Source organism: Phoenix dactylifera, chromosome 6 (assembly GCF_009389715.1).
Source record: "Phoenix dactylifera cultivar Barhee BC4 chromosome 6, palm_55x_up_171113_PBpolish2nd_filt_p, whole genome shotgun sequence".
NCBI lineage: Eukaryota > Viridiplantae > Streptophyta > Magnoliopsida > Arecales > Arecaceae > Phoenix > Phoenix dactylifera.
The window spans coordinates 12,999,746-13,143,924 of record NC_052397.1 but is presented as its reverse complement, the minus strand read 5'-3'; the positions used below and the strand labels follow the sequence as shown (position 1 = coordinate 13,143,924).

Genomic DNA, 144,179 nt, shown 5'->3' with positions numbered 1-144,179 from the left:
AGGCAACAAGGGTATAGCCATTTAGGGACTTTCTTCTCCTAAAGTATGGAACATGCATCTTTCATCTATTCTGCCGTAAAATCCTCTCTCTCACTGTTGTCCCCTCATCTCAAGAATTATAGCTTAACACCCCTTTCTCTATATCTAAGCAAATATATTTCTGAATACCATGATCCTTTGTTCACCACTTTAACATTCAATTTCACTCTCTCTCACTATAAGCTAAATTAACTTTGATTTAAGCCTCAAAGCATTTTTTTTCCTCTTTAGGTCACTTTTACTCTCTTTTCAAATCAATAGTTCCTCCCTTTTGGGTCTGTTCAAATCTAATATTTCCTGCATCTCACCTTAATGCCAAAATTGCAAATGTTCTGAAAATTTATACTTCAAATTCCATTGACATCTTAAGCACATCCAATCCCCAATTCCTTCAACTTGCTCTTCACATATCTAAGGTTTCTAAGCAAAACACTGATTGAGTTTTCCAATTTCTTGATGCACGCCCACTTCCCACTAACAATTGATATCGGAATTACAAACCACCTGTAATATTTTTTTGGAAAAAAATGAAGCTTGGGCTCAACCCTTCCTAGAGGAGTAACAAAGTCAACTCAAGGCTAAGATAGCTGTAAAGGTAAACCACTTTAGCAGGTCAACAGAAAATCAGAAACCTAATCAATGGACAATAAAACCTACTAATCTTTCTCAAACAGGTTTTATATTACTGATTCATATAACCTACTTGAGATCACAGAAAAATCCTCCTAAAACCCAGTATTTAAAAATAAATAAATAAATAATATGAATTAACACTCCAAGTTCCCCCTCCTCTCCCCAGAATTCCGTGCTGCTTAAAGGATCTATTCATCTCTTTGATAATCTTTGAACTTACAAGCTCTCACTTTCCTATTGCTACTTTTAGCAAAATTCCCAAAAATATCAAGATGCCACCAAAGTTTTTTTTAGTTTAGGTACCTATCCACAAGCACACATAATCCATCTTGCATGATGCTAGTAAATGGACCTTATAGTGTCTCTAGATATCTCATTCATTTAACTTGAACCACCCATTACTTAATCTTCTTTTTTTGATGAATAAATTGTTCGGCTTAGATACATAAATATATCAAAAAAATATCCATTCTTGAGTTGTCACAAGGGACAATTTTCTCAATCATATGGTTAGTATAGTTACATGCATGGTTATGCCTTTCAGTTCAAATCACATGACTATTTAGAACAGTATGATATGTAGGTTGTGAACTAACAAATGCTGGCATGACATGTGATTCAGTGCCTCTAATGGAAACTCCTACAAATAAATGGAAGACAAATGTAATATCTATCCAGTACCCTTATGTGTTATTTGTTCACAATATTAAGTAACCTAAGCATTTTATGTTCAGGTACCACTCCACCCCCCCACCCACAATCTTTTGCATCAAAAGAAAAAAAAAATAAATCCTATGTTGATTGACAAGGTCTTTAGTCCACAAACAACCTAATGCAACAGTAAAAATCACTCCATGCAACTTCCATCTGTTGCAGGTCACTTCGCCAGCTAAAAGTTGATTTGGATACCAACTTCCTAATAAACAAACTTCCAGGAAAATTCAATCAAATCAAACATCAAAAAGAGGGGGGCAAACTCAGCATATATAAATTAACCGCAGTTATCATGGAACATCAAATAAGTGTCACCCCATCATATTACAGTTCATGCACATCTTTCCAATCCAAAGTTTATGCCTTTCAACCGCTAAAGAAAAGCCTGTGCTTTTAAAAGCAGCAAATTGAATGCCAACAGAAATCTGTACAAGATTCGCACTTCAACCGTTCCTTTTCGAGAACACTAGGGAATCGGAAAGGCTTACCTCCACGATCGATAAGAAGAAAGTTGGGGAGCGCCCCCGGCTTGGGCTTGAACAAATCCGAAGCCGAGAACTCCTTGCAGGCGTAGTTGTTGGTCTTGGGGTACACCACCGTGCCCGCCATGCTCCCGCCGTACTGCGGGATTCCGAAGTTGCCGATGGCGCTGTCGTGCTTCCCCCGAATCTCGGACGGCGAGGTCACCATCAGGCTGTTCTTCTCTACCACGAACCTCCCCGCCGCCGGCAAGGCCAAAAACCCCAGCCCCAGCCCCCAAACCGCGAAGAGAAACCCTAGGAGGAGCCCGTCCGATCGGCCCATCTTCCCCGACCCAACCGAAGCCGGAGAGAAGTAGAGCGATGGGAACAAGATAATTAAAAGAGATTGGCGTGGATCGAAAACAGAGGGTTTTGATCGAAAACAGAGAGTTTTGGGAGCCCGAGGGGGGAGGCGTGGGAGGGAGGGAGGGAGGGAGCGAGGGAGAAAAGGCGTACTGGAGCTGGTTTCTTCTTTCTTCGTTACTTAAGTAGCACGGAGATTTGGGTGGATGTTTTCATCCTAACCGTTTGTTGTTATCACTTTTGGTCGTCGGAGTTGAAAACGGGTCTTGGGAGTTGATCCTCGCGAGTTTATGGGTTCGGTCTGGCCCACCGTCCGTGACTCACGTTTTGGGCATGTTGAAGGTAAAAGGCCTGGATTTTTTTTATTTCAAATATTTTATTTATAGTTGTTTCTTAAATTGTTTTGCATGTAAATCCCTGATATCTTGTTTATTAATATAAAATTTTCCTAGTTATTAGTAATAATGGTGCTCTTTAGAATTGGTGTCCTTGTTTATTAATAAAAAATTTACTCGTTATGTTTGCTTGTCTCTATCTGTGTCATTATGAATGGCTCCCTGTTCCTATCTCTTGCGTGTCCCGCGGAGATCAATTTCATCTTTGAGGCCACCTTCGTTGCCTACCAAGATTTTTGGTTGGCCATAAATAGTTTCGTTTTCGAGGGCACAGCGAGGTTCGTTTGGGGGAGGGTCTTGATATAGGCTGTTGAGATTATCCATATCTCTACTGCTCGAGATATTTGGAGCTTCTTTTTTACTTCTACCGCAATTCAAGTGATGTTTTTTTACCTAAGAGCCCACATATCCGAATTTCTTCAAAGTTAATTTCAATGATAGTATAGTGGATGGCAGGTGTAGGGGAGCAGGTTTTGTTATTTGAGGCTTGGATTCAAGCTTAGTGGAGACAGGCGGTATGCTGATATTTTAGACCTCATACCTGAGGCAGAGCTGAGAACAACTTGGGCTAATATCACCTTTACGATATGGGTTCTGACTTCTGAGAGCTGATTGCATTATTGTCGAAGGTGGCTTGGCGATGGTGGTTGGGTGAATTCAAGGACAGGCAAGGTCTGCTGTTGCCCACCCACTTCTATATGACATTCGGAAGAGTTCCAAGGATTGTGCGTCCTTGATGGCCAGACACATTTACATAGAAGCCAATAGGGTGGCTGATTGGATTGCTTTCTATGTAGGTCAGCACTCGAGCAAGATCTTGTGGACTGGTTTGCCTTCCATCCCACTTCGGCTTCGGGATATTTTGACTTTATGAAATATATTCATACTAGATATGTATGATTCGTCCGTCCTACCAAAAAAAAAATCAAATTTATAATTTTAATTTAAAAATAAATTTTATAGTGCAATCTTCCAAGTAAATGGGTGATTTAAGAGAGCCCCTCTATTTTAGATATCTAGTTTCCACTTGCTCTTGAATATTTGGAACATTCATCACAACTAGTTACAATACATATGCTTAATCTCGCATAACATATTGTGTGCCCATCTCCATCAAATTCATGATTTTAGTTTCAAAAATAAATTTGGCAGTGCAGTTTTCCAAGTAGGTGGGTAATTTAACAAAGCCCCTCTAGATATCTAGTTTTTAATTGCTTTTGAATATTTTGTTCATTTATTGCCGGTATCTAGAATGCCCATGCTTGTGCACTATGACTCGAATGAATAAGGTCTTGTTATACTATAATGTTGATCAAAGTGAGTCTCCATATATATAAAGAAATCTCAACAACCTTTGAGAAAATAAAGTGTAGTTCCATACTTCAAAGATCTTATTACCATACCTACATATCCGAACCATGCAAATTCCTCTAGAGTCACCCTTCTATGATATTCCACATGATTGTTACTGCTGCCCTCAACCACTTTAGCTTGCAACTCTCAAAACTATGTAACAATCCAAAAAGGTGGAAGGACCACAAAATTTTAATATTTTGTTAATACTCCAAAACTATATAATACTTCAAAAAATCCTAAAAGAATGACTCAGCTATGGTCATTAGCTGGATCTCGAGGGGACCGAGGGTTGCTGCCGACGACCATCTATTGATTCCAAATATCTAGTTGATGATGAGGGATGGAGGGGTTGCCCCAACTAAGCACGTATTTAAAGAAGCCAATGGAGCTGCGAATTGGGTGGCTACTTACGTAGCCAACCACGCCGATAGCACTGTGTGGGCGGAGGATGGAGAGCTGCCTCGGGAGCTCCATGATATTTTATTTTTCAACTTTATTGGGTATATTTGTACACGTGTTATATGAATTATCTGTTTTAGCAAAAAAAAAAAAAAAAACCCTACAAACTCTAGTATTTTCTCAATATTTTCTTACTAATTTTTTTTTTGTCAAGATTCCGTTTTCCTTGTTCATAATAGTCACTTGTAACTTGCTGCGCTTCATTCTAATCAGACATGAATAGTGAAAAGCTGACAAGACTAATAAGTATTGAAGATCCATCAATAGCCAAAACAAATGTAATACTCAAACATTTTTAACATCATGCTGATTTTGTAGTATAGAGAGACAAAAACAAAAACCTGTTATACGAACCTCGTGAATCAATAAGTATTTACATAATACAATGATGAGTAAATAATGCATATATATGGATGAAGTGCTTTTCAAATAAAACTATAGAATGAAATAATATACATTAGAAAACATCAATCAGAAATAGCAAAATCCAACCATTTAAAGGACAAATATCTGAACAAGAACTCAAAAATTTGATGTCAAAAAAAACTAAAAAAGCTCAAAAACAGGCGTGATTTATCAGAGAAATCGCTATTCAAAATACAATTGCATCCATGTTAGCTCAATGGAATGCATTTATGTTTTGTACCTCAAAAAAAGTAAAACTTGTATCTTTCAGAAGCAATGGAATAAAAATTTTAAAATTTTTTAGATGGAAATTGCTAGAATCATAGGAATATTGTACTAATAATTTAAAGGAAGTATCTAATACTCGATTACAGTGAAAATTTTGGTCTTTTGGATATATTTCCCAATCAATCTTATACAATTCGATGAATGCATAATAAGAATTTGAACACAGAAAAAGTAACAAAATAGAAGAATAAAAGTAGAAACTCCAAATAAATTAAAAAAATTATCCACCATAGATTAGGTGATGAAGGACGTTTATCATTAACAAGGCTCAAAAGTGAACTTAAATTCTTTTGAATAATAATCTTTGACCAAACTTACAAGATTCAAGCATTATTAATAATACATCCACATTCTTCTCAATATATCTAAGACTCCAAGCATTGGTCCATTGAGACAACATTGTGTCCATTTTTTGTTAAATAAATAGCTCCAATAATCATATATCTCGATATCATTTCAACAAAGTTAAATAAGATATTGATGCCATTAAGTTTGTGCACGTATAGTTAACCATCAATTTTCACATTATGTTGTCCCATGAAATGCAACAAATAGATTGGAGGCATCTCAAAAGATACTACAAATAGATGATTAAATCTTCTAATAATATTAGTAATAATTAATATGCCTTATTATAGAGAGTAATATTTTGATCCTGGAAGCAGAAAAGAAATAGCGGAGTGTCTTGATTATCCTCTTGATACTGTACACTCCACAACACGTTAAAAAGTCCAAAGATCAAACTTTTAAAATTAATCAAAAATGGAGAGCCAGCATAGGAGCTTTATAAATCTTATTCAATTATAGAGAAACAAGGGAACTGGACTAGTTGGACCTTGGAAGCTCCTTACAATTCTCATAATCATGAATGAAATGAAAAGAGGAAACGATCAGGAGACAATAGGAGTTGGAGAGAGGAGAGGAGTTTATGAGGCTTGATTTATTAGATTAGCAAGAGTATGTGAGATGGGGGAAGTTTGAGTGTCTAAAAACTCTACGAAATGAGAGGAGTTTGAGTCTTCAAGAGATTAGAAGAATGATGTTTGAATAGAGAGATTGTGGCTGTTTTAACTAAGAGGATATTGGTATTCTAGATAATAAAGCTTGGTAGGGGCATTCTAGGAACAGTAAAGAGTTTCAAACATTATAAGCATAATATGAGATAGGGCCATTTTGAGAGCAATGAAAGTTTTCGCATTGTTATTCCTACACTTATAATTTTTACGATGATGATTAACATACATGATTACAAAGAGTAGTCTTTCGATCCTATTAGCATAGAGAATGAGTGCAGTTTCTTGAATCAACCTCTTAATTCTATGCACCCCACAACACATTAAAAAGCTTGAAATTAAGATCAAATTTTTATGATTAGAAGCAGAAACTAAGCATAAGAACCTTATGAATCTTATTCAATTATGAAGAAGCAAAGGAACTGGACCTATCAGAACTTGGAAGCTCTTCTCGGTCCCCTTAATAATGGAGGGAATGAAAAGAGAAAAAGTTGGGGAGATGGGAGGAGGTGGAGAGAGGAGAGGAGTTTGCGAGGCTTGATTAACTTAGCAAATGTCGGTGAGAGACGGAAGTTCTTATGGGACCATACAGTGTTTTAGAAATTTTTTTTAATAAAAAAAATATAATTTTGACCGTAGAACTGGAAAATGAATTGTTTGCCTAGTCCGAAGTCCCAAATGGAAACAAGTTTGGTTGACTGACTTAAAGTGAAAGCCAGTCTGATGGTCGCAACCCAATGTTCGAAGTTCAAAGCTATCATGCCAAATTGAATTGCTACCCATCAGGTCTAGCAAAAGTTAACTTGAAATTTAATAGTCAAAAGTTTGATGGAATTGTTGTGGGTGCTTGAGGGAAAGCGTTTGAGGAGTCTGTTGATGAGGAGTTGAATTTGAGAAAGAAAAATTATTTGCTCTACCAAATTGCATTATGAAGAAGCATATTTTTTTTAGAGCCGGACTCAGGTTGGGTACAAATCGGATACTAGCAATATATATATCTATATTTATTTTATTTGACGAATACATATACGGATATGAATGTTAGTCGGATGTAAAAAATCTATTTTCGCATTTATTTTGAACGAATATAAGTTAGATATCAAAAGTATAGATATAAATACGAATATAAATTAAATAATTAAATTTTATAATTATATAATCAAAGGTATTACTAAAATAGATGATAAACCAAATTAATATCATATTAATGTGATCATTTATTTATCTTAAAGATTATGGGTGCTATAAAATTAGATAGAATTATAAATAAAATTAGATATAGTTGTCTATCTATATTTATATTAATTTTTTAATAAATATAAGTATAAATATAGATAAAGGTATTAGTCCGTTGCTCAAAATTTTATTTATATTTAATTGATTTGGATACATTTGGGAATGGGATAAAGGGGTTTATCCTCTCTCTATCCCGGACCTCCCGGTTGACTTGCCAAACCGTGAGGTGAGACTTGCTGGCCCACGGCCGGTTCACCTGCCACCGCTTATTAGAGATTGGGAAGGAAGAACGCTGGCTCTCGTCTTCACTTCCTCCTCTTCGAGAAGAACCCGTCCTCCTCTTCTTCTCCGATCGTAGCCGGTAGCCGCCCCTTTCCTCCTCCTCCTCTTCTTTTTTTCTTCCATCACAGCCGTGGCAGCCACCCCTCTCCTCCTCTTCTTCTTCTCCCGTTCGGATCCTCTCCCTTATCCAACCCTAACTCCAACGGATCTGTTGCCGCCGTGATGCCGTCAACCGCATCATCGCCACTCTTCTAGGGGGCGACGATCTCCTTCAAGACCTTGTTCCATGGCGGTTCCTGTAGTTGTTCCCATCGATGGCGAAGTGGAATCATCGTGGTAATCTCTAAGATTAGGTCCCCACGGTAGATCTTATCCTCATTCTTTGGGATTTCTCCTCGTTTTCTTCGTCGTCTTCTTCTTCTTCTCTGTTTCTGGGTTTGGCGGTAGTTTGCCTTTTTCTTGGTTGCATCTTCATCTGAGTGCTCTCCTCGGGAACGCCGGGTTGCTTCCTTGGATTGGACTTGCTATCAGAGGAATCAGGAGCTTTTGCATTATTTGCTGTTATTCCAGAGGTTACAGTAGGTAATAGCTCAATTGCTTGTCTTTATGTGGCCTAGCGTAGAACTGTTATGCATCTGTATGTTTGATGAACACCTGAATAGAATATTAGGAAGAAAAAATGTTCCTTTTTCTCTGTTGGAGAATGATTTCATGTCTTTTGTATTCTTGTCACATTTTGATTTCTAAAATTGGAGGTCTTGCATGTTAAAGATCAGGCAATGTTTTAGGACATGCTCTAATTAATTCCAATGCTAGTGGTTTGCATCAGAGCAATGATAACCTGACCCAATCGGTCCAGAAAATATAAGTCCAATCTCTAGTTCAATGAGTTGGTTGTGAACTTGACATGGCTGCCACCATTCACATGAAATATACAAAATCGAAAACTAGGACTGGAGAGGGAGGTCTGCAGCCATCCTATGTTAGAAGCCACTTACAACCCACATGGAAAACAGGCATCAACCTAGAATTTTGCATGTTGTCTCAATCTAGAACAAGGAATGAAGAGAGATACCATGTTCATGAATCATGCTAAGCAAGCCATCTATCTATACATTCAGCTACTAAAGAAGCCTCCATTTAGTTCAACAAATAAATACAGATCCCAAGAACCCAAAATCGTCCATTGATTAACTATATTCATTCATTGACAAACCACATTGCCGCAACATTTGGCATATGGCTTCCTAATACGCGAAACTAAATCAAAGTCCAAAAAATAGGTATTAACTTATTAGATTATGTAAATTTGTCAAAGATGTAAGTATACCTGGTGCAAGATTTTGTCATAGGATCCAATGACAAGTTGTTGGAGCACAAGATAATTCATTCTGATATGGAAGAATTTTAGAAAATACTTATGAACATCCTAAATGCATGATTGAACTATATCTACTTGCAGGCAATCTATGACCAATCATCCTATAAAAACTAGTATGCATAATTAAAGCTTCATATTAGAGAGCAAAAACAAGAGGACAACCTTGAAATCTCGGCTAAATATTCTCTTTGATGGGCACCGAGGAGTTTGTACAAAAGCTGAGAAACTCAAAACTTTGTGAGAATGGAACTTCCACGCCTATAGATATGTATTTCTTGGCTGTGGAGGAGAGGAGGGGCACTCTTATTTGCTAATGAAGGAGAGGCAGTTCCCATCCACCATTGGAGGAAGAAGCGGGTTGATCTCTAGAAAGAGTAGTGATCGACTCCGTTATACTAGGGAGGTTGCGTGAGCCTCGTGCTCAGTTTGAGTGATAGGGCCTCCATCTTTTCCCTTGCCCCCTTTGGCTTTTTCTTATGACCCCATGCCATTGGCAAACACATTTCAGGTACCACTCTTTTCTAAGATGCATTACCGAGCAAGTTCCCTAGCCTCCCTCCCACTCTATGTTCTTTTTCTTGTTTGGTCAAGGGTTGGTGGAGGTTTTGAAGACTGAAGAAGAAAGAGATTTAGTGAAGGCTTTTGGAGTAGGGTAGTCGGTCTTCATTCTTATTTCTTTATCTATTGATTTTGGACGTGGTCATGGAAATATTAGAAGTCTAATGATGAAGGATCATACTTGGAATATGACATTCAACTTCCATATTCATGTGTAACCGCAATTGTGCTTTAGGCTATCATACCCAATGAGGAACAAATACATATTTTTTCCTTGAAACCTCTCAATCTTCCTAGAGCCTAGGTTATAATGTCCATGTCTGTAGTGGACAAAATGGGAACCTTGGTGATGATGAGTGCTAGCTTCTTGGAAAAGAGGGTGTAGTTTCACTTCCCAGTCTTTACCTCTCTAAGCAATCACCAACTATAATCTTCAAGGAGTCCCTCCAAGGATAACATTTGAGACATATCTAGCTTCAGTAACTTGCAAAAGTCAAGGGTCATAATGGATTGGTACCTCTGATTCTGTGCTCTCAATTGATTTACGTGTTCTTTGGCCATGGTTCCTTGGTAGATATAGCGTGTTTAGCTACAAGTTCTTGGGCACGATAGCTTAACTAACATTTGCAATCCCTCACTCTTTCCATGCATGCATGCCTTGCTCATTATAGTTCAATGTTGATGTTCTTAGTATTTCTAATTAATGTTCAACTAGTTACCAGCTACAGTTGAGGGCATTTGTCTATAGGACCATCGATTATGATGAATATATGACCCATGGTGCTAGTGCTGTTCCTTCAACTACCATGATAAAATTAATATCACTAAAACTTAAGGTTGACATGACTTTAAAATGAAGATGATAAGTTACGTCCATATCTGAAGGGATTCTTGGACCATATAAAGGATCATTATAAGAATAAAAATATGCCATTGTGCATTTGTACTCAAAGCAAGTTATTCACAACAGAAGCAGCTATTAAAGGCATAAGCCCCAGAAGTTGAGAAAAAAATTATGAAACTTACTGAGCAGACCAGTACACATTTTCATGAACCTAAGTTTCAAGACTTGAACAGTTACTTGGGCACTAAATTGGAGTCAAGTAAATGGATCGGGTACTAGTTCAGCTGGTACGAGTCAATCCGGTACCTGATCCAAATTACTTTAACTTCTTTCACTTTTTTCTTTCTTCCATTCCTCCAAATCCACCTTTCTCTCTAACCCTAAGCAAGCATGCTCTAGCGATGGTTGCGGTTGTTGGTCGAAGATTGACAAATGGTGAGCAGCAGTCAGTGAATGGCAATGGGTGTTGACACTTAGAGCTAAGGTTGTTTATGTTTTTTTAAAAAAAAAATATTTTCTTCTTCTCTAGCTCTCTTTTCCTTTTTTGGGGGTTTTTAAGATGGTATTGGAGGAACTAGGGCTGTTGCCGGTTGCTGCTGTGGTAGTGTCACCAGCAGAAGTTGTTGCTGCTGGTGGGTGGTGCTGCTGCTGTGATAGTGGTGGTGGTGCCTCCTCTGCAATGATGAGGGTGCTGCCGGCTCTGCTGTGGTGGTCTGAAATCATTACTTTCGATTCATCTAACACTTAAAATTTTTAGTTTCGTTCATTTTAGTGGGCTAGAAAGTATTCAACAAGATTAGAACTTTGAGCTCTAGCTTGCATGGTTAGAATTAGTTTATTTTGGTTATCATGTAAAACTTTATTCAGACAACTAATCTTTTTCTCTGATCAAAACAGGATCAGGAAGTTAAATAAGGATAAGGCTGAGTTTTGGTTTTGGTGGAATCTTAGTTACCTGAAGTAGAGGAGCAGATGTGAGTATGCAGATCTCTTAAAAGAATTTCAAATAACTTAGGAAGTTGTGTAGGAACGAGTTTTTGAAGAGATCTTTGAGTGAAGCTTTCTACTACTAAGGGTGGAATCGTTAGTTATTCCTTATTCTTCCCTTTTTTTTTTCTTCCTTTTTGCTAGTCATATTTGACATTATCACAGTTAAAAATGGTAACCAGATGTTTGGCTATGGCTATTTGAAATTTCATTGTTCTTGCCTCGAATATGCAATCTCTGCCATGAATTTTCTGACTAACTGTTACTCATACCTCTGAAACCTTATATTACAGGATCATTTTTTCTGTCTGAAAATGGATGCAAGACACTCAACTGAAATGTTCAAGTAAATTTTTCGCATGCAACTCTTCTTTGAACATTTGTAGTACCATTATATATGTTTATGTCATCCTTTGATATGCAGACATCTGGAGAAGCAAAGTGAAGTCCTTATGGAAGCTTATCGTGCAATGTCCCATGAGCTACATAGACTTCAGGTTGATTTATCTGTTCTAGAAGTTCTTCTGTTAGGTTCTATATACTAGCTATATATGAGTTATTTGATGGTTACTTTTTCATTATCTTGCTGATTTTATGCCTATCGATGTGAAGGTTGAAGAAGAAATGCTTATGCACAAACTGTACGAAGTCATGTCTGCTGAAGGCTTAATTAAAAAGGTACATTCTGTTACCATTTTGTTGAGAAATCTGGACTAGGATGATTGCTGTTGTAGTATATTTGCCATTCTATTTTGCTGTTGGCAGTTATACACTTGAGTGGAATCTATGTGCTATAAACATGGCTGAACATTTTTGTTTTGTTTCTTATAGTAATAAAATTTTTATTATTGTTATCTCTAAAATCATGTCAGCAATCAAAGCTTACTGACATGAAGTGGGGGACACTCTCAAATTTTAGCACTTAGCTGACTTAATGACAGCTGAAACTCCTGTTGACCCATCAAAATATTAACTCTTTTCGGACAAAGTTCAAGTCATCTAAAACATTAGACCTAGTGTGAGGTCACAATTTAATTTTTGAGAAAAATATGAATATCAAACTAGATTGTTCAGATGGATGAATAAACTCTTATAATGTCAGAACAGGACCAAGTGCTTTTCTAAATATATGAGAAACAATACAAGGATCAATAGATACCTTTGGTGCTTTAAACATTTAGTAGTTTGTATTGTACTATTGGTAAAAGATGCATTTATAAGTCTGGCGGGGCTTGCTGAGGCTGGCTATATGTGCTTGTAATTTGCTTTAGTCAGTTCTAAGTTCTATTCATATAACTCTGCTATCTTAAGCATACTAAATCCTTTTTGCAGATGTACAGCACTGCTGATGTAACTTTTCATAGCTTTTAACTTAAATATGTCATGATGGTTGGAAATCAGTTTTCTAGTTTCTTAACTTATATTTTAAGCACCTCTCCTTAGTGGGTGCCCCTTCATTATTATTGTGGTATTGTTGTAGTTGCCATTGACTTCATTATTATTGTGGTATTGTTGTAGTCGCCATTGAAGCAAAGAATGTTCATATAGGATGCTCATCAACAGCTTGGCCTAGACCAGAGTGGTCTCAGGCTTGGACTGGGTTGCTTTGCTTGGTTGTTGCTATGCCTCTAAAATATGCCCATTTTTACATTTAGGGGTTATGCATGCGGCTGGTGTTCTGCATATTTAATATCTTTCTGACTATCTATTCACATGCACGGTTATATCATTTTTCTTTCAAGAAGATTTTGCAGATGTCTATAGTTCTCTCAACCATGTTACATTTTTGTGTCCTTTTTGAATTTCTATTTTTTCCAGTAGAGATATATCCAGAAACCGGGTTTGTGATACATAGTTTCATGTGGCTAAGACCATGAGGGTCAGTTTTCTATGCATTTTTCTTTGAAACAAATAAACATTGCATAGAATTAGTGGGGACTTTAAAAGAAAAACAATATATGATCAATTCAAGTAATAATCTGGTAAAAATGTCATATTGTTGTAGCCCAACACGATCATCCTATCATGAAAAGCACCTTTTCGTTCCATTAGATCCTCTGGACTAGCCTCTTCAAACCACCATATATCACCAATTGGTTGGACAAATCAGTTGCGATCACCTCTTCAGATGATATAGCCTACTGATGAGCATGCATACGTGGATATAGGATCACCATTGTCTGGAACGATCTGGATGTCTTTGAAGACAGGGTTATATGTCTAAACAATTATTTGCATGCCACTCTGATTGATTCCACAAAACAGTTTTGGTATCTTAGATGGAATTGGAAGGTAGAAAGCATTCTATAATAATTTTGATATAAGCATCTTGTTTGTTATTTTTGTCTAGTTGTTCGTTTTTTCATCAATTAGTTCAGTTGCCCCCATTCTCTTTTGCAGGGGAATAAAGGAGAAAATAATACAAAAAAAGGGTGAGAGTATATCACCCACAGGCACCTTGATAAACCGGAAAATCACACTGGTGCTGTCTCATTCCTCAGGCTTGCCTTTCATAAGGTGCAACCGTTGAAATCAAGCTGCTGTCGCTCCCCATTGCTTAGCTTTTGCACTCTCGAGGAATCAGTTGTCATGATCATCAAGTTGCCTAACCTGTGTGTCCCCAAAAGTCCTTTCTTATATATTTCTTATTTTCTCTGAGGAACAAAGGGAGTGCAAGAAAAGGAGGAAAACTTTATCAATTGATATGAATGATAAAATTCTTTAAGCCAATGATTACAACTTTACAACCATCCTCTGTATGAGATTGTGCTTTCCAGGTGAAGGAATGCAGTGGATCTGCCAAAAGTTTGTGGGCATTTACCACTCATATAATAGGAAAAACAAAAACATAACCAGTTTGTAATTTTGGATTTCTGTGCTTCTATACTTGCAGGGCGCATAACTACTATGAACTTTTCTTTCATATTTCTCACCAGATGTGCATGTAATTTAACCTGTTGCACTCATAAGACAGCTAGTCATGGAATTCTTGGCATTTAAGAGTAATATAGTTGGTTATGTACTACCGAGGGATTTATCAGGTCGCTTGTCTCCCTCCGTTTGGGGGTCTTTGCTTTCTATCTTGTTGAGATGCCTCAGGACCCTGACATTTAGAGATGTTGTACTCCGCTGGCAAGACAATGTATTGTTGGCAGCACTGCCAATGAAAAGGTTACTCTCCTTCATATAAAACCCATCATGTACTTACAGGATTTCAAGAGATGTGTCAGGAGTATTGCTGCGCATCAATGCAAAAGATCCTGTACATCATCCAAAGCTTTAATGGTGCATATACATGCATGCTTAGTGTTTGGGAGCCATTAAGCGTGGTGAAAAGATCCAAAATTCAGAAGAATTGAAAGAACTCACAGAAGTTCGGAAAAGTAAAATCAGAGAGCTCAGCTTAGGAAAAAAGAAACCAGGCAAATAAGATAATTCAATTGATGATTATAATTTTTATATATGTAAAATTATATGTAAATTAGATGAGAAAGACAAACCATCATCACCAGCAAAACATCATCCATTTGTAAATGTTATAGATGTCATAAGTAACTATCAGGTGAAATTAAAATTCCTACAGTCAACCTTGAGACTGGTTGCTCCATGATCACGGGTGGCATGTGGCTTTAGAGTCCTCCAAAGCAAAAATGATAATTTCTTTACAAATGTCTAGCAGAAACCTCCCGGATAACTGTTTTCCACAATTTTTTTACTCGAGAATGTCAGTCTTGAAGGCCCTGGTTACCAGTTGTGATTTCTGGATGCCTTCATATTAGCTGCCCCAATTACTTTTGCCTTTGCCTTCACGGCACAGGTAGAAGATAAAGCCTGAGCAAATCTCCGTATCTTGTTCATTTTATAGCAATTTCTGCTCCAGATCAGCCAAAATTTACCTTCCCTGGCTGCATTATCTATGTTAATGGATATACAATCCTTCCCAAGCATTTGGTCATTCTTGCAGCCTTTCCACTCCGAACTTTGGGTTTCATCAGCCAAATGCATCAATTCATGCACTTAACAGCTAGAACGCCTCCCTGGCAACACCCCTTAGCTTAAGAGAGACAGAAGGTAGCAGCATCAGCAGCAGCAAGAAAAACCAGTAACATTGCAGCTTCCCACAATTCCAGGCTCTATAGGTAGAAATTTGAAATCTCCCTGAAGAACGCTTGCATCTCTAAATTAACCAGGAAACTGCAAATCAAGTCCACTTGATGCAAATTCAATTTGTAAAATTTCCAGTCCTCATCTCTGTAAACCCCCTAGTGGTTTAGCTCACATGCTTTTTTATCTTTTATGAGGGCACATACACTTCGTTATCCATTTCACACCCTTCAGCTTTACTCTGTCAATGGTGCTTAGCATTAGGCATACTAAATTGAACACATTGAAATTTACCAGCTCCAAATACGTACCATACAATTAAGATAGGCAGCATGGTTGACCATCAAAATCTGAGAAATTTGAGTTAAAAAACCACAGATCTGTACAATTATAGTGCTACTAGTGCTTCAGACTTCATAAAATCCAAGCATCAAGTTGAATGCTTCATTTGAAGGCCAAGTCAGCAGCCATCTTCTAATATTTTCAGTCTCCATTTAGCACTTTTGGTCATACCCTCTGGAACTGCCACTCTCACAAGCAAGAACATAGGACAGCAGTTTTAAACCCTTTGGAACTATTTCTGAACCCAATGAAGCAAAGAATAAAACTTAGCACTAGCAAGTTGGTCTGTTCACATTGACTGCATGCTAATAATTAACCAGCCCTATCACATAAAATAGGCAGAACCATCTGAATACAAATCAAGGTGGATTATATAGAAAAGAAGGCAGTTATCAACTTTCTGGCTGTTCAGGAATTCTCCTGTGAGCGATTGCATATGAGAAATCTGAGTGAATACCATTCAGAAGCAGCACATCACCACTCTCACTGTCACAGTGTTACAGCTTTCATGTGTATCTGCTCCAAGGCTTCCAGCCAAGTCTGTAAAGAACAGCCATTTATCTTCTGCAATGTTTTAAATACCATGGGACAGGGCCATCCGGAATGGGAGGCCCCGCATCCTAACACTTAGGACAGTGGAAATCCAGTTCCGTCCCGGCCTGTTTCCAAACTCATCCCGCCCTGACACATAGAATGGTGCCCCTAACACTCGGGACTGTGCGATGTACCCCCATCCTACCGATATTTAAAATCTTGATCGTTCGCAATTCAGTTTCCCTCGGAAGAGCCATAGCCTTTGAGAAAGAATCATTTCTCACATTTTTTTTATTTTTATTTTTAAAAAGAGGAACATCACATGTCAATCAAGTCAGCCTATTTTAAACTTTGTTGCATATATATTCATCAGTCACCTTAACATTTTCTCCAGAAAAAACAGAACTGTATCTATGAGAGCATAACAATTAGAAATTTTATAGATTCACATTTAGAAATATCATGTCTGAAATCATCCAGATGACGTGTGTCTGATGGGTATCTGAGATTATAACTCATTACATAGCATCCCTTATTTGGAAAAACTGGCCCATTAGCAAGCATCAAAGGAAAGATGAAATCAAATACAGAGAAGAAGATACACCTTCTATGCCTTCTTAAGAGTTATTGAAGGCCATATTCTATCTTTATAGGAGGGCTTCTTCGTGTGAAGCTCCTAACTGCAGCATCAAATGTTTAAAGAACAACATCTATGGGATAGATTCCTCGACCAGCACAAATCTTACTTTTACATTGTCTGCATGTAGGAGGTCATATGTTTAAAATTAAATCATGAACCAATCGTATAGTTTTATAGTTTCTTATCAATGCTTAAATGGGACATGGGCAAGCAGGGGTGGCTGGCACTCAGTTCAGCCTAATCTTGAACTAAAGTTCTACATGGCCCAAGTTGGATCTATTGCAGACCCTAAACCTTGAAACTGTGAACCTGGCCCAACTTTAAGTGGATCCATAAAATCAGATTGAGGCTACCTAGCCAACCCAGCCAACTGACCTCTTTTATTTACAATAAAGCAGAGTGGTCTCGAGGAGTTAATATGGAAGCACTACTTGTTTAAAGCTGGCCATGGGTCCACAAATTTGAACCAATGTTTTCACCTCTTCTCTTCTTATCATCATATCATTATATTCATTATACTAGCATTATAGCAAGATTTCTGCATTTCATGACATGACCAATTTCTTCTCCTTGCAATCTTGTTCGCCTGATCTAATTCCATCCTACATGGATTCCCTTGCTCCTCACAAGTAGTAATTTGTTACTTTTAGAACACTTTGGGATGATGATCATCAAAGAAACAAACACTTCTTTTTTTTTAGTGTCCTCATAGACAAACAATTGCTCCACAAACGAGTAAGACTATCAATATTTTTCTTAGTTGCATATATCATCCTATGAATTAATACCTACTATGATATTATGTACCATACCAATTATCTGTACATATCGATTAGCACATAAGATTATGCACATAAAGAGTACCATGAGTGCTCACTAACGTATGAACCTTTTACTCTGAATTAAAGTATTTTGAGTTGTTTTATGACGATGATCTAGCTTGTTTTGAATCTCTAACGTACATGTTTTGGCAAGTCATGTCCACCGGATAATCTTGGATATGCATTATGTATCTAGCCCAAATTGCCAAACAAATATTACAACATGTTTATTATTTTAAACAACAAAATAGCATGGGAAGGCAAAATATAAAGGTATTTTCATAAGTTTTGGGTCCAATATGCATTCAGCTATCAACATCACAATTAATTACTCTATGTTCTTAGCATATTTCTTGACACACTAGTAGGATAAAATACACAAAGATACTTGAAGGCATGGCGACCTATATTTAATATTGTAAGTCTTTTCAAAAATTAAGGCAATAGACTGTATTAAGGCAACTCCCATGGAACCAGTGGTCCATGGCAATATCAAGTTTATGAATAAAGAATGACAAACATATGAATCAATAATGATAATGTGAACACTGAATGTAAATAAGTTACTATGACTCACAGGAGATATCACTGTCATTGAACTATCTCCAAACAGCCTCCAAACATTTGGTAAGACTAATCTCTTCTGTCCTAATCTAGGTCTCAGCAATTGATGAACCTGCATTAAACTTCCAGTGTCAGCATAACAATAGGCAAGTCTGAAAGGTTCAGGTGTCTGATAAATTATTATTTAATCAACTGTCATATCCTAAAGTCCTACTTACTGATGCAGCAACAGAGGGATTGTCAGATCTGTAGAAGGCCAAACTGGAAGTTTAAAATCTAAGCTGATCCTTAGTTGGGAGCTTCTTCACAGTTGGAATGCATTCAAAAATTATTCCAACAGTTTGAGAGATGGCATGAATATGAGTGTTATATATGAAGCTCGCCATCTCAAGCACATGCCACTCGTATAAATTAAACTGTTTTTTACCAATAATTCCCGCATGAACACTCTCCATTCTTAAAATGGTGAAACCGCTTAACATCTCTGACAACGATCTCTCGACCAACTGCCTTTGACATGAACATGATTGCAGTGTGGCAATCCCCACAAATTCTCAAGTTCTTAAGAACAATAACTGTAGCCCCAGCAGGCAATTTTAGAAGCCCATATCCGACAGCCAACTTCTCGCTGTGAGTAGATAATGCATATTCCTTTTTCTCAGACTCAACATCATGCAGAACAAACTTGGTATCAGGGACATATCCCAGCTTCCTCATCTTGACTCCAAGTATCTCAAGGAATTTGTATACTTCTGCACCTCAGGGTGTCTTGCATCATTGACAAGGAACACATGAACCTTATTTGCAACTTCAATCCAGCTGCATCCGGGTTCCTTCTTAACCCCACGATCTTTCATCAATTTCCTAACCCTTGCAACATTTTCCCATCGCCCGATGGCAGCATAGATGTTGGATAAAAGGACATATGTTCCATCATGTTTAGGTATCATCTTAAAGAGCTGCTCTGCTGCATGGATTCCAAGATCCATGTCCCCATGAATTCTACAGCCTGATAGAACAGCCTCCCAAATGGATGGACCTGGCTCAAAGGGCATTGATTTAATCATATCCCAAGCTTCTCGAATACGTCCAGCCCGACCTAGTAAATCAATCAACTGAGCATAATGATCTTCCCCTGGGCTAATACCATAATCATTTTTCATGGATTCAAAGTACCGAAAGCCTTCATCTACCAAGCCTGCATGGTTGCAGGCGGATAGGATCGTGAGGAAAGTGATGTGATCTGGAAATATACCGCCCCCAATCATCTGGTCGAATAGCTCAATTGCCTCTCTCCCATGTCCGTGATGCCCAAGGGCTGCAATCATTGCATTCCAAGATATAGAGTCCACATTGGGCATCACAAGGAACACGATGTGTGCTTCCTCCACAGCCCCACATTTTGCATACATTGTCAAAAGAGCATTTCCAGCTGAGTTGCTTGATTCATAGCCAAACTGGATGAGCTGTGCATGGAGTTGCTGTCCATGCTTCAACGCTCCGAGCTCACCACATGCAGCAATTGTGCTTGCATATGTATAGTCGCAAGGCTTGGCACCCTCAGCCCTCATTCGACTGAATAGCTTCAGCCCTTCCTCGGCAAGCCCATTGTGTACAAAACCTGATATCATCACCAGCCATGCCAACTCATGCTTATGAGGCATAACGTTAAAAATTGCAAGTGCATCATCAATGTGACCACAATTTACATACCCTGTCAAGATGGAGTTCCATGAAACAGGATCTTTTCTTTCAATATCATCAAAAATTCTTTTTGCAACATCGATCTTTCCACACTTCGAGTACAGGGTGACCAATACATTCTCAACAGGTAATGCTGATACAGGATTGAGATCAGACCCTGAACGAATGATGTGAGCATGAACAGCTTTTCCGTGATTGAAAAGCCCGGCGCTCTCACAAGCACTGAGCACACTCGTGTAGGTGAATTCATCAAGCGGGATGCCAATTGACTTCATCTTTCTAAACATCTCCAATGCTTCCAAGAAAAGCCCACAATGCACATACCCCGAAATCATCGCATTCCAAACGACATTAAACCTTCCTTCCATGTCATCAAAGACTTGACGAGCTTCAGTTATATCACCTCTCCTGACATACCCGACAACCATTGTGGTCCAAGTGAGCTCATCTCTCTCGACCATTCTATCAAACACCTCCCGAGCAATTACCGCTGTATCAGGGGAATCACACTTGAAGTACAGGGCAATGAGGGCATTCGAAACAGAGATGGCGTGCTCCGTGCCGGACTTCACCACGGAGCAATGGAGCTGCCCGCAGTGGGTGGGTTCCAGACCAATGATGGCGGCGGCGGCGCTAAGAACTCCGGTGAAGGTGTAGTCGTCCGGCCGGAAGCCATCCTGGAGCATCTCACAGAAGACGAGGAGAGCCGGCAGGCCGTTGCCGGCGCGGGCGTATCCGGAGATCATGGCGTTGTAGAAGACAGTGTCGCGGGCGGGGAGAGGAGTGCGGTCGAAGAGGCAGCGGGCGAGGGGGAGGTGGCCGGAAGCGGCGTAGGCGTTGACGAGGGAGGTAGCGGCGACGGCGTCGGTGGGGGCAGGGGAGGCGGCGTCGAAGAGGCGGCGGGCAGACGGGAGGTCGCCGGCCTTGGCGTAGAGGTCGATGAGGCGGTTGAGGATGTGAGCACGGGGCTTGAAGCCGGACGCAAGTATGTGGGCGTGGAGGGCGCGGAGGCGGCAGAGGAGGGGGGTGGGGCCGGTGGCGGCGGAGGCGGAGGCGGAGGCTTTGTGGAGGGCGGCGGCGAGGAGTTGGAGGTGGGCGGCGAAGCGGTTGGCGAATTTGGCGATGTCGAAAGATTGGAGGGGAAGGAGGGGAGTGGAGGGACGCGAAGGGGGCATTCCCTCTCCTCTTTCGCGCGCGCGCGAATGGGCTCATCCAGTCCCGGGCCAAAAACTTGTCTTCCAGGGCAAGTATGGTTGATAGCTGCCGGCGTCGGAACTTAAAACTTGGTTTAAGATGGCGGAATTTGAAGGTGTGAGTGTGTGACTGTGATAATGATAAATGGAAACATCTAAGGATTAAGGGCAAGTGGAGAGAGGAGGAGGAGAAGAAAAGCTAGTAGACATAGGCTTGGAGAGAGAAACAATACAGTATATATCTAATATAATATAATGTAACATAGTATGGTACTATATAGTATAATATCTAGTATAGTGTGGTATATTAGTGCAACTTTGTTTAGAAGCAACTTCCATTATACTTACAAACTTGTGTGTGTTAAGAAGCAATAATTTGTCTCTTTCACCCTGGCGTCGCTGTGTTTTCGTCATCTCAATTTTTTCAAATTTTATTAGTAATAATTCTTTTATCAAGAGGTTTTAAGAGACTTGGTTTTGCTCTTTGCACTCGAGCGTGATTGATATAGCTCTAGCATTCTTTATAAAAAGTTTTTGTAAACTCTTCTTTTCTAATGTGTATATATATCGAGCGAGGACTCGAGGACCCCAACCTCAATATGCCCCATAACCTTTTCTTGGCCTGAAATCATCTGTTACGTTTCCTTCTTCGCACGAGTAGCATGTGCATGGGTATATTCTGATTAAAAATACAAGTGATTCAGAGTTCTACATGAACTTTTGGTGTTTTTTTTTTTAATCTTCCTGTTGCGTTGGCTTTCCTTATCACTTGATATTCACATCAAACGCATTAAATATTCGATGATTTAAACATTGTGAGAAAATCTTTTGCGGAAAATGTTGTTTACATTGTTCTAATTTGGAGCTCATGCACTGCAGGAAAATTATAGCTTCAGCACTGATATTCGTCTTTGAAACAAAGGGCTTAGGAGGAGATTAGTTGGCAATTATTTAAGGATTGCTATTTAAAAGACCAAGCTTCTCCTGCATGGGCATTATAATTGGAGACATTCAAAATGTCACACCCCGGATCCGGATCCGTGACACGGCCGTGCTATTGCCGACTATCGCCCACAGTAGCACGCAGCCTCATACAGGGGTAACAGGTAGCCAAAAGGATTTATCCTTATATATATATATTAAAAGTTTGCAGTACAACCTTCAAGTTTGAAAACCAAAAATACAGAACTTCTAGGCTATTCATATGTACAAAAGTATATAAGCTTCTCCAAAAATACGAAGCTCTGTAACAAAATAAAAACATGTCTGATGGCGATCACTGGTGAGGATCTGAAAGAAAACGAAACATAAACAGATGTGAGCTACACGGCTCAGTAAGTAATCCTGCATAATCCTACCGGATCAACCAGTAGACTAAACATGTAAATCAGGGTTTTGAGAAGCTGACATGCATGTTTATCTAAAAATCATCCTGGCATAATAAGTATGCAATTTAAACAAAGCAGTAGTGCAAATCACACAATTTTTCATAAAATATGCATATGAAACCGTGCCCCGGCATGCCGTGGTCCTTTTTCTCTCGGATGCTACTGCGAAGTTAGACTCGACCACTGGCGGGGCCAGCTCAGTTACTATTCAGCCACTGGCGGGGCAGCTCAGTTACTATTCAGCCACTGGCGGGGCAGGCTCAGTTACTATTCAGCCACTGGCGGGGCAGCTCAGTTACTATTCAGCCACTGGCGGCTCAGTCATTCTCAGTAGCATCTTTGAGCCCATTATAGTGCCTCTGGGGCTAGCTAAGACTTTATAAACTTACATGCATGATTAAAATATCAATATCATCAGGTTGCATACATAGCCATAGCTTCTGGGATCATGCAAGTTACTTATGCATTGTAACATATCATGCATGAAACATATGTACTTAAAATAAATGCTTAGGAAAACATTAATAACATGACATGATCTATAATAGGATTAGAACAGGTTACTTACAGTGATTCGCCTTTCTCCTAGGTCTCCTGCGTCCTGGTGACGTGTCCTAAGTCACCTACAATCATGTCATGATAACAATATATTATTTCCTTTTCTATCTGAAATTTAGCCCAAGCCTAATTCCTCTGTATTGGGGTCTTGGCTGGGCTCATAAGTCTTAATTGGCCTTCCGATTGGCCACTAAGCTTAATTCCCAGCTTAATTGGGTTTAATTTCGGGTTTAGGGTCACTGTGACCCGTTTGGGCCTGAGTCAGGGTCAATCCGGGATCAATTTGGCCCCCAAATTAATTACATTGGCTTAAATTGGGCTTTAATTTTGGTTTAATTTATAGTCTGGCTTGTCCAGACTTAGCCCAATTTGATTGGGCTCGGGTTTAGTCAAATTTGGCTAAACCCTTTCCCTTTTTTTTTTTCTTTTTCTTTTTCTTTTTCTTTTTCTTTTTCTTTTTCTTTTTCTTTGGGCTTAACGGGTTGCGGGTTCGGATTCGGATCCGACCCGCGAACCCGTTATCGGGTTCTTTCTCCCCCCTTCCAGAGGCTTCCGCCTCTTCACCTTCCCGACCCCCTCTCCCTCATCCGGCCGCTCTCTCTCTCTCTCTCTCTCTTTTCTCTCCGTCGTCTCCACCGAAACCATACCTCCGGCCGGCCCTCCGGCTCCCCTTCTTCTCCTCCGGCCAGATCTGTGGCCTTCCCCCTCTCGGTCACTCCCTCTCTTTCCCTCTTCTCTTCTTTGTCTCTACCGAAGCCCATGCTTCCGGCCCTCTTCTCCGGCTCCGACCTTCACCGAACCCTCCCCGGCCAGATCTATCAGCCCGGAGTGGTGCTTCCCCTTCGGGGCGGCGACGGTGGGAGGCCGGCCCTTTCCCTCTCCTTCGAAGTGATGCCGGAGGAGAGGAGAAGAGCCGGGAGGTGGGATCGAGGCCGATCTCCTCCGGGAGAACTTCTCCGGCTCCGACCACGGCGAGGTAAGGCCGTGGTCCGCGGTAAGTGCCCCCTCTCTTTTTTTTTTCTTTACTTTGTTCTTCTTCCTCTTCCGTTTTCTTCTTCTTTTTTTTTTTTTTTTTTTTTTTTTGTGTGTGAGTCTCGCCACCACCTCTCGGCCGGCGGAGAGGTGGGGCTCGGCTGAGGCTGGCGGCCTTGAGGCCGCGTTGGTCGCCGGCACGGCAGACCCGGCGGCCCTTGGCTGCCCCTCAGCCCTAGGGCAGCCACGGCCGGGGCCTGTCACCCGCAGGCCGAGTCCGGCTGGGCTCGGCCGGGGTGGCGTGGGCTCGGCTTGGGCCGTTCTCAGGCCGGCCCGCGGCCTGTTGGTCCGGCCCGCAGCCTGTGGGTCCGGCCCACGGCCCTCCTCCTGTTCTTCTCTCCCGTGCCGGTCTCCTTCTCTCTCTCTGTGCCAGTCTCCTCCCATGAAACAGAGGGGAGAATACCCTACAGAGGGGTATCTCCACTCCCTAAAACTTTATTATTTAACCTAAGGGCCACTTACCTGGATTTTTGCTGGTTACCGTTGGGCCGTTCCTCCCCCTCGTAGTCCCTCCTTCCTCTTGGAGCTTCAGGGCTCTTCCGCCTTAGGCTCCAGGGCTTCGGCTCTCTCTCTTTCAGTGTTCTTGGGGGCCTCCGACTTAGGGTTGCCGGCAGGGACTTAAATAGTGGTTTAGAAGATGAGACCCCCCTCTCTGAGAGGTCCCATCCGCTCCATGCCTCCCCTCTCCGGGAATGGCCGCCGCCCCCTCTGTCTCCGGTGCGCCGGCATCGACTGCCAGCAGGGGTGGGGGTCACCCTTCCCTGTCGGTCTTATCCCTTCGTACTGGCTACAGTATGATTTTTTTTTTTTTTTTTATAATAATCATTATACTGGCTACAGTAAAATTTGGGCCCAACCCTTAACTGGGCCTATTTTTCTATTGGGCCTAGTAGGTTGTGGGCCCGGACATTACATTCTTCCCCCCTTAAATAAATTTCGTCCTCGAAATTAAACATACCTTGGTTCTCGAAGAGCTGAGGGTAGCGTTGTCGCATCTCTTCCTCCAATTCCCAGGTAGCTTCCCTTTCAGTGTGGTTGGTCCACTGGACTTTAACGTAGGGAATGGTGCGCCTTCGGAGGATTTGCTCTTTTCTGTCTATGATGCACAGGGGAGCCTCCTCATAGGTTAAATCTTTATTTAATTGCAGAGGTTCATGTGGTACCACATGGCTGGGATCCGGGACGTACCTCCGTAACAAGGAGACGTGAAAGACGTTGTGTACGCCTGATAGCTCTGAAGGTAGGGCCAATTTGTAGGCAACTTTGCCTATTCTAGCAAGAACCTCAAATGGGCCAATGTAGCGAGGACTTAATTTGCCGTGTCTTCCGAATCGGGTAATACCCTTTGATGGTGAAATTTTTAGGAAGACAAAGTTCCCCTCCAAAAATTCCGAGGCCCTTCTTCCTCTGTCAGCCCATCTTTTCTGTCTATCCTGGGCAGCCTGAAGCCTTTGCTTAATTAGTAGTACCTTGTCTCTGGTGTGCTGGACCAGTTCAGGTCCTAGCATTTTCCGCTCCCCGACATCATCCCAGTGTAAGGGGGATCGGCATCTTCTCCCATAGAGAGCTTCGTATGGGGCCATCTGGATACTGGAATGGTAGCTATTGTTATAAGCAAATTCCACCAGTGGTATGTGACTATCCCAGTTTCCACCTAGGTCCACAGTGCAAGCCCTCAGCATGTCTTCCAGAGTTTGGATTGTCCGCTCTGACTGGCCGTCAGTCTGGGGGTGGTATGCTGTACTGAGCCTCAGTCCGGTACCCATGGCCTTCTGAAAGCTTTCCCAGAATCTGGACACGAATCGGGGGTCACGATCAGAAATGATGCTCACTGGTACTCCGTGCAGGCGTACAATCTCATCGATGTATAATTGGGCCAGCTTGTCTAAAGGAGTACCAATTCTGAATGGCAGAAAATGAGCTGATTTTGTAAGGCGATCAACAATCACCCACACTGCATCATTCTTTCTCACCGTTTTGGGGAGTCCTGTAACAAAGTCCATCGTGATGTGCTCCCACTTCCATTCAGGAATTTCTATTGGTTCCAGCAACCCTGCTGGCCTCTGGTGCTCTGCTTTTACTAGCTGACAGGTCAAGCATCGGGCCACAAACTCAGCTATTTCTCTCTTCATCCCCTTCCACCAATAATGTTCCCGAAGGTCCCGGTACATTTTAGTACTGCCTGGATGAATAGAGAAACGGGATTGGTGGGCTTCTTCCATGATTTCCCTTTTTAGGTCAACATTTGCCGGTACACACAGTCGGTGGCCAAACCTTAGAGTGCCATCTGGGTGCATTTGGAGTTCGGGTCGCAACCCTTTCTCCACTTCATCCTTGAGCTGACAAATGTGCTCATCAGACTGCTGGGCAACCTTTATTCTATCAATCAAGGTTGGTTGTATACTCAAGGCGGCCAGCAAAATTTTTGTAGTTTGGGTAACCACCTCAACCTGCATTTCATCGAGATCCTTCTGAATCTGTGGTTGAGTGGTGAGTAAAGCGGCGGAGCTTATAACTGACTTTCTGCTTAGGGCATCCGCCACCACGTTGGCCTTTCCTGGGTGGTATTTAATACTCAGGTCATAATCCTTCAAGAGTTCCAACCACCTTCTTTGCCTCATATTCAATTCCTTCTGGGTGAATATATACTTCAGGCTCTTGTGGTCGGTGTACACATCACAGTGTTCGCCATACAAATAATGTCTCCAAAGTTTCAAGGCGAACACTACTGCGGCCAACTCTAGGTCGTGTGTCGGGTAATTCTGTTCATAGGGTTTCAGCTGTCTCGAGGCATAGGCTACCACCTTGCCATCTTGCATCAGCACACAGCCTAGCCCGTTCTTGGAAGCATCACTGTAGATGGTAAATTCTCCAGTTAAGGACGGTAATGTCAAAATTGGGGCAGAAACTAACCTTTGTTTAAGCTCCTGGAAGCTCCTCTCACACTTGCCGTCCCAGATAAACTTGGCCCGTTTCTTAGTCAACTGGGTCAAGGGGGTAGCTATTTTGGAGAACCCTTCCACAAATCGCCGGTAATACCCGGCTAATCCCAAAAAGCTTCTTATTTCCTTGGCGTTGGTGGGACGAGGCCAATCCACCACCGCTTCTATCTTCTTGGGGTCCACTGACACTCCTTCCTTGGAGATTATATGGCCGAGGAACGCCACACTGTCCAGCCAGAACTCACATTTGTTCAGCTTGGCGTACAGCCTCTTCTCTCGAAGGATTCGTAGCACTATCCTCAAATGGTCTTCATGTTCCTTCCGGCTCTTTGAGTATATCAAAATGTCATCGATAAAAACTATCACGAACTGATCCAAATATTGTTTAAAGACTCTGTTCATCAAGTCCATAAATGCAGCCGGGGCATTGGTCAGTCCAAAAGGCATAACCAGAAATTCATAATGCCCATACCTGGTTCGAAATGCAGTTTTTGGCACATCCTCAGATTTGATCTTCAGCTGATGGTAGCCTGACCTCAAATCTATCTTGGAGAAGACCTGGGCGCCTTGCAGCTGATCAAACAGGTCATCGATCCGTGGTAGGGGATATTTGTTCTTTATGGTTATCTTGTTCAATTCCCGGTAATCGATGCATAGTCGCATACTCCCGTCTTTCTTTTTCACAAATAGGACAGGAGCTCCCCATGGCGACGCACTGGGCTGGATGAACTTTTTATCCAGGAGTTCTTGTAGTTGTACCTTCAATTCCCTTAACTCAGCAGGGGCCATCCGGTAAGGAGCCTTGGAGACTGGCCCCTCTCCTGGTGCGAGGTCGATTGTGAATTCGATCTCTCGGTCTGGGGGTAATCCTGGTAATTCCTCCGGGAAGACATCCGGATATTTTCTGACTACTGGAATATCTTCCAGTTTGGTCTCTTTCTGGGTATCCATTACACAGGCCAGATAGGCCATACACCCTTTTCTCACAGCCTTTCCAGCTTTCAAGGCAGAAATAAAGTGTAGTGTAGGAGCATCTTGAAGGGGTATATCGCCCTGAAAGAAAAATTCTTGCTCCCCAGGTATCCGAAATACCACCCTCTTGTGGTAACAATCAATGTGGGCGTGATACTGTGACATCCAGTCCATGCCCAAGATAATATCAAAGTCTTGCATGTCAAGCTGTAAAAGATTTGTCTCTAATTCTTTTTCCCCTATCTGAATTATGCAATCTTTATATTTAATGTCAACAATTGCGGTTTTCTGAAGGGGTGTAGCAACATGCCATGGTTCCACTAATTTCTCAGATGTGCTATGTAATTGTCTGGAAAAGCTAACCGACACGAAAGAATGCGTAGAACCAGAATCAAATAGAATGAGGGCAGGAATCAAGTTGACCAGAAGTGTACCTGTCACCACTTGATCGCTAGCACTGGCATCCTGTCGAGTCAGTGCGAAAACCCGAGGGTTACCCCTCGATCTCTGGTCCTCTGGTGCAGTATGTCGGGGCTCGTCCTTCTTTCGGCTAGGGCAGTTGCGGGCGATGTGTCCTGTCTGCCCGCAAGAATAACAAGCTCCGGTCTTCTTCATGCAGGTACCCCTGTGGTTTCCGCCACAGGTGGGGCAGCCTCTGCTCTGTCTCTTCTTGGGCACAGCCCCCTTGCTGCCTCCAGCCCCACTACTCGGTGCTCCTGATGACCGGGTCCTCTTCAGGTCCTCCCTCTCTCTCCCGGACCGTATCAGGTCAGCCTCAACCTTCAAGGCTCGGTCCAGTACATCTTTGTAGCTTGAGAATAAATGGGAGGATATTCGGGACCGAATCCCGTACCTCAATCCCTGCTCAAACCGGTTCACCTTACTTCTCTCATCCTCCATGAACTGGGGGCAAAATCGTCCCAGTTCGTTAAATTTATTGGCGTACTCCAGAACGGACATCTGGTCAGTCTGGGTTAGTGTCAAAAACTCATTCTGCTTCGCCAGGTGCACTGAGTCCGGAAAGTATTGATTGTAAAACATCCCCTTAAAGTCCCTCCAGGTGAGTCTGTCAACGGCATAAGCCGTCTCCATGGCCGTCCACCAGTATTCGGCGTTTCCTGTCAGCATAGAGGTCGCCAGCCGGACTGTCACCTCATCAGGAAAGTGGAGGGCTCGGAACATCTTTTCTATCTCCCGGATCCATGTTTCAGCCGCCATAGGGTCAGACCCACCCTCAAAGGTCGGGGGGTTCAGTCGGCGGAACCTCTCATAGCAGGAGTCTGCTGATGGCATAGCGGCCAACTGCATCATCTGCTGCTGTTGCAGCACTTGCGCCATAAGCTGATACACTCCGGCTAGGCCTGCCTGACCTGCTGCAGACCGTGGAGTATCCGGGGAAACTGACCGCTCGCTGGGCTCCGGGGAGGGTGGTCTCCGGTCGTCATCCATATTTTCCTAATGATCACCTAGCAGTCAAAATTTTTTTAAAGTGAGGTTATGATAACTAGCATATTATAACATTTTCTATAACGGTGACATTCTTAACTACCCTTTTCCTTAGGCATTTTATGGTTATTCTATTGTTTAACCTAAGGCTCTGATACCACTAGATGTCACACCCCGGATCCGGATCCGTGACACGGCCGTGCTATTGCCGACTATCGCCCACAGTAGCACGCAGCCTCATACAGGGGTAACAGGTAGCCAAAAGGATTTATCCTTATATATATATATTAAAAGTTTGCAGTACAACCTTCAAGTTTGAAAACCAAAAATACAGAACTTCTAGGCTATTCATATGTACAAAAGTATATAAGCTTCTCCAAAAATACGAAGCTCTGTAACAAAATAAAAACATGTCTGATGGCGATCACTGGTGAGGATCTGAAAGAAAACGAAACATAAACAGATGTGAGCTACACGGCTCAGTAAGTAATCCTGCATAATCCTACCGGATCAACCAGTAGACTAAACATGTAAATCAGGGTTTTGAGAAGCTGACATGCATGTTTATCTAAAAATCATCCTGGCATAATAAGTATGCAATTTAAACAAAGCAGTAGTGCAAATCACACAATTTTTCATAAAATATGCATATGAAACCGTGCCCCGGCATGCCGTGGTCCTTTTTCTCTCGGATGCTACTGCGAAGTTAGACTCGACCACTGGCGGGGCCAGCTCAGTTACTATTCAGCCACTGGCGGGGCAGCTCAGTTACTATTCAGCCACTGGCGGGGCAGGCTCAGTTACTATTCAGCCACTGGCGGGGCAAGCTCAGTTACTATTCAGCCACTGGCGGCTCAGTCATTCTCAGTAGCATCTTTGAGCCCATTATAGTGCCTCTGGGGCTAGCTAAGACTTTATAAACTTACATGCATGATTAAAATATCAATATCATCAGGTTGCATACATAGCCATAGCTTCTGGGATCATGCAAGTTACTTATGCATTGTAACATATCATGCATGAAACATATGTACTTAAAATAAATGCTTAGGAAAACATTAATAACATGACATGATCTATAATAGGATTAGAACAGGTTACTTACAGTGATTCGCCTTTCTCCTAGGTCTCCTGCGTCCTGGTGACGTGTCCTAAGTCACCTACAATCATGTCATGATAACAATATATTATTTCCTTTTCTATCTGAAATTTAGCCCAAGCCTAATTCCTCTGTATTGGGGTCTTGGCTGGGCTCATAAGTCTTAATTGGCCTTCCGATTGGCCACTAAGCTTAATTCCCAGCTTAATTGGGTTTAATTTCGGGTTTAGGGTCACTGTGACCCGTTTGGGCCTGAGTCAGGGTCAATCCGGGATCAATTTGGCCCCCAAATTAATTACATTGGCTTAAATTGGGCTTTAATTTTGGTTTAATTTATAGTCTGGCTTGTCCAGACTTAGCCCAATTTGATTGGGCTCGGGTTTAGTCAAATTTGGCTAAACCCTTTCCCTTTTTTTTTTCTTTTTCTTTTTCTTTTTCTTTTTCTTTTTCTTTTTCTTTTTCTTTGGGCTTAACGGGTTGCGGGTTCGGATTCGGATCCGACCCGCGAACCCGTTATCGGGTTCTTTCTCCCCCCTTCCAGAGGCTTCCGCCTCTTCACCTTCCCGACCCCCTCTCCCTCATCCGGCCGCTCTCTCTCTCTCTCTCTCTCTTTTCTCTCCGTCGTCTCCACCGAAACCATACCTCCGGCCGGCCCTCCGGCTCCCCTTCTTCTCCTCCGGCCAGATCTGTGGCCTTCCCCCTCTCGGTCACTCCCTCTCTTTCCCTCTTCTCTTCTTTGTCTCTACCGAAGCCCATGCTTCCGGCCCTCTTCTCCGGCTCCGACCTTCACCGAACCCTCCCCGGCCAGATCTATCAGCCCGGAGTGGTGCTTCCCCTTCGGGGCGGCGACGGTGGGAGGCCGGCCCTTTCCCTCTCCTTCGAAGTGATGCCGGAGGAGAGGAGAAGAGCCGGGAGGTGGGATCGAGGCCGATCTCCTCCGGGAGAACTTCTCCGGCTCCGACCACGGCGAGGTAAGGCCGTGGTCCGCGGTAAGTGCCCCCTCTCTTTTTTTTTTTTTTTTTTTTCTTTACTTTGTTCTTCTTCCTCTTCCGTTTTCTTCTTCTTCTTTTTTTTTTTTTTTTTTTTTTTGTGTGTGAGTCTCGCCACCACCTCTCGGCCGGCGGAGAGGTGGGGCTCGGCTGAGGCTGGCGGCCTTGAGGCCGCGTTGGTCGCCGGCACGGCAGACCCGGCGGCCCTTGGCTGCCCCTCAGCCCTAGGGCAGCCACGGCCGGGGCCTGTCACCCGCAGGCCGAGTCCGGCTGGGCTCGGCCGGGGTGGCGTGGGCTCGGCTTGGGCCGTTCTCAGGCCGGCCCGCGGCCTGTTGGTCCGGCCCGCAGCCTGTGGGTCCGGCCCACGGCCCTCCTCCTGTTCTTCTCTCCCGTGCCGGTCTCCTTCTCTCTCTCTGTGCCAGTCTCCTCCCCTCTGTTTCATCAGTGAAACAGAGGGGAGAATACCCTACAGAGGGGTATCTCCACTCCCTAAAACTTTATTATTTAACCTAAGGGCCACTTACCTGGATTTTTGCTGGTTACCGTTGGGCCGTTCCTCCCCCTCGTAGTCCCTCCTTCCTCTTGGAGCTTCAGGGCTCTTCCGCCTTAGGCTCCAGGGCTTCGGCTCTCTCTCTTTCAGTGTTCTTGGGGGCCTCCGACTTAGGGTTGCCGGCAGGGACTTAAATAGTGGTTTAGAAGATGAGACCCCCCTCTCTGAGAGGTCCCATCCGCTCCATGCCTCCCCTCTCCGGGAATGGCCGCCGCCCCCTCTGTCTCCGGTGCGCCGGCATCGACTGCCAGCAGGGGTGGGGGTCACCCTTCCCTGTCGGTCTTATCCCTTCGTACTGGCTACAGTATGATTTTTTTTTTTTTTTTTTATAATAATCATTATACTGGCTACAGTAAAATTTGGGCCCAACCCTTAACTGGGCCTATTTTTCTATTGGGCCTAGTAGGTTGTGGGCCCGGACATTACACAAAATATCTAAGAATTCTTTGGTTCACTCTTATATGACAACCTGGACTCTCATGCTGAGAAGATGTGGATGGCAGATACTCCAGAGTTTTTTTGGATTCAATTCATGCATAAATTCTAACTCAACTACATCAATGTTTACATCTTCCTATTGAAAAAAATGAAGAAAAATAAAACTTGGTTAGATCATCATTCATGCGATCTTATCTTTTTTGTTCAGGGAGATTGAAGACATATGGATTTCTTTTATCTGTTCTTTCTGTATAGCTCAAGACACCTCAATGCTCGAAATTTGGTGATCCATTCTGATCACTATGATGCTCATCTCAGAGTTAATATTTTGGAATATCTTTATTGCTTATTAGAAGAATGATGAAAAGATCAGAAAATTCTGAATGAATCGAAGACATGGATTTGCGCCACTCTCCTCATCATTTGCAATGAGCAGAGGCTCGACTTCAGCTCTGAATGGTGGCTTTCCAATCATTAATCTAAATTGGTCTCAGAAAAATAGTGCTTCCCAAGAAAAAAGAACAAGAAATCAATCAAAGGAAGTAGAGAGGGAAGAAGAGATGGAGAGATTCCAGATCTGTTTGTTAAAATTCTTCTCTCTCTGTGTGTGTGTGTGCATGTGTGTGTGATGGAAAGGTAGGGGGTTGCGAAAGTTATTAGATTAAAATTCATCTCCCTGTTAAAAGGCATCCAGTGGTCCAAAAATCAGTGGAACCTGCTTGCATGTCAACATGCGAATGCAAATCTTTTTGAGTATTATCAAGCCTTGTCCATAGATCCTTCAAACAATTTCCTAGTGTTACCTTGGCTTTAGGAAAAAGCTATTTCATCTTCAATGGAGAACGTAAAGGGACCTGAGTTGCTCCTGATCAGAATTTTATAGCTGGCTTTGCGTTTAGAAGTCAGGCAGGTTGAGAGTGTATATTTTACATGTACCCACTTGCAAAAAATTCCATGAGAGAATTCAAATTCTACCAGAAATAACTTCAAATAGTATAAGCCTAGGATGGCAAATTGATACCTTTCATTCTTGATGTTATTGGAACTCAAGGCTTCCCAACAAAAATATACAATTTAGTTTAGGAGGCAGGAATTTTTTAGCCAGAGGTGAACATTGTTAACTTTAATGCTTGTAAAGTATACAAAAGATACTAGCAAACACCTAGATAGCCGAGTTACACCAAACTTATTTGTTACTTGGACCTTGATACCTTACCCTCAATTAGTTTACCCTTGCTATTTGTCCTCATCAGTTGCACTCATGCTCTCCAGAGCAAAGGCTACACTTGATACATGGCTTAGAAGGATGCTGTATATCTTCTTCCTCACTCTTTCACATGCTTCAGCATCTTCTTCCTCTGATAGCATGCCGTCTTTGTTTCGATCACTTGGCCAGGCCCTCTCTTTGTTTGTAATTGTGTTTAACCAGTCATCAACTCTTTTCAACTGGCAAAGTAAGCTGGCAACCTGAGACTCGCATGCAGTATAACCACTTTCACTCTCAACAACATCTAGAAACTTGTCAATATATTTTAAGAACCATCTATTGCTTTCAGACTGCAATATATTTGCCGAGTCAGCAGCCATCAACAGATTGCTCCACTTGTGCAAAGTATTGTTTCTCTTCTTGATACTTAGAAGCCTTCCATGTGTCATGGAATCCTCTACTAGTTCAGATGATTCCCTCATTTCAGTTGGAAATTGTGAAAGATCTGACTCCAAAGCTGCCTTGACCCATGAAACTGCGTATCTTCTTTTCTCCGACACCACTTTAGCTCCTGCTTTGATAGAAGCTGAACTGGCTGAGTTATGACCACATGTTCTTGATGAGCTCAGTCTGGTTAATGATTGAATGATCAATCTAGCCTGGGTAAGGTCTTGATGAAAATTCAAGAACTTATCAACTACGTACTGCGGATCACCCTCCTTGTCAGACTGTAATTCTGAATACATGCTGAAAATAGCAAAAATATAGAATATCAAAAAAATGTTAAAGCCTTAAAGGGAAGTTCAAACTATATTACATGCTTCACAGACAATATATGCACCTGTCTATCTATTTGGTTCAACTGAAGGTAGGTATGGGGTGGACTTCTTAGTATATTACATGCGTCACATATTTATTATGTACCTCACCGTCTAATTGGTTGATATGAAACGCAGTCAGAAGGTTGAGAATGAACTATATTTTAAACTATAAACATTTTCTTTTTCTTTTATTTCTTCCTTTTTTTGGGTAGAGAGACTATAAACATTTTGAGGTTGCCATGGTAGTCCATGCTCAATTAATGACTGCTGTCTTCATTGCAGCATTTGATGGTTAGAAAAGCATGAGACCAGATACAAGATAAAGCAGGGTAATCAGAGTGCAAATCACCCCAATACCAATTCCTGGATGAGAACTGTCAAGGAATTTCAAAGTTTGAACTGAAAATAATACATAATGTTACTTTTAAGGGTTTTTTTTTTTTTTTAAATGAAAAGCTAAAGGAATTGCTTTGATAATACAAAGTAAGATTAATTGAAGGCATTTCACCACTCTTTTGATCAGAAACATGGATAATCCTTGTGGGAGTGTAATTGGAAGCTCTAACTTTTTTTGATGTAAATTGGTTGTGCTCTCCCGGAACTTGGCTGAGCCCTGGTTTGTTCCTTGAACTTCCATGAATTGAAACAAGGTGAGCCATGGCTGTCTAACAAGCAGAAAGAACACTAGTCTGTTGAGCAAGGCTTGGCTGCCCTTGTCTCTGAAGGGGTCATATTTCTTAGAACCAAAAAAAAAAATGTTCTCCAATACTCAGTTTTTCCCCTTTTATTTCATGAATGGTGATGGATCCATGCTGTCTTTTTTATTGAAGAGGTGGGTCTCCCACAGTTTTGCTTCAAAAATGTTTTCTTGTTATTGCTGAATATGATAGGATACAAAATTAACAAAATGTATAGATGATTAACATAGGTGAAGTTAGTGTGGGCATATTTATAGCATAGTTGGTTCTTGGTGGTCCAAGAGAAGGATCAGGCTCAACATATATGGCAAGAGAGGTATTTTGGAGCAGGAATTGCAGTAGAATATATGAATTAACAAAAGCTTACCACAGCCTGATTCCATATGAAGGAATACGAGTCACGTAAAATCCAAGCGTGGATCTCAGCTTACAATCATCTATACTGGTTAGATTCATCCTAGATCAAGAGCTCATGCCATTTTTATATCAGTGAGGGCTAACTGGAACACTCTGTATGCGTCTCAGCCAGAGCTATTTGAGGAACCAGAAAACACTTTTACAGAAGAGGGAGCAAGGGGAGCAGTTTTCTGATTAACTTGGGTTTCTTTACCTTCAAAGGCTATTGTATTTTCATGGCTGTCAATTCAGAACCAAACTATTTCTGATGAAAATTTGATGAAAAGAAGTTTCTATGGCCCATTTTGATGCTGTCTTTGCAATGCAACAGGGAAGACCACCAACAATCTTCAAGTTAAGTGGGAATTTTCTGGTGCAATATTGAGTTCTTTGGGGGCTGCATTGGGGGTACATTCCTTCCTGAGAGTTTGCTGTCTCTACGGACTTCATGGAGGGAAGCTTTCGTCAATTCTGAGTGGCGAAAGGGTTGGGATGTGCTGGTTGTGGTGATTTGTTTGGTTGTATGGTTGGAGAGAAACAAAAGATTATTTCATGAGAACTTCTGCATACTGAATCATTAACCAAGTTTTTAGCGATGAGTCAGACAAGTGCGACGGGTGAAAAGAAATTCAGAGAAATTAATCCTAGTATTGCTAAGTGTTGTAATTCTCTGTCAGTTGAGCTGAGCTCAAGAAAATGAGCACTTCTTTGTGCTACTATCTCTTGCATTAATAAAACCAGATTGGTACCTGTCCAACCCTTCTTTCTTCCCTCAAAAAATGGATTGGTTAATATTAACTTACCTCAAGCATTGAATCAGTCGTTCTGAAGCACATGCCTCTTGCAATGCATCCACAGCAGCATGCAGTGCCAAATCTCTTTGCCTCAAGATGTCCTGCAAAGCTAATTGTTGGAACAATCATTTCTACCAAGACAGTGAGCTCTTCCTATCACAAATTATACAGCAGTCCTAATACCTTTCCATGCTTCACTAAGGTTGATGGAAGTGATGCCCATACCACGGTGCTCTCCGGCCACCTTATATCATTGAATCGACTGGAAGAAATTGTGGTGTATGAGCTTTCCATGCAAGATTTGCTCGAGACACCAGTCGGCTTCTTCTTTGCAGTACCACATAGCACTTTAAAAGCTCTTTCAGTATCTCTTTTGCTTGTCAGTAGGTTATCTGAAGTGTCATCTCTGAATATCTTTGAATGAGATGGAGTTGGTCTATCAGGAGAAACCTATTAGAGCAAGAGAATAGAAAACAAAACAATCAAATCAGCATGGATTTCCCTAATCCTAAGGCAAAACAAATTTAGACAGAGCATTCAAAAAGAAAGATGGAATTACTACTCTAAATTGCATCAATTTGTCGAAACCATGATCCCAAGAATATCTAACAGCTTTTGTGCAAATTGGAAATCAACATGTATCCCATTGCACCAATCTTGCGAGCAGCTAAAGTCAAAATATTTCATATGAATGATTGGTGACCAAACTCATACCGATAACGGATAATCGGAATGGAATATGAAAACTTGTAAGTATTCTGAGATGAAAAAGAGGGAACTTGAACACTAATAAAGGGTCCAGAAAAACAAAGATTAAATCCTAAGAATTCTTTAAAGCCATAACTGAAGGGCATCTAACTTCTTTCAAAGGAGAAAGCTAGGGCAAACTCACATTAGCACTCCGACTCCGGGATAGAGGCCTTGTGTCAGGCCTCCTCTCTTTGATCTTTCTTGGGGCCTCCCAGCCTTTTCTCATCATTTTTGGCCTCAAAACGCAAGATGAAGAAGAATACGAAGATGAGGAGGTGCAAGAGAGCGTCGATTCATCAGAATCGGAGCTATCCTCGTCCACACAAATTACACTGATCTTCTTCAGCTCGCTCAAAACATCGGAGCTCTTCCTCTCCAGCTCCCTCCTCTTCACCCTTCCATTCTCCGGCGAAGTGGGAATGGACCTGGACCGCGGGCCAATTTCACCACTCTTCCTCCCCCCCATTCTCGAAGCACTCACCGAGCGCTGCTGCTTCTTCCTATCTGGCAGAGGATGCGGTGGAAGAGGAGGGGTGGAACTTGGAGTGAAAAGGTCACCAGGATCCAAGCTTGAACAGGTAGCCGGGTCGGTGGTGAGGAGGTCGGCGGTGCCTTGCTGGAAAGGGTGGCGACCTGGGAGGATCTGGAGGCCACAGAGGACGGGGACGGGGGAGGCAGGCTTGAGGCGGCGGACTTGGATGAACTGACCAAGCTGGAGTCTGTCAGCGAGGATGAGATCGATGTGCTCTGCCGGAAGGGAGACGTACTCTGAGGTAGAAGCCATGGTCGGGCGAGAGGTCGAGACCAGCGAGGGCAGGGACAATGGCTGTGACTTGGAGGAGGGCCGAGGCGGAGGGCTTATCATGGGAGGCCTTGTCATTGGAAACCATGGACGATTCCATGTCTTGGAGGAGCTTCTCAAGGACTCCTGAGCTTAGGGACGCCATGAAGGATCAATGGGATGGAGGAATTGAGAGAGAGAGAGAGAGAGAGAGAGAGAGAGAGAGAGGAGGAGGAGGAGGAGGGGATTGACCTTTTCTTGAAAGGGTTGGAGAGGATGGCGTTAGGAAAACCAGAACCTGGAGGGGAAGAAGCGTCCGGTTTTGGTGGCGGGAAGCGCGTGGATTCAAAAGGAAGTTGGGGGAGGAAATTTATAACGGTCAGAAACGGTTGACAAAACGAGATCCGAGTTCGGGAAACGCAAGTTGGTTCAACCGAACCGACGACCATCTTATCCTCTCGTTTGTTGGATACGACAAAGTGGGTTGGATGGAGGTTTAATGGATTCAAATGGTTCACCCTCAATTACTAAGGTGCTAAAGTTTCATATATTTTGCCTTGAAAATTAAGTCTCTTGACTCCTTGAAAATTAAGTTTCAATTAATATATTTAATCATCTTTTACTTTAAAAAAAAGGACGGTTTTTGTAATTTACTTCTAATCTTAGATAAGTTTATGTAATATTAGTATATATATGAATATATATGTGAACAAAGTTTGAATTATTTATAAATAAGTAGATGGAAGTGCATAATTTGCTCTAGACAATGCATATATGAATTGGTTAGTACTTGCAATTGTTTCAAATATTTAGACAAATACAGGGCTCCTAATTAATCACCGTTGCTCGAAAGTGAAAAATATGCAAGTCTTTCAAGGTTTTCAACCCCTTGCGAGCAACGGCTCCTCATCTGCCCTTATGTTGGGTCCTCCCTCCACATGACTGGACCTGAACCAATTTAGTGCTGCTGTAAATATGGATGGTTGTGGGCTGGGTTTACCGTTCAAAATTTCCTTGGTCGAATTGCAGAGTTTTTGTTAAGCACCCTTTGAGCCATGTGGATGTCCCCCGTTATGTGTTCAGCTATCATTAATTTTTTTTTTTTTTTAACTTAGTATGCAACAATATTAATGATCTCAATCTTCATATGCTTGGCATCATTAGAGTTCATTGCAAGAGATATCAATCTTCATATGCTTGGCATCATTAGAGTTCATTGTAAGAGATATTTAGCTATTGAAGCTTTTTATATATTATAATTACATTGTTCAGAGAAAAAAAATGTACCCACGTTGCCGTTAATATTGATAGGCGTTTTTGCATAAAGGCTCTTATATACGATATCAATGATACTGAGTGTTTCTGCTCGACTATTATTAAAATTTATTATTTAATATGCAACAAAAAATTAAAGTCTTCCATTTACCATGATTAAATGGTGGAAAAGAGAAAAAAAAAATTGTACCTCATATATTGCACAGGTTATATACTAGTAGGTAAACTAAATTCAAGATGGAGGATTGTCTATCACACTAGCCATGAGTAGATGCCACACGAATCCATATAGGCTTTCTACATTTCAAATGGGAAAAAAAAAGTGAGGGTCAATGGCTAGAATATTAAGCAGAAATTTCCCCTTAACTTGTAGGTAATGACATTTCTTAAGCAAAACATTTGATTAGCATATCCCATTTACAAAGGACTGCTTGCTTCAAATCTTCATAAAAATATTTATGTGATTGCGTCCGCCAAAACAATCAACTCCATAGCTTCATGCATTGCCTTCATAACCAAGCAGTCCTACACTCAACTGGATTGATGCCTCATCACTCAAGTGAATGTTTTTCCCTTACCGTTCCGAGGACCGAAGCCTGGCTCTGATATTCGAGTGGCTTTCTTTTTTAAAAAAAGAAAATAACAGTTTTTTTCAGATTCCCTGCGTTTATGGTTTTTGAATTCATATCTTTTATTTTTATCCTTGCTTCCTTTGATTTTTGAATACACCCAAGTATACTCTTTTCACCTCCTGTTCTTTTTGTTTTCTGAAGACAACTAAATAGATCAAAAGCGGAAGAGAAAAAGGTATCCATACTATCTTGGAATCATCCACTGGATTGGTGCAATGACAGTGGCTTCCTTCTAAAGTTTTTTCTTTTCCTTCTCAGTTTTCCAAAACATCATGCATATATATATATATATATATATATATATATATATATATATATATATATATATATATATATATATATATATATATATATATATATATATATATATATATATATATATAATTGAAAACTATAAAACCATGCGTATGCAAGCAGTTTCCTGAATTTAACAACCAGTATTCCACAGACATGCTAAAGGCAGACCCGAAAACAAGATAGAAAGATAATCTATTGTCTTTGATACGCTCTAAACTCTATTCATCCGAAAACACAACCTGGGCTCCAAGGCCTAAATATGAAAACAAGAGTTGAATTACTTAGATACATTCATAAAACAGACATACATGACCTCAGAATAAGTCATAGTAAAACTAGCACCGAAGCTTTCCATCTCCTCCTAAGAATGAGCTCAGATCAATGGGGGCAGCCTATGAAACAACAGCAATCACTCAGCATAAGTTGCATAATGCAATTCAAAGAATTCGTTTCGTATTACAAATGTCATTACAAATGTCATGTCATGATGATGTACCTAAAAGAGCTCAATTTATATCAAGAATGGTAAAAACTAACAAGCATTACAGCAAATGACGATTCACTTGCAAAGCAGCACCCTAAAATACTAAATTGGAATAAAGGTTAGAAAAAAAAAATATGGTACATTTTGAAACATAGAGCCTTGGGCCCTTCATCTAATTCAAAAGCCGATATGACATAATCTCTCCAAGTTTGTTACGTGACTTCCTGGATTACATGTTAGAAGCTTTTAAAATGGGATGACAAGTTTCATGCGAAGTGATCGATCATCTGTATTCTGAGCTGTGCTTATTTTTCTGCTTATTAAACCTTGCAATCCATCTTGTACATCACATTGCAAGTGATTTTTGCATAGAAATTTCACAGATATTCAAAGTAATGATGCACCAAATTTTAGGTTTATGCTTAAGTGGCAGAACCTCTCTTTTTTTTTTTTTTTTTTTTTTTTTTTTTTTGCTGATGCGGGTGGATCATACCTGACGGGATCGGATACACCCAATAAGGTCAAAAAATAGAATACCTCGGAGTGCCAAGGGCAACTCCCCATCACCAATCCACAAGGTGCCTCCGGAGTGCCGAGCTACGTACGCAGCTACCCAATCCGCGGCACCATTCCCTTCACGATAAATATGTTTGGCCTGAAAAGCCCATCCATCCCCCGCCATAGCCCAAATGTCACGGAGCAAGGGATGATCACTACCGCCACCCCTTGGACCCCCCTGGATCCAACTGATGACGGTGGCCGAGTCACCCTCCAGGATGACGGACCTAGCCTGTAGGACATACCGTGCATGGCGAAGGCCCGCCCAGGCTGCACTCAGCTCCACACTCGGAACCGAAGTGTCAAATAACTGGCTGCCACCGGCAGCCACGACCCTGGCAGACGGGTCGCGAATAACAAAGCCCGCACCTCCCCGCATGCCACCATCCAAAACAGACCCATCAAAGTTGACCTTGAGGAAACTCGGGGGTGGGGGCTCCCAGGTGAAAAACACCGTACGGAAAACTGCCGAAGCAAAGTGGGAACCCCAGGTGTCCCGAGCTATCAAGGTCCCTCCGACAGGGATGGTGTAACCCAGCTCAGCCGCCTGAGCGCGGGCACACTCGACCACAAATCGCGGCGACATACGACGTTCGTCGAAGGTACGAGCATTCCTAGCCAACCAGATCTGGTAGGCAGTGCAGCTCGCTCGAACAGCCCCCTGGCGAAGCAGCGGGGACTCCGAGCCCTGGCGCATGGCCTGTAAGAAAGGGTCCCTACCCCGCCATACGACCTGTGGGACCCCTGCCAGACGCCAAGTGCCCCTAGCCCATGTGCACCGAAAGAGAGCATGATCCACCGTCTCGGCCACTCCACAAACCCTACACACCAATGGGATCCTCACACCTCGACCTCCAAGTACAGCCCTAGTAGGAAGGCGGTCCCAGACCACCTTCCAGAGAAACAGCGCTACCCTCGGGTGTAGCCCCAATCGCCAGATCCAGGCACAATCCGGGCCAGGCTCGTACTCCCGCCTAAGGATGCGAGAGAGATCACCCATCCTGACCCTGGATCTGGTAGAGGAACTCCACACACGTACATCTGGTCCGCCACTCCGTGGTAAGGGGAGTGAGCGGACCCACTCCGCCAAATGCTGCCCGAAGAATCGGGCCAACTGAACCTCATCCCAGCTAGCCACCCCGGGGGTCATGAGATCGTGGACCTGTAGACCCTCCCCAGCCTCGACACTAACCGTAGTCGGCCAAAGCCGCAGAGGAAGGCCATCGACCCATGGGTCCCCGGCAACATCAATGCTCCGACCATCGCCTATCAGCCATCGAGTATGACTCGACACCAATGGCAAGTACCTCGCTATCTCACGCCATAAAAAGGAGCATCTCCGCCCTCCTCGGGCCCCACCCACTGGGCCTGCCCCCCATACCGGATAGTCATAATCCGACTCCAAAACCCCTGCGGCTCCAAGATGAAACGGGAAGCCTGTCGGGCAAGGAGCAGCTCTCGTCTCTCCAGGAGAGACACCACCCCTAGACCACCCTCCCTGAGGGGAAGGCAGATCTGCTCCCATGCCACCAGGTGCACCCCACGACCCCCTCCATGTGAGCCCCATAAGAAGCCCCGAAGAAGTCGCTCAATCTTCAGTAGGACAGATCTTGGCACCACCGTATTTGCCATAAGATAGATGGGCATGGAGCCCAGAACAGAACGAATCAGCGTGACTCTGCCCATCATAGACAGTGACGCTGCCCGCCAACCCTCTAGTCTGCTCTGAACCCGCTGCACCAATCCGATGCACTCGGAAACTCGCAATCTCCTCCCCGAGATCGGAACACCCAGATAGGTCCAGGTCCCGTCCTGCTCGGGCATCTCCAGAATCCTCCGAATCTCCCGTCGAACCCCAAGTGACGTGCTGGGGCTGAAGGAGATAGAGGATTTCTGGCCATTCACTCTCTGACCAGATATAGTGCAGTAGGCGGCCAAAACCCTTCTGATCGCCTGAGCGTCCGCTACGCGAGCCCGAGTCAGGAGGAGGCAGTCATCGGCAAAAAGCAAATGTGATATCGGCTGGGCCTCTGGAGCTGGGACATAAGCCCCCAGCTCACCGGCGGCGCACGCAGCCCGCAGCGCCCGAGACAGGACATCAGAACAAATGATAAACAAATACGGAGATAAAGGGCATCCCTGCCGGAGCCCCATAGTAGACCTGAAAAATGGGGATGGAGAGCCATTGACCAAGATAGAGAACCTCGGTCCTCGAATACACCCCAGAACCCACCCAATCCATGTCGCATGGAACCCCATACTCTCCAAAGCTAGCCTAAGAAAGCTCCACCTGATTCTGTCGTAAGCACGTTCCATATCCAGCTTTACAGCCATCAGGCTTCGCCGCCTCGAGGCCCGTCGAAGATCCCACATCATCTCTTGGGCCACCATTATATTATCGGAAATACTCCTACCACTCACAAAGGCACCCTGCTCCTGACAGATGATGCCAGAGAGGAGGGGCTTCATACGATCCATCAGAATTCTTGCCACAACTTTATATAAGGTAGTGCACAAGCTGATCGGCCTAAAGTGGCTCGGCTCAGCCGCATCCTGACGCTTTGGTATAAGTGTGACAAATGTGGCCTTCCAGTCGTCAGGCATCCCTGACCGACTGAAAAAGCACAAGACCGCTTCCACCACTGCAGTCCGGATAATACCCCAGTATCTCCGGAAGAAGAACGGTGGGAAGCCATCTAGACCAGGGGCCCTATCCTCCCCCAGAGCCCAGATGGCCTCACGCACCTCCCCCTCCATCACTGGTCGAACCAACCTAGCATTCTCAGTCATATCGATTTGGGAATCAGCCCTCGGGAGCTGGCCGGTATCATCAGACCCACTCTCCTCCGTCCAACGAGAGCGAAAGAAATCAAGCAGGATAACCTCTCTTTCGAATCCATCAAAACAGCAGCTTTGTGAAATCCATATAAACTTCAAAAGGCAAGTAAGAGATAACCTCACTTCCACATATCCTTTTCAACAAATTCTTACCAAAAATAGCAATGCAAAGAAATCTCAATCTAAGTTTTCATATACAACTCATTTAGCAACTATAAAGCCATCAAATTGTAAATCCCCTGTTTATAACAAATAACATGAATGAACAATGGTAGGCTGCCATGTATTTCTAATGATGCCACCTAGTCACCTATCCACCTTCCCATCTCCATGTCCATATTCCTGTCCACCACATGAATGGAAGCATGAATGGACAATGTAATTTCAGAGAGTTCCATCTGTGTCATTTCTGTGTATCATGGTGGGGGTACCACCAACATTTCAAATTCGAGAATAACTCAAATCAAATACTTTGGAAAACATTGGGAGGGATGCAAACTCTTGGCTATAGCTCATTTCACTGAGGTTCCTATCTATAACACATCTAAAAACTGTCTTCCACCCAATCAATGTTTTGCTTATGTCGGTCGGGTTAGTTTAATGCGCTACAAAATGCTTTGAACTATTTTAATTTTGTCCAACATCCACCTGATTTGAACTATCCGTTGGAGTCCAATTGGATAGAGGCCAATTTCATTCAGACCTATTATTATCTTTTTGCTGTATAAGGAATCAAGTCTATGATAGTTCCAAATCATGTCAAGTTTTGGTCAGATCTCTGCCTACTTGACCTATAGTTGTACCCATAGATGCGGACAAAACCATTTCCCTGTTTGAACCTGAGACTTGATTTTGGTAATATATAGATAGATAATATAAACTTGAGCAACATCAGAGTGGCGCAGCGGAAGCGTGGTGGGCCCATAACCCACAGGTCCCAGGATCGAAACCTGGCTCTGATATTGAGAGAGCTTCCCATCACTTTTTTTCCCCTTTTTTTCTTTTCTATTACCTTCACATTTACCTGTTTGACAACCCATAGTCATATAGTAAGTATTTAAAAGCAGGTCCCACTGTATTAAATCCAAAAGAGGCATTAAAAAGTCCCATTTCTTTTATTCAAAGGCAAACCTCTTCTTTTTTTTTTTCTTCTCTGTTTTACCATTTCACACCACATGTTTGACAACCATCTTCTTATCAGCGCTTAGAAGCGGCATCAGAGCAGCGCACAATATTAGAAATAAATAACATCAGCTTGAACAACATCAGAGTCGCGCAGCAGAAGCATGGTGGGCCCATAATTTCCGACACTGCTTTGTCCCTTTTTTCTAAAGTACTCTACTTTTTAAAATCTTCACAACACTTGTTGTTTGACAACCCATATTCTTCTAATTACCTATAAGAAGGTCCCCACCATATTAACCTGAGAGAGATGCTATATTCTGAAGCACTGGTTCACCTTAGTGATGTTATCAGGCCTCCAGGCATTTAAAAGGTCCTTTTCTTTTTTCGAAAAAAACAAACCTTTTCTTCTTCTTCTTTTTTTTTTACCCTTCACACCACCTGTTTGACAGCCCATGTTCTTACAAGTACTTAAAACCAGGATTGAACCTGAAAGAGATGCTATATTGTGAATCACTAGTTCTCCTTAATAATTTTATCACGCTTTTGGTCATTTAAAAGGATGTCAGATTCTAAATTTCTTACCAAATGCAGTCAAAACTTAAAAGATATTCTTCGAAAATGAAAAGCTTGCCTGGATTCTTCAGCAATGATAGAGCACCCAAGCACTGATCCCTCCTCAACTGAGTTCGAAATGACACTGGAGAAAGCCTGCAACCCATCGCGGATAATATTCCAAGGGTCAACAAAAAGTGCAGTCTGTATTTAAACAGGTTCAATCTAAATAACTACTATCGCATTAAACAATGAGGATTGTACATAAAGGAAATTTCATAAAACTGCTGTATATGCTATAATTTAAATGCCTCCTCAACCTTGTTTTAAATGTGAAAGCAAAATATTGAAAAAAGAAAAAACTATGCAAGCCAAACTATGACAAATAATTTGTCACACAACCTAAACCAAGTCTTTGTCATGATCATTAAGTGATAAACCATCTTGTTATGTTATTTCCTCAATGACAATATATTAAACGCTCTTGCAGTGGGATGAAGGCTATGATGTAGATTGTAGAGTTCAGGATCCACTCTCATTTATAATTCATGATATTTCTGAATCATTACAATTTGCAATACAATCTTCACACTGCTGTAAACATGCAAATTCATTTTGATCATCACATGCAACCTCCATAATGTCAGGCATTGTGAGTCTAAAATCCCTAAGCCCCATGTGATCCGACAACAAAAGAGGCTGCTAGTGGAAATGTCATATTTTTTTCCCTCTTTTAACAACAAAGGTCTCATCATCTTGACCCAGTATTGTTTCACTATGTAACTTTTACATAGCAATAATTTAAAAGTTAGATCATCACAGATTCAAAAATTTTACACATAACATCATTCAGTCATAAGTTTGGCCACCAAACCACAAACAAAATGAATACAAGTCAACTCTCTATGATCCTGTGATGTTTCTGTATTCAAATAAATAAACATTTGGGCGGTATCAGCACAGCACCAGAACTTTTGTACAGGGTGGGGGGCAGGGGGTGGGCACTAGGCACCAAAAAAGAAAAAAATTACACATCAAAATTTGCATCAAACTATCAACAATAGAATGCTAATAAATATTGACGTCATGCCTGCTGTCCTTTTGTACAAGGAAAATCATATAAAATAGTTCCCTAGTTCTTTCAGCTATGAATATGTAGGATTATATTGCTAACTCAAATTCCTAAATCGGTGCTTTATATCTATAATTTATACTTCAAGAACTGAAACTAGGAAAGGTTATAGATGCTAGTTAAACCAAAAATGAATATGTGTTGCATTGTATTTTGCATTTTTCTGAGAACAAATGTCATAGATATGTGAAACCCATAATCTAAAGAGCAACTAAAATTACAAAACCAACTAAAGAAAATAGATACATGCAGTCAATAAAATCTGGGAAAAAGAAAAAGTATTAAATGTAGTTAGATGTGTAACCAAAAGATAAGTACAATATGTGATTAGTCATCATAGAATGCATGCCTTACTTCTAAATGAAAATTTTTCGATCTTGCATATTCCAAAGTTACCCTGATGTCAGTCACTGTGCTTCATAACTCAACTCGGATAATATTTGGGAATGGACAACTCGTGATATTCAATGGGAGCCAAAGGGAGAGATGTGAGAGGAAGACAGGGATGGAGATAGATGTATTCTTCCTCCTTCCTTTTGTTTAGGAGAACGGAAGACGAAGAGACAGAAGGTGAGTAGTCTATTGGAAATAATGAAATTATGAAATGGGAGTTAATTCCCATTATTTATTTGGTAGGAGAGAGCGGGCGGGAGAGAGGAACTAGAGAAACTAGAGAGAGATTGCAGGAGAAGTTTCAATAGAAATAATGGATTCTCTTATTATCCTTCCTATATTTGCATAAAATTACACAGTCATTTTTTTTATTCAAGACTCAGATTTTCAGCAGTAGTATTATCTGGGAAGATCCAGAGGAGAAGCAGTATTATCTGGTTGACATAGTGAAGAAGATATGATGATCAACCTGACCATGGAGATGAATCAGTTAACAAATTAATTTCCTGCTAATGATGTTCCCAACTCTTATTATGCTATAAAGCACTATTTTGATTTTATTTGGAGTAAGTGTCAGGAAAATGCAACCATCCATATCATTCATATGTGGCAGTAACAAAATATACATATAAAATGATGTAAAGGTGGTTCCATCAAGAGTGATACACTTTAATATAACATCTATATAATCATGTCAATACACGTTTAGCTACAATGTTATGTTATGATTGTTCCTCATCTTCAATTTTGCAACCAAATCTCATAATTGTTATGCTGGTTGCCTCAATGGTCAGCTATGAACCTTATTTTTTAAACAAATAATAAGTAGGCTTAAGATTTATGCCAAAATTTCTTAGCTTAGTATATGCAATTCAACCAGAAGAATCATTAATCCATTCTACATCTCATTTATGTGATCTCTTTTCCTGCACCAGTCAAAAGATCAAAAATCCAAGGACATTCATTGAAAAATAAATCCCAGTTCAAATCACTCATGCTGGCAAACCTAGAAGGGAACAGCAATGTGATACTACTAGTTTTGCACTAAAACCACTACAAACAACACTAACATTACTTTATCAGAGTTATAGATCCAAAGGCAGCCAAAAAAAAAAAAAAGAGTGTTGTGGAGAAAGATCATAAGCAAAGACTGTGAAAACACAAATGATTTACATACTTGGGTCTGAGTTGATAAGTACAGCGGTTCCATCAAAGTTGCAGCTACCTCCACTCTGCTTCATCTTCTGCCAGTAGCTATTGAAAGCATAGGAAGCATGGGCCACAGCATTATCAGGGTAATAACAGCTCCCATTTGGCCTAATCTCCCCGCAGTCAGCACCACCATCCCCACAAGCATAATCCATTGCCTCCTGCAGCTTCTCTGCCGGAACGGTCGGCTTAGCTACACACCACAAGCCCCCCTTCTGCTCCTCCACTGGGCCCGGCGCAGAGGCCGTCGGCGCCACCAAGCACGGCGGCGGAGGGACCGGGAACGCATCAGGTGGGTTGGCGGTGACCATCGGTGGCGAGGCATCAGGCGGAAAAGAAAACGAGGCATCAGGGGGCGGCGGCGCAAGTGGGACAGATGGGAACCTTGGGGCTTTAGCTAAATGAGAAGGGACTTGAAGGCCCAATGTTTTCGCCCCCTCTACGGACAGAAGAGAACTCAAAGAAGAGAGCTTTCTCACCACTCTGATGTCTCTAACCCTGGAACGACCCAACCTTTCCAAAGCCTCTCTGTAAGCGGAGAACACCAAGTTGGTTCTTTTGGAAGAATGGTCTATGGTGTAACCTGAGCTAGTCTCTTGGAGGAAGCTCGCCAAAGGTTGGAGTGTGTTCTGAGCTATATCACCTCGAAATCTAGAGTAAGAGGAGGGGTACTGCAAGCAATCAGAGGAGAAGGCAGCGGAGACTTTGATCTCTTTCACCATACCCCATCTCACAAGAGAGTAGTAAAGGTTCTTCACAGAGGGCAGGACCAAGCCCCAGAGGTGCTCCTGCCCTCTGTTGCAAAGGACTCCTTTTCCTACCACAATAGTGGTGATATTGGTGGATGGGAAGTGAGCTAAGACATGGGTTTTTAGCCACCCTTCTGCCGCTAAGACACTGGATGATACCACAGGGAGGTGTACTTCACTCACTGCGACTCCAATGGATGGCTTGCTTGTGGTGTGGGGGAGTGACTGAAGGCTTAGTTGGCTTGGTTCATGGAGGTGTACCAACTCAATGGCTTCTTGACCTGCAACTGAAAGCAGAATAACAACTCAATAGCCTCCAAAGAGAATGACAGAAAGAGAACAGAGAACAGAAGGGAAAAAAACACAGATGGTGTCCATTTTTTTACCAGTAAGACCCAGGAGAGGAAGAAGGGAGAGGAGAAGGAAGAAGCCCACCATCTTCTTCTTTTATTCTTGTTGCGAGGATCGGAAGGGAGAGGTGGCGAGGGATAAACCCCGCTTAAACCCTTGGAATGGAGGAGGGGGTGGTTGGGGGACTATAAGGAAAAGAGGAGGTGGTTTTTGTCACAGGCGGAATAAGTGGGGTTTGAGATGGAAGCCATGGCTGAGGGTAAGTTGGTGAGCTTTATGCCTGTCCTCAGTGCTCATAAGGCATTGGTAAGTGTGCCTCTGAGGCCAAGGACGGACGCATGGGAAGTGTGCCCCCTCACGGCCAAAAACAAGGACGACATGGAGTTCTTTGCTTACTGTTGCATGGACGATGTTGAAATTATGAGTGGCTTTAAGGTACATGCTATAGCTAGGTGTATCATATATATATATATATATATATATATATATATATATATATATATATATATATATATAAATGCATCCTTTCATGTTCCTTCTAAATTCCAATTTTTCATATAGTCATTTATCAAAACTTGTAGCTAATTGGATAAACGCATAACAAAAAAAATGCTAAAGTATCACTATTGTATTCCTCACAACTGATAAGTCAGCCAACTAAGTTCTAAAATGATGTTTCAGAATGGAAATGGCCAAATCCCAGCCAATGCTCCTCTATTTCTTATTTATAATGTCAATTCTCTATTGCAACATAAAGATCAGAGGAAAATATGGGGGAATGGGTAGCAAAACGTTAATAGAAGCTCAAGTGAATCCTACAATGTTCTTTTTGAATAAAATCTTACCATCTAATTTGTAATAGACTATATTTTGATTAGTTTAAGCTAAAGTAATCGATCATAAACCACAATTTGGAAAAGAAACAAACTGCAATAGAACTACGAATTTTTGTGTATAAATGAGTTTAGCCTCCATTAGCTAATAGCAACGGGCACTTTCATGAATATTCTCCTTATAACAAGCACCTCATTCAACACGCAAACTAACATCCACAAGAGCAATCAAATGATTTAGTTTGTGGGATGTGACATGCATTGCATTTTTCATCAAAACAACGGAGCTAGACATTTGCAGGTAATAAGATTAAGATATTTCCGAACCAGATTTTATAAGGCCACTGAAAATATAGCTGAAGACGCACGATCGTGCATATTTTGCACCACAAAAAAATATAATTGAGCTATAAGAGAGCAGAACTGGATCGAACATATTTATTTTTCATCCGAATCCATTGAGATATAAGTATAAATTTGAGAACCTAACTAATATCTATACCTGCACTGTTATCGATAAAAATAGGAGATGGATACAGGTATATAAAGTCATGTTTATAATTCTATTTAAGTTTATATAATATTTATTTTAAAAAAATAAATTATCATATTAATAGATTGCTAGATTAATTTATTTCTAAATAATTTATTTTTTTAATAATATTTTTGATTTTATAATTACAAAATTTAACTACCTTGTGGAGAGGAATTTTTGTGCCTGATTAATATTTATATCTGTCCCCGCTAACCAGCTGCCATCCAACGGTCAAACGATCTCTTATTGCGCGATAATGAACCGTTGACGGATGCGGCTGCTCACTTCCCGGTTTGAGCTGTTTTGCGGTCTTCGTGCCTGGCCGCCCGGGGCCCAAATAAGGAAAGGAATCTGATGGTGTGCAGGATTTCAGCAATAATGTCACTGTGGCCTCCAAGCTCCATCATTCATGCAGTTGATTGTCGAACCATGGCCTATTCTCTCTGCCAAAAGAAAATGATGGCCTGTTCTAACCAAACCTAAGTTGGCCACAAATTTTTCAAGTTTTAAAATAAGTGTTAGAACCATTTATGATCACAGTTTATATTACATATATAACATTATAAGAATTTATATTGTAAATGATCAATAGTTTTACTTGTACATTTCTCTAAATAATTTTTTAAAAAAGAGTTGACATTTTTTGTATTAAATTTCTCTTATTATTTTATCTGAAAAATAATATTTTTTATATAATAAAAAATGAATGGAAATATAACACCATTATTTCTCATTATTTTCATTATTATCCATTATTTTTTGTTATAATATTGTTGCAATAGTGATTATTTTACTATAAAAAAATTGATTTTTTGCTTTTAAGGTAAATAATGTTCATTATAATAATTATAATAGGGGATAACGGTTTTGATGGAGGCCCATTGTGATGCAATAATATTGTTATTTCGCATCTTGAATTCAGCTCTTGTCTCATCTGTGTTAAATCAAAATTTAGATGTAAACTCATCCAATTTTCATTTTAATGAAGATGGAAGACTTGAAATTTTGTTTTTTCAATATATTTTTTAGCTTGAGCTGGTAAAATTTAAGCTAAACACAAGCCATGAGAAATACATAAAAATCACCTTGTATTATAGTCAAATCATTCTCTTTTTTTTTCTTCAGAAATATTATAGTCAAATCATTCAAGAATACCAATCAAAGTTGCACATGTTTTGTTCACTTGCAATGTACATCAAAGAGAAGTGTGGATGATATTGATGATTATCTATATTAGTTATATTTTCAATTTCTTCACGAATACTTCATTTTGCATTGCTATATTCCTTCAATAAATCTATTTATCAATACAATCATCCAATGTAAAGATGAGAATATAGGTTGATCGTTTCTAGCCTAATTTTGGATTAATTAACATTTAGAATTTAGATATAAGAAAATCAAGATATGACTTGAAGATACAAGTTGATCAACTTCAAATATTAACAAATTGCTCCCTACAACTTTTTTTTTTAAGTTCTATTAGATTGTCACCACTATAATATATTTCTTGGCGGCCGTATTGTTACTAGAAGAAATCCAAATAAAAATTATTGAAATAGTTTTGTACAAATTTGAGTAATTGATACTTAAAATTGAGCAAACTTTTATCACAAAATAGCCCTCTAGGCACCCCACCACATTTGCATAGTTTTATAATAGAGACAGGAAAAGTTTTGAAGATTAATTGCATAAGTTCATAAAAAAGGTATATTAAGATCTTCAAAAACTACCTTGCTTTTTTGAGACAAATCGTGTCGTAAACAATATTTTCAAATTGTTTGTACGCAAATGTATAATTTTTTGAAGATAATTGGACTAAGAAAATGAACATATAGTCCCTTTAGAAGTAAGAAAAAAGTCTTATTCTTATAACGTGCCAAAGAATATAAATACAACCATGTACACAAAAGAGATAGCATATCGAATTTTAAAATGTTAAGATGGCCTCTTTCTCTCTCTTTTTCTCTCTTCATGCACAAGCATGCAATTTTTTTTCATAAACTGTATTGTAAAATGAAAAAAATCAAATGCCATTCTAGGTATAATGCTCACCATTAATTTACTTTTCAAACTTACGATGGCTAAAAAAATTTATAATATCATTTTTTTAGCAGGAGAAAGAAAATTTAAGAATTCTCATGAAAGTAGCTCTAAAAGCATTAGGATATAGCAGATCTTTCAACTCTCTATGATAGTCATTAAATCACATGAATAAAGGGTGAGGATTGGAATCAGTTTAATAGCTAGGACTGAGAGGGGTTGGGGTTATATCTTTGTACAAAAGAAAAATTCACCTTCCTTCATGGTAATCTATAGTTGGATCATCCATTGGTCACTTGATATTTATGCAGGCAGATGAATGATGGAACTTAGAGTGCTTTGAGATGGGTGTGGTGAATGATTCGATGGTAGATTCATGCAAAGAAGGTGAATCCTTCATTCACACAAAAGATTCAAGCACAATACTGGTTGGAGATGGATGGGAGAGAGTCCTTTCCTTTTCCCTTCCATCCAATAGAACTATACCACCTCATCCTCCTCCTTAGATCCTACAACTCTCAATCCAAGCCATTAAACCAACTTCTCTCCTTTATATAATTATAGCCATCCAATCGTACACAAACACAACAACTACAACCTCCTACCATCTCATTTCTTAACTGATTACACCTCATCAATCCCTCCTAAAGCCTAAGACCTAATAGGAAGAAACTTTTTCATACTCTATTATAGTTATTAGATTTAGGGCAATTACTCTGCATTCAATCCCAACTTCAGGATCCCATACCCTTTTCTTGTAAAGCCTGCTATATCACTCTCCATTTTTTATGGAGGGCCTCTTATATGATATTTGAACTTTTATGTTGGACCCTATTCCATGAAAGTTAAGTGATTGCCACCTGACCATTGACCATTGAGACACCTCCTTAATGTTAATCATCAAAGTTCGTTATATTTTCTTCCTCCTCTAGGTTAGAACATGCTTAGCTTAAGGGTTTTCATGGTGGTTAACTGCAAAAGAAAAAAATAGGATAATATCTTAATCAATGCATGCATTAATGAGCCGCACTATCATTGATCAATATACCTAAAGGGATGATTGGGAAGGAACGGAGTATGAGATACTCCCTAAATATGCAATATTACCTAGATACAAAAAAAAAAATCTTTTAAATTATATTATATTATTAGTTTTATATTTTCTAGATACTATTTTGGACTTCTATTTTTTAGCCCTTCTCTATCTCTGTTTTCTCATTTAAAAAAAGAGCCATTAAAAAATTATATCATATACTATGTTTTTCAATATATACCTCATGTTCTAATAGGTTGTGAGTTTGACTCGAATGTAACCTAACACCATTGCCTAGTTGGGGTTCAACTAACCCATACTTGACCTGAGCCCAACAAATCGGATTGGGTAGTTTGGGTTTAGGTTGGGTTGGATAAAGTGATCTAACTAAAAATGCCGCCCATAATCTAAAAATTAATCCAGCATCTAATCAACATGGCTTCACTATATCCAAGGCCCGGCCTATTAATGTGTGAGGACTCATTTAGTTTACTGGAAGAATTTTACATCATTGGAGCATTTTTTTTAGGAAGTTGATGTCTGAATATATAATATATGAGAAAGTGATATTTTTATATTTGGTTGATCATGAAAAAATGATAAAGAAAACATACTTTTTAAAATGACTTATGTTTAGTTGAACATATACTTTTTTTTTTTTTTTTTTTTAAGTTGGATAAAATATCTGTTATATCTTTAATAAAAAAGACTATATGAAAAAACAAAACATCACTGACATAATGTTTTAAATAGTGCATTTTACTTTTTGTTTGATGTACTTGAAAGAATTTCTTTTATTCAGGTCAGGTTGGCTTTAATAGATTTTGTTGGTTCTACAAAACATTATATAAACGTGAAAGAACTTGTTTTGATTCAACATAATTTTGGATCTGATGGGGGTTGCGTGACTCTGCATGAATTTCGTGGAATGGTGCTCTCGCTGCGTCCCGAAGCTTGACTATTGTACCTCTAAGGGTTTGCACAGAAGTACTTCAGGTCATGATGTTATGTGATTCTATATGTTTTTAGAAATTAACATAATGATTTTAGAAATCCATATTAGGTTGTGAGGTGAAAATCCAAACGTCCCTTTCCTCAAAAATATACAAAAATGCCTGATATCAGGGAACTGAAAAATTCCACCTAATGATTTCTCCATCTCTTTCTCGATCTTCTTATTCAGATCTTTCTTACTTTAACAACCAAACAACTTATATTGAAAAAAAAAATCAGCTTTCAAAATCTAAATTTTTTGAATCGAGTAAATTAAACAGAATCGTCCATAAGAAATTAAGAACCTCCAAGCATAGCGTTACTGTATTATTTCACTTTGTTTATGCTGCTTATCACCATTGCCCCTAATGGTGCGAAGCACCTTATGTGTTTCGATGATTTTATTTTATCGGCAACTGCTGAAGCGGTGAGTAACGTAATCTCCTGAATGGATTTAGTCATGCAATAGTATCCGTAGGAGAAGAAATTGGTGGTGCAGATGTTACTTTTTTGTGTTTTTTTGTTATGTTACTTTTTTGTGTTTTTTTTTTTTTTTTTTTTGAAGAGGGAGGCAAAGCCTGCTATAAAAAGGTGCAACACGAGTACTTTTTAGAAGGTCATCCATCTTAGTACTACTCTTGCCCAAGCATATTTAATTGCAGAGTTCTATAAAAAGGTACAATACGAGAACTTCTCAAGAGGTCATTTTTCCTAATACTATTCTCGCTTATTCTAAATTTTTCGTGCCAAAATTTAGAATAAAAAACAGACATTTCTCTCTTTACCAACTGATGATTTTCAAGCCTTTCCGCTGGAAGACTATACATGTAATATTTGTTGCTACAATGTTATGTGTACTCGGCTTTTTTTTTTCTTTCTTTTTTTTTTGGTAAAAACGGTAAGGTTGCAAATGGGTCGGGTCGATTCGTGACCCGATCCGACGCGACCCGTGTAGATCCGACCCGATCCGACGCGACCCGCGTAGATCCGATCCGATCCGAATTTTAGGACCCGTGGGTTTGGGTCGGATTCAAAAATTAGATCCGAATTATTTTCTGGATCGAATTTAGGTTTATCGAATGGATCTGATCCGATCCGAATGGATCCGGAGAGAGAGAGAGAGAGAGAGAGAGAGAGAGAGAGAGAGAGAGAGAGGAAAAAATCTAAAAGGAGTTGGGTTGAAGCCTGAAAGGATAGCAACAGGCATAGGTTCACAGAATCCAAAGGAACCTCGGCTCGTCAGGATTCTCAGTTTCTCACTCGATCTATTACACTGTTGATACTTTTGGTGTCTGGGTAGCTGGTTTTTTTTTTCCTTCTATTTTTTAGTTTTTGTTTCTTTTAACTTTTGAAGGGAGAAAGTGAGGGAACGCTGAATTGAATATGGGTCGTGTGCCTAGTTTTCTGCAACGGAATTGGATTTTGGAAGAAGGTCTGGGATTTTTTTTGCCCTCGTGGGAGGGTAGCTGGGAGACACCAAGTTCCGTCCAATCAGTCATACAGATAAAAAATAGTGTGATATGAAATTTGGCTTGCAGACCGACTTAATTAGTACGTCATGGGTCATCTGTTCTGACTGGAGGTCGATTACAAATCTTTCAAGTCATGAGTCACCCAGCACCTCATAATTATGATATGATCAAATTAGATTTATTCAAATTTTTTTTCAAAAGTGGAAAAAAAAATGGATCCGGATCCGATCCGTCTCGGATCCGGATCCGACCTGCATCTGATCCGACCCGACCCGATCTTCAACCAGATCGGATCTGGGTCCAAAATTAGGATCCGAACAAAAAATCGGGTCGGATCGGAATCACTCAGGATCCGATCCGATCCGACGCATTTGCATCCCTAAAAAGCGGCATTTTATATTGCTCTTAAATGAGTACAACTTGCCAAATCCGAAGAAAGTAACAAATATAAGAAAGGCGGTATATCCGCAATGCTAGTCCGATGACCTTTCTGGAGTGCAGAGAAACATAGGTGGCAACTTAGTCTGTAACTCTATTCGCCTTCCGGTAAAATGTGCTATCTGGAATGAGTCTATCTCTCTGACCAGTCTGCGGGTCTCATGAATCATCGGGTGATCTTCCCAATAGCGATCCACCCTCTGAATCCAATCGATCACCGTCGAGGAGTCCCCCTCGAGGTATGCCCTATCAGCCCCAAATATCCTCCTCGTATAAGAGATACCCTCTCATGCTGCCCGAAGCTCCACCTCAATGGCGGTCAAGCCCGGAGTGTTGCGGCCTCTTGCCATAATTACCCTACCATGGTGGTCTCTAATCACAAAGCCCATTCCTCCATATACTCCATCCGCTGATATGCTGCCATCGATATTGGCTTTGAGGGGTGACTACAATGTTATGTGTACTCGGTCTTCGTTACCCAAAAAGAAGCAGCAGGTTTGAACGGTTTACAGAGATGCTGATACCGAGCATGATTAATAATTTTGTAATTAATATTGGAAGCTGGGTGTTGCTGACTCTATCATGCCTCAAGCGCATGGCGCATCAACTACTCCAGTGTCCATCTGATGTTCATGTAGCCCTTCATCTCATTTACCTCAATACTTGAGCTGAAGTGGGTGCTGCGCCTCGCATTACTGTACTTGCCACTGTGTAATGCAGCCTGCCTTAGCTTGGATCAAGCCTTTCGAAAGGGCCTGGATATGTAGATAGGTGCTTCAGTTCTTCATGGGATCCCAAGAATTGAGGCAGAACTGCAACATGAAAGCAAGAAGAATATGCTCCCATTTTGTTAAAAGATGGCTTCTCATTTATAAAGGTAATGGTGTCTAATAAAGGCAGATCTTTTCATGCGAAGTGATGGCTGGATTTTTGGATACAATCTGGGATGTATATTAAGTGATGCATGGATTAAGGTGGAATAAGTTTTGGCTTCGAGAGTTCAAGTTGTAGAGTATAGAGAAATAAGATGGTTAAAATTATTTGCGAAAATATTAACTGTGGCCTGAGCTTGCTTTTTGGGTACTTTATACAGGATCAAGGAACCCAAATAATAACTTCCGGCTAGCCATGTTGGATGAGATCCTGGGCTGTTTCAAATGGTATCGGAGCGGATCTGGTTCATATCCTATGTGGACTAGGGAACACTGCAGCACGGATCCATTGGGGCTGACCACGGGCCAATCGTAGTGTTTGTGATTAGATTTGAACCCTTAGCCTGACAAGGACGTCAGAGCTTGAATGGAGGGAGTATGTGAGGACCCGTGCGGGCGTGTGTTTAGTCCCACATCGGTTATTCGCTGGATAGATCTTGGGTACTTATACAGGATCAAGGAACCCAAATAATAACTTCCGGTTAGCCATTTTGGATGAGATCCTGCATTGTTACAAATGATATCGGAGCGGACCCGGCTCATAACCTATGTGGATTAGGGAACACTGTAGCATAGATCTATTGGGGCTGACTACGGGCCAATCGTGGTGTTTGTGATTAGATTTGAATAGATTTGAACCCTTAGCCTGACGAGGACGTCAGGGCTTGAATGGAGGGAGTATGTGAGGACCTGTGCGGGCGTGTGTTTAGACCCACATCGGTTATTCGTTAGGTAAATCTTGGGTATTTATACAGGATCAAGGAATCCAAATGATAACTTTCGGCTAGCCATTTTGGGTGAGATCCTGGGTTGTTACACTTTTGGCTCATTTTGAGCGCAAATTTGTAAGTTTAAAGTGGTTGTCCGTGCAACATATTGCTTGAAACCCTCTATGCTCGCTAATGAGCTAGGAGCATAGCTCTATCTAAATGTCATTGTAGAGAGAGCTTCAACTGAGCACTAACTAAAGGAGCACCATGGGATGCCTCGTTTAAGTCCTGATGTCATCGTCAGGCTAAGAGTTCAAATTTATATAAATCTAATCATAAATACTAAGATCGGTCTATGGTCAGCTTCAATAGATTCGTGCTGCAGTGTTTTCTAGTTCATATAGATTATGAGCCGAGTCTGCTCTGATATCATTTATAACAATCCATAATCTCACCGAAAAAAATTAGTTGAAAGATATTATTTGAATTTTTTGGTTCTATATAAGTACCTAAGACCTATATAGTTTCATGATATAACGAGTAATAATGTTTTCCATTCTATTGGCTAATAATGGCCATCATACAATGGACACTATGATGTGGCTTAGATACAGCGCAGAAGGCACCCAAACTGTAACTCGGAGTTGAGGACGCTACAGATGCCAGGCACCAGCCGTGCTTGGCTAAACAACGGTGACCCACTGTACAAAACGGTGACCCACAAAGCAAATGGCCATTATAACAAAATTATTTTATTCTAAAGAACCCTACTAGACCTACAATATGGTAAGGCAAATGAAATAGATATAGATATGACCCCCGTCCGGTTCTAATCGAAAAATCGGACCAAAACTGAACCAGAAAAAAATCGGACCGAAATCGGAACCGTGTCTCACGGTTCTTAACCGAACCGGAACCTTAAGAAATACGGTTCGGTTAATGTTTCAGGTTTGATGGAACCGAATCGTAACTTGAACCGGAATCGACGGTTCGGTTCCGGTTTGAACCCGAAAAAAAAAAAAAAAGAAATGAAAAAAATGGCGCCATCTCCCTTAAAATTCAAATGGTCATGATGACCATTTGAATTTCCAAATGGCCAACCGTTGAATTTCCAAATGGCCAACGGCTATTTTAAGGGTCAAGAATATTTTACCCCTCCTAACAACTAAAAAACGGCTAGTTTGAGGGTCATTTTGGGAAACGAAAATTACCCCCAACATTATAAATACCTCTCCAAATCAATTTTTTCACCACACCAGTCAATCTTTCAATCTCTCTCTCTCAATTTTTCACTCTCTCAATTATTCAATCTATTCCAATTCTCTACACATTCCATAACCTTCTCATATTTTCATTTTTCCCAATCCAATTATCAAAAATGTCTTCCTCCCGCTCAAATAAAGGCAAAGAAAAATATGTTCCAAACCCAAATTTTTGGGATCCAAATTACCGACCCCTGTCCATTGATGAGTTTGATTTAACTCAATCTTCCGAAGATATTGATCCAAATTATGAGGCAAATTCACAAGAATCGCATCCAAATGCAGCTACTCAAGAAAGTCATTCTACAGTTCCGCCATCAAATCTACAATCAAAAGGAAGGTCTCCAAAATCCGACATATTTGTCAAGCATTTCAAGAAAGTGCAACTTACAGATGGTTCATGGCAAGTAATTTGCAACTACTGCAGTCATACATTCAAATTTAAACTCGATGGTAGATATGGATCGCTCACCAAGCACCTTAACAGCAAGCATGCAACAGAAGTAGGCATCGATCGCTCACAAACACAAATGACCGGGTACACTGCATCTAGTTCTTCTCCTCAATTATTTCAATATAATGATGCAAAATATAGGGATTCATTAGCAAAAATGGTTTCAGCAATGCATTTGTCATTCAGATTTTCTGAACATCTCGAATATGTTGCTATGACTCAAGAAGCTTTACAACCTGCTGCTCAACGAATTTCTAGGATTACACTCGTACGTGCCATAGTTAAATTATATAAAAAAGGCAAGCATGATTTATCTGAATTTTTTTCATCTTTTAATGGAAATGTTTCTTTGTGTTCTGATATATGGAGTGATCATTGGCAAGTCCATTCATACATGGGTATCACATGTCATTGGATCGATGATGAATGGCAAATGCAAAAAAGACTTATTACTTTTAGAGGTTTTGATGAAAGACATACTGCTGAAAATATTTGAAAACTAATAAAGTGTGTTTTGGATGAGTATAATTTAGTTTATAAAGTATTTTCAATTTCTTATGATAATGCATCATCAAATACTGCTTCAATTCCTCATCTTGAAAAACTTTGTAAACCCTCATTTGATGGTAAATATTTTCATATACGATGTGCATGTCACGTTTTAAATTTATGTGTTCAAGATGCTTTAAAATCTCGTAGTCAGTATCCTCAGCCAATTAAAAATGCGTTAGAGTATATATGGTTTCGTCCACAAATTATGAAGGAGTAGTTTTCTTTTTGTTGGCTTCATAATATGAGGCCAAAAAAATTTCCTAAAGATGTTCCAAATCGTTGGAATTCCACGTATGAAATTTTAAATGAAACTTTTCTTTACAAAGAATTATTATATACTTTTATTGTAAATAATATTTTTAGTGTGGTTTTATTTCCCCAGCAGTGGAATGTTTGCAAAAAAATTATGGCCGTTTTAAAAGTTTTTAATGATGCTACTAATAATTTATCTGGTATTTATTATCCTATTGCTCATTTACTTGTTTTAGAATGTGTTAATATTGCTGATGCTATTAAAACTTTTGAGAAAGATAATAATTTGTTGCATCTATTTTTGATCCACATAGTAAATTAGATGGTTTGACAGATTATTTGCTTGCATATTATAATTGTTTAGGTCCTTTTGAAGAAGATATTGATGTTTTAAATATTATTTTTACTGTTAAAAATAATATTATTAATTTATATAATGAGTACAATGCAAAATATGGTAAAATGTCATTTCTCAACAATCCAGTAATATTGGAAGCATTGGAGATGTTGCAAATCTTAGCGCTGCACAGCAAATGATTTTGCAACGCCAAAAGTGCCCGAGGAGTTCATCAAGTTCTAGTGTGGAACTTGATTATTATCTAACCACTTCTTTTGAGTTTGGTGATAGCATTTTAGATCAACAATTGCCAATATTAAAGTAGTGGAAGGAGCATTCAAACCAATTTCCAGTCCTCTCAGCAATTGCTAAGGAGATTTTAGCTTGCTCGTGCTCAACAATTGTTGTTGAGCAAACATTCAGTGCTGGAGGTCAAATCTTAGGTGAGCGACGATCTTGTTTAAGGCCGAATAACTTGGAAGCCCAAACATGTGTTGAAGATTGGAGAAAGGCAGAATGTAGATTACAAGATAACACATTTGAGAACAGTGAAGACTTATTTACATTGGAACTAGTGGATCGTTTACAGCCGGCAGCAATGATAGTGATTGATCATTGAGGTAAGGGGGTTAATTGCTCAACCATGAAGGTAAGTGAACTACGAGGGCTTTGATTCCTCTAAACCCCAAGAGGATGCGTAGGCAGCTTAATTTTAATTAAGTTCAAGCCTAATTTTTTCTCTTTTTTTCATTTATAATAAAATAAATTAGTTCCAAATTTATTTAATGTAACTTATTATTTTTTTATAATGTTATCTAGTTGTATTATTAAAATTTACTTTGATAGTAAATAATAAAATGAGGTACAAATTATCATTTTGTATTAATTACACAATCTATTTGTATTTATAATTTTTTTCTAAATTAATTACACAATCTATTTTTTTTTCAAAATTTTATAATTTATATTGAAAAATCGGAATCGAAATCATTTAGAACCGAAACCGGAACCATCTAGAACCGGAACTAAAACCGGCAGTTCTAGAACTGGAACCAAACTGACTATTTTCGGTTACGGTTAAGGTTCTAGGTTTTTGTGGAATCGGAACCGGCGGTTCCATAACCGGAACCGGCGGTTCCAGAATCATGGTCAGGTCTAGGTGGTTATGGAACCGCCGGTTCCAGAATCGTGGTCAGGTCTAGGTAGATACGGTTCAAGCTGCATAGAGATGGATTTCGCTGCATGAGCATGCAAAGGGATTTTGATACGACGTTTCCTCATTTTCCCTTGAATACCAACTTAGTCCCTCTTTTGGTCTGATGGACATTAATCCCATGCATCTCTATAGAACTATAATTAGGCTAGCCTTAATATGGTTAATTGCTAGAGCACCCTTATTGGGTTTTAAGGAAAGGTGTCGTAAAATTTCCTTTAATTCACCTGCGACTTATCTACATCCTCTTTTACTGTCTTTCCCGCCTGCCTTGCTCGTCCACTCTATATCGATGATTAGGGGAGAGCAACGTGAAGCTTCGTCAGTTGTTCCCATCACAATGGTTCATCTCTCGAGAAGTACAACAGCTATTTTCCCTTTATCACACCCTCTGTTAGAACATAACAGAGAAGGATGATGCATGAAAGCTTCTATTCGTAGATGGATAAAGGTGACTATAGTTTGTAGAAGCCTCCTCTATATAATCTTGACAGATATAAGGTTATTGGTATATGTGCCCAAATGTTTTATTTCTGTATTAGCAGATAGGGACTATGTAGAAAAGCTAAGTTGAAATCTAGTTGGATCAAACATAGATCACTCAAGATCCAATGAACCAAATATAATGATCCATTTCTACTATTTATGGTTTGGTCTTGTTCTGTAAACTTAACTGTTGGTCAATACCAAAGAAATCTCTAGGATCCTATAAATGTACTAGCTTCTTTTAATGCAAAGCATTACAGAAAACTATCTGCACCACACCTGTCAGCTCTCAGATTCAAAAAGCTCAGGCAGTTCATTCTTAGTTCCCTTTTCAGGACACACCAAGTAGAAAAGAATTACATGAAATGGGAAAAAAAAAATGTAACTATCAGTAAATAACTCTTACATGGAAGACTGCTCATGCTTCCTATTCTCCTTCACGCGAAGTTTATGTTTCCTTGATACTCTCCCCTTGTGCTATACCTCAGATATGTGATGAACAAATGTATGATATCACCTTCCACTACAGTGGAATTGCTTATTATTTTCCTTTTGTACAGATATGAACCTGACAATTTCAAAAACTTGATTTGTTTTTCCTTTTGTACAGGCATGCAACCACCTTCCTGCTGATTAGATTCACCTCGCATAAATTTTGTGTGGTTTAGTTATATTCCTCATTTGTTCTATGATGATGAACTATCATCATCTGAACTTCCATCTCGCCGGGCTTCATACCTATGGAGAACCGGCAGAGAGGCATTTGCAGAGATGCGGAATGATCTAGCAGACCCCATCGCTGTCCTCTCATGCATTCTTCCCACTTCCTTGCAGACGTTATCTAGTACTGAGAGGAAGTCTCTCACCACCATGAAGATCCTGAGAGGGTGGGCTTCCTCCTTTGCCGCATCCCCATGGAAGTACTCAGTAATCTCTTTTACTAGGCCTAACGCCCGCTGCTCCTCATCCTTAACCCGTTCAATTTCCTCTTCTGCTTCCTTAAGAAACACCTTCATTGTCTCGAAAAACTTCTTACCTTGGGTGCATGACCGCTCGAGCTGCAAGACTGACCTCATCTTCTCAAGCCCCGTTTCTAGCTTCGAGACGTAACTGCTCAGGACATCCGAGTCCATCCCAGCTGCTCTCTTAACATTCCCAAGCTCATAGCTCAGCCCAGCAACCACTTTCAAGCCTTGTTTCTTGAATTGCTCCTCCCTGGCACTGTTAGGAGGATTTTCTCCTGTTGGTTCAGAACCTGATCCTTCTGTTCGGATGATCTCTTGGACAACAAAATGGAGCAGTGTTGTCTTCCCATCTGTCCCTTTCACATCTGCAAGCTTTAGAAGAGTATCAAGCTTAAAGGCTGTTGCGTCACCTCGGTTGGTGCCCACATTCATCCGGTTTCCGGTCCTCAAAACAGCTTCCAGGAGCTTTAAGAATAGCCTACTGCTTCTTAGATCTTCACAGGCTGCCTGAAGCATGTTTGAGAAAATATTAGTTGTCTGAAGCATAGAGTACTATATTTTCTTCTTCTTTTTCTTTTGTGAAGAAAGCTAATAAGATTATAATTGTAAGTGTACAAATTTATATTCAGAAAAGCTCTGACCTTCTGATGTTGTTGCAATATGATTAGATTTTTTTTTTTTTTAAGGTCATGATTCAAGCTGTCCTATATGATGTAGTTCATATCGCTAATATATTAAGGCATAAGATGCACCATCTACTAGTTTTAATTAGAGGTTATGAGTGTTGATAACAAGTCTATACATGTGGACAGTTAATTGGAAGAGGTTTTATGTCATATTGCCTACTACGTTCCAACCTCGAATGTTAACTTGTAGACAAGCTCTAGTGGGGAAGAATGGCATAGCATTCAGGATTTTTTTTTACCTCCAGAGTTTCAAAAGATTTCCTTAGGTAATTGACTTCTGTCTCAAAATTGGCCCTGTATAGCATTGCATCAACTCTTTTGAAGGCAAAAGGTATATCTAACACTGCCTTTAGAAAGCGCTCTGCTGAACCAAGTTTTAATATGTCACCATTGTAGTCTCGGAGTTTTAGTTCTTCCTCCTTTGTGGGAGCCATCTTGACCAAAGTCTCCAAAAGCTCAGCACCTAAACATTCAGGATTCCCTGTAAGAGGTAACAATCAGAATTACTCTACCACTGATATATAGATTCTTGTGTGATTTATAAATGAAAATTACAGAATATCATAGTAAGAAAGAAAACAGTTTGCAAATAGAGATATGACAGACATTGTTTACAAAGGTACTAGTCTATTGCTTCTTGTCTAAATTTAAAATTTTACAAGAATAGATACTAATGATGATCATTACATGGTGAGAATCAACTTCATGAAGAATAGATACTAGATAATTGTCAATGTAGCCTTGATTAAGAATTTCCTGAATTTCATTATTGTCCACTGGCTAGTGTCTGGAATTTTTTTTCAAAACCACTATTTTTTTTTTCATGGTAATTCCTAGAATTTGAACCCTGGACCTCTGCAAGGGCAAGCCCTTAGGAATGAGGAACCAAGAAACTATGCTAATAGTTGTTGGGAACTACGATGGTTGGTTTTTCAAGGGACTTTAGGGGTTTAGTCATCCACTGGATAAGAAATCTCTAAGGCATCCTTCACGACGACATTTCAATGGATTCCAATTGGCTTTCAAGCTTTGCTGTCTCGGCTGTATCGGTGCCACACTAGTATAGTGTCAGTATGGTATGGTACGAAATTTTTTTGGCGTATTGAGTGTTGGTATGCCACTCGTACCGAGTACCGGTATCGAACCGATATAGTACGGTATTCTCTATACCGCCCGGTTCGGGCCAGTACGACGTACCATGTTGGATTTTCTTTCTGTAGTAATATAAGACCAAATATGAATGCGAACTTGATAATGTATTACGATTTCATCAAATACTAACATGTAACTTATAACTAAAGAAGTATGAAATAAATCACAAGTAGATAAATCTCATTTACATGCTTATATGTTTTAATCTAAGATCTAGTAAACTTTAGCATAAGCCTTGTGACCCAAACAAGTCCCTCGTATCTAGAAAAAGCTACCTTTCTCTTGGTTCTTATATTGATCTCATTGGTGACCAGTATTAAGATGGAAAGAAATATCATTTTATCAAGGCGGATATTAGATTAGGAAAAAATTAAAATAAGCATGATAAGCCTAGGATCTCAGCAAAAATCGAACTATAAGAAATTAGTATATCTGTTATTTTAAGATGCAACTGCCATATATTAGCGGTCAAGGTATTGTATAGTGCATATGCACGATGCATGCTGCATATGCGGAAGCATATACTGTTACTATTTTTAACTATTTAAAATAAATAAAATATATTAGACACAAAAGAAGAAACAATAATGTCAACAATATGTTTTGAATAAATAATAATATTAACTAATAATTCTGATTACTATTTAGCCTTTAATATCTAATAGGAATAGTTATAAGATAATTAACATGACTATATAATGAATGTCCATAACCGGCCCATCTAACTATCAACTTGAAGCCACTTCGTCCACATGGGCCCATATGAGAGTTTTTGGTTGCATCTGGCCCTACAGTGCTAAATAGACTACACATACTATTGCTTGAAGCTTAGTGGGCTCCCTTTTCATCCTATATGCAGTATGACCGTATATATTAACCGCATATAAGCAATGCGGCACAATCAATGGACCATATGTGTGGGTGCATTTGCTTCCACATATACAGCATTTTAATATCTTATGATTTGGAAAAAAAATCATAATTAATGATCATTTTACAAATAAAAATGCCTTACTAGATTTCATTTTATTTTCTCAAAACATTCTTCCTATCTTTGCCTCTCTCTCTCTCTCTCTCTATATATATATATGTAAAAAACCACAATTCTCATCTAGGATGGCATTTTATGGGATCAAGGTTCAAAACTATATGAATGTGTAAGGTTTATGTATCCATACAATATGTAACAGGGTACACCCATTATCTACTAATGGTTTGCTGTGATGGAATAGTATGACATGGTATACAAGACAATAGATATCATTATACATTTGGTTTTTTAAATCTTAAACAAGATTAAAGACCCGATATGGAATAGATTGCACTGAAAGCCAGTGAAATCAGCTTTGATGATGGGCACCATAAAGGAGCGCCACCAATTCTGATGTAGGATAGAGGCAATGAAGAAGATATGTTCCTTGTTCAAAAGGTGTCCTTCTAGCAACTTGCCTGGGAGATGGCGGAATACATGAGCATACTTTGCTTCCAGGACTCCACTTTTGCTGCCCACCTTGAGGCAACAAAGGCCTATCTCATGCACCTTTTGCAGAAACCTCTATGCCTTTTGCTAAGTGCACCACCATCAAGACTAATGAAATCTAACTAATCCTTTATATGTGGGCAAGTGCAAATGTAACCATTGTTCACATTCAAGATGCCATTTAACGAGATCAAGCTTTGAAAGAAGGTTCATAGTACCGGTACATATCATTCTGTACTGGATGTACCGAACCATACCAATGCCGAACTGAGACTCAATATGGGGGCGCAGTGAGTTTTGGTAATGCCCTCAACCAACCCCCATAATGGGCATGCCAACACTATACTAGCATAGTACCAGTACGGGATTTGATACTGAAACAGTAAACCTTGGTTTGAAATACGATATATAAGTTTGTAAGGTTTATGATTTAATACAATATATAATACGGTGCACCCATTATCTGCTCATGTTTTGCTAAGATGGGACAATTTGACATAGTATATACCATAGTACATACCATTATACAATTGCCTTTTCAATCATGGGCAAGATTAAAGACCCCATTTGGAAAAGATAGCATTGAAGGCAGGGCAGAAACCAGTTTTGATGATAGGCACCATGGAGAGGCACACCAGTTATGACATAGAAAAGAGGTAATGAAGGAGATGTGCTCCTCATCAAAAGTTGCCCTTCCAATAACTGATCTGGGCTCCACTTCTGTGGACCTCATGAGGAAGTGAAGGCCTATCTCATTGGCCTCTTTGCAAGAACCTCTATGCCTTATGCTGGAGATTGCTGAGTCTACATTCCTTACCTGATCCATGCCTCTTTGGTCAAAGGTGAATTGGAACAAGAAAGAAACTCCTAAAATGATCTAATGGAGATTACAAGTATCGGCGGATTTATTGATATTGTAATAGCCAATATTTTAAGATCTATTGGTCTATAGCAACCAAAATGATATATATCAATATTTTGTAGATTTTGTATTAGTAGCTGTTCGATATTGATACGAGCCAATATTTTGGCTGAGATATTGGTTGAGATAAAAACCTTAAATTTTAAGAAATACTTCTCAGAGGATAAATTTATTATCCAAATATGCTTAAAAATGAGCGACTCATAATGTCACCATATACCAATATAATGAACAAACATAACATCCATAGCAAGTTCTGGTTAGTTTACAAAATGTGGTTGAAAAAACACTATAGTTAGTTTCAACTAGATTGCAGTCAAAACTTCAAACCTTGGCTCATGCTTGATTTCATAGATCACCATCTTCTGAAGGTGTATATCCTTAAGACATTGATTTTTCAATGCATGGTTAAACAATTATGTAAATTTATAATATATTGAGAAATACAACATCTCTATGCCCCCTTCCGCTTTCACACTTATGGCGGATCAAAGATTGTGTCAATGTTAATGCAATATAAAAATATCCAATTGTATTGCTTTTCATGATAAAATCATCTTGATGATATAGAGTCTAGACAAGAGTCAAAAAGAAGGTGGAATTGTTCAAAAGGAATGCTATGATTCCTAAAAGGTATGCACCCTGAGTGCCCAAAAAATGATTTAGTCATAGAACAAAAATGGCAATGTTTGAAATAGCAAATAAATTGGACTGTATTGTACAATATGCACAGAGAAAGTGCCTGAATGAAATGATTTGAACCATTCACATCTTAGGCTATGTACCAAGTATGTTGCTTACTTCAGACCAAATATTTAACATTGTTTTTTACTGGACCATATTATATGGTATGTACTATATTGGTCAGGAATAAGCACAATACAAAAGTATGCACCTATGTATTCTGGATACCAGTCTGTATTGGTCTGTCAGTGAGCGGAAATTACTGTATTGGTAGATACCATATAATTGCATAGAAATTCCATAGAGTTATGGGCAAAATAGAGAGATATGCGCCGTTGTATTGTGCATATCCATCTGTACCAGTCAGTGCCAATTTGGCATGCATTTGCTTGGGATGGTATGCGTTGGTATAAACCCCTACTATATTATCAGCCATATGACTGGCATAGCATGACACTGATACTAGCCCACAATCAGCATGAGTACTAAATCTTGGTCCAGAGTACCTTTATGCATTAAAGGTTAATGGATATGTATGTCTCATGACTCCATGCATTCAAGAGTCTGAAAGATTAAAATCATATCTTGGACCATTTTGATCTCTTAAAAAAAAAAAAATCCATTGTTTGAACTATTAGCATATAATTCGAACTAGTGGCCATGCTCTTCCTGTTAAAAGAGATGATTTAATGACCTTTTATTCTCACTCAAAATACTTATCTTGGAGAGAAAATGAGAGTAGGAAGACAAAAGACAACCCTTAGAACTTAATGCAAGTTTTTTGTCTAGCTTATTTCCTTTTTCATAGCAGCTCATAATGTCTTCATAAGTTAATTGGATTGGTATGGACTCCAACCCAAGGACAAGGGCGCTCCTTTAACACTAATCAAGCAAGTGCCAATACAAAGAAAACATCAACCCATCAACATAACATGTTCACTGTTTATGTTTCTATCCCATTTTGACATTGTGTTTCCTATCCTAGAAAATTACAGTAAGTTGCAACCAACTAAACATAATAAGCAGCTCAAAGAATTAAATGAATGAATTTATTCCCTTTTTGATAGGAATATCATTGAATTTTTACATCTCTATTGTTATATGATTAAATTATTTAAAGGTTGTATCGGTTCCTTTTGACCTGGACTATGCTGCGGATCTATCACAAAACTACAGGATATTGTATTCCAGATTCGCTAAAAGGAGATGTCATGCTATATGAGAGCATGAAAGGTGCTTCTGGCTGATGATTAAAAGTTTCTTTAATAGGATTTCTGAATTTTACGAGGTCTCAGTGTTGTTCTAAAAGATCATTGTGCCCCTTATACTGATAAGCACTTCTTAAGTGTAGCTTAATTATATACAAAACCTTTATGGGTAAAATTCAAAAAAAAAAAAATCCATCTGCACTCCGATATCTTTCCAAGCTCAGAAAAATTGATGGAGGAATTTGGAGAATCTTTGACGGAGAGTAAACAAAAATAATAAATGTTCCTGCGGAACAATCTTACTGTTGGTGCTAGTCTGTCAAAATAATTGACATTGGCAGAAAACTACTGATTGTAAAGACAGTTTTAAAGCTAGTCAAGAAGGTATTTGCAAAGCTATCATTTATAGCCTTAAACCGCTACGAACTAACATCGGCACCAAACTACTCATTGTAAAGACAATTTTAAAGCTGGTCAAGAAGTATTTGTAAAGCTATCAGTTATAGCCTTAAACCGCTATGAAAGAAGTTGACTTGTTTACCTGGCCAGAGACTCTTAAACTGTGGGATAAGCTGTAGTATCTTTAGGGAAAAGCGAACTGATGATATGACACAAATGAAAATACGTGATATGAAAAAGGTTTGAACTTTGAAGTGGTTTATTAAACTTTAAACACTAACATCTAGAAATTTAGGTTGAAATCAAAAGCAGCTTTTGGCTTCATCCATTCGTCGATTGTAGATTTGGAGAATAAGTTCTTTTTTGCATTCTCTTCCTATGGAGCAATTGAATTAACAGAAACTTCTTGTTCGGACCAATTGCCTAATCCTATTAAAAGAAACAAATGACTAACTTTTTTTAACTCCAATGCTGTCCTAGACCTTCATGGTTTGTAACTGTTACTGAATTCTGCCCAACTTTATGTGTTAGAAATCTTCTTCAATAGCAAACTGCTAGCCCTAGATTGAATGTACTAAAAATGATATTTCTATGCCAAAGGAACTATATCACAAACAAATATATTCCAAGTCACTTTGATATGAAAATAACTTCCTCCCAAAAGACAGTGACCATGAGATACAATTCCTAAATAAAGGACATCGGCCAACTTACCTCCATTCATCAGTGAAGAAGAGAAAACAATTGCCAATCAACATGGAAGATTAGATATAAAACGCTTCTAGCCTATTTCATTTTTATGAAGAACATGATATGATCTGAGAAGCAAAGAATAGCGGTAGAAGAACAGGACAGAGAATCAGAGTCCTCACCATCTAAAAGCGCTTCAGATACCTCCTCTCGTGTCACGTTCAATGCCCTCAGAAGTATTGCTATGTTCTGCGACTTCTTTGGGTCTAACACTCTGTGCTCCTGCTTGAGGAGCGGAAGAACTGGCCTTCTGTTATTGTCTTTGGGAGTTGGAGTAGTAGCATTATTTACAAAGAGGGTCTCAAACATATCCTCATTCAATCTGCCGAAAACACAGACAGAACAGAGACCATGGAGCTTCGTTAGATACAAACAAGAAAAGAACATAAAAGTGGCATTTTCAGGGGAAAGTTATAGTCTTTACTGGAATGTGCTGGATTTCAATTGGTCCCAGACCATGGGCCGATCCGAAGTCGCCCTAACTCTGTCCCAATGCAGAGGCTTCAACCTTGGCTTCGTATCACCCTCCATATCGTCCCCTGTTCGATCAGCTGGTTGTGACGAAGAACAGCCATCTCCGTTGCTAAATTTGGAAACAGGAACTGGGATGTTAATCCGAGCACCTTCGGGCGGAAGAGGCTTCAATAACCGACGCCTCTGAGATAGTTCAGCTGGGAGTGGCGCAGCAGGAGCCTCTGAAGACGGTTTAATTCTCCCCACAGCATGCGAAGGTGGCGGTGGCGGCTGAGGTGGCCGTACTCCGACAATCTTTTCTGTTTTCGGAGGAGGGGGCGGCGGCGGCGGCGGCGGCGGTGGTGGAGGAGGAGGAGGTGGCGGTGGAGGTTGTCGGGTACTTGGAGGTATCATTTGTTTGACTTCGGATGCCGAACCGCCAGAAAGCTTCCTTCTTGGCGAAGTTCTCCGGGACCGGGGAGGAGCCGAGTCCACCGTCAGCACGAGCACCTCTTTCCCGCCGCTTCCCATGCTCGGGAGGCTGCGCCGCGACACCGGAGAGCTCGGACTCTCACTAGTCATCGACGCCACCGACCTGTGCGGCGTGTAGAACGTCTCATCGTCTGAGGACCCCGCCGGCGGATGAACCACCCCCCGCCGCGACGGCGGTCCGGCGAGCGGCGGCAGCGGCTGCAGCTCGGGGCTCGGGTGGTGCACCTCCACCACCCGCTCCGAGCTCAGCTTCCGATAAGGCGAGCCATTGAGCTCGCCGCTCGCCCGCCCGCTCGCCGGCTCCATCGTCCCGAGGTACAAAAACTCCGACGCAGCAGCGGTGGCGGCTGGACGGCCCGGGTTTCTGAGCCGGCGGGCACTGCCATCTTCTCCAGTGATTAGCTTGGCGGAATCCCGCGGGCGTCTGATTCGGCGGCGGTAGAGGAGGAAGCCTGAGAAGAAGAGAATCGCCAACGCGGCGACGGAGACGGAGATGCCGATGGCGATGTTTTTGGTGGCGGTGGAGTGGGTAATGGAGGGTGGGGATGGGGTGGAGACATTGGCAGCAGTCGGGGTTTGGCCGGCGAAGGGGGAGTCGGGGAAGAAGGGGCCGGCGGGGGCCGGGGGAGGGTCCGAGAAGTCGAGAGGGGGAGGGGGAGGCGTCCACTGGATGGGGAAGAGGGGCTCGTGGAGGACCCTGCGGCTTCCCCGACCGTTGGATGATGAATGAACGGTGGAGAAGAGGAGGGAGAGTGAGGCCAAGAACGGGATCAGAGGGCTTGGCCTCATGGCTTTGGGATTCGGTTGGGAGAGAGGTTAGAGAGAGAACTGGGGGTGTCGGGGTGGAGACATGGGTGGAAGTCAGAGAAGGAGAGACAGGGAGTGGAAACTTCCCTGGTCGGCAAAATTGGTTTTCACCGGCGGGGGGATGTGACGTCAGAGAATGCCGCCATTTGGTCCGTAAATTCGGTGCCGTCGGTCGGAGTGCAGAGTGCTTGGTCCAACGAGAGGACACGTGGCAGGGAATCCATTTTTTTAATCTTTTAAGATCTTTGGTTCAACTTTTCTGTCATTCCCTCCTATCGCCATACTCATTACCAGATTGAAGATTAGCTGTATGACCCAGAGTACAGAACATGAACAGAGGTGCCTCAGAGTGTGGTTCTTGGAACTGAGATTTTTTTTTGTTTACCAAAAATATACAACCTTTTTTTCAAAAAACATTAAGATCATTACCATCTCGGAGAGAATGAAAATTATGTCAGGATCAAGATTCTACTGCAAATCCATATTTCATATAAAAGATAAAACAATTAAAATACTAGTTAATATGTTGATTTAATATTACTCAATATTATGGGATTTCTAAATCTACACTGGCCCAAATTTTAGTGACCAAGATTTATTTAGTATATAGAGAGGTGTATGATACTGGTACAAATATTAGTTAAGATAAAAATCTTAGCCAAAACCTAAGCAGAGTGTCGTTACAATCAAAGTACAATTAAGTTGCTAGAGCAAAGAGTGAGATTTGGATGTTACCTGATAGTACGATCAGATCATCATAATATCTATATCATCAATTTTTATGTTTCAAAGTGAAAACTCTATAAATTTTAATATAAGAGCACCTAATTAAGGTTTCTTTTCTAAATTTAAATGACACATGTTGGCAGTATAAATTGACATTTCCTATGAAATCATCTAGTCACTACTTGGATCATGTATGATTAATGTACCTTAAGGAAAATAAAATTTGAGTTTCAGCTATTATAAATGATCAAACTAGGCGAATCAAATACTAAATAAGCCAGTTAATGATGTAAGTCAACTAATTACTACTCAGATTTCAACTACCTAGCAAGCATTTCAAGCGCTAAGCTCAAACTCAATAAAATGGTTTGAGTCCGAACAAATTAGTTTGAGAAAACCCATCCTGAGACCAAGCACAAATATTGCACAAACAAATTGGCTCATTCCAGTGGGCAATAAACAAAGATAAAGTGACCTTTAACCTTACTTGCTCGATATGCCTCCATTTCATTAATTTGGTCAGAAGCTTCCATGCATAACCTCCACTAATTGATTCTCTGTCCCTAAAAATCACAACCCCACATTCATATGAACATCATGGATCGTACGGTCAGTATATGAAACACTGAGATGATCAAATGTATGATGCTCGGAGGTGAGCTACGCCAAGCTCCTCCGCTCCAAACGTCTATTTTTGGGTCCCGTAGCACAGTAGCAAGGCATTTCTTTCCACGCTCTTTTACAAGCCCTATACATTTATTAATTTCGCACGTCAAGCATCTCCTTTCTTTCCCCTCTCCATCACGTGAAAAGTAGAAGAAAGCGGAGCTCGTAACATACCAAACTCGCTACTTTGCCACTCCGCCGATGAGTGTCGCTGCCACCTTTCGTTCTCGTGCTCTTCGGACCACGTTAAAGGTGGCAAGCGGACAAGGATGTCAGAGGCCGACTGATTGGATGAGGATAGCGATCAATTATACCCCTACCGCACGATATTCGTAGGTTCTTAGTTGAGTATAAACTTTTGCGAGCCACACATGTCTATAAAGAGGTGAATAATGTGACTGATTGAGTGGCTTCATTCACAGCCCACTATGCTAAATACTTCATCAGGGTCGATTGCATGGCGGTATCTAATTCTATTGGTTGCATCCATATTTGACATATGTGAGCTGCTATTGTACCAAAAAAAAAGAAATTATGTTTTATACCGATCCAGCATGCATGCCGCCAATCTTGTTCTTATAGGGATGAGTGGTTATAATTGCATACGATATGGGGTATAATCCCTTTCCATGTATGGGAGATTTCTTGAGATGTGGGGTCACTCTCTCTCCCTTAGTCGGAAACAGAAATCACACATGAGCTTATAATAATGTTGATACTAAAGTCACGTCTTTGTGACGTTAAAGAAAACTAGCTTCCAAGGCGTGGAGAAGAAACCATGTAGAGGTGTCGGTGGTGTGGACCTTTTCTTTTCCCATTTTTTTTTTTTAAAATGTCCCCAGAATGCCGTAGGCATGGCATTTTGTCGCGCTAGAAGGTCGAGTTCGGTCGTTATCCGTGTGGAATGGGCTATGGACCTATGCATCTTGTCGGCTTCTTTCAGCCACGAAGTCCGGATTCTATCTCATTTGGTTCCAGATGGAGCGGGGGATTCACCAAAAAATACAAACTTGCGGAGTGCCCGAGGCAGCTCTCCCTCTCCTAACCATAAGATATATCCTAAATGGTTAGTTATGTAAGCAGTCATCCAGTCAGCAATCATGTTGGCCTCTCTAAATACATGCTTGATCTGAAAGGCTACTCCATTCCTCATCATGATGGAGCGGTTTTTTGCAATTTGAACAGTTGGGGCACTCGCACCAATAATTGGTGTTTGGCACTCGTGTGTCATGTCTAAGGTTTTGAGCATGGTCCAAGGTAATGGTTAGTATCATAGCTGGGGTTGTCGATACTTTAGAGTGAACCAAGCTCTGTTTTTTTTAATCTTTTTGGGACTAGAAGAAGCTCTAATTAACCACACCTGCTACTCGTACCCATGATGCCTGATAGACTGAACCAGAGCTCGTTAAACTAGGGTTTTGCAAATGATGAGTCGAGTGACACAAGCAAGCCACAAGAAAAGTAGGGTTCCCAAGTAATTATACTTAAGTTGAAGGATCGAGTGCTTGGATGACGGGGCCCCTTACAAAGAGAAATTTTGAACAGGCTAAACACTGGTATTTGTAAGAATTGTTTGTTAATTTAGCATTGCCAAGGCTTAAATAGTTAGAATCTCGATCCGTCGGTTGAGCATGGTGCTTTCCATAATGATGTCATACTTACTTGCTTACGGACAATAATCACCTAATAATTTAATGTTAGTTATTTCTTTAGTATTTGTGTGAGGACCATGCGGGCATATGTTTGGTTCAACATGAGTTTAGTGAGGATTTGTGAGTGCGTATATTTAGTCCCACATAGATTATTCGTCGAAGAAATCTTGAATACTTATACAAGACTAGAGAACCCAAAAAATACCTTCCGTCTAGTTTTTTTTTGTGGATCTTGTTGTGTTGTTACAAATAGTATCAGAGTGAACTCTACCGATAACCAATGTAGACTAGGAGATACTAAATCACAGATTCATTGAGGTTGACTACGGATCGATTGCGGTGCTTATGATTAGATTTAAATATATTTGGACCCTTAAATAGGAGAAGTATGTGAGGACCCTGTATGGGCATGTGTTTAGTCCTACATGAGTTATTTGCCCGAGAGATCTTGAATATTTATATGGGACTAAAGAACTGAAAAAAATGTCTTCCAGCAAGTCTTTTTGGATAAGATCATGGGTGGTTATAATTCGGGCCTAGACCTCTATTTCAAAAATCGCTTGTTAATTTAGTATTGCATCAGATCGACTTTGCCAGCAGGCTCCACCTGGTAGGTTGCAAAGCAGGTTCAGGGGCTCCACCAAGAAGTGAGCGAGAATAAACTCAAGGTTGCAAAGTAAATGCCACCAGACCCATTTATCCCTTTTGCAGCATTTTCGGCTATACTTTGTCCCCCACCAACGCCAACATCATTGCACCCTTAAAAGGCTCCTCCAAGGAAGGGGCTTTGATCCTCCCCTGTGTTGGCTTTTCAGCTACTGATGTTACTTATCATTGCTCCATGAACCTAGAGACCCAATTGGTAAGGCTACGAGGCATCAGATCTTACACTTTTATTTTACTCTCTGTCACTTCATTTTAAACTCTCCACAGTCTCATTTCTCTCACACATTTTCTTTGGTAATGGTCAACTCAATGTCATGACTTGGCAAAATAAAAAAGAAAGAAAGAAACACAAAAGAAAAGAGAAACAAAACTATATTCTTGGATTGTCAAAACACTGTAATTAAAAGAATGTGTAGATCAAATACATGTCAATGGTGGAATTCTCTAAAACTGATCCAATAGCTGCATCTACAACAAATTTGCAAGCATGGGGATTCCTACATGATTAGAAACTGCTTCCAAAGGGTATCAGCTGTTCTTCCTCCTTTGACAAAGTGAAAGCTCGTTATAAGCTTCACAAAGTCCTGCATTTCATAGATATGGAGCTGAGCTAGCAATATGGAGATGGGTTCAACCACTTGACATAGACTTTTGTCTTAGTTTTACAATTTAATATCAAAAAGTAAGCACTATAATGGAACCCATGATTGCTCATAAATTCAGGGGGGGTTGATTGAATGGCTGCCTAACCAGCTTGAAGCACCAGGAGAAAATGATTATTGTGCAGAATGTGCATATTGATGTGATATATAAAATCTTGTAAAATGTACAATTAGATGCCCCTCTCAAACTGGCAAAGAAAAAGGATGAAAGAAAGGAAACTAAAACTACAATTAGACAACCACAAGCCTTATCTCAACATTGTAGGGTGTCTCTATAAAATCCTTCAGTATCATTGTGTTTGCCATAAATTATGCCTCAAATTCTCTTCCATAGCAGCAATGTTATGTTAAATAATCAATGCTGTAACATAACCTTTACTAAACTATGATCAGAAAATGAAAGGCAGACAGCCTGGTTTAAATTGGCCATCTGTACTCAACTTGGAGGACTCGGATTATAAACCCTAGAGTCAAATTTTTGAGAGAATAAATCCTAGACTTAAATTGTACTGGATTGAATGCTGAGGTTGTTTTAAACCTGCAGCTTATCGACCAGCAAGATAAGCCTATCAAAAAAATGGGGAACCTAATTTCTCCTATCACATCCAGTTCTTGCACTCAATGTACCAAATTAGACACTCTCAGAGAGGGCAAGTCTAAACTGAGATGTAAAAAAGATAAATGCAGTTTTACTTTATGCAAGTAACTTAAAATAGAATTTGTCCAACCTTATAAATGAGGTTATTATCAGGGTCTAGAGTCATTAAGAAGGCTCAGAGTTGGAATTCAATTAACCATCAGCACATCACAGTTGGAATTCAATTAGGATGAGATATAACTCTATTTCTCAAGTAAACAAGTCACTTGGTATTTCATCAGGTTCTTAAAAGAACAAAAAGCTATAGTTACTTGCACAACTCTGCCACCAACCAATTGATGTATATCAGTGTAGTTTCACACTTTCACCCAAAATCAGCTAATTATTTTCCTTAAGCTGAATTTCCTCTTCAACTCATCCTTTATTGCCCTCTTGCACTCTTTCATTCATTTTTCTCTGAGATTGCAGCTTCCTGGCTATATTCTAGTTGTGCTCCTGTTTGCGTGCAAAAAATGTGCACATATTTTAGAGGGCCACCCTGTTTTCCCTTCAACTATTCTCAGATTCAACTATTCTCTTCTTGAACTTCTTTTTAATGGCTGCAGTTGCTGAATATATGACATTTCTCCTTGGCTCTCAGTTTCACCAACTTTGTTCTTTTTGTTTTAGGAGCTATGGAGGAAGGTTCCTTTCTGTTCCTTCCCCACACCAATGCGACCTCATTCTTCATCTACTATTGGATCTGGTTTTCTGTTCCATTCACTCTACATGGTGCCATGAAACCTATTCTAACTTCCTTTCACCCATCTACTGCATCAACTTTTGCCTTGCGTGCATGTATTCCCATTTGAAAGTGTTGTAATACTCTCTTGCCATGCTTCTGTGCCTTGAATTGCAATTTGTGGCTGCAGATTATCATCGGTCATCGGAATGCAGTTCACATGTATGCTTCGAATGCACATTCAACTTAATGGAACAAGCAAGTAGTCACAACATGAGGCACCATTAAGTGAGGCCAACTGTATGGTAATGGTAAGGGCACCCACAAGTTTCACGGAATATACAATAAAGCAGAAAACTTATTTACAAATTAGATAATTATTCAGAGGTATGGTTTCTCTCATATATGAAGCTACTAATTAGCTCCTAGACTACCTGTAATACATGCTGAACACTTGAACACCAAACCTATATTGCTTAGGACTATCGATTCAACTAAAATCCACTAAAAATGTTTCTTAATTCGACTCAAAACACCACTTCCTTTCATGTACTAAAACTCCAAGCTTAGTTTTGAACATCAGAATGACCAAACTAGCTCCGACTCCAACTCGAAGCATGCAACCTGTAGCACCCAAAAGTCAGCTTCAAAGCAAGTACTGATGCACCTCCCATGTATAACTTGAATTATGCCTCTCCAAAGGCATGAATGGAGCCATTTATATGCCCTCAGATCTTTGGCTTCTAGGCAACTCTCATTACCTTCACAATATAAGCGGATTCCAACTTTTCGATGACTTTGTCTGCTAATAAGAATTAGCACTCAGCCTGAGAGCTTTATACTTGCATGCTATGAAACTGCAAGCGTCTCCATCCACTTCAGAAAATTTGAGTATTTCAGAGGCTGTTAGTATTTCTCTTGGTTAGTGATGCATTTATGTCATGATTTTGGTCCTCTAAAAAGCTTCAATCTTCATTTAAGCTACTCGCCTTAGCTCTAAACCTTGTCAGTGCCGAGATAGTTGTCAAGGATACCAGCTTTCATAAGCAAGCAAAATATCTTCTTCCTCCTCACACCAGCTCCATGCCTCCATTGGCAGTGCATTGCTTCTTTCTCTAATCTGCTTGTGACCTCAAGTGGCCTTCATTTACTAGCTCATACCGTTATTGAAATGAACCACACCATCCCAAATCTGCTAGAAGTTGGTCGAGAATGCTCACAGTAGAGGATCTCTACATTCACCAAGGTGACATTTCAGAGCCACTTGGCTCCTCTGCATCTCCAAGAATGCATCAACAATCCCAAAAAGTAAAGCTAGCAGCCCAAAACAATGCTCTTTTTGCATGCCTCTTGCTCCCAACGCGCTTGCCTATCTGGAAATCAGATTCTTGGTCTATTTGGTAAAACGACCGTCCTCTGATGCTCCTTTTTATTGGCTACAACATCACCGTTAAGGATTTTCTATTATCAATAGGCATGGTTCTGTTGCGTCCTCTCCAGAAATTAGTGTGACACCAGGATGCTAAAACATTCTTAAAGCTTGGCATTTGATATTGTGCACTTAACTCATGCTTTCTTTATTTATTCAGGTATACGCTATGCATCGTTTATCAGATTTATGTTCAAATTGTGGGGGCGTCCGACCTATGGTTCACATGCTATTCATCGAGCTCTTTCAGGTTGATGGAACAGTCAAGGATCACTCTTTTAAGATTTTGGACATCGATTTCTCGTGAGAAAAAAGAGCAGGCTAAGATTTTTGAATATCCTATACTCTTCATCATTATGTTGGACATTAATTTATCCCCCTCTCCAAATTATGACTGCAAATAAGTAAGGAGAATATAATTATCCAAAACGCCAAAAAAAAGTCAACCAGATTCAAGTATCTCATATGAAATTATCATCACTTTCGGATTAAATGTATCAAGGTTTATTCTTAAATCATAAGTTGCGGAGGATCCGTTTGCCAAGCCAAAGGAATGATCTGTCGCCATGCTGAACCACTTCTTGACTTCGTGGTTAAGATGATTAAGTTCCTAAAGGACCAATCATCAGAATAAGTTTATAATACGTACGGAGCTGTACTCCAAACTCAAAGTGTATACAATTGAATCATTTGGTATATTTAAAAATATATTTATATTAAGATGATGAACTGGAACACTTAGTTGATGCAGCAGCTTTGCCCAAGATAACCTTAGCAACTTCGACGACAGATAGCGATTGATTCCACCCAAAGAAATAGTAAAAAAAGGGCAATAGATAGCGAGGCTAATTTCCATTTCCCATGACCCAGAGAAAAGAGAACCAGCCCTAGTCCCTCCACCAACTCTCTCTCTCACACACGCTATTCAAGCTCGAAGACAGACACCGGGAAGCTGTCAGAGAGTCCGGTGCCGGACTTGAAAGTGATCTTCTCGGACGATGGGTCATCGATGTAAATCTCGACGAGAGAGAGCCACAGCAACAGCTGCTTCCCCTTCGCCCCAGTTATCTTCTTCATCTTGCGCTGCTCCACGAAGGCTGTCACCTCGGTGGCAAACGACACCGTCTGCTTGATCTTCTTGAACGTGTGCTCGTTCTTCTTCTTCTGGACCAGCCACATGAACCCGGCTGCACGGTTGTAACCAAACTCCTTGATGTCCTCGAGGGGAAACAGACCCTTCGGGAGGCCGTGCTCTTCGAGGAGTTGGGTGAACTTCTCCCTGCAGGGGGCATCACCTTGGTACACCTCGGCGGCCTCGCGGTAGTTCTCAATGGTCTGGGTTGCCATCTTACCTCAGATATTTGTGCTTTCACTAAGAGAACAATGTAAGAAAACAAGCAAAGGCTTGGACGATGAAGGGCTGATGAGCTGAAGGTTGAAGAGAGTAGGGAGAATTTATAGATGAAGGTTAGCGCTTGGTTTAAGCCTGTAAGGCATGTTTAAGGTGATGAGCTTCATTACTAAGCTTTAGGTCACAGTCTCCATTGGAAACGATCAAATATTTTGAGCTCAGCTTGGTCATGTGAACATAATGTCAAGGCATGCCAGAAGATTTTTTGTTTTTTTTGCTAAAATAATAACATCATACATAACGTGTATGAATGCAACGAAAATCTTTCAATAAGAAGGCCAATTATAAATGCATAGGCAAACGTAAAAAAGTGTTCAGAATGGGACGGCTGGTTTTAACGTAATTCTATTTCCACTTGAGATCCGGCTATCCCAGGCCAAAAATGATACAAAGCAAGGGCTAGAAAAAGTCAGTGTTAAAAGGCAGGAGAAACAATGAGATATCATAATTAAATTGCTTTGGTGCTAGCGTGCAATATAGTTTTCTAGGTGTTAGTCAACATGCATACACAATTCGCATTACGAATAGAAAAATAAAATTTAATATTCATAAAAAGGTCGTTCTAGATTACTCTTGCATGGAGCAATTATGCAAAGAGCACGAGGTGAAATGGTAGCCATGAGATTAATAATGGATTACGAGATATAGCCTTGGTCAAAATAAGAAAAAAATATAAATTCGTACATTTTTTTTCTATTTCCTAGCTTTAACAAGTCACCACGTAAACTATTTGATGAAATTTTATTAAGGTTTTACATAAACTTGGATGGTGATGTTGCTGGAAAATATAATAAGTCCATGGGACCAACTTGCTATTTAATTTTAATATATTATAGGTTTGCTGAAAATTTTATTCTAATTGCCTTGTTATTTTATCAATAATTTTTTTTTTCTTCTTCTTTTTTTTAAGGCAGGCTGGTGGAAGTATTCCACCGTGCGTTTAATTGGAAATAAAAAGAACAGAAATAAAAAATAAATGAAATAGAATAAAACAATATGTGGAAAAAAACCAGGAGATTCCGATCAGCTCAGGCATCAGGGCCAAAGCTGTAATAGATCCAACTCCCACAACAAAGTGTCAAGCCACTAAAAGTACCAATCCAACTCAAATCATAGTCACCCATATTAGATGAATTCTCAAAAGCATTTTTCTAAATATGTTTCCAAACAAACCCTAGACACTGCTTTGTTCTCTAATAAATTTGAATAAAATCTAGTTTTTAAGATTTTCTAGGATTTATTTAGCCAAATATTTTTTGGCACTTAAATAAAATTCCAATAATGAGTTTTGAGATTTAAAAAAATGACAAGCACCATTTTAAGGCATTCAATTTTAAATTTTAACCAAATTAAAATTATATGATAAGAGAGGTTTAATGGTTTACCTAGTTAACAATGAATAAACACCTTTGTAAATGTTGTTTAAATATTAGAACTAAAGAATTAGGGAACCAAAAGGAACCTTAGGGAGATTTATAATTTACCAATTACTTGTTATCTCTTGTTTCTTTCCCTTTTTTCTTGGTATCTTTCTCATTTTGAGTTCCTGAGGGCAATTACATAACGTACAAGTTTATTCAAACTTAGGACACCCCACACTGAAAGGAGGCCATGGATCAACTAAGATATATTTCCGGGAAAAGAAAATTTGTTTTTTTTGCATATTAAAGGGTAGAATAATGACTTCTAAGATGGCTACTCATAAAGCTTTAATTTAAGAGGTTTTTTTGGTATGCTGTAAGCAGAGTTGCAGTGCAAATCAAGTTTTTTTTTTTTTTTGGTACAACGAACGACTGATTACATAGCTCTAACGTGAGTACAGCCAGTAGAATCAAGGGAGAGAAGATGACGAAGAGGTGGAAGGGCAGTAAAATGATATGTCTATAGGACCTCTTCAGAATATTGGGCAGCAAAGGAGGCGATCCAATTTACGATCTTGTTCGCCTCTCGCTATACATGTACAGGCTGAAAAGCACTACAATTGCTTGCCAACCAATGAATATTGCCGAGCAATGGTTTACCATCCGCCTCCGCTCCTCATCCTGTATCCATTCAATCACCGTAGCTGAGTCCCCTTCAAAGAAGATAGACTCAGCCTTCAGCACCCATCTCGCATATATGAATATAGGAATACACAAAAGTTAATTTTTAGATATTTTTATCAGTAAAGCTTTGAAAATATCATAAAGAATAAGATAAAGTAAGTATATTCTTCTTTTTTATGAAAGAGAAAATGGTTTTTTATAGAAATAACGATTAACATATGAAATATCGCAGTATTATTTAATGACCTGAATATATATGATAAGTCAAATAAACTCATTATATATATATATATATATATATATATATATATATATATATATATATATATTGTAACTTGGTTTTTAAAGGCTTGTCATTTAAATCAAGGATTATTGGCAATAAATTAAGATACATAACCTTTATTTATATCTCAATAATAAGCACAATACATAATCTCTATTTATGCCTCAATAACAACCACAATTTTTCCGACCGGGAGATGTGCCCATGAAAGTCTCTCTTGAAAAAAAAAAATTAGTTTGATCGGTCGATTTCGAGGCTCAAATTATAGAATTTTGCTTTGATTATGCGGTGCTCTATATCCTTTGAAGCCAACCATTGGTTGATCATAATGCTTGTAATTGAATTTGACTGGATTTGGACCCTTAGCCCAATGAAGGTACTAGGACTTAAACAGAGAGAGTATGTAAGTATGGGTGGCAATACTTAATCATTTAACCTGTTTAACGTACTTTCATCCATTGTAGATCAAGGTAGATTACCTATTTAATAAAATGGTCAGATTTAGATCTGAATTGTGAACCTATTTAATAAATAGGTTGGGTTTGAATTGATAAATTTTTGATTTATTATGTATCCGATCCGACCAATATCTTGTCTGATCTGACCTGACCCAATCGCCACCCCTATATGTGAGGACCCATATGGATATGTGTTTAATTCCATATCGGCTATGTATTGGATAAATTTTGGATATTTATACAGTATCAAAAAATCTAAATAATATGTTATGGATATCCTTTTTGGATGAAGTGCTGTAAAGAGAGTTGGATTGGCTTTCGACATGGACGTGCGGTATTTTGGGAATTTAATCTCTTGTGCACATGGGTGGAGATTTGGAAAAGGGTTCAACTTTGGCGGTATTATTTTTCAAGTTTTTTTTTCACAGGCAAATAATTTTAATCAATGGCAATTCCAACATTATTTGGAAAAAAGAAGAACAATTAATCCCCTTCCTAAAGAGTTGGAGCAAATTACCCTTTTGTGATGAAATACAGCAGTTGACCATCGTGCTACAGAGCAAAAGTTAGAGCAAAGTGTGGTCGTGCAACCAGCTGGTACAGCAGTTGATCCCAATATCCCATACTATAACAGAACGATAGCTAAATCATTTTATAGGTATTGTAATCAATAATGCTCCCAACATCATTTTTGTAAACAATGAAAAAATACTCCCAATATTTGGGGGCCTAAGACGGACTTACTAGAGGAGGTCTTTTTTTTTTTTTAATGGTGAATTTTTTTTAATAAATATAAAATACTTTAAAATTTTATTTAAAATTTATTCGTCTAGCTTTTTGAGATGCAAAATTACTAATCAAACTTTTATACTCAGGATCCATTAAAATACTGTCTAGAGCTCCTTTTGAGATTCAATGAGTTTACCAATTTTTTTTTCTTTTTTAGTTTTTCATACCCACATTCATATTTTCTATTCGACATTTTAATCTAAAAATAATATTATCAAACAAAACAATTAAAAAAATCTTCAAAAAAATCAAAATATAAAAAAGTTGAAAAAATAAAACTTGATTGTGTCCAAAAAAACGAACAGGTCCCGATAAGTAGTGTCGAACTCGACGGTGAGAAGAGGCCGAACCGCCGAAGTTGGGCAGCGAAGATAAAATTGGATGCTTTCTGTAATCCCTTTGGAACTTGGATGCTCCCGGGTACCGGCTTAGAGTTAGTAGATGTGGACCTATGGACCTGGCATTCACCAATTCCAAGATTAAACCACACAATATAATACAGAAAAAAAGAAGAAAAGCTAATCAATCACAAACAAAAAGGGGAGGTTGAGCTCATTAAACCACACAATATGATACAGAAAAAAAGAGGAAAAGCTAATTAATCACAAAAAAAACTAGAACAAATCTGCCCCACCTAACTTGGCCCACTTGAGGACCATAATCAGTTAACCTTTTTTGACACTCTAATAGGTTGGCTTGATTTCGTTTATTAGCTTGTAACTTTTGGAATCAAGAGAAGTAGATACCATATTCTGAGTTTAATGCATCTCAAATCTACCCCATGCACCTCTACTTCAATAGCCAGATGCAACCCAAACCTTCCACCACGGCACCACCATACTAAACCCCTCAACCTCCATCCTGACCCAATTCCTCTCTGGCTCCCTCCATTCCTCTCGAGAAGACACCCCACGGTCCCCACCCCCTCCTCCCTCACCACCTCACCCTCACGCTCGCTCGCCCCAAAACCCCCCTCCCTCAAGCGGTGCATCGCCCTCCTCCATACATGCAAATTCCTCCTCAAAAAAAAAAGAAAAAAGACTAGAACAAGATTAGAGATCAAAAAAGATTAAAAGGGGAGGTTGAAGAGATCGAGAGGGATGGAGGGAGCCCAGGTTCTTGCCTTCTTGGAGCCGGAGCCGGGCTGCCGGAGGACGGCGGACGTGGACCGTGGTCCGTGGACTGCTGGCGCTGACGAGATCGAGAGGGATGGAGGGAGCCCGGAGGCCGCGGAGGCCGGAGCGGCGGAGCCTGGAGGTCGGAGGAGCCGAGCTGCTGAGGAGACCTGGGGAAATGGAAAAGAAGGTTCAGCAAAGAAAAAAAAAGCTCTGGCAGAGAAGGGGGAGGAAATGACCGTTGTTTCTCAATTCCGCCCGCCCACCTATAGCTCGTAGCCTGCTACCGCCGGAACGCACTGACACTATAGCGGTGTCCTCCTATCCTACCTTTCAGATGTGAAAGCTGTGCAGCATTAAGGCGGAATAAAAAATGGGCCTTCCTCGGGCCGGGGGCCTTAGGCGGCCTCGAGCCACCCCTGGCCACATCCAAATACTAGGACTTGCCAGTTTTAGAAGGAAGCAGGATTTCAGCCACATAGTTTTTGATCTATTTAAGACCTGCCATGCAGCCAAGATATAGAATACTCCTGGAACTTGGGTTGTAAAGGATCAATATATACTTTGCCACTTGGCCAGAGGAAATATCAGGTAAAAATCGTAGTAGAACACACATCACCAAGAATGTACATCTATGGTGCTCATTGCTGTACTATGAACTGACCGTCTCATCTCTTTCCTCAAAGTGGTGGATCGAACTTTGATCATGTCACGAGAGTGGATTCAGTTGGTTTCATCGATCATTCTACGTGAGCTCGAAAGACTTATTCCGGAGGACGGGATCAGATCAGATTCAGAATCGGAATGGATTCTTGAAGACCGGCACAAAGAGAACGAGCTCATGTTCGAAGATGAAGATCCAAAGCTGATAAGAAAATGTATATGATTGATTCAAATGATTCAGCAAAACATATATTAGAATAACCCATTAATTGCAACTTTTATTTGATACAGCAGCACTGTTTAAAGACAAAAATAAAATAGAAAAGAACAAGAAATTTTGCAACGACAGAGAACCATGCAAATCTCTAGTCCTTTCCTGGATCCCCCTCGTTCAATCTACTCAAGCTCGAAAGCCGACACCGGGAAGCTGTCGGACAGCCCAGTGCCAGTCTTGAAAGTGATCTTCTCTGTCGAGGGATCATCGATGTACACCTCGACAACCGAGAGCCACAGCAGCAGCTCCTTCGTCTTCACCCCAGTTATTTTCTTCAACTTTCGCTGCTCCACGAAGGCTGTCACCTCGGTGGCATACGACACCGTCTGCTTGATCTTCTTGAACGTGTGCTCCTTCTTCTTCTTGTGGACGAGCCACATGAACCCAGCCGCACGGTTGTAGCCAAACTCCTCGACGTTCTCGAGGGGAAACAAGCCCCTAGGGAGGCCGAGCTCTTCGAGGAGTTGGATGGACTTCGTCCTGCAGAGGTCGTCACCGCGGTGGACCTCGGCGCCCTGACGATAGCTCTCAATGGTCTGGGATGCCATCCTAGGTAATGTATGCGTGATTACTAGAAAACAAGCAGGTGGTTGGAAGAGGAGCAAAGAAGAGTACGTAGATTATAACAATAAGATCGAAGAGGCTGAGGCTAATGGGTTATGGATCGGAGGGATCAGGGAGAATTTATAGATGGAGGGTAACGTTTGGCCGAGAGCGTGGCCAACTTGAAATGATCGGAAGAACGAAAGGAAACAACAGACTTGCAATTTCTTTTAGGTGAACTGGTCGTTCACGAAAAGTAACAGCGTCTCAAGGACCGATGAAGTCGTCGCGGATGAGCTTATCTGGACCATGGCTCGCGACTCGACCGGGTCATCAGGAAGGTGAAGTAAGGTCGTAGTTGGAAGGCCTTCTCACTTATCAAGGAGATATGGTGATGATGGCGCAATATTATTATATAGCGAGGGGAACAAAAGAAAGTCAACATGGGAGTGCTGGCTTGAATATAGTTTTAAAATGAATCTAGAACCAGCCTTTCCATAACTGGAATCAAATGTGGTCCAAGAAAGTGGTTAGAACAAGTCTTGAAGCAGTAGAATGTTGAAAAAATGGTGACCATAATGTGCAGGGGGACCATGAAGAGATCATAATAAAATTGCCGTGAGGCTTAATAATTTTGAAATTGTCAGCCCATTTGCATAGGCAATGCATGTTAAGTATGTAAAGAAACATAATTATGTAGATACTAATAACAAAATAATTTGGATAGTATTCAACCTGAATCCAACCGTCCAACCACCCACGGGGTTTGGGCTCAACAATTCCAGCCTGATCTCAAGTAGGATTAGCTTAGGATTGAGCTTTAACCGAACCCAACCTTGACCCTAACCCTAACTTGACCTAGTCTGATATATAGACAAATGAGTAACTAACATTTATGTTTTATATAGATTACTTACATGTTTTATACTTATATCTTTTTCAAGTGAAACATATAATTATATCTTTGATCTTGTTAAATTATGTATAAGTGTACCGTAGAAACTTAATTTGGATCAATCGAACAAAAATATCCCAAATCATGCATTTCTCTATCATAAAATTTCCATGCAACTCAATTTAATCCATCCGACATGACACAACCCAACTCAATTTGGAGATCCAGCCGATCAATGGGAAGGTGTTCTTCATATCATGGTCAGGAGATGGATTAGGAGATCATAATAGTGATAAGGAAGCACGTCTTTTCAACAATACCGGAAGGAACAGAAGAACGGTCAGCATTGGATAGCTAATTTTAATGTTGTTTGAACTTCGAAGAAAACTTGAAGTTGGACTTCCTCCAACCGGAATAAAATGAGACAGAGCTAAGAAAATTGTAAGAAAGGTAGTGCAAAGGCATAGCAACTATAAAGAAATCCTAATCCAATTCTTTCATATAATTAGTCTAAATTCGCATGAAATGAAAATTGAAAACAAAAAAAAATTAAAAATAGAAAACAAAAACAATTAATAAGGAAGATAAATAATCCTACAATCCTCTTAGATCGATCGTGGAAAGAATAAAAGATGCAATTTGTGATGAACCGGCCCATCCATATAGACTAGAGAGGCTCAGTTGGCAAGGCTGACTCCCTCAGAGAGGGATTTTTACCAAGTTCTTAGCCCATTAGACCATTTGTTGCCACCAAATCTAGACCGATGCCTAAATCAGAATAGCGAGACAACAATATAGAAGGAAGAGGATTTCAACATAGGGTGATTTTGTGAGTATTATTGCATGAATTATTTGTTGCATTCCTGAGGTCTTTCAGGCTATCCCTTTATATAGAAGAGCTCACTTTATTGTTACCTAACCTGACATGGTGTGCAATAATGGCCAGGTAATGGCCGGTAGTATGGTCGCGGCGTGGGAGTCAGTCCACGTGGGCAGCATGCAGCGGGGCACAGGCGGTGGTGTTGCCACGACTACGGGCTGCTAGAGCTATCAGTTATTAGGATTGTCAGCCCTTGTCGACATGTGTTAATTGTTCTTCTCGGCTAATAGCTCCTCCTCGGTCAAGACCGAAGTTGCTTACCTTGGTTGGTTGGTTGTTCGGCTGGGGCGAAGTTGTTTTTCTCGGTTTATGTCTTAGGTCAATGCAATAGATCTGGCTCGAGGTCGAGGTGTCCAATATTTTCTCTATTACTTGCCCTTCACTTTCGAGGCCAAATTGCATTTTGGTTCGGGCGACGGAAGTCAAGTCATCACTTCGATTGAGGGCGAGACTTTCATCACAGGCAATAAATGCGTCGATCTGTCTTCTCGAAGCGTCGCTGTATTCGGGTTGTCCCAAGGCGTCATCATTGGATAGTTTCCTTTGAGGCACCTATATGCCCTCAGATCTTTGGCTTCCAGGCAACTCTTATTACCTTCAGAATATAAGCAGGTTCTAACTTTTCGATAATTTTCTCTGCTAATAAGAATGAACACTCAGCCTGAGAGCTTTATACTTGCATGCTATGAAACTGCAAGCGTCTCCATCCGCTTCAGAAAATTTGAGTATTTCATAGACTGTTAGTATTTCTCTTGGTCAGTGTATTGGAAAACGTATGCTAGTTAGTGATGCATTTATGTCATGATTACGGTCTTCTAAAGAGCTTCAATCTTCATTTGAGCTACTTGCCTTAGCTCTAATCTTGTCAGTGCCGAGATAGTTGTCAAGGATACCAGCATTCATAAGCAAGCAAAATATCTTCTTCCTCCTCACACCAGCTCCATGCCTCCATTGGCAGTGCATTGCTTCTTGCTCTAATCTGCTTGTGACCTCAAGCGCCTTCATTTACTAGCTCATACCGTTACTGAAATGAACCAGACCATCTCAAATCAGCTAGAAGTTGGTCAAGAATGCTCACAATAGAGGATCTTTACATTCACGAAGGCGACATTTCAGAGCCATTTAGCACATCCAGTTTTAAATTTTGACCAAATTAAAATTATTGGACAATAGAGGTCTAATGGTCTGCTTAGTTTATAAGGAATAAACATCTTTCTAAATGTTGTTTGAACTAAAGTTAAATAGGAACCAAAAAGAACCTCAGGGACTTTTATAACTTACCAACTACTTGTTATCTCCCTTTTTTTTTCCTCTTTCTTGTCAGTTTTCTTATTTCTGAGTTCTTAAGGGTGATTACATAATATACCAGTAGATTCAAACTTAGGACTGCACGAAGCCCTATTACTTTTAGGGGGGAACATTGTACCGTAGAACTCGAAAATTCATCCGATTTTAGAAAAAAAAAGTATACTATAATAGAATTAGAACTGATCATAGCCCGGCCTCGAGCCTAAACTCTATTCAGTTTTAATCTGAGTTTGGGCCTAGCATATATAAAATATAATATATTTTATGCCCAAACTCATCCCATGATCAGCTTTAAATAGGATATTGTATAGGCAAATTATAGCTCCTAAAAGTTTGGTGCGTGCAGTCTCTCGCTGTGATGAATCTCACTTCCGGATCTTATCCGTTTTTTTTTTGTAGTGGTCAAAATAGTTCAGGTTGAATCTAATGATCCTCTCAAATCACACCCCCCCCCCCCCCCCCCCCCCCCCCAAAAAAAAAAAAAAGAAAAAAAAAGTCCCTTTACCATCCCTCTTACACCTCCTTTTGGATTGACTTCTGATATGGATGAGTGGTAGTTTGGGAATTTAATCCCTTGCACACGTCTGAGGAAATTATGGGTCCAACTTCCGCAGTATTATTTTCCAAGTTTTTTCCACAGGCAATTAATTTTAATCATTTGTACTTGCAACATTATTTGGAAAAGAAGAAAAATTTATTAGTTGGAACGAATTACCGTTTTGTGATCAAATACTGCAGTTGACCATCGTGCTATATAGCTAGACTACATACAGGCCCATTGCCCTAACAGAATTATCAACAGCTACGGTTGTAGGCTATTCCTTCAACAGCGACGCATGGCAGCTTTGTCTATATGTTTTGACCTACTAATTAAAATCTGTCACGGACCAAATTGTCCGAAGCTTGGTCTTTTGAGCAAAACCTAGAACTTTGGTTGTAAAGGATCCATATTTTGCCTCTTGTCCAGAGCAAATGTCTGTTCCCACAGATCTCGAAACTGGGAATGTAAAAGCTCTCATTACTGTACTTCAAACTCAAAGTACACATATTATTAATTGAATCAAAAAAATTATTAATAAAACCATTATTACAAAATTAAATCGCTTCATATGCAAAGAGATTTTCTAGATCAAAATATTGGCAGTATTGTCTCCTGAGTTTTTCGTGCAAGTAATTATATTTACAATATTATTCCAAAAAATATGATGATAATCTTTTAGAAGTTAGAGCAAAGTGTTGTCGTGCGACCAATTGATCCCAATATCCCATACTATAACAGCACGACAGCTAAATCATTTTATAGGTATTGTAATCAATAATGCTCCCAACATCATTTTTTTTAAAAAAAATCTTTACTACAGTGAGAGCAAATGGTTGTCTTGTGACCAAATACAGCTGTGTAAGGTCTATGATTTCGGCCATATCGTTTTTGATCTATTTAAGATCTAACATGCCCCCGAGATATAGAATAATCCTGGAATTTGGGTTGTAAAGGATCAGTTTGCCACTTGGCCAAAGGAAATATCTGGTAAAAATCGAAGTAGGACACACATCACCAAGAATGTACATCTATAAGGCTCATTACTGTACTATAAACTTTAAGAACATGTATATGATTGATTCAAATGATCAAGCAAGACATATACTAGAATAGACCATTAGTTGCAACTTTTATTTGATACAAACTCAGAATAGAAAAGAACTAAAAATATTTTAGCAATATGTTTGAACAGTAGTTAGACCCACTGATTTGCATGTTCCAGCTCAAAGATGACAGAAAACCGAAGCCCTAGTCCCTTCACCACCTCAAGCTACTCCAGGTCGAAAGCCGACACCGGGAAGCTGTCGGACAGCCCGGTTCCAGTCTTGAAAGTGATCTTCTCCGTTGAGGCGTCATCAATGTACACCTCGACAACAGAGAGCCACAGCAGCAGCTCCTTCGTCTTCACGCCCGTTATCTTCTTCAGCTTGCGCTGCTCCACGAAGGCTGTCACCTCGGTGGCATACGCCACCGTCTGCTTGATCTTCTTGAACGTGTGCTCCTTCTTCTTCTTCTGGATCAGCCACATGAACCCAGCCGCACGGTTGTAGCCAAACTCCTCGACGTTCTCGAGGGGAAACAAGCCCCTAGGGAGGCCGACCTCTTCGAGGAGCTGGATGGAATTCTTCTTGCAGAGATCATCACCGCGGTAGACCTCGGCACCCTCACGGTGGCTCTCAATGGTCTGCGATGACATGTTATTATCAGAAGGGCTTGGAAGGGAAGTGAATATTGGAAGTGTTGGGAGACTAAGGGTGGTGGTGATAAGAGAAATGAGTGAAGGAGGGAGTATTTATAGATGCGAAGATGGTGATGAAGAATGGTTTCTGACTTTGGATGGGGTCTGGATCGAGTACCGGCCTCGACACGGTTGATGGACTGCATTGATGGAGGACGATATAATTGATCGGTTAAGAGCCGTAAAGAAGAGGTCAAGAGAAGACAAGTCAACAAAGACGGACGGACAGCTCCGTTACGTCTTCTTGTAGTTGGCCTCGTAATCTTCTTCCAAGCTCCCAAGTCTCTGTCTTAAGCTATAATTCGGGTCTGGAATAGCAGAGTTCATGGGACCAGCTCATGTCCTTTGACTGAATCATTCAAAAACCATGTGATACACGGTCTGTTTCCGTGTATAATACTTGGCAAATCATGTGGTCAATCTTGGACGACGTGAAAATAATAATAAGAAGACGAAGAAATGGAAGTATTGCCCATTTTGTGGAAGAAATTGTCCTTGTTTCTTCAGTCTCTTGGACTTTCTGTTTAAAAGAATGTTGATTTATCCAAAAACATAGAGTATAAAAGATAGATCAAATGATCATGATGCATTTCCATCTGCCCTGTTACAGAAGAAATATGCGCTTCTCTATTGCAGGGATCCTAATGGTGGTAATACATGATTTTACTCATTAATATTAAAACGGTGCAGCTATCTGTCTGTTATAACACAGTGCATTAAGTCGTACTTAGGGCTGTCCTAGGCATAAGGCATGTCCATGCTCCACCCATGCTGGATCTGTAGGCTCATGGAATGGGGATCGGGTCCTGGAGCTTTCGCATAAAAGAAGGATTCACCTTCGTTCACACGAATCCGCCATTGGATCATGCACCAGTTGCTGTGCAATCTTTGTAAAAAGATGGATGTTGGAGTTCGGAGCGCATTACGATATGTGCGGAGGGTGATCCAATGGTAGATTTATGTGAAAAAAAAAATGAATTCTTCTTTTGCGCGAAGGATGCAACCCCATTCCAATGTAATGGTGTTGGGTCAACACATGCCTATCCCTTGTTTAGATCCTGCTAAAAGTTTGCACAATCTATATAAACCCGTTCAACTAGACTAGACTAGACTTTGGACCCAATTTGGATAAATAGTTTTCTTGATATGTATTACATAGTTTTATTATTTTATCCGTCACATTTCTTATTTTTTGTGTGCAACACCTCACTTTTAAATTCATATATCTAATATTACCTCCTTTCTAAAGAAGTTTAGAAGGGGCAAAAGGAAAAGCCAAAAATAGTAGTTCGCGAAAAACTAGAATCAAGAGAAATTCATAGGCTGGAAATAAAAGAACAACGTGTTGTATCCTAGCTAGATTTAGTAGGAACCGGACCATTTCTACATGGCCTTCTGCATTGTGGCTTCAGATGTGACTTCCTTGCCTGAAAACACCTTGCGATTTCTCTCCAACAATAAGCACCAATTCACACCAAGAACTTTGGTATCCCATGCATTCACAAAGTTCTTGAGGTGCGATCTTTTCCTCTAATAGCCGAGAGAGACCTTAAAGTAATTCTATATCGCCAATGGATCCCTGTTAGACCATTGATCCTTCTCCAGATTCTTGCATCTTGTGGATAATGCAATAGTAAATGTTCAGTCTCTTTGGAAAAAAAAAAATCTCTTCCAAGTTGTTCTTGCACAGATGATAATTAGGGGTAGAAGTGGAACAGATAATATCCATCCGGATTTATTTTTGTATCCAAATCTATCTAGCTATGTATAGAAATTTGAGTATCCTAATAATATTCGTATCCATATCTATCAAAAAAAAAAGAAGATATAGATATGGATAGACAACTACCCGATGTGTATCAGAATATCTGATTCCATTTATAATCCTATTTAATTTTATATAGCAGTCATGAATTTTTAAAAAATAAATAACCATGTCAATATGCTATTAATTTGATTTATCATCTACATAGTAATGTCTTTGTGGTCATAAAGTTTAATTATCTGATTTATATCTATACTTCCAATATCCAGTTTGTATTCATATTTATTTAAAATAAATATGGATATGAATTTTTGCATCTGATTAACATCTTTATCTATATCCGTATTTGTCAAATAAAATAAATATAGACCCATATCCCAATTTCAGCCATAATGATAATTGAAAAAGGCATACCATCCTTTTTCGTTAAGAACGTCTTATGTATTTAGCTTATTTTTTAAAATCTTCTTTGAGGCTATAAAGTATCTTCCACAAGGCAGGAGCAATTGCAGAAATAGTTTCCCCATGATTCGTGAATCCGTAGAACAATTTTACTAAATAGATCTTGCTACTCATCCATTTTCATTGGAAAGAGCAACAAGAAGCAAGTTACACTTTTCATTAACTATAGTGAAATATTTATTACATGATTCTCCATTCTCCCCTCACTAAATCCTTCAAAACATCTATCATATGCTTTTTCACACCATCATCATTGAATTCAAGGTCCTCCTGCCATAATTGCTAAAATTTAAGCCTTGATTCTATCTTGAATCCAAAGATAACTGCATTGATGAATGTTGTTGTTTAGTAGCTAGAAGCTTCAAAAGGTCAAGTGGGACAAGGAATGGGAAGAAACGTGACAGGTATTCTATAATGACTAATGAAAATTTTCTTGGTAAAGATATCTTGATCTGCCAATATGTAAAACATGGATCTTATTTTCAAAGAAACCTAACTTTTTACATCGAGTTTGTCATTAGTTAGTGAATAGTTTTAAGATGTATCAAGGGGGAAACCCCTGCTCCTACAGAAAAAAAGGGAATAACTTCAAGAGCATGACAAGAGTTGATCCTTCCAACTGACTATACCTACGAAAGATTTAGATCTAGCATCAATCTAATCCAATTTGTACCCGATCCAAGCCAAATCCAATCCCTATATACTTTGAGAGATTGTAATTTATTATGTCTGATTGATTTTCCTTTTTCCTTTTTTTGTAGCAAAAATGCATGACAGATTTTCAAGGACAGATTTCAGTGATCATTTTTGGCCTATTAAAAATAACCATCTACCCGGAGTAATCATCTGCCCTATTATTGCATCAATTGATTGCTCATTAGGCAAAGTAATCATCTACTACCATCTAAGATTGGAGTTCAACACTTGTCGCCAAACAAGTAAATCCAAAGCATCCATACTGCAAAATCAGAGCATTTAAATGAATGATATGATTTTCTGAAGACATATATGGCAATAAGACCATTGAATGAACTTTTATTTGGTACAGCAGCTATTATAAAGTGAAAAGCAAATCAGATACTGAAGTCTTAGTAATGTTCTTAACACACACAAAAGAGCGAAGTCCTAATTCCCATTTCCAGTTCAAAGAGGAATCGGAACAAGCTCTAGTCCCTGACCCTCTTCTCTTTGACACACTATTCAAGCTCGAAGGCCGACACTGGGAAGCTGTCAGAGAGGCCAGTGCCGGTCTTGAAAGTGATCTTATCGGACGAGGAGTCATCGATGTACACCTCGACAACAGACAGCCACAGCAGCAGCTCCTTCGTCTTCACCCCCGTCATCTTCTTCATCTTGCGCTGCTCCACGAAGGCTGTCACCTCGGTGGCATACGACACCGTCTGCTTGATCTTCTTGAACGTGTGCTCCTTCTTCTTCTTGTGGACGAGCCACATGAACCCAGTCGCACGGTTGTAGCCAAACTCCTCGACGTTCTCGAGGGGAAACAAGCCCCTAGGGAGGCCGAGCTCTTCGAGGAGTTGGATGGACTTCGTCTTGCAGAGGTCGTCACCGCGGTGGACCTCGGCGCCCTGACGATAGCTCTCAATGGTCTGGGATGCCATCTTTTTTATTAGAAGGGATTGTAAAGGATGTGTATGGAAGTGTCGGAAGTCTAAGGGAGGTGGTGATGGAGAGATGAGGGAAAGAGAAGGTATTTATAGATACGAGGGTGGTGATTGGTGAAGGAGTGGAGAACGGGATGAAGTTTGAATGAGTGCGGGGGTGGGGAGACTTTTGACGCCGGCCTAGACGCGGTTGATGGGCCCACAGGATCAGGAGGGCCTATAAATGATGAGCTTTCAAATTGGCGAGGTCAAGAGAGATGGTCAAGAAAGACGGACATACAAATAATTTTGGTGTCCTTTATATTTGGCCTTCTAGATACCATAGCTTTGTCTAGAGAGGTGTTGAAGCCTTGGGGTATACGTTTGGTCTTGGACACCAGAGCTAAGGAAACAAACTCGTATATCCCTCTGATCTAATCGTTCAGAAAACATCAGATACACGGCTTATTCCAGTCTATATGATATGCCGGGTCATTTGGCCAGCCATAGTGTCAAAGCGTAAAAAAAAAAAAATGAAACGGATGCACATATTGTGAAACACATTCCCCTCATTTCTATCTCTCTAGACTTAGTAGACTGAAATTTATAGATGAAGAGATTGAAGGACTATCTGTATGCACTAAAATGGGACGTGTAAGAAGATTTATGGGTATTAAATCACATATCAAGAGCGGTGGTGGCCAAAACATTACTGCATACGGAGGAGTTCTTCGGCACTGCTGAGATTTCACCCACCAAGTTGGCCAGAAATATTTGAGGCCCCTCCTTCTGCTCTTGCCGCATCCAGATATGTTTTCGTATCCTGGATGCCTCTATCTCCTGGTTTTCTGAAGGTGAATTTTGATGGCAATGTGGCCGATGATGAAAGAGGCGGAGGCACAGGCTTCATCATCAGAGATCATAAGTCCAGACTAATAGCAGTGGGGGGGGCAGCAGTTTTTCGATTCTTCGGTGGTGTGTGCTGAGCTTAGAGCCACCTAGGAGGGCATCTCCTATGCCTGACAGACTCTACGTGCAGACCAGATCATCCTTGAGGGAGACTCCACCACAGTGATTGATTGGATCAGGGGTCGGAGGTATGCAGGTGAGAGCAAGCCATTACTACTTGATATTCGCAGACTACTGTAGGAGTGTGGTGCCTATCAGGTCACATATATCTATAGAAAAACAAACTGTGCTGTTGATTGGGTTGCTTCCTATGCGGCTCACCATTCTGAAGATTTTGTTTGGAGGGAGCATGACATAGTGCCGAGTTCTTTATCTGTTTTGTTGTTTTTGGATTTTGTTGGCCGCATCCACATCCGTAGGGACCGCTATTGTACCCCAAAAAAAAAAACACATACAATTGCGCTTGCAGTAAAGATATACTTGAATTGTAGTTGTTATATAATAAGCTTTGAATCTTTGGACTAACTCGATAGCATTGATTTAGAATTAGGTCTCTATTGTTATAACTTACAAAGCAATTTCATGCTTTATAAATACTCTTATCTCTACTGCTACCATGGGATTTGTCTCCATAGAGAACAACACAAAGTTCTTGCTCAATGACACGAAAAGAAGAAGGGAAAAGGATGAAGAACACAGAGATCCATTTTCTTTGTTTATTGCTTGAGTTCAAATTGCTCTACAAAGGTCCATTCTTTTTCTTTTTAAAAGTTTAGGATAGGCTAATCTTTACTTTTTACCAGACTCTGACTGAAATTAACCCCACGCCTCTTTATCCAAATGATAAGAGGGTGATACAATCCAAGTAAGTTACAAATGGTTCATTCTGATATCTGGTAGAATGAAACAAATATCGTACTCATGCTTCAGTCTATTAAGCTAGACTTTTCATGATAATGGTAAAATTTGAATTGTAATTTATTAAAACGGATTAAATGTTTCTGATTAAACAAACATTGAAGCAAGCCATCTGGAGTTAATAAATGACCCAACCTCATCTAGCTATGACTTCAAAATCGATACCTAGATTTATAGATTAGGAACTTAATTAAGTTTCAATTGAAGTGATATCATTGAATCATGTTCTTGTTGACAATAGATATCCACATTAACATTTTCTTTAATTCTTTGTACTTGTTTTTATTAACTTTTCTTCTGATTACATAAACAATTATTCATTTTCTTATTCTTGCATTGAGTCTGGACTTGAATGCATTAGGTTTGGTTTTTGTGGTGCGTAACCCAACCCACAGCCCAACTAGTTGGTCAACAACTTGGATCCACGTTTAAGACCATGACCTGAAAAGGAGCACAAACTTTACTATGCTGCGCATGGACGGCTTTTTAGTAGCATCATAGACTACAAATGGAGGGTCACTTGCATTAGCATAATATGTAATTGGGAGAATTGTGATCAACAATGATTCTAAAAATCCTCATTTCTATTAATCAGCATTTATTAAAATCAGCCATGGAATGTAATAAGAAACCCTTTTAATATAAAAAAAATATTGAAAAAAAGAGGGTCAAAGAGTAGGACAATTTATGATGCATATTGAAACTCTTTTTTGATGTAAAGGGAGGCAAAAGGAGCCACCCGGCTTTTACTGAAGATTAATCATATTTACAATAGAGATGAGGGGCAAAGATGAGTTACATTATCAAGAGAGGAGAGGAACAGATGCAAGCAAAAGAAGCTAAATGGCCTCAAACCAAATGACTGATAATGAGGACTGAAAATGTTGATTCTTGTAAGAAGAAACAGTGAAGAAAATGACCTCATCCAGACCTACAAGTAGGAGCATTCATTGTTTGAAAGTTTCAAATAATTTCACAAAAATTTCCAGCCCACTATGTCAGCATCTTTTGAACATAAAGAGTTTTGTTTTGTTGATCAGAAGACTAAGTTGCTGTACCTTCCCATATTGAAACTCTTGTAGGATTGTGCATGCCACATTGCAGTATGCAAAGAATGTTAGAGTTCGAGAGTACATCTCCATTTGCAATATCAACCCAAATGAAGTGAATTCAGTTAGCCAACTATCGATACTGATCAAGTATGACTATTCGTTCACTCATGCACATTATATTATAATCCTCCCATCAAAAAAAAATTGCAATCTTCACAGTATATTTGGAATCTACCATGAAGATATCTGGCCAGAGAGAAGCCCTTAGGAAGTGACACTAGGTTAGGCGCACACAGCATCCATAGATTGTAGCAAGGGAGCTCCAGAGAAGCTCTTGGCTTCTAGCACTTTGCTCGCCAACAGCTTCCACTGCACCTCGTCTTTCTTTTTCTGATGCCACTTCTCCTTGAAATGCCTGTAATGGACGGCAGTACGTAGTATTTAGCACGCTATACTGGTACCGTTCAAATCAAAAGGAATTCAGCTGATGACTTGATAACAAATGGAATTATCGTTATGATGAATACCTGCAGAGGGGAACTTTGCATCCATCTACTTGGATGAATAGCCGAGAGTGGAGCTAAAGCAGTTGCCATATCCTCTTGCAATGAGTGCAGCCAGTGAGGACTCGGTTCTTGCAGCCAGCCAAGTGCCGGACGAGTGCTTCCAGTCCTTTGCAAGCTGGGAAGTTGTGACGTGCTGCGCTTCGCTTTAGAACCTTGTTGGGAGGCCCCTATCGTCCGACATCCATCTCTGCATATTGAAAGTGAATCCTAGGTTCTTCGGTGTTAAGCATGCTGATTTTTTTTTTTTTAAACCATGGCTGAACCTGATCGGATTGCCTACGTACCCCTTCATAAGGGGGATCAAGCCATACGTAGTTCTTTTTATGTTTTAAAACGCAGCGGAAAAATCGAATCAAACAATTTAATTCATGCATGCTTACAAGATCAAATCTAGAAATCAGCACCTTAAGAACACATAGGATTATGCCGGAATCATTTAAACAATTATGCTAAAACTATCATGCATGATTAACTATCAGATCTGAAACTTAAGAACTCTATTCCGATTAATCTCCGAATATCCATCGAATGGATTCTGGAGATAACTCCGTGAGGAGCCCCAAAGGAGGGTAAAACCTCGGGAAATCAGACCTAGACCCTGACTCCAAAATAAAATATTGATATGGGATTAATACCTTTTATGATGGAAGAAACTTATGGATCTGATCCTTGACTTTGCAGCCACGCTCACGAATGGCCTCTATGAGAAGTACACGCGAAGCCCTAGGTAGATCGTCTTCCGCGGGAGTGCTAGCTCGCGCAGGAACGCAGCAATGGCTGAAGCTTTCTCCTTCTAAACACTCAACCTTTGATTGTTCTTCAAGGAGATGGAGGATGGACGTGAGGAAGAAGGAGAAGAAGGGATGGAGGCTCTCAGGGAATTTTTTCAGAATTTTTTGAAACCTCTAAATAAGGTATATCTTGAACCCAAGGCATGGGGGTCTTTTATAGCCAAAAGATCCCCCCACGTATCACACCTAATTTAGCCAACTAATTTGGCTGATAAAATTCCCAAAAAATTCTGGTGGTTTGGCAGCTAAGAGGAGATAAACATATCCAAATTTCGTGCATTTTGGATCCCTAAAAGATAGGAATTCATGCATCCAAAGTTCAGTCGCAGACCACTCTATTTCATGCACCATGCAATCCCTACAAATTAGGAAATTCATCTAAGGTGCCATTTTTATAGGAATTATAGCCCCACGCCTCCTCTCTTCTCACGCCAATTTTTGGCCAAAAATAAAGAGGATAGGCATAGAAAATATTGGAAATAAATTAAGGTGTCATTCTTCTCCAAGAAGATAAGGATGGGTTCCTAAAATTTAGGGATTCTTCTCCTTATCCAATTAATTCTGATTATTTGGACTCATAATCCTCATCAAATAAGGTCTTCTAATTGATTTGGATCAAGCCCAATCCAATTGGGTCAAGTCCCATCAATTGGGTCAAGCTCAATCTACTTGGGTTGAACCCAATCCAATTAGGTCAAACCCTGATGCAGCCCAAATTGAATCCTATTCAATTTGGCTCAACCTAAGCCCAATTACTCAATCAAATTGAGTTCATTAGCAATCTAATTGCTAATTAATCCTCAAATAATTCAATAATTATTTTAATGCAACTTTTGCTTAGGATAATTTGTCAATCTAATTGACCAAATTACCCCTGAATGATTCTTAATCATCAATCAGCCATTTGATCAACCTAGAAACTTCTATGCGTGTGACCTCATAGGTTCGAACCTAAGCCGGTAGTATAGGAACGTCTTTCTATACTAATCGATGTGACCATCTAGCAATGGTACCCGACGTCCGGATAAGCCGAATATATACGAAGCAAATATTTTGGAACCCTGGACTATGGTTACTGTATAATTCAATCCCTTTGACTCCTAATGCCAGGATGACTTAGAGCTCACTGTCAACCCTATAATTAGTACATCCATTATGTGATTAACTTTAGATATCCCGTGACTCCTTACTGGGATTACCCTGGCCAAGGTTTTGCTAAATTAATCACAAGACATTATCTTCTGTTTCCAGGAGGCGTCAATTCCATCTCGACTCACAACTGACTACGCAAGTACTTGACTGCACCCAGTGACCTTCCGTCACTGAATTAGAAATTCAGGTAGTCCGGTACCAAAGTACAGTGAGTTGCTTGCTAGTCACAGGTTGCGATCTCAGGTTAGAGGGCCAAACTTATACCTATATCCACTCGGAACATCTCTTGACAGTAGAGCGTTCCGGAATTGGTCACGTTCAGTAAAATGTACTCCTACACTTCACCTGTATGGCATACCAGTGTCTCCACACTCCTTGGTTAAGAGGACAACCAACGTATATGTCACACAACGACCTAATCTCGATAATGTTGTCGTCCTAGTAACAACATATCATTTGGTCGCGAACAAGTTTAAGAACTCAAAAATAAATCCTCCTTTATCATAACATAAGTCCTAAGGACTTCATCATATAAGAGTTTATTTGAAGATGAAATGATGAATAATGCCAAATAATACTTTATTAATTTGTCAATTTATTTACAAAATTCAATCATCAATATGCTGACGATTGACATTTAGGATACAATTCCCAACAACTCCCACTTAGCCTAAAGCCAATCGGCACAGTATCTAATACCCATCTTCGACTTGTATTTGTTGAACTCTTTGATGCCGAGGACTTTGGTAAATAGGTCAGCCATATTTTCTTTTATTTCAATTTTCTGTAGAATCCGCCACTGTGTGCTGCTTGGAACTCTTCCCGCAAATAGCACCACCCTTAAGAGTGAAGATATATCCCGACACGCTCTTGCTATCATCTTGATCTGACTGAAAACTTGAATCGGTATATCCCTCAAGTTTTAAGTCAGAATCACCGTAGACAAGCCACTGATTTTTAGTATTTCTCAAATACTTAAGGATGGTTTTTACAACCTTCCAGTGGTTGCTACCTGGATCAGACTGGTATCTGCTCACTACTCCTAGTGAGTATGCCACGTCTGGTCTAGTACATGTCATGGCATACATTATAGATCCCACTGCCGAAGCATATGGAATTCTATCCATACTCTCTCTTTCTTGAGGGGTTGTCGGACAATCCCTTTTAGAGAGATTAATTCCATGGCCCATCGGAAGATAGCCTTTCTTAGAATTAATCATACTGAACCTCTTCAGTATAGTATCAATGTATGTGGATTGGGATAATCCAAGTAATCTTCTAGATCTATCTCTATAGATCTTCATCCCTAGGATGTAAGATGCTTCTCCCAAATCCTTCATGGCAAATTGAGATGATAGCCAAACCTTTATTCCTTGTAATGCAGGAATGTCATTCCCGATTAAAAGAATGTCATCCACATACAAAACAAGAAATATGATAACTGAACTATTTGCCCATTTATAAATGCAAGGTTCCTCTTCATTCTTAATGAAGCCATATGTTTTGATTACCTTATCAAAACGTATATTCCAACTCCGTGAAGCTTGCTTTAATTCATAAATGGATTTTTGAAGCTTGCACACTTTAGACTCATCTGCAGATGTAAAACCTTCAGGTTGTATCATATACACTTTCTCTTCTAAATCTCTATTTAGAAATGCGGTCTTTACATCCATTTGCCAGATTTCATAGTCTAAATGTGCTGCTATCGCAAGCACAATCCGAATGGACTTGAGCATTGCCACAGGAGAAAACGTCTCGTCATAGTCAATACCATAACGTTGACGATAACCCTTGGCAATCAGACGGGCTTTATAGGTCTCTACCTTTCCGTCTGCGCCCCGTTTCCTTTTGAATATCCATTTACACCCTATGGGTTTAATTCCTTCGGGTGGGTCAACTAATGTCCAAACATCATTGACCTTCATGGATTCCATTTTGGATTGCATGGCTCCAAGCCATTTATCAGAGTCATACCTCTGCATTGCATCCATATATGTGATCGGATCCTCATCGTTTTCATCAAGTTCGATAGGATCCCTGTCCCGGACCAAGAAACCCTAGTATCTGTCCGGCTGACGTGGTACTCTACCCGATCGCCTTAATGGTGCATTTAATATGGGTTCTGGATCTGATCTAATCAAATCCGACTCAACTGGTTCAGTAGATGGTGTCGGATCTTCTATATGTTGAACTTCCTTAAGCTCAACATTAGAGCTTTTAGTTCCTTCACTAAGGAATTCTTTCTCTAAGAAAACAGCTCTATTGCTTACGAACAACTTTTGTTCTTCAGCAAAGTAGAAGTAATATCCTTTAGTTTCTTTAGGATAACCAACAAAAAAACATTTGTCAGACTTGAGTTCAAGTTTGTCTGTTTTCAAATGTTTGACGTACGCTAGACACCCCCAAACCCTAAAGTGAGAGAGCATCAACTTACGTCCAGTCCACATCTTATGTGGTGTTTTATTTACAGACTTACTTGGAACCTTATTTAGAATGTAGCAGGCTGACTCAAGTGCATATCCCCAAAAGGATATGGGCAGACTCGCAAACCCCATCATGGATCAAACCATGTCTAACAGAGTTCGATTTCTTTTTTCTGATACACCGTTATACTGTGGTGTACCAGGAGGAGTCCATTGAGAGAGAATTTCATTTTCTCCTAGATATGTCAAAAATTCACTGATGAGGTATTCACCTCCTCGATCTGATCGAAGAGTTTTAATACTCTTTCCAGTTTGTTTTTTTACTTCATTACGATATAATTTGAATATTTCAAATGATTCAGATTTATGTCTCATTAAATAGACATAACCATACCTAGAAAGGTCGTCTGTAAACGTAATGAAATATGAATACCCACCTCTAGCATTTGTGCTCATTGGCCCACATACATCAGAATGTACAAGGGTCAATAAATCACTGGCTCGTTCACCTTTTTCGGTAAAAGGTGATTTGGTCATCTTACCAAGAAGACATGACTCACAGGTTGTCAATGATTCACAATCATTAACATTGAGGATTCCCTCTTTACTTAACATGTTCATCTTGCTCTTGTTAATATGACCTAGCCTATGATGCCAAAGGTAGACATCCGTGACATTATCTATTCTAGGACGCTTACTTGACGTGTACATTACATTAACAGGTTGTGATAACAAGTAGATGCCAGTACAGTAACACCATTCATAATGATATCACAAGAACATTTCTTTATTGAAATTTCATAACCGTTCATGGCCAAAAGGCCTACGAAAATTACATTCAATAAGAATGTAGGACAATAGTGACAATCACTCAAGACAACTATATGAGAATTGAAAACAAGTTTGAGATTTCCTAAAGCTAGAACTAGAACAGATCTTCCATCTCCAACATTCAGGAATCTCTCGCTGTTTTCAAATCTCTCATTGACCTGAAGTCCTTGCAACGAATTGCATATATTAAACGGACTTCCAGTATTTAATACCCAGGTCGAATTATCACATATAGAGAAATTACAAGGTGTTATCATATCAATACCTTGATCAGCAACTGATTGCCCTTTTCTCTTGCTTGGCCTGTTCGGGTCAAGTGAGGTAAGGTACTGAGGACAATTCCTCTTCCAATGCCCCTGCTTCTTACAATAGAAGCATTCTGCCAGATTGTGGTCAGCCTTAATCTTTTTGGTTTGACTTAGCTTAGCACGTTGCACCTTTTTCTTTTGATTCTTATTTTTCTTCTTTCCTTTAAAGGTACCACGACCTCTGGACGAACCTCCCACTAAATTCACCGACCCTTTTAGGAGTTGGTGATCCTTCTCAAAAGTTTGTAGTAAACCCAACAATTGGTGATAATTTACTACCAGTTTCGTCATACGAAAGTTGGTGAGAAATGGGCAGTACGAACCAGGAAGAGAATTCAGTATAGCATCCTTCCCCAATTGATCATGTAGGGGAGATCCGAAAGTGCCTAGGCCCTCGATTAACTCAATCATGTACAATACATGATCGGTCACCGAAGCCCCATCCTTCATACGTGCGCTAAAAATAGCACAACTAGTCTTGTGCCTTTCAACATCATCAGGAATACCGAAAGATTCATTCAACACTTGAATGATGTCTTCCGGCTGCGCATTCTCAAAATGCCTACTAAACTCATCATTCATTGCAGCGAGCATAATGCAACGGACAGTGATATGATCACTGAGCCACTTCTGATAAGTGTCTCTGACTGTACCCCGTGCATTAGCAGCGGGCTGCTCAGGTGCCGGATTTGTTATCACATAAAGGATCCATTCATGCTCTAGCACAATTTTCAGTTTTCTATACCAATTATTGAAGTTGGGACCTGTCAACTTGTCATTATCCAATAATGAGAGAAGTGACAAATTAGTGGCCATTTCTGTATAAAAGAAAATGTAGCTATTAGTATATGAATTGACTAAACACAGTAGACTTGGACTTTAGTCTAAAGATACTCCCACTATTTTATACAAATTGGTAGCCTCTACCTCCAATTCGAAAAATTACTCCTAATTCTTTAGTGGGCACTAGAACCCAATAGATCGCATATAGGCCCGAGTGTGGCTCGGCTAACCCATATGCACCTATTGGTAGGTTCTAAACCAGTTGCTTCACCAAGCAACTTCTAGTGATAATTTTGCCCTAGGTTCTTCGGCAGGCGTGTGGCACCTCCACCGAATACCCTAGTCAGGTCCAACCATTAAATGATAGGGTTAAGTCTAATCAACTAATATACGACCAAGCCCGAGTGTGGCTCGGCTCACCTGACCGCCTATTGAAGGTACACTTAACTCATCATATATTGAATGACAATTCCAATGCTTGATAAGTACCAGGCGTGTCGCGCCTCCAATAATTATCAAAACATTGGACCCATTATCACCCAACTTAATGGGAGGCTATGACCTAGTTATCCCCATAACCATTTCATTTTAAGGACCTAATAATTTTAGAGGATTTCTTAATTAGGATAGATAAGAAGATCCGGTTAGTCTAATTTCTCCCACTGACTTCACCAAATCAGATTAGACTCAAATCGGTTAAGGAGGCACCTAAATCAGTCAAACTGATTTTTCTTGTAGGCATGGGCTAACTCGAATCATTAAGTGATCCAATCAAAATGTGATTGACCATGTCGGCCAGGTAAGTGAGATCGGTGGAAGGGATATGGCATTAACTCGACAAAGACGAATCAGTGCGAGTAGCTCCCAATTAAAAACCACCGGTCAAAACTGCCAAACTTACCTCAGACACCGACTGGTTAATCAATTTCGATTTGATTACTCAAATGACTCGGGCTACACTTCTGAGCCTAAATCAAGTTCCATCTTGGTCTAATCAAAGATATGGACTTGATCCATCTACAACTATTGTAAATTGATCTAAAATTTTCTTAACCTAATCTAGTTACTACTTAATTAGATTTGATCAATTAATTCTATTTGTCCATGTATGATTCTAATCTTAGGTCTAACCCAATCCTAGGAACTTGATTCAAGCTAACCCATATGCCCAAAGAATTATGCAATGTCAATTAATTGAGTTACAATTCTATTTCATAACACTTAATTCTCAATTAAGTTTAGACTTATGAAAGTTTTGATCATTGTTTATTTCTTTTTAATTACATATTAATTACAATCTTTCAGTTCTTAAAACATATTTTCATATCTGAGTTTTTGTAATTAATCACATGTAATCAGATTTAATTCATGTTTAAGTCATTATATTTAATGTTCATGCATCACATATACATAACAACATGAATTAATACAAACAACATACATCTTATGTATTTATTTTTTTACTTTTATTTTCAGATCTGATTTGTTCATTAAAATCAGAGATCATATGAATCATAAATTTTATTTAGATCTAATCTAAATAATATTATGATTTCAGATTTATTTATGTTACAAATCTTAACACAAACATGCATCATATGCATTCAAAATTTCAGATCTAGTTAATCATGCATAATCAGCAATTAAATCAATCATAAAAAATACTTTAGATCTAATCTAAGCATGCTCATGATTTTAGATTTAATTACAAGAATTAAAATATAAAAGTTTAAACATGAACCTGGCTCTGATACCACTGAAAGTGAATCCTAGGTTCTTCGGTGTTAAGCATGCTGATTTTTTTTTTATAAAAACCATGGCTGAACCTGATCAGGTTGCCTACGTACCCCTTCATAAGGGGGATCAAGCCATACGTAGTTCTTTTTATATTTTAAAACGCAGCGGAAAAATCGAATCAAATAATTTAATTCATGCATGCTTACAAGATCAAATCTAGAAATCAGCACCTTAAGAACACATAGGATTATGCCGGAATCGTTTAAACAATTATGCTAAAACTTTCATGCATGATTAACTATCAGATCTGAAACTTAAGAACTCTATTCCAATTAATCTCCAAATATCCATCGAATAGATTCTGGAGATAACTCCGTGAGGAGCCCCAAAGGAGGATAAAACCTCGAAAAATCAGACCTAGACCCTGACTCCAAAATAAAATATTGATGTGGGATTAATACCTTTTATGATGGAAGAAACTTATGGATCTGATCCTTGACTTCGCAGCCACGCATACGAATGGCCTCTATGAGAAGTACACGCGAAGCCCTAGGTAGATCGTCTTCCGCGGGAGTGCTAGCTCGCGCAGGAACGCAGCAATGGCTGAAGCTTTCTCCTTCTAAACACTCAACCTTTGATTGTTCTTCAAGGAGATGGAGGATGGACGTGAGGAAGAAGGAGAAGAAGGGATGGAGGCCCTCAGGGAATTTTTTCAGAATTTTTTGAAACCTCTAAATATGGTATATCTTGAACCTAAGGCATGGGGGTCTTTTATAGCCAAAAGATCCCCACACGTATCACACCTAATTTAGCCAACTAATTTGGCTGATAAAATTTCCAAAAAATTCTAGTGGTTTGGCAGCTAAGAGGAGATAAACATATCCAAATTTCGTGCATTTTGGATCCCTAAAAGATAGGAATTCATGCATCCAAAGTTCAGCCGCAGACCACCCTATTTCATGCACCATGCAATCCCTACAAATTAGGAAATTCATCTAAATCTTTCTAGAAAGATTAAAGGCGCCATTTTTATAGGAATTATAGCCCCACGCCTCTTCTCTTCTCACGCCAATTTTTGGCCAAAAATAAAGAGGATAGGCATAGAAAATATTGGGAATAAATTAAGGTGTCATTCTTCTCCAAGAAGATAAGGATGGGTTCCTAAAATTTAGGGATTCTTCTCCTTATTCAATTCTGATTATTTGGACTCATAATCCACATCAAATAAGGTCTTCTAATTGATTTGGATCAAGCCCAATCCAATTGGGTCAAGTCCCATCAATTGGGTCAAGCTCAATCTACTTGGGTTGAACCCAATCCAATTAGGTCAAACCCTGATGCAGCCCAAATTGAATCCTATTTAATTTGGCTCAACCTAAGCCCAATTTACTCAATCAAATTGAGTTCATTAGCAATCTAATTGCTAATTAATCCTCAAATAATTCAATAATTATTTTAATGCAACTTTTGCTTAGGATAATTTGTCAATCGAATTGACCAAATTACTCCTGAATGATTCTTAATCATCAATCAGCCATTTGATCAACCTAGAAACTTCTATGCGTGTGACCTCATAGGTTCGAACCTAAGCCGGTAGTATAGGAACGTCTTCCTATACTAATCGATGTGACCATCTAGCAATGGTACCCGACGTCCGGATAAGCCGAATATATGCGAAGCAAATATTCTGGAACCCTGGACTATGGTTACTGTATAATTCAATCCCTTTGACTCCTAATGCCAGGATGACTTAGAGCTCACTGTCAACCCTATAATTAATACATCCATTATGTGATTAACTTTAGATATCCTGTGACTCCTTACTGGGATTACCCTGGCCAAGGTTTTGCTAAATTAATCACAAGACATTATCTTCTATTTCCAGGAGGCGTCAATTCCATCTCGACTCACAACTGACTACGCAAGTACTTGACTGCACCCAGTGACCTTCCGTCACTGAATTAGAAATTCAGGTAGTCCGGTACCAAAGTACAGTGAGTTGCTTGCTAGTCACAGGTTGCGATCTCAGGTCAGAGGGCCAAACTTATACCCATATCCACTCGGAACATCTCTTGACAGTAGAGCGTTCCGGAATTGGTCACGTTCAGTGAAATGTACTCCTACACTTCACCTGTATGGCATACCAGTGTCTCCACACTCCTTGGTTAAGAGGACAACCAACGTATATGTCACACAACGACCTAATCTCGATAATGTTGTCATCCTAGTAACAACATATCATTTGGTCGCGAACAAGTTTAAGGACTCAAAGATAAATCCTCCTTTATCATAACATAAGTCCTAAGGACTTCATCATATAAGAGTTCATTTGAAGATGAAATGATGAATAATGCCAAATAATACTTTATTAATTTGTCAATTTATTTACAAAATTCAATCATCAATATGCCGACGATTGACATTTAGGATACAATTCCCAACACATATGTGAACAAGGGCCTCCATTGCCTCATGTAGCTGGAGATAGATCCTACTCTCCTCCAATTGCTTCAACCTTTCATTCTCTCTGAAAGAATTGAAAGAAATGAGTTTAGAGCACTTCTGTGTTTGAATGAAGTTAGAACCTAAAAGCATTCGTGGCATCAACTCTTTTCATCTCATTGTTACTCTTCTGATATATCTCATTTTTTCCCCATGAGTCATTAGAAGCGAAGAATGTGTCATAATAGCATTCGCCACTTCAAGCTGATCATGCAGAACTGGTTTTTAGAAACCAGCTTTCCTTCACAATATTAAGAATTAGAATATTTTTTAGCTCAAATTCTAATTGATAAACCTTTCTGTCATGTCATATAAATATTAGGAAGGAGTAGTGGCAAGCAGAGATAACAGCTACTGGCAATGTCATCCAGGTATTGTCATAATGTTAATGCCATCTAGGTATTGACATAATGTTCTCCGATAAACTGAATTGGTCCTTGACAGTAGCACCAAATGAACAAATAAGACCCGAGAGAAGTAATTGCCATTTATCCTAGTTGCAATGAAGATTTGGGAGCTCACACGAAAAATTATGGAATAACTCCTACAAAAGATATGAAAAATCAAAGCAGTGCATTAGAAATCACTGCATCAGCATCGATCACGGATTCCAGAAGCTCCTTCTGATCCAACCTTGGATTGCTTTGCTTCATCACCTTCCACCCCTCAGAGGTCAAATACCACCTTGAGTTTTTTACCATCATCCGGTGGCAAATAAGGCTGAGCCGTGGAGCATCAAAAAGACTTGCTAGCTGGAAAACATCAACAACGTTCTCGATGGTTAGCAGGCCTCTCTCCAGCTTCTGCACGCATACATTCTTCGGTGCAGGGATTGCAAACACATGCGACAGCACCAGCAGGTGCATCACAAATTGGTTCATCTCTACCTGTTCATAGCTCATACCAATCCAAAACAAAAATGAAGAAATGAAGAAAGAGCTATCAAATAACTGATGGTTTAAAATATTTTGTTCTGATTCCTAGTAACAGAAAAAAATTGTCCCAATCATGGTCTGCCGTACCAGTCAGTATAGGCCGGTACGTACCGGTCTGATCTGGGGCCGGTACGTACCGGTCCGCCCTGGGATCGGTACTGCATCAGCATGGAATTCGATACCGGTAGCTCATCGTTGGAGAACCGGCATGGGACCGGTACGTACCGGTCCGGGCCGCCACCGGTACGCCGACTGGTACCGGTATGGCGGACCTTGGTCCCAATACTTCAATCTTCTAGCCTTGCGCTCTCCAATCCATCGATTTGATCGCTTGGCCGGCCGTTGCTGAGCTCCAACGGCATAACATCTAACTGTGGCTTGGCCTTCTTCCCTCCTAAGGGACATGCAACTCTTCCTTCTAGACATGTATCCATTTAAAGAAGCCTTGGTGTAGATCGTCTACAAATGTCTCCGAAACTGCAGCTTTGTGATTGGAGGGAAGCATTGGTGTAGCTCGTTGGAGATGGCGACTCCCATCAGGATGACCACTTGCTAATCCAATTTAACAGCCTAATAGAACTGCTCCACAACTACTCTTGTGATGCATGTAGCAATTTAAACAAACTCTGGTGCAACTCATTTTTGCCGCCCTCAAAGCATTGCAGCCATATGTCTCTACATTTAGAGTTCTTTTTGTAAAGAATTGGTTGAAATTTAGGAGAAAGTCGAGCAATTGGCTTCTTGGTGCAGGGAGACTCGAATGCAGTTCACTAGAGGTAGCATTCTAATGCTGCTATCCGAATAGCGCCCAGGCCACTGTGGTAAAATGGTAAAGGTAAATAAGTTGCTCCATTTTACCAACCATTCTAAATAGGAAGATGAAGAAATAATAGGCTGGTACACCTTCCAAATGGCTAAGGATAGCAGGAATATCTCAACTGATTTTTCTGATGATGTTCGCAAGCAATATAATTTCTAAGACTACCTTCCGAGGTTTTAAAGATCATAATGATAACAATTTATGTTCATAGACTTGATTTTTTGAGGAAGAAGGAGACTAATGGGTGTAATTCCATTAGTCACCAAAGTTACAACATAAGAAAATGGAGACTGCTGCTTCTAAGAGATTCTGAGTAAAAAATACTTTTTAATGGGTTGCAGTCAAAAAAGAAGGTGCTTAGTTGTCTAAAACCAAGGATCAAACAAGAAGTAGAAATTTACAATAAAAATTGTAAATTTAAAATTTTGATCAAATAGAAATTTTGATTTTATGATTTTCAGGCATTCACAGAATCTCACCCTATAAACAAACCAAAAGTAACAGAATTGTGAAATATCATAATCTCTAGTACATTACAACCCACCTGACTTCTAAAACCCACTTGGATAAATTTCGGATAACCAGTAGATTGAGGCCTCTATTCTTCCTAATGCAGTAGTTGTGACTCAGTCTCCTCGTGCTTCCTTGCTTCCTCTCTCTCACTAGTTTTATCTACAAATTCTTTTTCTGATCCCCGTCATCTATGCACACTACGTAAAAGTCCTTCATGAAATCTGGATGGCATCCGTTTCATTGGTTAACGTAGTTTGATAAAGATGGAGAGAGAAGCAAGCTGCTGCTACTTGCGTTTCCTGAGATCGGTTACCGCTGATTATACGTACAAAACTCTGCATAACCGATAACATGTAAATTTCAGGACAGAAATCTCCATCACAGACAATAATTTCTATACTCTCTACTGTATGTTCTACAAAAACTTGTTCATATTAATTTTCAACAGGATTTGGCGTAGAGAATACTGAACAGCTATGTCAAGATTCATGACAAATTTCTATGCGGACAGAGAATCAGGTATTGATGCCATTAAGAACATAGGCAGAGCTACCCATGACTCATCCCTTTGTAAAGGAATGAGATTGATACAGTTCACAGGCTCAGTCACGTTAACAGGCAAAAAAAAAAAAAACAACATTTATTAGCATCTCTAAACTTCTTGCATTGAAGGGATGGGCACAGAAAGGATTGCCAAGCAGCGACAAATATGAAGTGTATAATATTATTCTTCCCAATGAACATCTCAAGATATTACAAGTAGATCAATCAGTCAACCAACAGTCATGCATTAACTGTAGACTGGATTCCAAAAATTGATGCTGAGGAGAGGCAGCCTTCAGAATGAAGCCCTCTTCTAGGCTTGAAACAATCGCGCAATCTCTATGCATCTTGAGCACTTAAGTGCCCCTGTTTCCTAGCCTGCACATACAAGAAAAATAAACATGAACGAGTGAGGAACTACAACTAAAAAGCATCTCTCTCAGCATTCTAGCAAAACAGAGTATTTATAAGTTTCCTGGTGTCTAGATAGTGAGCCCTATAATAATCCACATCCCCATGCGGCAGCCTTAAACCATAATAGGTGCGTCAGATGGGAGATGGGAGGGTCTCATTTGCTATCAATCATAGGAGTTCCCTTTCATCAGTCGACTACTACAATCAGCATCTCACGAGATCTTAGTAGCAATATAGATTAAGAAGTCCCAAAATGCATCTGACCGTTAATGATAACGAGGCCATCTCTCGGGTACGGTTCACCCATCATGTCAACGATGCATAAGTGAGATGCAGGTCAGACGGTAATCATGTTAGGGAAGAGGAATGCATAACAGCAAATATGTAATGGGTTCGGATCTACAGCAGATGGTACCTGAGCCATCCTGCGGTCCTTGTTCAACTGTTGATTTCTTCCTTTTTTATCCATAGACCTTGAAATTTTCTGCATGAATGAAGTTTTACAAGTTAGGAGAACTCATAGGTATAAGATTATTCATAAAAACCACTACAATTAGTCATCTTTAAACCCATAAGTATAGAACCACAAGAACCCACGAATAAAGATCAAGCATCAAAGGTAATCATACACATGTTACGAAATAAAGCTAATTGTTTCAAAAATACATGTAGTTCTTTCCAATGCAAGACCGTACAGGAGCCATACTGATCCTCTATCATTTTACCAAACTCTAGAAAATTGTTTTGGAGAACATATAATTTCCTTCATGATACAGGATTAATGACTATATTGAAATTCATATTATATATATCAGTGGAATAAGGAAAATTGTCCACATTAAAAAAAGGACATGCATGATATTTAAACTACCCATTAAGCTGGCATACACAACCAAAAATTGATGAGCAACTTGTGGTAATGGAGTTCCCCTTTTCTTTTCGTTTTTTCTCTCCCTTTCTTATTTGTGTGCAAGGTATGGTGTTTTTCATAGGCTTACTAGTTTTGGCAGGCTTGCTAGGGAATTGGCTTGTACCAATGTCAACCTCTATGAGTTGGAGTTCAAACTAATGGAACTGTGAAGCAATGCACCAAAGTTTCTTTACAATTGGAAAGAATCTAGACTGCAAGGAAGAATAAAATATTTGATGTAGAACAATTCCACTCATTCATCTTTGAGGCACGGGTTAGAAGCCAAAGAGCCATACTGAAGTACTCTCATAAAGTTGGAATACATTTTACAACAACCCAGCCCTCAAAATGGCCTGTAACAAAAGCAGTGAAAACAGATCCAGTACTTGGGAGGCAAACTTGTCATCCCACTCACAAGGCACACCAACATCACTTTTGCAGTGTAACATGTCAGGTCCCTGTACAGGAACAATGAAAATGCTTCCAAGTGAGTACTGTTTGGAACAGGTCAAAAATAGATTCTGGAGCAATCCAACGAAAGATCAAAATTTAAAGCATTCCAGTAGATGTAAACACATTGGAAACCAAACCAGGGTGGAGGAAGGGGATAAGGGATCATAGTGTCATATCTTTACACCAGCACATTCATTTGTCATAACAAAAACAAAAATATAGCTCACATGAAATTGAAAGAAAAAGTCCGTGGATCATATAAATAATAAAACAGGAAGAAAAGATTGATCTGAAAATGAGTTCTGATATGCTGGTCGAAGTTAAAAAATCCCACCTTCTCCTTGGCTGATAGACTTTCTGTTTTATCTACTATGTATTCAAAAACATCATGAAGAAGTTCGTTTTCCTGTATATTCATAGATAGATTGAAAAGAACATCAGATAACATAGTTAATCAACTTATTATAAAAGTCAATCAGAGCTAATCATAGCTACGAAACTAACCTGTGCATGCTTGAGAAAACCTCTTCCAAGGTAATGCTTCAAGAAGTTCAACTGTTAAGCAGCCAAGTTAGCAAATTCTTCATGACATTTTAAGTAAAGACATCCATAGATGCTCTCTGAGTACATTCCATGCTAGTCAGAAGAGAGAAAAATTCAATACCTGAACCAATTGGCCCCATGTTGAAGTTCTCAGAATGTTACGTTTACTTGAAATTTTCAGCGACACTTCAGGACACTCACCAAACTGAATTCACATATCAGTTTAAATAAGAATACTGCTCATGGCAGCTACTACTAGATATACTATATTAGAGAGACAAAAAAGTACCTGGAAAAAATCCCAAATTTCTGAAACAATTCTCGCTGATCATTAAGATTTTTCTTGTCAGCACCTTTACCCCCTGCCTCCATAGAAAGGTTATAAACTTGACCTGATATTTTTGCCTTCATTGATTGCATATATGTAACGGTACGGCGCTTTGAGACCTCATCATCAAAACTCTCAATACCACTCTCCTCATTATAGGACATGTCCAGTATCCCTAACTCGAAAAAAAGTGCTATTGCTTCACCAGCAGCAATACGAACTGAACGATCATAACGATTATCCGCTTCCAATAGAGTAGACAGGAATGAAATTGACCTAAAACAAATTGTTAAAGCAGATTGTTATAATCACTTAGAAAAAAAATCTAATTCATTGGTCAAAAAAAGTGAAAACAAGCAATAGAGATTTCCACTTACTCCTTCCAAGTATCAGGATTAATTCTCCAGCTACTGATGGTTGTCAGAAGAAATGACCATGCAGATATGGCTGCTGCTAATACAGCAGAACTAGGCTTTTTCAAAGGCCCAACCTTTAAGAAAAAAAAGCAGAAAACAATGTTATTCTCAGTATGCATGGTGCAGACAGCAAGATGGTATAAATGGGATCCCATTTATTAAAATTTATAATATATAACATGAAAACCTAAACACAGCTGCACAGTGCACAAATTTGCAAATCACACTCAACTGGAAACTAACAACATGCTTACGTACATTGGAGACTGATTTTGGATGAATCACTTCCCACATGATTTTCAAAGATGTTTCAGTTTCAGCCAAATCATTTGCACCAACAAAAGTGATGACGGATAAGCAATCCAGTACCTACAACAGAGAATCAATTTTAAAAAGCAGCATGTACATGAATGGTCCACAAAGAGCTGGAGAAAAGCAAATCTGGAGTTAAAAACTGGGCATACGGATATCTTGAGTGCATCAGACGCAGATCTAAGAGCTCGAGATAGTTGTGGCACTGACTCCTCCATTATTTCATGTGCACTTGTTCCAGCACCAACAGTAATGGCCAGCAATCCTTCAAACAAGAGCACCACATAGTAAAACAAAATTGGCAGCTGATCAAAATAAAAGCACTACTTCAAAAGGATTAGAGGCTTACCAATGGCCCTGGAAGCTAAGCAATTCTCCTTAGTAGATCCCCTTTTGACTGAATTGATGCATTGGTGCAATAAAGTAATACATCTGCAGCAAAGTATATAAAGATGTAAAAATAAGTACAAGATAACCCAGATTACATAACAGCATAATGCATCACAGATAACTGGACTTGAAGGAAAAAAATCTCATTTTTATTAATAAAATACTTACATTCCATATGACAGGAAAAAGAGATGTTTTTAAAACAAGACACCAGTTAAAATGCATTATGAGACTAAACTATTGCAAAACAGCATGTTAACTTCAGGTTGCTATTGATCAAGTGAAAAAAAAAGGTTGCAATGTGCTATTGTGCAAACAGAAGCTTCCATACTGCTCAACTGGGTGGTATCCAATACACAAGATGGTTAAACCAGATGTGTCCAAACATTAAGAGTGGATACAAATTAGACCCCTATGTGTGAAACCAGTCTCAAAACAGCAGATGAAACTAGCAAATCCAGAATATAAAATTATTAAAAACTAAAGGAGTATGTCTGTGTGTCTGATTCTCTACTTTCCCACTTACGTTCTTGCATGCTAACTTCCACAGACTCAGCAAATATTTAACAAGTCATCTATATGATTACCAGCAAAACATTACAAAAACTTGGTCGAATAGGATCAGCTTACTTGTTTTCCACAAACGTAGCGAGCACGTGACCTTCAAAGGCATCGACAAGCCCTGACAAAGCCGTCTCCCTCGTAGATCCCCTTTATATACAACAAGCAATTTTTTATCAGCTCCAACTTATAAAAAGCAGTAATAATTGCACGATTTTCGATATCAATATAAAGCACAATATATGATGTGAAATCACATATATAAGAAAATATAGATCATAGCAAGTAGACCATGCAGTAAATTCAATAATGATCAAGATGGTAGAGTTCATATAAGTGTATATTTTACAAACATATTGCGGGAGTACTATCATCTACAAATTAATTTCTTAATACCCATTCATCATATAGCTTCTCAACTCATTTGACAAATCCAGCCAGGAATTCTTGACTTTCAACAGAATACCAACCAATTACTAAGGCTGCTCAAACCAAAAATCGTGGCAATTGCAGAGTCACCAAATATTAGAATAGAAAAACTGGGTCATTCCCATTGAATTTTTATTGCAAAGCATAATTTCTGTTGTCCAATCCATCCAACTGGCAACAATAAGCAGGAAGAGACTCTATCCTTTTCTTTTGCTATCTCTTGGAAATTTTTACACACAAGTAATTTTATTGTTAAATATCATAAGATTGTGCCAGACCAAGATATTTTCATCCATGTGCAAATTTCAAAAGCGACAACACCTCTAGTGTTTGTTGCATGCCAAACAGGAAAGAATATGAGAATCTGGAATTCAAAATGAACATAAAACCTACTTTTAAATATTCGATGTTGCAGATGCGCAATTTTACAATTCATAAGACACTACTTCTTCCAGTCTTTCTAAATCATAGTACACGACAAATAGAATATGTAGTTCATCAAAAAAAAAGACAAACAGATATATGTTTGATAGATACATGTTTGAAAGTATTTTTAAGATTTATTGTTAAATATCATAAGATTGTGCCAGACAAAGATATTTTCATCCATGTGCAAATTTCAAAAGCGATGACACCTCTAGTCTGTGTTGCATGTCGAACAGGAAAGAACATGAGAATCTGGAATTCAAAATGAACATAAAACCTACTTGTCCATGTCATAATCTATGTTGCAGATGTGCAATTTTACAATTCATAAGACTACTACTTCCAGTCTTTATAAAACATAGTACACGACAAACAGAAAATGTAGTTCATCAAAAAAAAAAAGACAAACAGATATATGTTTGATAGACACATGTTTGAAAGTATTTTTAAGATTTACAGGTCTTTCAAGCTATTAAGTTTTAATGTTCCCTAAATGTTGCATGGTGGGAGGTGGAAGAAGAGATATCAAAGTCATTAAAAGCATAATACAAGGTATAGAGATCTATGTCATTGAGTATTTCGTTTCTTAGAAAAACAGTCAGAAAGTTTTTATTGGCATAGAATATTATTTTCCATAATCCTCTTCAGTTTGTTCATAAATTATAGGTCCCTTTCACCTTTCAAATTGTTAATAAAGGGTTGAAGCACCACAGGCCCCTTTCACCTTTTATTTTGTTGATAAAGAGTTGAAGCTTGACCCTCTATTATGTTCTGTTGCATGATTACTTGATAGGACACTCTAAAAAAATTGGCAAAAACAGAGAAAAGCTCGTGTTTATTTTTATCTAAAGTTCTTAAGTGCATTTTTGGTACTACATTAATCACTTAACCTACACACTAGTTACTTGAAGTTGGAGAATGTTGTAGGTCTGCATCATATTAAACAGGCAATCAAAGAGTGGCCTGATATCTATAGAGAACCAAACCTTCTCACACATAATAGACTATTCTAGTACTTTCTTAGAAGAGATATGAAATTCATAACTCATATTCATGCAACAGGTATCAGTATCAGGATATTGAAGATCATATATTAAATTCTTGGTAGGCACCTTTTATGTCATATGCAATAAATTCCTAACCAATGCTGCAGTATTAATTCAAATATACTCGTCTAGAAATAATAACGATCACCTTCATATGGTTTTGAAACTGAAGACGCAGAACAACATAAATTATTCTACATCAATTTAAAAGCCAAATTCAAATAGTTGGGGGAAAACAAGACAGCATTTGGTGAGCAAAGAACATGAAGAGATACCTCTTTTCGTAGAGAGCATCGATGTACTTTTCTAGCACGAACTCGAGAGAGTTCACGTGCTCGGTCTCGTCAGCCAGCGTTAGCTCAGACAAAGCCGTCGAAGTAGAACTCACGCTATCAGCATCACTGCTGTCAAACTCATCAGCACGAACCTTGCGTCGGTTACCTGAACAATTATCATCTCCATCAAAAGCTATCCTTTTTTTTCTAATCAATGAAAAAAGAATCAAACAAACAGACTCCAATGATGGGGGAAACCATCTCAGAACCCAATTCAACCAAACTATGACCTAATCCAAATCCAAGATCAAATCTTTATCAAATTAGAGCCAAAAAATCCGATCTTTTCTCCAAAATAAGCCATCAAACAGTAATATTCAATCGATAGGACGAGAATTGAAAGCGATTCACTCACCCTTTCCCATGGCGAGAGCTCCGAGACGTCAGAACCAGGGTTTGGCGCGATGGATCCGAGACGAGGAAGCGGGGAACAATCTAGAGCTACAGAGGAGGGATTCGAAGGCGATAGAGGAAAAATTGGGTATCAAGGAAGAGCAGACGGCATCGAATCGTCCGGAGAAGCGCAGAGCCATGTGATGACGGGAAGAGGTCGGAGGAGAAGGGAATTGGGACGGAGGAGTTGAGGATTCGTTTTATGAGGAGGGGAAAAACGAGAGGCAGAGGTTGGGACGGAATTCGCTTTTGAAGCGGTGCGGTGAGAGAAAACCCTAGAGGAGTCCAATTTGGACAACCACCCTTTTACTTCACCGCGTTATTTTGGATCGGTGTGGCATCGGAGGCCGGTCACCTCGGTGGACTAAAAAGAGTAAAAATATAGCGAGATATTATCAAAATATATATATATTACATGTAAGGACATGAAGTTTGAGCATTTTTGCAGGGAGCTCCTAAATTTTGGCACTAAAAAAGAAAAGGTGTTCAATGTCTATTTGACACGTAGAAGAAATTTATGTGGTGGATGCACTCGAGGCAACATACATGAGTGCCATGTAATTGTTGGTCCTCTAATGGATCATTCATATGATCTATTATTGACTTTCAGATATCAGATGGAAAGAAGTATATACGACAAGCATGTATTTCTGCCTTCTTTTATTGCCATTTAATATTTTCTTGAAATTATTATTATTATTTAGGAATCGAATGAAAAGATATGTGGTGATATGTAAGTTGATTTTTTTACATAAAATAAACAAAATTAAACTATGTTAGTTATCATTTGATTTATTAGTAACTTCAGTATACTAAATTAACCATATTATCTCTTTTTCTTCTTTTAGACCTAAATTTTTACTTCTATAGTTGCTTAATTTTTTTTCGTTCTCTCACATGCATGGAAGAAATAACAATACTTTGAAAATCATATTTGTGAAATCAAGTTGGTGAAATCCAATTTATGCAATTATGCTTTTAGTTTATCAAGCTTTGAAAGTTAAAAAGTTAAGTTCTTCGTTAACTTTAATCGGATAGAAGAGGATTATTAACATAAATTGAGGTGAAGTGCTTGATCATAGTTCCTATCTTAAACTTAAGAAATATGCTTAAGGTCCATACATGATAGGAGAAATAAAAAATTAAGTCTTACCTAACTATCATTTTGCATTTAAGCCCTCCAACTTAGGCATGTATTATGTCTTAGTTTAAATAACCAATTATATTTGGCCGTAGTTTATGTGTAAAACAAAATCTAGCTATATGCAAAACAAAACATACATGATAAATTATAGAAAGACTAACCATCTAGTTTCAGTCAAACAAATAATTAGATGTAAGTTCTCCCATTGAATTGACAATATAGCAAGCGGTAAGTGTAACTGGAATGGAATAATGACATGCTTTCTAAGTATATAGACTTTCATCTCTAGGTGCTTACTTAGATGTTAATGTGTCATATAAATAGTCTATAACAATATTAGAGAAAAGAATTCTCAGTCTCAACAATAAAGAGAAGAGAGCGATTAAAGCTAAGAAGTTCATCTAATTAATACCATGTTGCTAGGCATGAACATTGCGAGATGCCTCAGGGACCAAGGAGATATATGAGTGAAGGGTTTAATGAAAGATCTTTATCTAATTAGAGATAAGTAAGGGGCTTATTTGAAAAGAAAAAAATTTCTCAGGACAAAAACAATGGCTAATTTTTACCACACTGCGACCGACTCATCAGAGAATCTGTGTAAGAATATCCGGCTGAAGCATATTCTTTTCTTGTAGAATATTCCAAGAATTTTGTAAGCGAGGGGGGAGCAAGATCAAATTTTGATTTCTAGAAGGGGTAGGTCATAACAAGTCGCTCTCACGCGGCCTCGCTTGCGAGCCGAGGAGATTTTGCCAGTTCACACCCAACGAGAGAAGGTGAATGTGCGTCACAAGGTGACAACCCATCACTGGAGAGTTTCAATTAATTTTTACTTTCTTAGCTTGAAACTAAGCTTGATGGTCACCTAAACAAGCAGCATAATCCAAGGGAATTTTGTCACTACTTCCTAGATTCATTTTCTTATATTAACTTTCCATAGTCCTAACAATTATCGATGAGCATCTTTTGAGAAAATTATTTAACATCATTTTTCTTCCATTTAAATTATAGATCTCAAGCATCAACATTAGCAGCATAGATCATATTTTATAGGATTTTTTTGCATGAATACCCTTTTAAATATCTAATTTTGAATGAATATCTTCCTAAAATTAATATTTACATATATATAATCTTATAAAACACTTATTTTGCTGTTCTACTCTTTTTTTTTATTCTTGTTTTTATATATGTACCCACGTCACATAATGTCGTTAAAAAATTAACAGTTTCAAATTAAAATAATTAAAATACGATGTGCAAAAAAATATATTTATAGGACGATCGTGATGGAGGATAAAAATAATTTTAAATTTTTATTTTATTTTTAATTAAAATAAATATGGTTATTATTAACGGTGTTAGAAGAACTGTTATATTAGAAGTATTTGTGTACAAAGTGTTTTATGAGGGTATATAATAAATATAAATTTTAAAAGAGTATTCACGTAAATTTGAATTTTTAGAAGGATATCCATGCAAAAAAAAACCTTTCTTATAATCCTAAAAAATTATCTTTGAGCATAATTCTTCCATTCAAACAAAGATTTCCATCTTGCTGCCATTGTGTTGCCTCACATAACAGTCATAAGTACTTTTTTTCTTCTAGCAGCTGAGGCAACGCATATTCTACAAACCTATCTTCAAACCACCACCCATTCAATAGGGATGCACAATTGACAGGCTTGGACTAAGAATAGCTCAAATTTTCAATTTTTTTTCCTAAGAAAATAGGATTGCTCAAATTTTGATATGATTGCCCTGATGGCCCAACCTGAACAATATAAAAAACTTGGCTAATGTGACAACCAATGTGGCATTCTATAGATCTGGATAGGATTGACAGATTTTCGCGATCGCTTCGGATGCAAAATAAAATTGTTTTGCATGTATTTTCTTGTAAAATTTACTTTTTCTACATTTAATGTAAGAAAAAGGACTACACCGGTTCAATTTTAGGTATTCAACTCGAGATTTAGGTATTCAAGATGGAGGATGAAGCTTAACTATAAGATGAAGTACTAGGATCATAAATTCCTCCTAATATAAGGTTTCACATGAATCCTAACTTGCTTGTCTCAAGTAACTTTCAAAAATTTGCATGGAGCAAGGAGGGGTAGCATTTGCATGACTTATCTGGTGCATGTAATTGTTGCATGACATTTTGGGTCATTTGGTATAAAGACAATAGGGCAAAATAACATATATTTTCATACTTTTTTTAAAAGAAAAATATAAATTTTTCACACAACATTTGTTGGGTTCCTCAAATCATTTCCAATATAAATTCACAAATATGTTATGCTGCATTTTGTGCATTCAATGATTTTAGGATATGGGAGGACACTGAAGGGTATCATTTGATGGGGGGCAAAATGGATTGTTCAGCCCACAGCTAAAAGGCCGCCCAGTCTTGGCCGAATAAATGCCAACACCAACCGGTTGAATCCTCGGTCTGGCCCAGAATCAGCTTGGCTTCGGACTTCGGCAAAAGCTCCATTGGCCTCGGATATTCGCCAACTTGCCCGACCAAGTTTGTGGCATCTCCAATATTCGCCGACCCGCCCCAACCGAGCTCGAGGCGCCCACTTCAATAGTGCACCCCGACCCTCGAGTTCGGGGCGCTCCACCAAGCTCACTTCAGGACACAGGGAGCCGAGCTACCCTCAGCGCCCGTCTAGCCGACCTCACCAAACGAATGACGCGACCTCTCAACGGGCTCGGCCTCGCCAACAACCGCGCCCACGCCCTCCTACGTGGCCGTACATTACAACACCACCGACCATGCTTCGATAGCTAGTCCTCGACAGTCAAAGGACAGCACCATGACTACTCCAGGCATACCATGCTGTGGCTGTCAACATCCTACCATTTTCGAGAACGGACAGTACCATACGCCACCAACCAGCCTTAGCTGCGTGCCATTTAGCTCAGAGCCACGCCCCCTCTCATGATGAGGGCGAAGAGTGCCTCTGCCACCTGGGCCTTTCCACCAGGATTATAAGTAGCCTGGTTAGGTAACTTCTAAGGAACTTTTTTGGCTGGACCAAATTTACCTCATTCTAACTTGATTGTCGGAGGGTCCTCACCGAAAACACCGGTGAGGCTTTCTGCAGGTCCGCTGCCGCCCTTGCTAGGAGGTGGCCCCCGTTTTCTTCTTCCAACCACCGGTGGCTCCCTCGACTCCTCTGATGTGGTCACCCTCGGGCCAAATTTGAACCACAACATCATTGTTGCATGCTATTTTATAAATCATCCAGCACTGAATGTTTCTCCCTTTATATTTAGCCTATCTCATATCACCATAGCTGATTTAGCTAAAAAAAGTTATATAATTGTTGCTTTTCAAAAAGACTGACTACAATGTATATGACTACAGCTAAGATTTTAGATATTATATAAGTTTTGCAATAATTTTAGTGGTGCTAATATATCTTTTTCATAAAATTATTTAAGATTTATTTGACATATTATGCTATTGATATAGGTAAGCTCAAGTCATGCAATGACTAACAAATCTTATTATTAAGGAACTGTTTCGTTCTGTGATAAATTTGGTTCTCAAAAATCTATTTTTGAAAATCTAAATTGTTTATCTTCTTAATTATATTTTATATACAAACTTACTATATGTAAAAGATATGGTGCAATCTCACAAAAAAAATTAAAAGTTAGATTTCTAATTTCTTGTAAAAGATTTTTCTTAGACTTTGATTTTCTTGTTACATTATTTCTCTTAAATGTACTTCTCAAATGATATTACAAATTACTAAATTTTTAAAAATACCTTTTTTCTTGAAATGTTGTATGAGGACTTTTTTTTAGCAACAATAAATACACGTTTAGACAACTTCTCAAAATCCGCTAATGTCTAGATTCTTTTCAAAGAAGTTTAGCATGGTTTGAATCTCTTAAGGAGAAATTAAAAAATTAAGAAGCAGCTATAGTTAGTGCTAATCAGCCAAATATTCAAGATATTACCAAAATATATTGGAGAAAATACCAAAGCATATTCTTAGAATCTATTATCATATATCTTTTATTAAGGGATTATCGAAGCATATTCTTGAGATATTCGTGGAATCTCCAAGATCATGTAGAATTCCTAGAGCATATTCTTAGGATCTATTGTTTTACATTTTCATCCTTATATCTATTACCATTGTTAGCAATTGTATAGAAGCACAATAAAAGAATATCTAAACCTCCTCTCCAAAGTAGGTTGCGTGGGAATTTCTTCACAAACTCTCTTTTTTTTTCCTGCTTGGTATCAAAGTCTCTCTTGCAATTTCTCAAGCACCTCTTTGAAATTTCTATCCTTTTATTTCTTTCATTCTTATCGAAACTAGCATTTTAAATGGCATCATCTTCAAGTCTTCCCATCTTTATACCAAAGACTCTTCTCTTAGTTGCCATCCAACTTAAATGCATCCAACCTCTCTTCACCGCCAACCAATTGTGCGATCTCGTTGATGGATCGATTCTTCCTCCATCACTAATGATTATTGTCACATCAGACGATGGTAAAACTCAGAAAACTATATCAAATCCTACATAAAATTGATTTTTACTTTGTTCGAAAATGTGTGGCTTATCATCAACTTTATGTTCGATTCATCTCTTTCTCCAATCAACTAGCTGATAATTTTACAAACGGGCTCTTCTAATGCTTCCAACTACATACTCCAAGCTTTCGGTGTTACCCACTCTAGTTTGCTAAAAGGTGTTGACTGTACAAATTTTTAAGAAATCTCCAAGATCATGCAGCCAAATATTCAAGAGATTAGTCAGATCATCAAAGCATATTCAAGAAATTACCAAAGTATATTCCTGAAATCTATTATTGTATAATTTCCATTAGGAGATTATCAAAATATATTCTTGGGATATTCATGGAAAATAATGTAGGATTCCTAGAGTATTTTCTTGAAATCTATTGTTATACATTTCTATCTTTGTTTCTATTACCATTGCAAGCAAATGCATAGAAACACTATAAAAGAATACACTAACTTTTTTCCTCATTAAAATAGGTTGAGAGAGAGAATTTCTTCACAACTCCAGTTTTATTTTCTATAGTTAGGAATTGAAAAGTTGAGAAGTATAACCATTTTATATTGTACCAGGATCAAAATTCTTAGACTACCACAAAGGTGACTCTTTGATCTCTACATGACTCTTAATTAGTTTACTTAAGTTCTAAGTACATAGAAAATTAATTATTGACTATGAACACTTAACCCAAAATACATTGGAAACTAAAGCATCATCTTCTAGGTTCTTCCACTTGATTCTTCATCTTCCAGATACATGGGAGACTAATCCATGATTCTTCAGCTTCCCGAAAATTACAAATTATTTTTTCAACAGTGTGCAAATGTGCTCATACTTCTGCATTCGTATGCAGCTCTACTAATGTGCCTGAAGTATAAATGTAGTTCCAATTCAAATGGAATAGATTAAAAATTATGTGACTGCATGGATCGGGATTATAAATCCTCCTGTTTTCATCTATTGAACAGTATTTTAAGTGCTTGGAAAGTCTGCTTAAAATTGTCGAGTAGCAAATATTTCTCTAACAAGATATGATTATGAGTTATTAAATAATAAGATGAAAATAATTCACTATTTTAGAGACAATACTCCATAAGGCACCCAGCAAATCCTTAATTTGGATTATGGGATCTGATTCTTTCATCAAGCCATGCCTTCTTCCATCTCTACCTAGAGTTGAGGACCATGCCTTCTTCCTATCAGGGCTCTTTCTAAGTTTAGGGTTGTTTCTTGATTGCATGAAATTAGACAATAGGACTAACTAGCTAAGTCTCCCACCTTGCTTATGACTTTTAAAGTTATATCAATTGTCTTCTTTTTACCTTTTTTTTCGAGGGTGGGGGGCAGGGTTGATGATAAACTGCAAAACACATACTACAAGAAAATACACTTTCAGCGACCACTTTCAGCGACTAAATGAATAGTGGTCGCTGCAAATAAGGCTATTTGCGACCAACATCCTTGTTAGTTACTGAATGATTGTCCTACACCGACTAAATGCATATTTGGTCGGAGAAAATCAAAATCAAGTTGGCGGGATGGAGGTAAAACATTTGGCGACTAAAGTTTGGTCGCTGAAAATAAGGCTATCTGCGACCAATATTTTTGTTAGTTACGGAATAATTATCCTACACCGACTAAATGCATATTTAGTCATAGAAAAGCAAAACCAAATTGGCGCTTTGCGCGGGCTAGAGGTAAAATTTTTGGCGACTATATTTTGGTCCCTAAAGGTTCCCCTCTAGCGACTAAAAAAACTTTAGTCGCAAAAAGTATGCATGTAGGGGACGTGAGAAACCAAACAAACCCTAATTCCCTATTCCTCTATTCTGCTTTTACTTTTTTTTTTTGGTAAATTCTGCTTTAACTCTGCCTTCACCCGTCGCCTTCACCCATCGCATTCGCCCGTTCGCCCGTCGCCTCTCCGTTCGCCCGGCGTCGGCGTTTCAAGGTATGTGTACTCCTCCATTATTTGATTTAGCAGAGGCCGGGAGGGAGAGGGAGAGGGAGAGGGAGAGGGAGAGGTGGGGGTCCTCCGTTGTTTGATTTAGTGGAGGCCGGGAGGGAGAGGGAGAGGTGGGGGTCGTTGGGGGGCTTCTCGTCCTTCGCTGCCGCCGTAGCCACCGCAGCCACCGCGGAGGGCTTCACCTCCTTCGCCGCCTCCTTCGCCACCGCCGCAGCCACCGCAGGGCTTCTCCTCCTTCGCTGCCACCGCAGCCACCGCGGCCACCGCAGGGCTTCTCATCCTTCGCCGCCGCCGCCGCCGCAGGGCTTCGCCAGGTCCATTCCGGTCAGGCCGGCAGGGAGAGAGAGCGAGGAGGCGAAGGGGATTTGGGGCGAGGGCCTTTTCTTGGGCCGGCAGGGAAAGAGAGCGAGGAGGGATTTGGGGACAATAGTTTTGTTTTGGGTGGAGAGAAAGAGAGGGGAGGGATTTGGTTGGCTTTCATCCCTTCACTTTTTTGGTTTTGGTCTTGGTTTTCCTTCCCTCACGTTACTCCTGATCCAGCTGGGCCATCGGGAAGAAAGACAGGGGGATTGGAGATGGACTTCTTAGAGGGTGGAGATTCTTTTAATTTTTTGGGTTGAATGGTTGCCGTGCTGTGATGTAGCTTAGGTATCGAAGGGGAGATGGGAGATGGGAGATGGTGGGATGGGATTTCTTTTAAACTAATTATTTTTCCATGCTTCTATTCAAGGATTATATTAAACTGAAGGGGCTTCTTGTCTTTCTTTGTTAAATTCATGCATCTTTGTTGAAATAGTATACTTGACAGCTATCTATTTTCATATCATTTTTTTAACTATTTTATACTTATTAAAATTTATTATTATTATAATAATAATAAAAAGAAAAGGCCTCATTCGTCACTGAATTTGTCTTAGGCCCCCAAATGTATTGGGCCGCCTCTGGTTTTCTGCTGCAAGTTTTTTTTTTGCAGGGTACAAAAATAAATCTATAAACTAATCAATCTAACTTGATGAAGTACTTTGTAGGTCAGTCAAAATGGACAAGAGTTGGATGACAATAAAAAATAGAATGAAGAGTAAAGAATATAGAGAAGGGGAGAAGTCCTTTATTGAATTTGTGGTGGCAAATTTAGGCTCAGCAAATGATATTTGGGGTCCTTGTGTCGAGTGCATGAATGACAAAAAACAAAGCATTCAAGTTGTCAAGATTCATTTGATGTTGAAAGGAATCTTGCCTTCTTACAAGACTTGGGTGCAACATGGAGAATCTGTTCACGTGCATCAATCTTGTGTTTCAAATGATGCTAACTGTGACAATGGTGGAGGTGTTGAGGATAGAATGGCTGGGGATGGCACCGATGATAGGGACGAATTGTCTAATATGCTAGAAGCTGTTTACATGGGCGCTTTCATGAATGACGATATTAACGAATTGCCTAATAACTTGGGGAGGGAGGATGCACAGAATTTGGATAAGTTGTTCGATGATGCTCAACGACCCGTTTATCCTGGTTGCAAAACTTTTACAGTATTATCATTCGTTATTAAGATGCTTCATATTAAGGTGTATAACCAGTGGAGCAATTCCTCTTTTGACATGAACATGAAGGTATACAAGGAAATTCTACTGGAGTGTGATAAGTCTGTTCCATAGACCCTTTATGAAGTCAAGAAATTTTTACGAGATTTGGGTTTGGGATATGTGCTAATTCATGCATGCAAATATGATTGTGCTCTTTTTTGGAAGGAGAATGCGAACCTGGAGAAATGCCCTATATGTGATGAGCCTAGATATAAGCTGAATGATGGTAACGGTAAGAAGATCCCTCATAAAATTTTGCGGTACTTTTCCCTGACATCGAGATTGAAGCGCTTATTTTTGTCCCCGAAAATAGCTGTAGATATGAGATGGCACAAGGAGAAGCGAGTGGATGACGAAACATCAAGACATCCGGCTGATGGGGAGGAATAGAAGAACTTTGATCGGCAACATCCTGAGTTTTTCAAGGATCTGCGGAATGTAAGGTTAGGGCTAGCCACTAATGGTTTCAATCCTTTTGGAAATATGAGCACATCGTACAGTATGTGGCCCGTTATCGTGATGCCTTATAATCTTCCACCTTGGAAGTGTATGAAAGAACAATTTTGTATGCTGTCATTGCTTATTCCCGGAAAAATGGCTTCCGGCAAAAAAATAGATGTTTACTTGAGGCCATTAATTGATGAGTTGAAAGAGCTTTGGAAGGATGGCGTGCAAACTTATGATGCCTCTAGTGGAAGTACATTTAGAATGCGTGCTGCTCTCATGTGGACCATTAATGACTTTCCTGCATATGGTTACATGTCTGGATGGCCAACAAAAGGTTATTTGGCTTGTCCCATTTGTAACGAAGATGTTCATCAGAACGTTTGAGGAGTAAGATTGGCTATATGGGTGCGAGGCGTTTCTTGCCTCAGAACCACATATGACGAAAGAGCAAGCTCTTTAATGGTAAAAGTGAGGACAGGTCAAGGCCACGAGAGTTCACGGGAGAAGAGATCTTGGAGCAAATTAATTCAGGGACATACAAGCCGTTGGGCAAGCATCCAAGCATTAATAAGAAAAGAAAAAGGGGCAAAGATGATGACACGATTTGGGCCAAGAAAAGTATTCTGTTTGATCTCCCTTATTGGAAAATACTTAAGCTGCGTCACAACTTGGATGTCATGCACATAGAAAAGAACATTGCAGAAAATATTGTTGGGACATTACTGGACGTAGATGGGAAATGCAAGGATACAGAAAAAGCACGCATGGATTTGGCAGATATGGGTATACGGAAGGAGTTACACCTAAAAAAGCGGGCGAACGGATCTTATGAGAAGCCTCCAGCATTGTACATATTGTCCCCGCAAGAGAAACAAGGGTTTTGTGATTTTTTAAAATCGATTAAGTTTCCAGATGGCTATGCGGCAAACATCTCTAGCTGTGTAAGTACTCAAGGTGGTAAATTATCGGGTCTGAAAAGTCATGACTATATATTCTTTTGCAACGCCTTCTTCCAATTGGAATGCGTGGGTATCTCAACAAAGAACTTAATACTGCATTATTTCAGTTAGGCAATTTCTTTGAGCAATTGTGCTCCAAGACATTAAAAATAGCTGGTTTGAAAAAATTAGAGGACCAAATTGTTCTTATTCTTTGCAAGCTTGAGAAGATTTTCTCTCCTGCCTTCTTTGATGTCATGGTTCATCTAGCTATTCACTTGCCTCGCGAGGCTATTCTTGGAGGGCCAGTGCAATATCGATGGATGTATCCAATTGAAAGGTAATTGTTTGCAACCGTATAGTAGGAATAGTAATCATGTATATTATTGTACATGTAAGAATTTTTCTATTAGCATTGAGCTATAATTTATCGTAGGTTACTCGGAGTTCTAAAAGAATTTGTTGCCAACCGAGCTCACCCAGAAGGTTCTATCGCTGAGGCATATATTTCTAAAGAGAGTACAACATTTTGCTCAATGTACCTCGATGGAATCGAAACAGTGTTTAACAGAGAAGAAAGGAATGATGACGGTGGTGATCATGGCACGGGGTTAGCAGTCTTCACTCAAAGTGCCCGACCATTTGGGTTAATCCGAAGGGGACCTGATGTGCCGATCAATGAACTCGAGATGGCTGAATGGTTTGTCTTATACAATAGTTCAGAAGTGGATCAATATCGAGAGTATGTTTTTTTAACTTGCTTATTAAGATTCAGCTATTATATATTTAGTTGTTTTAGACTTATATGTTATTTATACGTTACGGAATGTCGAATAGGGAACACAAGAACTACATACAAGGTGAGAGTGAAGTTGACATCACAAACAGACAACGTAAAGAATTTTCCAAGTGGTTCAAAGATCGCGTAAGCAAAATTAATTAACATGTAGGCACCTTGAGTTATCCTTGTATTTGAAAGTGAAGTAACATATTATGTCACTTTTTTGTTATAGATGACTCAACTTCGAAACCAGCGATCACCGGAAGCTACTGATGAATTATGGTCATTGGCCAACGGTCCTCGTCCGATAGTCAACATATATTCAGGGTGCTTTTGTAATGGTGTCCGATTCCATACCATCGAACGTGACAACCGCCGTAAAAGCCAGAATAGTGGGTTAGTTGTTGAAGGGGACCACGAAGGGCAACCGATTGACTTCTACGGTTACTTGTGCAAAGTTTGGGAATTAACATATATGTTCGGACAACAAGTCGTCTTGTTCCAATGCGAATGGTTCAACACTGGAAGTAAAAAAACTTTCTGCATTGATGCGCATTGCACTAGCATTGATACAAGAAGTCGGTGGTACAAAGATGATTTTTTTGTACTACCGAGTCAAGTGCAGCAAGTATTCTATATTAATGACACTGCAGAGAGACGTGGCAATTGAAAAGTTGTCCAAAGATTCAAGCATCGAGGTATATGGGATGTGCCACAGATGAGTGATTTAGAATCCAATGATGTTGAAGAAACCATTGTTCTCAATCATGCGTTCCAACAAGATGAAACCAATGACGTTGAACCAATTTCCATTGAAGAGCCAACCACAATGGATTTGCGCAGATATGATATTGATGCTGAAATTATTCAAGAGGAGGTCATTTTGCAGTGTCGTGGGCGAGATCAAGCCGAGGGGAGTGTCGATGAAGTAATGGAGGAGCCTAGCGATGAAGAAGAAGACATTGATAGTGACAGTGATACATATCTAGATTTAGAGCCATGATATATTTATCTAATGATCTATCTATAGAAAAGTTGAACATTTTTATCTTACATGCTTCTATTTTTTATGTTAATGAAAATCATCCATTTTTATCTTACATGCTTCTGTTTTTTATGGAGAGTGTGATTTACTTTTTACTTCATATTTCTTTATGGCTGAATGTAATGTATCTGTCTGGTTTTTATTGTGAAATATGCATAAAGTAGGTAAAAAATTTGTGAAGCCTGGGTGCTTGTCCCAGAAGCCGACGGGATACGAAAGGCAAAGGCAAAAATGGATTGAAATGAACTCAATGAGATTAGAGGCTCTTGGCATACCGGGCATGTCCAAGGCATTGTTTGGTTCAAATCAGAATGGTAATGAAGGACCGAACAAGATTAGCAATGGCGATGATGATGAAGAGTATCTGCCATCTGATAATGAAGGACTGAATTCTTCTAGAGATGCTGAACTTGTGCCCGTGATGGCTGTCCAACCTACTTTGCTCCCCACCTTTTCTACCCAACAAACCCACGAGCTTTCAAGTCCACCTATTATTGCCAACAGCGTGGGTGAGAAAACTCATCTTTCTGAATCTTGTTATTGCTAAGATATTCTTGGTAAAATGATGGCATTTCAGTGATTTTGTGTTTTTTTTTTTTTGCGTTCTCTTTGTCTATCACTAGCAGGTTTGTCTTATGGCCTAAAGTTTTTAAGTATTTTAGCAGGTTCATCATCAAAGCGCGTGCGGGGTAAGACAGTTGGGAAAGGAATTGATAAGCTCATTGCCCAGAATGGCGGAGAAAAGCTCTCTGTTCCAGTACTTGATGAGTGGAATGCTTTATGTGGTATTAATGCCCCAAAGGTAGCCAATCTGTTGGGGGTGTATATTAGGAGAATGTGTCCAATTAAGGGCATACCGACGTGGCGGCATGTAGACGAGGCTACTCAATCTGCTATCATACAATCTGTCCTTGTAATTATTTATTGCACAATATTTTTTTAGGTACTTGTAATAGTTGCATTGATCATACTACATAATAATTTTACTTATGTCTTTAGGACAAGTTCAAAATCTCGGATGATTATCATGGCAATCTAGTATCTCAGCAAGTTGTCCACAGAAAATGCTACAATATTTACAAAAATTGGAGGCACAATATGAAATTGCATTATAAGCATCTTAAGAACGTCTTACATGTGAACCCTTATAGTCATCCATACGAACATGTGACTCAAGAGGATTGGCGCCACTTAATTGACGATGTGTGGAAAAGCAAAGAACACAAGGTAACTTACATATTTAGTGCTTCAGAGTTTATAAGTAAAATATTTGATCATAATGTTTTCTTTAGATTTTTAATTTGTATTTTTTTGAAGGTGAGATCAAAAGCTGGCAAAAAGAATAGGAAAAAGTTTGAGTACAATCATTGTTTAGGATCTCGGTCATTTGTTGCAACAATGACTATACAGGTAATATGTTTTTGAGTATGTACTGGTTATATTTTTTGTGAACTGCCTGTGAAACAGTCTATGGGATAGTTTTGGCTATTGTAAAATAGACAATTTGCTGCAAGTAGATTTTTTATTCTAGTTTGCTGCAAGTATATTTTTGGAATCCTTTTATGCAAGTAGATCTATCAGTTATTTTAGTTTTCTTATTATGTAGTGGCTATATGGTAATCTAAATTACACTTTGCAGCCGGAGTTTAATGGTTCTGAAAATCTTGAATTTTTAGAATTCTATAAGAAAACACATACCAAGAAGAACAAAGAGTGGATTGATCCTATTTGCACCGTGAAACATGTAGGTATCTAAAATCTCAATAATCATTTAAATTAGTTTCTGCTTTTGCAAGGTTATATACATTTAATTCTGTTGTTACCTTTGCATTGACAGTCAAAGATGTTAAGCTTGCGAGAAGAATCTTCCCAATCCAATGTGCAATTAACATCAGAGGAGATGTCTAGGCAGGCACTTGAAAAAAGGAAGCGATACATTCTTGGATTTGGGGATGGGCCGAAGCCCTCTTCATCTTCTTCCACACCTAGTCGTGTGTCACAAGACCATGTTGGGGAGTTGCAGAAACTTAAAGCTGAGATGGAGGAGATGAAGATGGAGCATGAGATAGAGCGTGAGGAGCTGCGGAGGCAATTGGAGCAGGAGAGGAGAGAGCGTGAGGAGGAAAAGAAAGAGCGAGAGGAAGAACAGAAGCAAATTGCACATCTTACAAGTTTGGTGACAGAGTTCTTAAAGGAAAAGACTCAAATGCACAAGTCATCTATCCATCATGATGGGGCCATGTATTCAACTGGTGGTACAAATACTTGTTGGTATGTATTCTCATTTATATTACATAAGTTATTTAGAGATTTGGACCAAATTAAACGAAATGTCATTGTGAACTTATACTTGAATTTTAGTTTATTATTATTCACATGTGGTTATTGATTGTGTATTCTTTTTTGCTTTCTCAAATACATGGTGGAGTTATGAGCATGTGAAATCTAGTTTCTGGTACATGGATAGCTTTTGTTCAGGTGATCATGGTGGAGTTGTCTACAAGCAGAATTCAGTTTTTGGTATAAAAATAATTTTGTCTGCATGATGGTTGTTTGGATGAATAGCAACATCAGATATTTTGGGATTTTTAATTTACATTTTGATGTGTTTGGTGATGATTATCACCTTAACATATGGTATGGATGAAACATTTTGATGTATGGTTAATATGTATGCTTGACTTTAGACTTATAGATGATGATATTTATAATGAATGATTATGGATTCTCCAACATTGTGTATACTTCTATTTGGATGAGCAAATGTATTGTACAATATGGATATTGGATAGGCTGTGTTGTTTGTACAGGATTTGGAACGAGCCCAAAAATAAATATTAAGCTTATAATTTGAATTGTTAATTAAATACAGGTTAATACTTTCTGCCACCAAAAAATGTTTGTTGCCAATGCATTCCAATACATTATGCGACCAAACTATTGGTGGGGGAAGATAGACATTCAGTGACCATTTTTTTGGTAGCGGAAGACAAACCTTCCACGACCAACTATTTGGTCGGCATTGAAATTAGCGACAACAGATTTGGTCGCTGATAATTTTTTTTGGCAACCAAACGTTGGTCGTTGTTGGTGTACCTTAGGTGACCACACAATATTGATCGCCAAAGCCTTTCAGTGACTAGGGTTCGGCGACGAAGGGTATGCTAGTCGCGAAAAGGTTTCAGCGACCAAATATGGTTATTCGGCGACTAGAATCTTAGTCGCTGAAAGTGTATTTTCTTGAGTCCATGCCTCCATGTGCCAACCCATGGAGAAATGGAGAATCATCCATATAAATTTAACACCATACACACGAACAAAAAAGGAGAGAACGTGATATCTTTAACCTCAAGAAGCAATCCTTGAACATGCAGCCAGCTACTCTTAAAGCCCCTCACGAGATTCCAGTTGACCACTGAAAAGCTCTTTCTTGGAGGGGGATACCATGATCTCCACCCACAATCACTAGGGAAAGAGGAAACCAAATAGTAGATCTAGATAAATAAGGGAAGGAAGACAATAAGGGGGCATTTGGTAAGCCCAACAGGATCACTACGGTGATCTAAGATCTCCGGTGATCCGAATGCTGGAGTGATTTGATCCCCAGTAATCTAAGATCAATGTGTTTGGTAGGCCATGGTCTAGTGATTAAAAATTTCCGGATATCTATGAGTAACTTGTTTGGTATGGTACGAAAATCCAAGATCACTGACCATATAATATTTTATTAATCATATAAAATATATTTATTACTCCTATAAATTATTGATCTTATAAAAATATGTTATTTTTTATTTTAGAATTAATATTTTTATTTTATACTTATAATAGATTTTTTAATACTAATAATTATTTTGATTAGGAAAATAAGGTAAATAGGAGTAATATATTAAATATTTCATTATATAAATATAAAATATAATAATATATTTCTACTATAATGTAAACTTACCCTTCAATAATAATAGGATAATAATATGATTAGTAATATATTCATGGTATATTGATATATCAATTTTTTTGCTAAATTGAGGGGTATTTTTGTCTTTAACTTTCAAATTAGCATCACTGCTCTAGGGTGATCTTGGATTTCCAACCTCAAGGATGGATATCCCATCACCGAGTTGGGCTATGATTTGAGGAGTGAAGATGATTTAGGATCACCGCCACGTGGGATCACCGTGGTGCAACCAAACGTGGTGATCTTATCACCTCCACCCATATCATTCTTGATCCTGGGATGATCACCCCATACCAAACGCCCCCTAAAGCCTTACCTTACTTATGTAGATAGCTGATTTCGAAACGTTGAGTCTTGAGCTCTAGATGAAATGAAGTTAATTAATAGTAAATTGTACAATAGCCTAGAGTGACTACGGCTATCTGAACTGAAGGAGTTCCTGAACACTCGCGATACCACTATAACTCTTTTCAGTCGATTTTTGGCAACTCCACCAAAGCTGCACTTTGCTTGCTGAATCCTCAATCTTGTCACTGGGAAGTAAAGCCATTTGCATTCTTTGCAAGCACCACTTTCTGACAAACATAGGAAGTTCGACCGCCGGGAATCGCCTTTAGAGGTTAAATCAGCCATCTTAAAATATCTAAATGCCAAGCAATCCAAATGGCTACCAATCTTAAAATAAGCCATCTTAATAAAATTTCTAAATGCCTGGCAATCTTAAAATCAGCTATGACATTTCTTTCCTGCTAGCAAATCCAAAACAAAGTAGCATCAGCAGTATTTATTTGGCACTACTTGACAGAATACACTATAGAAAAACCAACCTATCCCGGCGCTTTTTGCGACCTTTAACGACGCTTATAAGCGTCGGCTAAAGTCCCGCGGACACCATGCGAAGCGTCGCCCAAGCATCGGCGATACCGGAATAGCAAAACTTTTTACCGACGCAAGACGAAAGCGTCGGCGAAAATCGGAATTTGCCGACGCTTATAAAGCATCGGCGATAACCCGACGGACAAATTCCTCACGGCTGTCCTCATGGTTTTTTCCGACGCTTTAAAGCATCGACAATTGCTAACGCTAAAAAGCATCGGAAAATCCCGATTTCGCCGATGCTAATGTAAGCGTTTGAAGCGTCGGTATAGGCGTGCCGGAGCTGTGCCACGACGTCTTTTACCGATGCTTAAAAGCGTCAGGAATTATATTTCTTAAAAAAATAAAAATACGAATAAGCGTCGTCTTAATTAGCCCAAGTCTACGACGACGCTAATAAGCGTTGTATATTGCCAACACTTTTAAAATGCGTCAGCTATTTCTGACGCTATACGGAAAATTGCTGGCGCTTGTAAAAAGCGTCGACAAAAAAGCGTCGCTAAAACCCTTTTTTCCTGTAGTGATACTTTGGCGCTTCTTTATGTAAGAAAACATGTTGTTTATTGGTTTCGCAATGCCTCTTGCCATATAAATTCAAGAATTTAGAGGTTACGAACTATAAGAACTTCTGCCTTGCCTATTATCATCAGGTCCTTGGATCTCAAGTCTTGACATTCAGAATATCGTTTAGAATTTAGGTACATGCCATATCAACCTTTGCTGTAAATGTCATTATTGATCACAAAGAAAAATATAAAACTCATTTATAAAGCAAAGATGAGAAGCAGCATTGACACACCATGCTTGATGCCAGAAAGCAATAACCTAGATTACTCATCTGATCAGTTGAACACACTCTACAATCAGCTACACATTGTTCTTCTCATAGAGATGAGTTCTGAAGGGGGCGCAATTTGAGTATAACCGAGGTTTGTAATTTCATCAAACACTCCCCGCTTCTGATTGTGATCCAACTTGGGCAATCTCAATGACACGATCAATGAGCGGGGTGCCCCTTCTCCTGAGATTCCACGGCCGGCGATGGATGAGGCCGTCGATGGAAGGGACGGGAAGCTGCGGTGAGCCGGTGTCGGCGGAGGAAGCCATGGATGTTTCAATAATAATTCTATTCTAGCTACGTGACAACCATTTCCAAAACTGTTATCAACCAAGCCAACTCTAGATCTAGGGATGCATGTTGGGCCAGGCCAGTCCAGATCTCCAATTATGGGTTTGGGTTGAGCTTATGCATAAATTTTGTGGATAATCAATGTAAATATTATATTGTAGGCCCGGCCCGGCCCGGCCCAGCATGAAGTTTATATAGTGTGTACCATGCACTTGCTGGCACCAGGTGCATAATATACAGCACCAAATTTTAACATATAATCTGAGGAAGGGTTAGTCATAATTCTAGGAATTATTCTTTCATGCTAGCACTTAAAGTAAATCAGTTGTCCGATCTTTTTATATTATTATCTAATTTTGAAAGAATAAATGTTCGACAAAAGAGAGTTCCATTCTGATTCATTATCCAAATTCCAAAATTCCAATGCTTCTCAACTCCTAAATGGAGGCATAAGTTCCTTTGCAGCACTTTCAGCTATGCTTGAGTGCTTCACTTAATCACAAAAGATAAAAAAAAGGGTTAAGTGAGGAGCGAAAAAATTGTTAGATGGATCATATCCATCGTGGATCTAGAATGAGGGGAAACCGATGATTTCATCCTAGATCTATGGTAAATCTGGTCCACCAAATAATTTTTCTTCGAGCGAGGCTCTTAGATTATGTAGTAGAGATTAGGAGAGTGTTATGTTGGGAATATGATCAATAGAGTGAAGATATTTGTGGAAGTATAGAGTTTGCAATGTTGTTGTGCACTTGTATGGAACAAGTGATGGATGACAAGGCCACCAAGAGTCTAGGAGAAGAAGGGAAAGATGATTGGAAGCAAGTGACTCTGAAAGGAGTTCAAGCTTACCCATTAAAACTTTTGATGATTTATGCTAACAGAATGAAAAGTTGCAGAACCATTTTGAAAAGATACTGAGAGGCTTTTGCATCAAGGTAGTGGGTTTATCACCAAAAGCTGACTCCACTAACACGTTTTGGCCTAAAGGACATGCTCCTTCCTTAATAGGGATACCAATGACTTAGTCCATCTAAATGTAGCACTCTGGTGGCTGGTTTTGTGATAGCTATGAGTCCACTTCACCCTCTCTTCGTCATCTCTTTTTATTTTTAATTTTCTTGAATATAGTCATGCTAGAACGGTATGATCTCTTTATTCTCCATTCTGTTGAATGAAACAGTACTGATACTTGTGTTGAAGAGACCTGCACCTCACTTTCCCAAGGTGTGGAAAGGGCCCCATGTCATGACAACCCATAGACTTTGGTACATGAAATCTTCCATGGGGTGGTGTGGTAACTGTGGAGATAAAGGGGCAGGACCTTTGAGACATTGTTTCTTCTTTTACTAACATTCAAGGAGGGTGATGCATGCTTAGGAAACTAAGGAAAAAGAACTGAGTGGCCTTGGGTCTGACATTTTCCACATGGTTTGGCAAATGGCCAGGGACCTGCCTCTTCCTTTTCCACCAAGCATGTTTAATGCTGGAATTGAATTTGGATGCCTGGTTGGGTCTCTTTCTTTCTTTAGAGGGTATCTGATTCCAAAGCTGTCAAAAGACTAGTGGTTGCTAGCCCATGATTAAGATAAAACAGGGTCAATGGGGCCATGACCTTTAGCTCTAGTTTGAAGGAAACCCAACACTATGACAATGGTTTTTGGATAAGCCCTGGCCCATTAGCCTTTGGATTAGGGGACCCTCAGCTAATTGGCTGCATCAGAGAACCACTTTGATATAACATATTACAACCTAACGCAATGTGTGGGGTACAAGTGGTTCAATTTTCCAAAGTTTCCGTAGTGGCCTTCTTGACTCACTGCCGTATATTAGTTCGGGTAGGGACGTTCCAACTTCAAAGTACCACTTCAATATATAACATGAAGGTCCTTTATATCAAATATTTGGCCCTTTTGATGGCTCTTGTACTTTAAGGTTCTTTTTAGCCTTTTTTTTTTCCAGTGATGAACATTAGTTCAAGTATTCTTTTAAATTAATATATCAAAGTATGTTCAGTTTACGTTGGTTGATAAAGATTTTTGAAGTTAGATTAATATTCTAGCATGTGACTATCTAAAGAGGAAGAATTGTTTGATAAATGGACTTGATCTTGTCGCTTGATGAGATGTAACATGAGAGGTGAACATGCTTAATTGGTTCAAGAGGGAAAGTTAATTAAGCATAGTTCTCTATTGGTTAGTCACATCAATTCATTAAATTTTTTTTTTTAATAGTCACGACCATCATTATTGAGGGATATTTGGAGACTCAAATGGAGTATCGCTTCATGGGCAGTTAAATGTGTTTTTAGAGAGGCTAATGGAATGGCTGATTGGATACCTTCCTTCTCTATATTACTTGGTTACCTCCGAAAATATTTTGATGGCTGATGCAACTGATTGTAGGGGCTCTGTAAAGTCGCCAGGTTAATAACAACAACAAAAAAAAGAAAAAAACCCTAACCATCATTCCTCTAATCGAACTACCATCTCCCTTCACTTTCTTTTGAGGAAAACAATATATCTTCACTTAATTACATGCAAAGTTTACCCATCAAATATACATTTGGAAAATTATAAATTTATATAGTTGATTTACTACCTCACAAATTTCTTTGTTTGGGAAGGTATTCTTCTTCGCTTTTGCTAAACAAACAATAAAGGGTAAAATAAAGGCATCTATTCTTAGGACTTGGAAATATAGAAACTCTAATTATATATAATCAAGCAAGATTCTAATGGATGCTTCTAACCATCCTTAGATTTGACTATACTTAAGCTTCAATAATTTTTTTGAGGGAAATTAAGCATTAATAATTATATGTGAACCACCACTTACGCATCTGAAAGCTCTAACAAACCATGACCAGTTCCCAGGTTTTGTTTGCATGTACTTTATGATTAAATGAATCATTTTGAGTCATTGTCTTGCATTTAGGATCACACTCAGAGAGAGAAATTCAAGACTTAATGTGATGCAACCATGCCTATAATTCCATTTAAGTCAGTCTCATCTAAAGAGGCCAAAGAGGGTTTTGAATGAAAGCAGCTCAGAAACATTATCTTTTATTGTCAACATACATATAGTTTCTGAAGATATTCAAATCATCTTCTTCTTTACTTGAATCTTATCTCTATTTTCATCAACAACTTGAGAATCGCTTTGTGCAAAGGATAATGACTGATCCATAGATGTGGATGGCGAGAAAAATAATTGCAGGCTAAAGTCAAAGATCTAGATATTTTTCTTATGCCGGTGGAAGGTCAGTTCTGTCAAGGTCCTTACGATTAGAAAACAGTAATGGATAATGGAATCAACCTTTGGAGAAAAACTTGCTTCTCTCCATATACCCAGGAAACTTTTGTCTGTTCTTCTGGTATATCCATCACAATAACAAACAAATGATATGGCTTACAATTGCTTTATTGTGTAGCTCGAACATCTTTTTCATGGACGCCAATCAACAAAACTGCATACAAATCACATAGGACACGTCTCATTCATTGATGCAATAACCTATACAAGTAATGAAGACATGAATGGGGTTGCAACTTGCTTTCCCATTCTTTAATTTTATAATAAACTGTAACATGTTGCCACAAAATCTCAGACCGAAGTAGGAGCACAGCTCGGCTAACCCTGAGGTCGGCAGAAACCGAGCTGCACGGGGCATCCATGGTGCAGGGGAGTGGATCTCCTTCATAAATGGCCTGCAAGAAGTCTCTTGCTGGAGAGTTTCCAATAGGAGATCCTCCGATGCCTAAGTCAGAATGAAGATGCAACGGTATAGAAGTAAGATATTTCAACAGAGTAGTGTTCTCTTGGTGAACATAACATACCTGAGGTCTTCCGGACCGCTCCTTTATATAGGGCAGTTCATTTTTTCGTTACTTGAATTAATACGACATGCGTTAATGGCTAGCCGTACGTTTATGACGTGGGTATCATTCTATATGGAAGGCGTATGACACTGATTGCATGCCGACTGTAGCACTGCCGAATCCACCAGTGGCCCGGGCTATCAATTCTTGTCAGCATGTGCCGGTTGGCTCCTCGGCTGACCGGCTCCTCGGTTGGGGCCGAAGTCACTCACCTTGGTTTATACCGAGGTTAAGGAGGTCGGTCTGATCCGAGGTCGAGATATCTAATATTTTCTTCATCATAATTTATTCTGTTTTTAGATTATAACATAATCTATATTGTCTCCACCATCAAAATTTCAAACTGCTCAGATTTAGACAATATCCAAGTGTTTGCCTCGTTCGCTTCTATTAAAAGTAAGTATAACTATTTTAAATCTTCAAAGCCATTAAAACACCAGCATCAACAAATTCAGAGGAAGAGTTGATCAAACCCCAGTATTATATTCCCTTTGGATTCAAGGCTCCATTTAGTTAGAACCTGCAGCAGAAGCAAGTGGTAAAAGCAATCATATGAAGTCAATAGTCCAAGTAAAAAAATAAAGGCGAGTAGTAATGAAAGAATCGAGATGGGAAATCTCCGAAGGGCTATGCCTAGGCCTTGAATTAATGCACCCAATAATTCAACAAGACAAGGCTACAAGATCGCAGTCTTGACAACTTGGATTGGTTTTGGATCTTGTGTAGGTCTTGGATTTTGGAATTACCAATGCATCTCTCACGCCTCTGAATCAATGCTTTCCTCAGATTCTTATCAGTCTGGTCTTCGTAGGTAAATGCCATCAACATAGAGACAACCCATCAAAGGCTATACACAAGCTCTATTCCATATATCTCTCACTGTATTTTATAATTAGATTGGATGTCATGGGATGTCGTG

General features: G+C 39.6%; 10 protein-coding genes, 1 long non-coding RNA gene, 1 other non-coding gene and 1 pseudogene across 13 annotated transcripts in view; 3 read left to right on the top strand and 10 right to left on the bottom strand.

The window, feature by feature from the left end:
- LOC103705337 (vacuolar-sorting receptor 1-like) overlaps positions 1 to 2,367 on the bottom strand; it is a 14,985-nt gene extending 12,618 nt beyond the window's left edge. Inside the window, exon 1 of the mRNA XM_039127464.1 lies at positions 1,875 to 2,367. Within this exon, the coding sequence (XP_038983392.1) occupies positions 1,875 to 2,190 (316 nt within the window). The 5' untranslated portion in view covers positions 2,191 to 2,367. The remainder of the gene's footprint in view (positions 1 to 1,874) is intronic.
- A 16,011-nt stretch (positions 2,368 to 18,378) lies between these two features.
- On the bottom strand, positions 18,379 to 21,578 carry LOC120111077 (annotated as a pseudogene).
- A 12,161-nt stretch (positions 21,579 to 33,739) lies between these two features.
- On the bottom strand, positions 33,740 to 38,180 carry LOC120111198. Its single transcript, XM_039127757.1, has 5 exons — positions 37,539 to 38,180; positions 37,361 to 37,432; positions 36,830 to 37,096; positions 36,656 to 36,747; positions 33,740 to 34,684 (listed from the first exon to the last, which is right to left on the bottom strand). Exons 1-5 carry the CDS (start codon positions 38,178 to 38,180, stop codon positions 33,967 to 33,969), a joined length of 1,791 nt encoding a protein of 596 aa, XP_038983685.1. The 3' UTR covers positions 33,740 to 33,966.
- Positions 38,181 to 40,490: 2,310 nt separating this feature from the next.
- LOC120111076 (glucan endo-1,3-beta-glucosidase 13-like) lies at positions 40,491 to 50,099 on the bottom strand. Of its 2 annotated transcripts, none has more exons than XM_039127463.1 (4): positions 49,808 to 50,099; positions 48,641 to 49,702; positions 46,018 to 46,094; positions 40,491 to 40,773 (listed from the first exon to the last, which is right to left on the bottom strand). In XM_039127463.1, the coding sequence occupies exons 1-3, from the start codon at positions 49,857 to 49,859 to the stop codon at positions 46,063 to 46,065; spliced, it is 1,146 nt and encodes a 381-aa protein (XP_038983391.1). In that variant the 5' UTR covers positions 49,860 to 50,099; the 3' UTR covers positions 40,491 to 40,773; positions 46,018 to 46,062. The 2 variants fall into 2 exon arrangements, with proteins under 2 accessions (XP_038983391.1, XP_038983390.1); XM_039127462.1 differs by having other exon boundaries at positions 48,641 to 49,708; positions 49,808 to 50,090.
- Positions 45,152 to 45,223, top strand: TRNAM-CAU. The gene has a single exon. It is a non-coding gene; the product is annotated as a tRNA-Met (tRNA).
- A 13,434-nt stretch (positions 50,100 to 63,533) lies between the features above and the next one.
- On the bottom strand, positions 63,534 to 73,472 carry LOC120111075 (formin-like protein 8). Its single transcript, XM_039127461.1, has 4 exons — positions 71,988 to 73,472; positions 71,686 to 71,885; positions 65,208 to 65,449; positions 63,534 to 64,789 (listed from the first exon to the last, which is right to left on the bottom strand). Exons 1-4 carry the CDS (start codon positions 73,295 to 73,297, stop codon positions 64,004 to 64,006), a joined length of 2,538 nt encoding a protein of 845 aa, XP_038983389.1. The 5' UTR covers positions 73,298 to 73,472; the 3' UTR covers positions 63,534 to 64,003.
- A 7,617-nt stretch (positions 73,473 to 81,089) lies between these two features.
- Positions 81,090 to 81,947, bottom strand: LOC120111233. Its single transcript, XM_039127788.1, has one exon. It carries the CDS (start codon positions 81,780 to 81,782, stop codon positions 81,357 to 81,359), a length of 426 nt encoding a protein of 141 aa, XP_038983716.1. The 5' UTR covers positions 81,783 to 81,947; the 3' UTR covers positions 81,090 to 81,356.
- Positions 81,948 to 87,457: 5,510 nt separating this feature from the next.
- LOC120111074 lies at positions 87,458 to 97,303 on the bottom strand. The gene is made up of 2 exons (XM_039127459.1): positions 97,229 to 97,303; positions 87,458 to 88,022 (listed from the first exon to the last, which is right to left on the bottom strand). Exon 2 carries the CDS (start codon positions 88,019 to 88,021, stop codon positions 87,596 to 87,598), a length of 426 nt encoding a protein of 141 aa, XP_038983387.1. The 5' UTR covers position 88,022; positions 97,229 to 97,303; the 3' UTR covers positions 87,458 to 87,595.
- On the bottom strand, positions 92,697 to 93,419 carry LOC103723209. The gene has a single exon (XM_008814058.4). It carries the CDS (start codon positions 93,334 to 93,336, stop codon positions 92,911 to 92,913), a length of 426 nt encoding a protein of 141 aa, XP_008812280.1. The 5' UTR covers positions 93,337 to 93,419; the 3' UTR covers positions 92,697 to 92,910.
- Positions 96,588 to 97,268, bottom strand: LOC103723212. Its single transcript, XM_008814063.3, has one exon. It carries the CDS (start codon positions 97,225 to 97,227, stop codon positions 96,802 to 96,804), a length of 426 nt encoding a protein of 141 aa, XP_008812285.1. The 5' UTR covers positions 97,228 to 97,268; the 3' UTR covers positions 96,588 to 96,801.
- Positions 97,304 to 113,977: 16,674 nt separating the features above from the next.
- LOC103723213 (interferon-related developmental regulator 2-like) lies at positions 113,978 to 121,273 on the bottom strand. Its single transcript, XM_039127458.1, has 13 exons — positions 120,914 to 121,273; positions 120,499 to 120,664; positions 118,392 to 118,472; positions 117,721 to 117,803; positions 117,524 to 117,636; positions 117,318 to 117,428; positions 117,021 to 117,133; positions 116,595 to 116,919; positions 116,437 to 116,520; positions 116,277 to 116,327; positions 116,107 to 116,178; positions 114,825 to 114,893; positions 113,978 to 114,373 (listed from the first exon to the last, which is right to left on the bottom strand). The coding sequence occupies exons 1-13, from the start codon at positions 120,921 to 120,923 to the stop codon at positions 114,335 to 114,337; spliced, it is 1,317 nt and encodes a 438-aa protein (XP_038983386.1). The 5' UTR covers positions 120,924 to 121,273; the 3' UTR covers positions 113,978 to 114,334.
- Positions 121,274 to 132,062: 10,789 nt separating this feature from the next.
- LOC120111232 lies at positions 132,063 to 134,459 on the top strand. Its single transcript, XR_005512312.1, has 3 exons — positions 132,063 to 132,329; positions 132,425 to 133,066; positions 134,413 to 134,459. It is a non-coding gene; the product is annotated as an uncharacterized LOC120111232 (long non-coding RNA).
- A 52-nt stretch (positions 134,460 to 134,511) lies between these two features.
- Positions 134,512 to 135,251, top strand: LOC120111197. The gene is made up of 3 exons (XM_039127756.1): positions 134,512 to 134,640; positions 134,731 to 134,823; positions 135,053 to 135,251. The coding sequence occupies exons 1-3, from the start codon at positions 134,512 to 134,514 to the stop codon at positions 135,167 to 135,169; spliced, it is 339 nt and encodes a 112-aa protein (XP_038983684.1). The 3' UTR covers positions 135,170 to 135,251.
- Positions 135,252 to 144,179: the final 8,928 nt, after the last annotated feature.

Coding starts and splice junctions, on each gene's coding strand:
- LOC103723213 (XM_039127458.1), bottom strand. Junction 117,804..118,391: donor GCTACGTTTGTGGAAAACAA/GTAAGCTGATCC, acceptor ACTTTGCTGCAG/ATGTATTACTTTATTGCACC. Junction 116,521..116,594: donor TTTTTTCCAGGTACTTTTTT/GTCTCTCTAATA, acceptor ATGTGAATTCAG/TTTGGTGAGTGTCCTGAAGT.
- LOC120111198 (XM_039127757.1), bottom strand. CDS start 38,180: ATGGCTTCTACCTCAGAGTACGTCTCCCTTCCGGCAGAGCACATCGAT. Junction 37,433..37,538: donor CCCGGAGTCGGAGTGCTAAT/GTGAGTTTGCCC, acceptor ACCCTTTATTAG/TGTTCAAGTTCCCTCTTTTT. Junction 36,748..36,829: donor CCTTAGTGAAGCATGGAAAG/GTATTAGGACTG, acceptor TTAGCTTTGCAG/GACATCTTGAGGCAAAGAGA.
- LOC120111075 (XM_039127461.1), bottom strand. CDS start 73,297: ATGAGGCCAAGCCCTCTGATCCCGTTCTTGGCCTCACTCTCCCTCCTC. Junction 65,450..71,685: donor ATCTGAAGCGCTTTTAGATG/GTGAGGACTCTG, acceptor TACCTCTTACAG/GGAATCCTGAATGTTTAGGT. Junction 64,790..65,207: donor AATCTTTTGAAACTCTGGAG/GTAAAAAAAAAT, acceptor AACATGCTTCAG/GCAGCCTGTGAAGATCTAAG.
- LOC120111197 (XM_039127756.1), top strand. CDS start 134,512: ATGAAATTGCATTATAAGCATCTTAAGAACGTCTTACATGTGAACCCT. Junction 134,641..134,730: donor GGAAAAGCAAAGAACACAAG/GTAACTTACATA, acceptor ATTTTTTTGAAG/GTGAGATCAAAAGCTGGCAA. Junction 134,824..135,052: donor TTGCAACAATGACTATACAG/GTAATATGTTTT, acceptor TACACTTTGCAG/CCGGAGTTTAATGGTTCTGA.
- LOC103723212 (XM_008814063.3), bottom strand. CDS start 97,227: ATGGCATCCCAGACCATTGAGAGCTATCGTCAGGGCGCCGAGGTCCAC.
- LOC120111076 (XM_039127462.1), bottom strand. CDS start 49,859: ATGGTGGGCTTCTTCCTTCTCCTCTCCCTTCTTCCTCTCCTGGGTCTT. Junction 49,709..49,807: donor TCCTCTCCTGGGTCTTACTG/GTAAAAAAATGG, acceptor TTCTGCTTTCAG/TTGCAGGTCAAGAAGCCATT. Junction 46,095..48,640: donor ACTTATCAACTCAGACCCAA/GTATGTAAATCA, acceptor GATGGGTTGCAG/GCTTTCTCCAGTGTCATTTC.
- LOC103723209 (XM_008814058.4), bottom strand. CDS start 93,336: ATGTCATCGCAGACCATTGAGAGCCACCGTGAGGGTGCCGAGGTCTAC.
- LOC120111074 (XM_039127459.1), bottom strand. CDS start 88,021: ATGGCATCCCAGACCATTGAGAGCTATCGTCAGGGCGCCGAGGTCCAC.
- LOC120111233 (XM_039127788.1), bottom strand. CDS start 81,782: ATGGCAACCCAGACCATTGAGAACTACCGCGAGGCCGCCGAGGTGTAC.